The sequence below is a fragment of the Panulirus ornatus genome, unplaced genomic scaffold (genome assembly GCF_036320965.1).
Source record: "Panulirus ornatus isolate Po-2019 unplaced genomic scaffold, ASM3632096v1 CTG_496_pilon, whole genome shotgun sequence".
Classification (NCBI taxonomy): Eukaryota; Metazoa; Arthropoda; class Malacostraca; order Decapoda; family Palinuridae; genus Panulirus; species Panulirus ornatus.
In genome coordinates, this window is record NW_027264807.1 from 8175 (window position 1) to 125572 (window position 117398).

Sequence of the window (117398 nt, forward strand, 5' to 3'; positions counted from 1 at the left end):
ACAGGCATTCATTTAGGCCCCTTAACCCGAGGTTTTGGTCCGTGTTCTGCTAACTAGTCATAATAATGATAAACATTTGGCCGGCGGCTGCTGCTGCTGCTGCTCCGGTGTAAGACGCTAGAGGATATGATGCAAAACACCCAACCTCTCACGGCGTAAGTACACCCACAACTACAGCACTACGCCGCACTCACAACAATGCATGCATGCATGCCATCAGATCCTTTAGTGTTCTCACTGAAGAGGAGTCAGAGGAGGAGGAAGTTGCATTGAAGGAGGCTACTGCAGAATTGGGGGCAGATCACTGTTACTACAATTCGAACGCGCAAGGCCAAGCCATCGATGTGATACTTGCCGAGGTGCCGAGGTAGAAACTCGGCTCACTCACCCCCTGTACTTGCACAACACAACAACCTTCTTAAGCAAACGACCGACCGACCAACTAACCAACCAAACACCTCGCCTCAAACAAATGAGACATTCTTATTTCTCTTTCTGTCCATCAACTTCGATGCCTCTATGGTAACAGAAGTCAACTTTACTTACATTGCTTCTGCACACACACGTGCCAAGCAACGCCCTTTAACATTATTCTTGGAGAACACAAACATTTCATTTGCTGCTCCATCATAATACTCCTTTCCGTTACGGTTGTCGCTCAAGAGAGGCATTTGCTCTTGCCGCAACGAAGGAGTCACAAACCAGCCGTGTCAGGATGAGAGAGGAAAAAATATAAGGTTTTCCTTTCTTTAGCACAAGACTAATAAGAACGTTTCCTGATAGATCAAGAAAAAAGAGCGTTGACTTGAAGGCAACGGAGGAAGGAACGCCGCGCTTACACCAGGAAGAAAGACATTGACGAAAAGTACTTATTACTTCCACGGTGAGGCGTCATCTCCCCCGTGCCGCAGCATATGCCGTGACGGTTCCATATAATGGAGGAAGAAGATAGCAGTAGTAGTAGTAGTAATAGTGGTAGAATGTCTTCGAAAAGACACACCAACGATATCATTTCTTCTCATTCTCATTTTTCTCAGGTTAGCGCAAACACAGTGTCGGAGCGCAAAAATACGACCAGAAGCGCTACGTAAATTTGCGCTCCTTACTTCTCAGGTTAGCGCGCAAAGAGTGTCGGAGGGCAAAAATGGTCCCGGAGACGCTCTGTTACTTTTCGATCCTTACTTCTCAGGTTACCGAGCACATAGTGTCGGAGGGCAAAAATGGTCCCGGACACGCTCCGTTACTTTTCGCTCCTTACCTCGAGGCATATCATGCACATAGTGTTGGAGGGCAAAAATGGTGCCGGAGACGCTCCGTTACTTTTCGCTCCTTACCTCTCAGGGTAGCGCGCACAGAGTGTTGGAGCGCAAAAATGCCACCAGAGGCGCTCCGTAAATTTGCGCTCCTTACCTCTCAGGTTAGCGCGCACATAGTGTCGGAGGGCAAAAATGGTCCCGGAGAAGCTCCGTTACCTTTCGCTCCTTACTTCTCAGGTTAGCGCGCACAGAGTGTCGGAGCGCAAAAATGGTCCCGGAGAAGCTCCGTTACTTTTCGCTCCTTACATCTCGGCCTATCACGCACATAGTGTCGGAGGGCAAAAATGGTCCCGGAGACGCTCCGTTACTTTTCGCTCCTTACCTCTCAGGTTAGCGCACACAGAGTGTAGGAGGGCAGAAATGGCCTCGGATGCGCTCCGTCACCTTCCGTTCCCTACCTCTCAGGTTAGCGCGCACAGAGTGTCGGAGTGCAAAAATGCCACCAGAAGCGCTCCGTAAATTTGCGCTCCTTACCTCTCAGGTTAGCGCGCACAGAGCGTCGGAGGGCAAAAATGGTCCCGGAGAAGCTCCGTTACCTTTCACTCCTTACTTCTCAGGTTAGCGCGCACAGAGTGTCGGAGCGCAAAAATGGTGCCGGAGACGCTCCGTTACTTTTCGCTCCTTACCTCTCAGGTTAGCGCGCACAGAGTGTCGGAGCGCAAAAATGGTCCCGGAGACGCTCCGTAAATTTGCGCTCCTTACCTCTCAGGTTAGCGCACACAGAGTGTCGGAGTGCAAAAATGCCACCAGAAGCGCTCCGTAAATTTGCGCTCCTTACCTCTCAGGGTAGCGCGCACAGAGTGTCGGAGGGCAAAAATGGTCCCGGAGAAGCTCCGTTACTTTTCGCTCTTTATTTCTCAGGTTAGCGCGCACAGTGTCGGAGGGCAAAAATGGTCCCGGAGACGCTCCGTTACTTTTCGCTCCTTACATCTCGGCCTATCACGCACATAGTGTCGGAGGGCAAAAATGGTCCCGGAGACGCTCCGTTACTTTTCGCTCCTTACCTCTCAGGTTAGCGCGCACATAGTGTCGGAGGGCAAAAATGGTCCCGGAGACGCTCCGTAAATTTGCGCTCCTTACCTCTCAGGTTAGCGCGCACAGAGTATCGGAGGGCAAAAATGGCCTTGGATACGCTCCGTCACTTCGCGCTCCTTACTTCTCAGGTTAGCGCGCACAGAGCGTCGGAGGGCAAAAATGGTCCCGGAGACGCTCCGTTACTTTTCGCTCCTTACCTCTCAGGTTAGCGCGCACATAGTGTCGGAGGGCAAAAATGGTCCCGGAGACGCTCCGTAAATTTGCGCTCCTTACCTCTCAGGTTAGCGCGCACAGAGTATCGGAGGGCAAAAATGGCCTTGGATACGCTCCGTCACTTCGCGCTCCTTACTTCTCAGGTTAGCGCACACAGAGTGTAGGAGGGCAAAAATGGCCTCGGATGCGCTCCGTCACCTTCCGTTCCCTACCTCTCAGGTTAGCGCGCACAGAGTGTCGGAGCGCAAAAATGGTCCCGGAGAAGCTCCGTTACTTTTCGCTCCTTATTTCTCAGGTTAGCGCGCACAGAGTGTCGGAGAGCAAAATGGTCCCGGAGACGCTCCGTTACTTTTCGCTCCTAACTTTTCGGCCTATCACGCACATAGTGTCGGAGGGCAAAAATGGTCCCGGAGACGCTCCGTTACTTTTCGCTCCTTACCTCTCAGGTTAGCGCGCACAGAGTATCGGAGGGCAAAAATGGCCTTGGATACGCTCCGTCACTTCGCGCTCCTTACTTCTCAGGTTAGCGCACACAGAGTGTCGGAGTGCAAAAATGCCACCAGAAGCGCTCCGTAAATTTGCGCTCCTTATTTCTCAGGTTAGCGCGCACAGAGTGTCGGAGGGCAAAAATGGTCCCGGAGACGCTCCGTTACTTTTCGCTCCTTACATCTCGGCCTATCACGCACATAGTGTCGGAGGGCAAAAATGGTCCCGGAGACGCTCCGTTACTTTTCGCTCCTTACCTCTCAGGTTAGCGCGCACATAGTGTCGGAGGGCAAAAATGGTCCCGGAGACGCTCCGTAAATTTGCGCTCCTTACCTCTCAGGTTAGCGCGCACAGAGTATCGGAGGGCAAAACTGGCCTTGGATACGCTCCGTCACTTCGCGCTCCTTACTTCTCAGGTTAGCGCGCACAGAGTGTCGGAGCGCAAAAATGGTGCCGGAGACGCTCCGTTACTTTTCGCTCCTTACCTCTCGGCCTATCACGCACATAGTGTCGGAGGGCAAAAATGGTCCCGGAGACGCTCCGTTACTTTTCGCTCCTTACCTATCAGGTTAGCGCACACAGAGTGTAGGAGGGCAAAAATGGCCTCGGATGCGCTCCGTCACCTTCGCTCCCTACCTCTCAGGTTAGCGCGCACAGAGTGTCGGAGTGCAAAAATGCCACCAGAAGCGCTCCGTAAATTTGCGCTCCTTACCTCTCAGGTTAGCGCGTACAGAGTATCGGAGGGCAAAAATGGTCCCGGAGACGCTCCGTTACTTTTCTCTCCTTACCTCTCGGCCTATCACGCACATAGTGTCGGAGGGCAAAAATGGTCCCGGAGACGCTCCGTTACTTTTCGCTCCTTACCTATCAGGTTAGCGCACACAGAGTGTAGGAGGGCAAAAATGGCCTCGGATGCGCTCCGTCACCTTCCGTTCCCTACCTCTCAGGTTAGCGCGCACAGAGTGTCGGAGTGCAAAAATGCCACCAGAAGCGCTCCGTAAATTTGCGCTCCTTACCTCTCAGGTTAGCGCGTACAGAGTATCGGAGGGCAAAAATGGTCCCGGAGACGCTCCGTTACTTTTTGCTCCTTACTTCTCGGCCTATCACGCACATAGTGTCGGAGGGCAAAAATGGTCCCCGGAGACGCTCCGTTACTTTTCGCTCCTTACCTCTCAGGTTAGCGCGCACAGAGTGTTGGAGCGCAAAAATGGTGCCGGAGACGCTCCGTTACTTTTCGCTCCTTACCTCTCGGCCTATCACGCACAGAGTGTCGGAGGGCATAAATGGTCCCGGAGACGCTCCGTCACCTTGCTCTCCTTGTCTCTCAGCCTATGGGACATTGAGGGTCGGAGCTGAAAAACATGGCAAAGGTGCTCAGCTAACCCTTGCTGCTGCTGCACCCTCCTCCTCCTTGCATGGAAGGTAAGGGGGAAACATCACCTCACAATTATCGACGCCAGTAGCGTCCGCAGCGAGTTTCCTTCTTACCTGAGAACATTATACGAGTCACAAGGGGAGGGAAACCACTTTTAATGCCTGGTGGCGTGTCTGATCAATAGTTCCTCTTATAGCAGAGGTAAGGGGCGATATTTTTGGGGCGACATTCTCACCTAGAGCAATGAACCCACATCTGTGATGTGAGGAGGAGGTACGGAAAGGAGCGACTGATGGAGGGACCCAACAGGAGGAGGATACAGGGAAATTTTCACACGAAAAATTTCCCCAAGTTTTTCCTTCGTTAACCAAGGGCTCTCTCTCTCCATACGTATGGTGGTGAACATCATCATTAGTGGACCTCTCTGAGGTGAGGAGGTGCGTAAGGGAGCGATCGGCTGGCTGACATTTTTGCTCCCTCCCCGAGCGCGCATACATACCCACCACACACACACACACACACACACAATCCTCACTGTCTCTCTCATCATCATCAGTTTCGAGTACCTGCCTGTCGTTGAAAATAGCTCGAGTGTGTTTTATATCTATATATGTAGGATGTTGCCATCGATTGGCGTGACAAATCCCCTAACCTTTTTGGGGTTAAACCTTAGCGGATCGCACGTAACCTAACCTAAGCGAGAGAGCGGCGGCGGCCGATCCCCCTCCCTCCAGCGCGCATACCACACACACACACACCGAGCCAGCCAGCCACCTCCTCCTCACTCTCGCTTTCGATGACGCGCGGCCGACCCACCTCCCTCCCTTCCTCACCCACGGTGGTGGTGGTGAACATCAGTGGCCCATTATCGATCGACCCACATTGCATCCGTGGAGTTTGACATCACTCACTAGATTGGCGGTTGTTTTAGTAACGTATTCGTACGCGAGCGAGAGAGCGCGAGGTGGCGGGGGCGGAGGAGGAGGAGGAGGACCGCCACCCACCCCCCCCCCCCCCGCCAACCTCCACATCCCGCGCGGTCTCGCATTCCATACCACACACACCCAGCCAGCCACCCCCTCCTCACTCTCAATGCCGGCGTAGGGGGTCCACTTACGTTAGGTTAGTTGTACATTTACATACGTCCAATACTATTGACTTGTACGATTACTTACGGTGGCGAAATACACATGTCGATGGCATATAAATAAAACGTAAGTAAATGTACGGGCGCATACCACACATACACCGAGCCAACCAGCCAGCATGCCACCTCCTCACTCTCGCTTTCGATGACGCTCAGCCGACCCACCTCCCTCCCTTCCTTACACACGTTGGTGGTGGTGGTGAACATCAGTGAACCATTGTCGATCGTCCCACATTGCATCCGTGGAATCTGACATCACTCACTAGATTGGCGGTTGTTTTAATAACATTGTCGTACGTGAGCGAGGGAGCAGGCCGGTGACGGCGGAGGAGGAGGAGGGCGGCAAACCCCCCCACCCAAGCGCCTCCCTTTCCCCCACCGCCCGCGCGCTCTCACATTCCGTACCACACACACCCAGCCAGCCTCCTCCTACGCCGGCATTGAAAGTGAGGGCGAGAGGGAGGTCCAGTTACGGTGGCGAAATACACAACTCATCTTAATCCATATGTCTACTATGCAGGGGCTTTTGCCATCGATTGGCGTGACAAATCCCCTAACCTTTTTCCGGGTTAAACCTTAGTGGATCGCAGTGAGGAGACTGCTCTGCCACTCACGGCACCCAGGCTGATACGCAAGTCGTATGCAAACGGTTCGGTACAGCACATCAGGTTTTGGTTGATCCGTATTTGGGATGGGATAAAGTAGCAACTGTAGCTCTCAACTCTACCCAATTTCCTCCCTTTGCTGCTGCTAGGGCATTGGTGTACAACACTAAGACCTACGATTCGCACGCGCACGGTCAAGCGACATGATGCATGTACTTGCCGAGGCAGAAGCTCTGGTCTAATCATCACCGTCTAATCATCATCATAACAATTGGCTGGAGCGGGTGCCACCACAACATCCCGCACCTTTTTAAAACAAGGAGAAAATCCCATCTTGTGGAATTCTCAGGAAATGTGCTGCATTGAAGCGTCGGGGGAAGGTAGGCAACTCTCACAATAGGAAAAAGCTATAAACGGTGAGGCGTCGTCTCCCCCGTGCTGCAGCGGGTGCCATGACGGTTCCATATGGAGAAGAATGTCTTCGAAAAGACAGACCAAGGATATCATTAGACTGGGTCTAATGGAATTGAAGAAGGATACTACTAATGCAGCTGCCGCTGATGTTGCTGCGGCGGCGGCATTGGGGTCGAACACTAATACTACGATTTGCACGCGCATGGCCGAGCGACAGGATGCATGTACTTGTCGAGGCAGAAACTTAGACGACGGTACAGGGAGACCTAACAAACCAACAACAAAAAGGAGAATCAAGCTCCTACGACCAAGGAACTCCACAGGCATTCGTACAAGTATGACAAGACTTATGGTTTTCGTGCCTAACCTAACCCAACCGCCCCAGGCGCATACCACACACAAACCGAGCCAGCCAGCCAGCCACCACCTCCTCCTCCTCACTCTCGCTTTCGATGACGCGCGGCCGACCATCCCTTCCTCACACACGGTGATGGTGGTGAACGTCAGTGAACCATTATCGATCGACAAGTAAATGTACAAGTCGATGGCATGTACATTTACTTACGTTTTATGCATGTTATCGACTTGTACATTCACTTACGTTTTATCTTTATGTCATCGACTTGTACAAGTTGATGGGTAATAAATAAAAGGCAAATGTACGATTTGCTGGCATATAAATGAAACGTAAGTAAATGTATAAGTCGATGGCATATATATAAAACGTAAGTATATGTACAAGTCGATGGCATACATATAAAACATAAGTAATTGTACAAGTCGATATATATAGAGTAACGTATCCCAACACCTTAAACCCTAAAAAAATTCATAACGTGTTTCTTATCCCTAACAAGTTCCCCATTTTCTGCAATGACTAATTTTTACTATTTTCTGTGATTATCATGTCAAGCCTAACGTAACCTAACCTGTCGATGGCATATAAATAAAACGTAAAGAAATGTACAAGTCGATGACATATAAACAAAACGTAATGTTCGAGTCGCTGGCAAATAAATAAAACGTAATTAATTGTGTAAGTCGATTGCATATAAATAAAAGTAAGTATATATACAAGTCGATGGCATATATATAAAAGATATGTAATTGTAAAAGTCGATATATGCAGAGTAACGTATCCCAACTTCTTACACCTAAAAAATCCAATATGTTTGTAGAAAATGGTAAAATTTTTAGGGGTAACAAAGACCAATTTTTACCATTTTCTATTATTATCACTTCAAGCTTAACGTAACCTAAAATGTGGTTGGCATATAAATAAAATGTAAGTAAATATACGAGTCGCTGGCATAAAAATGAAACGTAAGTAAATATATAATCTAATGGCATATAAATAAAACGTAAATAAATGTACAAGTCGATCGCTTATAAGTCAAACGTAAACAATGTACAAGTGAATGGTATATAAATAAAACGAAAGTAAATGTACAAGTCGATATATATAGAGTAACGTATTCCAACTTCTTAAACCACCCAAAAATTCATAACTTGTTTGTAGAAAATGGTAAACTTTTTTTGGCGTAACAATGACTAATTTTTACCATTTTCTGTGATTATCATTTCAAGATTAACGTAACCCAACCCGTCAATGGCACGTAAATTAAACCTAAGTAAATGTACATTTCCTTACGTTTTATTTATATGCCAGCGACTCGTACAAGTCGATGGCTTATAAATAGTAAGCAAGTTAATATACAATTCGATGGCATATAAATAAACCGTAAGTACATGTATAAGTTGATGGCATATAAATATAACGTAAGTAAATGTAGAAGACGATAGCTTATAAATAAATAGTAAGTAAATGTAGAGTCGCTGGCATATAAATGAAACGTACGTAAATATACAAGTCGATGGCATACAAATAAAACGAAAGTAAATGTACAAATCGATGGCATATAAATAAAACGTAAGTATATGTACGAGTCGCTGGCACATAAACAAAACGTAAGAAAATGTACATTTACTTACTGTTTATTTATATGCCATCTAGTTATACAAGTCAATGGCTTATATATAAAATGTAAGTAAATGTACGAGTCGATGGCATATAAATAAAACGTAAGGAAATGTACAAGGCAATGTATGTAGAGTAACGTATCCCAACTTCTTAAACCCTAAAGAATTCCTAACATTTGTTTCTTACCCTTAAAAATTTTACCATTTTCTACAATGACTATTTTTTACCATTTTCTGTGATTATCATTTCAAGCCTAACGTAACCTAACCTGTCGATGGCATATAAATAAAATGTAAGTAAAATTACAATTCGTTGTCATATAAATAAATCGTAAGTAAATGTACAGGTCGATGGCTTATGAATAGATTTTAAGTAAATGTACATGTCGACGGTATGTTAATAAAAGGTAAGTAAATGTAAAAGTCGATATATATATATATATATATATATATATAGATAGAGAGAGATATATAGATATATAGATAGAGATAGAGTAACGTATCCAAACTTCTTAAACACTAAAAAATTCCTAACATGTGTTTGTTAACCCTTAAAAGTTTACCATTGTATACACTGAATAACTTACCATTTTCTGTGATTATGATTTCAAGCCCAACGTCACCTAGACTATCGATCGCACATGAATAAAATGTAAGTAAATGTACGAGTCGCTGGTATAAAAATAAAACGTAAGTGAATGTATAATTCGATGGCATATAAATAAAACTTATGGAAATTTACAAGTCGATGGCTTATAAAAACGAAAGTGAATGTACAAGTATATATATATATATATATATATATATATATATATATATAGAGATATAGAGTAGCGTATCCCAACTTCTTAAACCCTAAAAAATTCACATGTTTCTTACCACTAAAAATCTTAGCATTTTCAACAATTACTATTTTCTACCATTTTCTGTGATTATCAATTCAAACCTAACGTAACCTAACCTGTCGATGGCATGTAAATAAAACGTATGTACAAGACATATGTATAGAGTAACGTATTCCAACTTCTTAAACACTAGATAATTCATAACGTGTTTTTAGAAAATGGTAAACTTTTTAGGTGTAACAATGAATAATTTCTACCATTTTGTGATTATTATTTCATGCCTAACATATCCTAACCTGTCGATGGCAAATAAATCAAACATAAGTAAATGTACAAGTCGATGGTATAAAAATAAAACGTAAGTGAATGTATAATTCGATGGCATATAAAAAAAACCTAAGTAAATTTACAAGACGATTGTTTATAGATAAAACGTAAGTAAACGTACAAGTCGATGGCAAATAAATCAAACGTAAATAAATGTAAAAGTCAATATATATATATATATATATATATATATAGAGAGAGAGAGAGAGAGAGAGAGAGAGAGAGAGAGAGAGAGAGAGAGAGAGAGAGAGAGAGAGAGAGAGAGAGAGAAACATATCCCAACTTCTTAAACCCTAAAAAATTCATAACATGTATCTGTTACCCCTAAAATGTTTACCATTTTCTACAAGGACTAATTTTCACCATTTTCTATGATTATCATTTCAGGCCTTACGTAACCTAACCTGTCGATGGCATATAAGTAGAACGTAAGTAGATGTACAAGTCGATGACGTATATAAAACATATGTATATGTAAAAGTCGATGGCATATAAGTAGAACTTAAGTAAATGTACAAGTCGAAATATGTAGAGTAACGTATCCCAAACATAGCACATGACATCAAAACCCTCGAGTTATTGTCAAGTTCTATCAGAGACACTGGGCGTGTATTTTGCAACCGTATCGCCAAATCCCTTACCTTATAAGAACACTCAAATCGTTGCACGGTAATTACAAAGTAGACCCAGTCACTTTTACCCAGATCAAATCATACACTTACTGGTAACTATTACGTTCAACGGTGTCTAATTTCTCCTAAAATCCCTTTAAGTTGCCCCAGGTACCTCGGACATTAGTTTTCAGACATTCCTGATAACACCATTAAATGTATTACCGCGCTCTTCACACCACAAGACAACTAAAGGCAAGCTAAAGAAGTTTGTCGCACCCAGACTTAAGGTAAAAAAGTTCTTCGCAGCCAGACATTTTAATTAAAGAGTTGAAACATATGACGTTGGACATCACAGGAGCTTTTCACCAGGAGTCGTTCAAAGTGGTGGAACCATCTGATGAGTTGTCAATGCTTATTGCCAAAGCAAAGAAGGCTCACTTTATTGAAGACTTGAAATCATTCTTGTAGAGTCATGCAAATATTGTGCTTAGCGGCGCAGAGCCACAAAAAGTTACCCAAGATTTCACTTTTTGGTAACACATTGAAGCGTTGCGTTGATGAACTTTTAGACATTACAAAACGAATCATGATACAGATAATCCCACTGTTTTGGAACACAGTACGATGAAACCACTGATGCTGATCAAAGCTTTCAACTGCTTGTTTATCCTCGATTAGAGGATGGAGTTGCGAAATACGAAATGATTTTCTCGAAAGCACTGGAAACCACATGAAAAGCTTCCGGTATCAATGAAAGTCTTTTTTTCAGGAGAATTACATTTCATGGGAAACGATTGTCGGAGTCTGCAATGACTGTGCACTAACGATGCTTATGTCTCGCTCGGATTCATAGAATTGTTCAAAGAAATGAATGGATCCGTAACTGGGACTCTTGCATCATCCACAGAGGAGCACTTGCTGCCAAGACTCTACAGAAAACATAAGTAATTCAACTTCCTAATGACCTACACAGTTTGTTGAATTTGGCAATAAAAGTTATTTTGTAAAGAGCTCTTTATATTCTTTGCATCTCTGCACAGATGTTGGACCTCATCACAAAGCTCTCCCGTTTCCACATGGATGTCCTCTGACCTTCAAAATGATATATGCAGGGTCGGCTCTATGAACGCAAGAGAGAGAGCAATTCTTTTCAATAAAGCCATAAACAAGTAGAACTGTAAGACGAATTTACAGGAGAAAAGTTTTAGTTTTCACGAGCGTACCTTGTGCACATTTCTGGGTATCAACAACCTCAATCTACAAGTTAGAAACGCAATTATCATAGCGTATTATGCAATCAAAAGTTTCAAGGAGAAAACTGCTTCGGAAACATCTGGACCTTTTCATAGTCTCGAGAAACTCCAAACAAATTTCAGCGACTTCCTCACGCTTCAAACAAAAATGCATGTAGGTTTTTTTAAAATCCATTTTCCTGAGCAAAGAAGTTACGATTTTAGTTTTTTTTTTTTTTTTTTTACTTACAACACACAACAACCTACCAACGTTAAAGACTCCTGAACTTGTTGCTTCCCTTCCCAACAACCACTCACTCCCCACTAAAAATCTTACCAATCATCCTGACATCCCCGCTTCCCTAAGCTCTATCACAAATCCAACGTCCCTGGCCACCACCAGTACTACTGCAAAGCTTTCCTCAATTTCCCTAAAATTTTACATTCTTTACCACGACTCCCATCACCTCCCAGACCATCACTTACTCCAGGTCCCCACTTATCAATTCCTCTCCTCCTTCCTCCCCCACACTGAACCTGGTCTTCCTGGAGGACCTCCAGAATCAGACCGTTAACTCATACGATAACTTCTCCATCAATACACTTTCCAACATTGAAATTCAATACCTCGACGAAGACACTTCCCCGTCAAACCCCAGACCGTCCTCGACCCATGACCAGACAACTCTTCAAAAATAATCACAATCGAATGAAATTGGGTTATCTAGGCAAACTTAAATCATTTGATTTTTTCCAAAAATAAAATACCTAAAATATTGCAATCCAACGTGTTCGGCTACTACAATAACCACCGCCTGACCGCTACTCTCCTTGAACACGTAAAAGCAGACCAGACATTGTCTTCAGCAGTGGGGCAGCAATTACCTTCAATTTCTATCTCCCAGGTCTCTATGGGGTTCCGATTACATTCCCTTCTACCTTCAACTCTCATCTAATAACCTCATTATCATTACAAGAAGTCCCATTGGGACACTTTCAGAAACTCACTAATCACACATACGCGAAAAATTGCTATTATCAATCCGTCACATTCACAGACACAGAGATAGGGCACATACATCAGCACATCATATGCAGCTGTCAACAGTCTCCAAATCACACTCTCCCCAAGATACTACTCCTTCCCTGCTACCAAAACCAAGTCTTCTCTGGTGCTACCGTCGATGATTTGACCAAAACTGACACCGATTAGGCCTAACACACTGGGATCTCACTACCCCAAGCAGCCACATAATGAACAGCCTCAGAGCAACCACATAATGAACAACCTGAGAGAAACCACATAATGAACAGCCTTAGACAGAGCCTAAGAATTCAGTAATCACCACAGCAGAGAAAAAAACAATCTCAAGACTTTTAGAAGCAAATCCATTAATTCAAAAGTACACCCAAAACAGACGTCAGCAAGCTAAAAAATAGCACTTAACATCAAAACCTTCAAGACACTCAACATCTTTTAGAAACATTGGAAGGGTATTTATCAACCACATCCCCAACACTCAGATAGTTGCACAGCACATACAAAGTAGACCCAGCCACTTTGACCCAGTCAAGTCATACACTTATCCTTCCTCACAGAAGACCACTTATTCCCAACTATTACGTTTAACGATGTCAAATTTCTCCTACTTAAAAATCCCTTTAACTAGCCCAGGTTGTCTCGAGCATTGGTTATCAATTCCTCACACATATTCCTGACAACAATATTAAAGTCATTACCGCGAAATTCAAACCACAAAGCAACCAAAGGCCAGCTAAAGAAGTTCTTTGGAGCCGGACAGAATTGAAACATGACTGTGGACACCACGGGAGCTTTTCACCAGGAATCGTTCAAAGTGGTGGAAGCATCTTACGAGTTGTCACTGCTTATTGCCAAAGCAAAGGCGGCTCACTATTGAAGAGATTAATGAAATCATGCTCGAGACCTACAAATATTGTGCTTGGCGCAGATCCACAAAAAGTTATCCAAGATGTCACTTTCTGGTAACACTGAAGCGTCGCGTTGATGAACTTCTAGATGACAAAGTACAAATTATACAAATGAGAATCCCAGCGCTTTGGAACAGTACAACAAAACCACTGATGCTGACCAAAGCTTTCAACTGCTTGTTTATCCTACATTAGAGAATGAAGGAGTTGTGAAAGAATCTTTCTCTGGAAAGCACTGGAGACCACGTGAAAAGCTTCTAGTATCTTTGAAAGTTCCCCAAGAAAATTATCTTCCATGGGAAACGTATGTCGGAGTGTCCAATGACTGTGCCCTAACAATGCTTGTCTCTCGTTGGGGATTCATAGAATTGGTCAAAGAAAAGAATGGAGCCATAACTGGGACTCTTACCTCATCCACAGATGAGCACTTGCTGGTAAAACCCTTTAAGAAAACATGTAATTCATCTTTCAAGATGACCTACGCAATTCATTGAATTGGTTAATAGAAGTTGATTATTTTGTGAAGATCTTTATATTCTGGCCTCTTTGCAGCTCTCTTCACAGATTTAGTTGATCATAAAATTCTCCTGCTTCCACATGGAAGCCCGCTGGCCTTGAAAAGGAATCGTGTCGAGTCGGCTCTATGAACGTGGCAAATATGAAGAGCAACTCTTCCCAATAAAGCCAGAAACAAGATCTGTATGACACATTTACAAGCGAAAAGATTTAGTTTTCACTAGCGTACCTTGTACATATTTCCGAGACCATCAACAAACTCGATTTACAATTACAAGAAAGGCAATCATTGTGCATTATGATGTAATCAGAGGTCTCAAGGAGGAGAAACCTCTGTTTTGGAAACGGCAGAACATTTTCATAGTCTCATCTCAAGGAACTCCATTCTGACAGGAAAGATCATGATCAGTATGGTCTGGACACAAAGAAAAAATCTATCTCATCTGGATTCCGTTGCCGAGGAATCTATGCGCCATTTTCCATATCTTTGTGTTGGAAATTGGCGTGGTATCCATTTAACATTGATGTGGGGTAGTTAACGAATGCTCACCTAAGTGTTGGCCAAAATGAATACTTATTTACTTGATACATGTTATGTTTTGACATTATTTCTATCTAATTTGTCTTCATCCATGCTCACGAGATACAAGGCTACATAAATTACGAACTAGCTGATCCTCAATACTAAAACACAACACAAAATGTCAAATTCTTCAAAAGAAATGGGGGGGGGGTTGAGCGAGTATTTCGTGAAAGCCAACAGGCGAGAGTCATGAAAGCTTGAGAAACACTGATCCAAGTGTATCGGACGATAAAACTAAACTTATCCAAGAAAAAAAATAATCGCCAAGGAAACCTGCAACGAAAATTTCGTTCATTTACTGTAAAAACTGCCCGGCAGCGATGACCGAACTCTGAAAATCTTCACTATTTGTTAATGGACCGAATACATAAACGCCTATCGGTAGAGCATTAGGAGAAAATAATATTTATGAGAGTCAGTCATGCAAACCAACAATACAGAACTTACTAACACTTATGTCTATTACGTCCTGCTTTGTAAATCTAACTTCTGAAATGCAGATATGTTAAGGATGAGCAGAGATAATACATTAATTCAATTTACGATGAACAAGGAACATTATGATCCGAGTTACCCAACGTGAACTTGCCGTAGCCCGGGAGGATGGTACCACCTGCTACATTACTACGCAATCCTCCACTATATATAAGAGTCAAGTGGCAGATTACCTCTAGGACGACTACTAGTATCATCCTAATACCCAAACAACCAACTACCCTTCATATCTACGAGATGTTATGCTAAACCTTTTGAGAGTATGGTCCTCTGTCGTCATTTAGAGAACGAGAGATCCATTCTACAATGAACCTTTAACCATCCAAGACACCATAAAAATTAATGTAAACACTAGATAATAGTAAAAACTGTTACATCTAGCTGGTTATCATGGCGGCTATATAAACAATATACCATCACAAGGACTTTTCCGAGGTTAGTTAAAAGAAAAAAGATATGGCAGAAAGGAAAATAACAGTACTATAATGTAAACCATCGGGTGGATGTCCTGTCTATGGTAAACCCGCAGTCGGATATCTGGCAGTCTTTGTATCACAGTCACGACGAGTTACCGATTCAATCAATTCCTCCTCCATGTTGCATCATTCACAATAAGTTTGTTAGTGGTTCCTTCGTTATGGGTAGGAAATTGTTACAATAGGTTTGGTTAGGTTTGATAATCGTTAATATTCTTACTAACGGTAATCTTTAGGTAACGTTTGGCTGACGTTAGACTTCGTAACGTTGACTAAATTGTGTTTGGTCTTGTTATGGGTCGTTAGACTTCGTAATGTTAAGTTAGGCTGGGATTGATTACGTTTCGAGTTACGTTAGGTTAAGGTAGGACGGTGGTGTGTCAGTTTATATATTTGTAATCCAGTATTCCCCTCTTTCTAAAGCCCAACCACCCCACCCACTGTGTGGAACTCAAAGGTCTTCTACACTTTTTATTTTACGTCATTTCCGTATTTAAACAAGACGAACTGCTCCGGATTATAATACTGCGATGTTTCTCCCAGAAATAACGATGACAATAATAGTTAAAAAAAATAGCATAAACGAAGTTCCTACATACAATTTTAACATCAAAAATGAAAAATAAAGAAACAACGCGACTCAAATACTTAATACGTCCTGCGCTTTATGACAACTGAAGCAGCCCTGTAGCGCTTCCCTCATGCAGTGTTGTGGCAGCGAGGAGGTAATGGAACAGCAAAGCAGGATTTTGTTACTGTACATGAAAACCGATGTGTTGTGTTCAATGGTTTGCTATATCTTATCGCGCTTACTGTTACTTTCACTTTCAGAACGAAAAAGGCTTCCAAGCTCTTACATCAATGGACAGGACAATTTCTGTTGTGTAAATGGAGTTTTTACGCCTAAATCACAAACAAGACAAATATCACACCAAGTGAAAATCTTCTACTAATTGTATTTTGGTGTGAAGATGGGAGACCAAGATGGGTACCGCAGGTTGTTAGGTTACATTATCTGTGAATAACCATGAATATAATGCGTTCATGGATAACTGCATTATTTTTCTTTGGTCGTTACATAAATCTATATATTAGAAAATGGTAACGTTTCCAGTCCACTTATACACTGCGTAAAATAATGACGTCCTACATGACTTTGAAAGCCAGATCTGAATGCAGCAAGTCTGGATCGATCAGAATTTTTTTAGAAAAACAGCGTAAATACCCAAATGACCAGACAACCAGCTACAGAAAGACTAGTGGAGGAAATCAACACCGAAACACTAAAATCAAGTAAAAATATAATCAACTCCTTCATGGATAAGCGGAAAAAAATAAACGTTTCCCAGAATACATGAAGGATCTCACCTGGACGTGGGCGAAATTCTAGCATGATGAATCAACAGAAATGTTCGAGTATAACGGACGACCCTCACACGAAAATATTATACACAAAACATACCTGAAAAATGAGAGAAAAATATATCAGAATTAAGAAAAATATACAATTTCTTTAGTTGTATTGTAAAGGGTCAAGAAAAACCTGTGAAACTTTATAAGGAAACTAAGTTATAATAATGGCGTTAATGTTAACCTACTTGCTGAAATAGGCATCTTCAAAATTATGAAACTAGATAATCCCATACACATATAACCCTTAAATACCTTTTGGATGTGGTGGTACAAAGACACGGGTAACATTCCATTATACGACCGAACGTTAACAAATCTTACTTAAAAATCATATCATATTCGTCCAACTCCGAGTGGCACGTATGAACGATCATTATAGTAATATTCCTCACACCATATAAACTCAGAACTTATCTAAATATTTACCACAGTGTACATGACATTTACGTAGATAGTTCTAGCCCAACGTGTCCACACATCACTGACCTGCTACATCCTGCGACGAACACGAGTCCTGGTACTGGCAGATGTAATACCAGCACAAACATTACTCTCACTTAGGCTGTTGTCAGTACATATTCTCTGCACACTTCCACACGATCAGGTGTTTCCCACAGCATCCCAGTTTGAATAAACTTCTCGACAAACACAGAGATCAACACACACCGCGACCCGCTCGTCCAGCTGACGTTTACCCTACTTCTATCTGGAGTACCGGCAGCGGTGGTGGCATTATGGGAGACTTCAGCTGCACCAATCATCGGCCACAATGCTTTGTTTACATTTGCTGGGCGACAACGACTGCTCTTAACTACCTCTTATCGTCAAGGTACAATTACACGGTAGTAGGTCAAACTTTTCTTTTTATTCATAAATGAGATAAACTAAAGAGTACAATTAACAAACGACAGTTCTCCAGGACTCAGGTAAATAAGACAATCTTCCATCAGTACAATATTGATGACGCCTGAACTAGCCCGCCCACCGACTGGTGCTTCGATACGGAGGATGAACCAATAGCAAGACCTTACAATAATGTATCTCTTATTTGTACACTTCATTATTGGCGAATCCATATGTATGATTACAGCATCACATGCAGTTGTGAAATTAAGAGAAACTGAACTTTGTTGTTTTTACGAGGTTATATATTCCTTGTAGTAGTAAATTCTGACGTTAGCCAATTTTTTTTTTTTTTTTTTTTTTTGCCAATGTCCAGACAGTGTCGGGTTCGCACCGTCAACATTCCAACAACGACGAGTCATTAACCCAGGTGCAATCATTGCTTCGGGTTCACTGCTGGACCCAGCTAATAATTTTGCTTAAGGTTTATCCAAGATCCCATTATGAACCTTACTTCAGGTTCACTAATGAACCTTGCTGCGAACCTTACTTCAGGTTCACCCAAGATCCCACCATGAACCTTCAGATTCACTAAAGAACCTTGCTTCGAACTTTGTTTTAGGTTCACCCTAGATCGTGCCATGGACCTCGTTTCAGATGCACTGAATAATAACAAAGAATTTCTAAGTAAAGTCAAGACTCATGAGCCCTGTATCTGATCCTCATAGTTCCTCATATTCCTCTCGATGCAAAGATAACCATATACACCGTCCCTGTCCTTAAGAAAGGACCAGACACCTGGACCATGACAGATCACAAGCAGCAGAGACGATACCCCTCAAGGTGATGCTCAGACAACAAGGAGCGACATAACTACGAACACAGTAATGACACAAATAATCACGTTACCAAGGTTACTGGGAGGAATGGAAAGCTGGTGTGGTGTGGGCACTACTTTCGTGTAATAGTCACATCATCAAGGAAGATACAAGAGAAATATAAGTCAGTTGATATACAACGAAGAGACGTAGCTAGGACGTCATTTGGTAAACATATTGTCTTGGACAATTGCGTAGTCTAGCTCTGCAAGGGACGGAGGTCTAGTTATTATAGCTACCTGCGTCGTCGAAATACTTATCACGATAATAAGGTGGCTCTGTATAGACAGAGCGGTGACACCACCTGAACTACAGGCTCAAATCCCCCTATGGTCAGCATGCGTGTTTATGATTTCATTTCCCTGGCGACGGTTGCCACATTTTCTTAAAGTGAGGGAAGTTCTTGAAGGCAAGTGGTTGACCCTTAAGCTCGGTTCAACTTATGCTTGCCAAGCGGTAAGATATGATTTAGAGGCAGACGTATAGTTTTATCTAAATCTATAAGAGACTCAAACACAGATATACATAATCTTTCTGTATTGCTGTGTGTCGCGCGTGCTATCTAGAAACGTAGAGACTAGTATAAGATGTTCCAATGATAGGAAGAGCTTATCTAGGAACTAATTTAGGGTTACGTTTCATGTACTACAGGCTCTCCTATCAGACAGGGAAATAAGATACTCCAAATTACATACGAGAAACGTAAAAAACGCTGACACTGAAAACCACAGAAGATATTGTACTATTGCGTGTCATCTCTCTACCGAAACTGTGGTAATAGTCGGGACACAATATTCAGGAGTTACGATGCGCTTAATGGTTTCACACACCACATCTCCATCCTCAGTGTCACGTTACCAATCGCCTTCGAATACGGTAGGTTTCGACCCCTTAACACACATTTGCCCAGGATTATGCCCTGATATAACTGTTTCGGTAGATAACAATCAGCAAAAACATCTTGAAAGAAACAAAAAACAAGTTATGATCTGAACACATGACCGACGTCGAGGTGGACTAGCAACGGAAACATTTATCCTAATTAAATATTAACATCTGTCCACAGATATTGTTCTTTCCTTCTCTAAATAAAGCCTATATCCTTATCTTTGAATATGACAATAAATCAAGGGCTGATGACAACAAGAAGGGCAAATACAACCTGATTCTGCAGAGAAGCCAGCGCGAACGTTTACCCAACTAACAAGCAACGAGCAGAGAGAGCGAATGTGCGTTTGAACACCATAGCTCCAGCTCCCAAAATTACTGTTTTAGCAAAACAAGCACTTTTTTGTACAGAAAAGTAACAATTATAATTTAAGCAAAACTTTAATAGTGATTTATATAATTAAATAAAGTCAGTGACAAAAAAAAGAATAGAAAATTTATAACATTCTTTAAGTCTGTAAGAGAAAACTTGTCCCTCTTTCCAAAACTCTTGCATTCACCTCCCTAACAACCCCATCCATAAACAAATTAAACAACCATGGAGACATCACACACCCCTGCCGCAAACCTACATTCACTGAGAACCAATCACTTTCCTCTCTTCCTACACGTACACATGCCTTACATCCTCGATAAAAACTTTTCACTGCTTCTAACAACTTGCCTCCCACACCATATATTCTTAATACCTTCCACAGAGCATCTCTATCAACTCTCATATACCTTCTCCAGATCCATAAATGCTATATAAAAATCCATTTGCTTTTCCAAGTATTTCTCACATACATTCTTCAAAGCAAACACCTGATCCACACATCCTCTACCACTTCTGAAACCACACTGCTCTTCCCCAGTCTGATGCTCTGTACATGCCTTCGCCCTCTCAATTAATACCCTCCCATATAATTTCCCAGGAATATTCAGCAAACTTATACCTCTGTAATTTGAGCACTCACTTTTATCCCCTTTGCCTTTGTACAATGGCATTATGGAAGCATTCCGCCAATCCTCAGGCACCTCACCACTCAGGCACCTCACCATGAGTCATACATACATTAAATAACCTTACCAACCAGTCAACAATACAGTCACCCCCTTTTTTAATAAATTTCACTGCAATACCATCCAAAATCCGCCGCCTTGCCGGCTTTCATCTTCCGCAAAGCTTTTATACCTCTTCTATGTTTACCAAATCATTCTCCCTAACCCTCTTACTTGGCACACCACCTCGACCTAACCTAACCTAACCTAGCCTAACCTAACCTAACCAAACCTAACCCAACCTAACCTAACCTAACCCTCTTACTTGGCACACCACCTCGACCTAACCTAACCTAACCTAACCTAACCTAACCAAACCTAACCCATCCTAACCTAACCTAACAACAAGCGAGAGCGGCGGCAACGGCGGCGGCCAACCCTCCTCCCTCACCGCGCGCATACCACACACACCGAGCCATCCAGGCAGACAGTCACCTTCTCACTCTCGCTTTCGATGACGTGCGGCCGACCCACCTCCCTCCCTTCCTCACCCACGGTGGTGGTGGTGAATATCAGTGGCCCATTATCGATCGACTCACATTGCGTCCGCGGAGTTTGACATCACTCACTAGATTGGCGGTTGTTGTTTTAGTAAGTAGTGCGCGAGCGAGGGAGCGGGAGGGTGACTTCGGAGGAGGAGGAGGAAGGCTGACCCCCCTACCTCCCGCATTCCATACTACACACAAACACACACCCAGCCAGCCTCCTCCTCCTCCTCCTCCTCACTCTCACTTTCGATGCCGGCGTAGGAGGTCCAGTTACAGTGGCGAAATACACAACTCTTAATCTATATGTCGACTATGTTGGGGCTTTTGCCATCAATAGGCGTGACAAATCCCCTTACCTTTCTCCGAGTTAAACCTAAGCGAGAGAGCGGCGGCAGCGGCGGCCGACCCTCCTCCCTCCCTGCGCGCGCATACCACACACACCGAGCCAGCCAACCAGCCAGCCACCTCCTCCTCACTCTTGCTTTCGATGACGCACGGCCGACCCACCTCCCTCCCTTCCTCACACACGGTGGTGGTGGTGAACATCAGTGGACCATTATCGATCGACCCACATTGCGTCCGCGGAGTTTGACATCACTCACTAGATTGCCAGTTGTTTTAGTAACCGTACGCGAGCGAGGGAGCGGGAGGGTGACTTCGGAGGAGGAGGAGGAAGGCTGACCCCCCTACCTCCCGCGCGCTCTCGCATTCCATACTACACACAAACACACACCCAGCCAGCCTCCTCCTCCTCACTCTCACTTTCGATGGCGGCGTAGGAGGTCCAGTTATGGTGGCGAAATACACAACTCTTAATCCATATGTCTACTATGTAGGGGCTTTTGCCATCGATTGGCGTGACAAATCCCCTAACCTTTATCCGGTTTAAACCTTAGTGGATCGCAGTGAGGAGACTGCTCTGCCACTCACGGCACCCAGGCTGATACGCAAGTCGTATGCAAACGGTTCGATACAGCACATCAGGTTTTGGTTGATCCGTATTTGGGATGGGATAAAGTAGCAACTGTAGCTCTCAACTCTACCCAATTTCCTCCCTTTGCTGCTGCTGGGGCATTGGTGTAGAACACTAAGACCGACGACTCGCACGCGCACGGTCAAGCGACATGATGCAGGTACTTGCCGAGGCGCCAAGTTAGAAGCTTAGGTTCCCCCTTACCGTCTCATCATCATCATCATCATAACAGTTGGCTGGAGCGGGTGCCACCAGAACATCCCGCCCCTTTTTAAAACAAGGAGAAAATCCCATCTTGTGGAATTCTCAGGAAATGTGCTGCATTGAAGGCGACGGGGGAAGGCAGGCAGCACTCACAATAGGAAAAAGCCATAAACGGTGAGGCGTCGTCTCCCCCGTGCCGCAGCGGGGGCCATGACGGTTCCATATGGATAAGAATGTCTTCGAAAAGACAGACCAAGGATATCATTAGACTGGGTCTAATGGAATTGAAGAAGGATACTACTAATGCAGCTGCCGCTGATGTTGCTGCGGCGGCGGCATTGGGGTCGAACACTAATACTACGATTCGCACGCGCATGGCCGAGCGACATGATGCATGTACTTGTCGAGGCGCCGAGGTAGAAACTTAGGTCTCCCCGTACCGTCGTCTAACAAACCAACAACAAAAAGGAGAACCAAGGCGCCTACGACCAAGGAACTCCACAGGTATTCGTACAAGTATGACAAGACTCTTATGGTTTTTATGCCTTACCTAACCTAGCCTAATTCATATGTCGATGGCATATAAATAAAACGTAAGTAAATGTACAAGTCGATATATATAGAGTAACGTATCCCAACTTCTTAAACCCCATAAAATACATAACATGTGTTTGTTACCCCTAAAGGTTTACCATTTTCTACAATGACTAATTTCTACCATTTTCTATGTTTATCATTTTAAGGCAAACGTCCACAGTCGATCTTTGTTGTATTTTGTATATACGTGAGTTTAAGTTTATTTTGGCAAGATCCATGTACACTGTAGATTTACATATATTTTACTGAAAATAGGACATAAATATATAGCCGTGTGTATGTGTAAAGATTAGCTTTGTAATTGTAGAGCTAAACAAAAGAAATTCTAACACCAGTAATGCTTTTGATATTTGCATTCACTGTTATTGAGTATAATGATTAACCCAGATATATGACTGCAAATCTAAAAATGATATTTTCCCACTGCCAAATGAAGGACACATGCACATAAGATGATACAATGCACTATATGATACTTGCGCTGGAAATCACATGAATTCTCTTATAGCCTACTCATCTATGGAATTTTGCAAATCATAAGTGAGTATTTAAGCGATCTCTCTTGTCTATAGAAAAAGATGAGTCAAACCTACGAGTTCCGCTATGAGCCATGATTTGAACGTCGCTCGTTTTGTTAAAAGGTGTAGACGACGCCTAAAGCAATACCTTTGCTAGTCCTGTCATCTATGAATATGCTATTTAACTAAAGTGATTCTAATGACTATTCTCCTATTGCTGCTATATGTCACTATCGTCGTCACGCAAAGAGTTTGATGAGTTATGCTTCTTAGCCTTAATCTTATTAATAAACAGTGTGATGGACCGAGTGGCTTGATAAACACTCTTGTGTCAGCTTTCAAATTCTGTTTTCAGGCCCATCGGAAGTCTGAGAGGCTTACCTACTTGTGTATAAGGATTTAAGGATAAGGTAAGTACCATTGAACATCTTTCGTGCTGGGAATTTAATTATTTGGTCTCGCGAGAGCGACAGCTCAGGGACCAGCAATACCCAGCTGGGTGTGATTGGTATACCCTACTACAAGGAGAAAGATAACGCTGATTGGTTTAGTCTGTTTTGAGGCTGTGGTTATCAAATATATGGGCGTGAATGACATTAATAATATCAAAATTGCTCCGTGGAAAGTGAAATATCTCATGGTGAATTATCAGGGAGCATGAGGGTAAAGGAAATTGTGGACGAAGTTCTAAAGATTTTGAGCATTCACAATTGTATTGAAGAACAAGATTCGATATGGATTAGTTTTGACGTATCATAATTAAGATAAAACAGTTGTATATAATTACATTATACTTTCACCACTTTATAACAAAACATATAATTACAAAGTGAAGAATTATATTCTTCTCTGCCATGACTGTGGTCTCATAGAGCTGCCAAATGTCACTTTTTCTTCATTACCAGAGGAAATTTTTCAAAACTAGTGGTATCCAGATTCTAGCTCGATACCAGTAGTTAAGTCGTTAATGGTCGTTAGTGTTGTTCAGAGCACCGGTGACGTCACCAGGGAGACTCACCACAGCAAACCATTCTAATGATTTACTCTTCAAACTAAGATCCGCAAAAACGCTCGCTTAGGAGCTCTCCTAGTAAAGCAGAACCGCCTAACGTTCTCTTCCCGTTATCTATCGTCTTCCAGGGCTCTCACACCATACTCACGTTCTCCTCCCATTATCTATCGTCTTCCAGGGCTCTCACACCATACTCACGTTCTCCTCCCATTATCCATCGTGTTCCAGGGCTCTCACACCATACTCACGTTCTCCTCCCATTATCTACCGTCTTCCAGGGTTCTCACACCATACTCACGTTCTCCTCCCATTATCCATCGTGTTCCAGGGCTCTCACACCATACTCACGTTCTCCTCCCATTATCTATCGTCTTCTAGGGCTCTCACACCATACTCACGTTCTCCTCCCATTATCCATCGTCTTCCAGGGCTCTCACACCATACTCACGTTCTCCTCCCATTATCTACCGTCTTCCAGGGCTCTCACACCATACTCACGTTCTCCTCCCATTATCCATCGTGTTCCAGGGCTCTCACACCATACTCACGTTCTCCTCCCATTATCTATCGTCTTCTAGGGCTCTCACACCATACTCACGTTCTCCTCCCATTATCCATCGTGTTCCAGGGATCTCACACCATACGTTCTCCTCCCATTATCTATCGTCTTCCCGGGCTCTCACACCATACTCAACGTTCTCCACCCATTATCCATCGTATTCCAGGGCTCTCGCACCACACTCACGTTCTCTTCCCCATATCCAGCCCGTATTCCAGGGCTCTCGCACCACACAGTTCCTCTTCCCATTATCTATCGTATTCCAAGGCAATCAACACCCACACTCACGTTCTCCCCACATTGTCATGTTCCAAGACAATCACACCACACTCACGTTCTATCCACATTGTCATGTTCCAGGATTCGCACACCAAACACTCACGTATCTCTTCCACAATTGACATTTCCAGGATTCTCACACCCATCACGTTCTCTCCACATTGTCATGTTCCAGGACACTCACAACCACACTCACGTTCGATCCACATTGTCATGTTCCAGACACTCAACCACAACATCACGTTTCTCCCCACATTGTCATGTTCCAAGACATCCACACACAACTCACGTTCTCCCCACATTGTCCAATGTTTCCAGGACACTCACACCACACTCACGTTCTAACCACATTGTCATGTTCCAGGACTCTCATACCACACTCACGTTCTCCTCCCATTATCATCGTTTCCAGGGCTTCACACCATACTCACGTTCTCCCCCATTATCTACGTTTCCAGGGCTCTCACACCAACTCACGTTCTCCTCCCATTATCAGTGTTCCAGGCTCTCACACCAACTCACGTTCTCACTTGCGCCACACTCGCGTTTTCTCCACATTGTCATGTTCCAAGGCAATCACACCACACTCTCACGTTCTCTCCACATTGTCATGTTCCAAGACAATCACACCACACTCACGTTCTCCCCACATTGTCATGTTCCAAGACAATCACACCACATCACGTTCTCCCCACATTGTCATGTTCCGAGACAATCACACCACACTCACGTTCTCTCCACATTGTCATGTTCCAAGACAATCACACCACACTCACGTTCTCCCTACATTGTCATGTTCCAAGACAATCACACCACACTCACGTTCTCCCCACATTGTCATGTTCCAAGACAATCACACCACACTCACGTTCTCTCCACATTGTCATGTTCCAGGATTCTCACACCACACTCACGTTCTCTCCACATTGTCATGTTCCAGGATTCTCACACCACACTCACGTTCTCTCCACATTGTCATGTTCCAGGACACTCACACCACACTCACGTTCTCTCCACATTGTCCTGTTCCAGGACACTCACACCACACTCACGTTCTCTCCACATTGTCCTGTTCCAGGAAACTCACACCACACTCACGTTCTCCCCACATTGTCATGTTCCAGGACACTCACACCACACTCACGTTCTCCCCACATTGTCATGTTCCAGGACACTCACACCACACTCACGTTCTCTCCCATTATCATGTTCCAGGACACTCACACCACACTCACGTTCTCTCCACATTGTCATGTTCCAGGACACTCACACCACACTCACGTTCTCCCCACATTGTCATGTTCCAGGACACTCACACCACACTCACGTTCTCTCCATTATCATGTTCCAGGACACTCACACCACACTCACGTTCTCTCCATTGTCATGTTCCAGGACACTCACACCCACACTCACGTTCTCCCCACATTGTCATGTTCCAAGACAATCACACCACACTCACGTTCTCTCCACATTGTCATGTTCCAGGATTCTCACACCACACTCACGTTCTCTCCACATTGTCATGTTCCAGGTTCTCACACCACTCACGTTCTCTCCACGTTGTCATGTTCCAAGACAATCACACCACACTCACGTTCTCCCCACATTGTCATGTTCCAGGACACTCACACCACACTCACGTTCTCTCCATTATCATGTTCCAGGACACTCACACCACACTCACGTTCTCTCCACATTGTCATGTTCCAGGACACTCACACCACACTCACGTTCTCCCCACATTGTCATGTTCCAGGACACTCACACCACACTCACGTTCTCTCCACATTGTCCTGTTCCAGGACACTCACACCACACTCACGTTCTCTCCACATTGTCCTGTTCCAGGAAACTCACACCACACTCACGTTCTCCCCACATTGTCATGTTCCAGGACACTCACACCACACTCACGTTCTCCCCACATTGTCATGTTCCAGGACACTCACACCACACTCACGTTCTCTCCATTATCATGTTCCAGGACACTCACACCACACTCACGTTCTCTCCACATTGTCATGTTCCAGGACACTCACACCACACTCACGTTCTCCCCACATTGTCATGTTCCAGGACACTCACACCACACTCACGTTCTCTCCATTATCATGTTCCAGGACACTCACACCACACTCACGTTCTCTCCATTATCATGTTCCAGGACACTCACACCACACTCACGTTCTCCCCACATTGTCATGTTCCAAGACAATCACACCACACTCACGTTCTCTCCACATTGTCATGTTCCAGGATTCTCACACCACACTCACGTTCTCTCCACATTGTCATGTTCCAGGGTTCTCACACCACTCACGTTCTCTCCACGTTGTCATGTTCCAAGACAATCACACCACACTCACGTTCTCCCCACATTGTCATGTTCCAGGACACTCACACCACACTCACGTTCTCTCCACATTGTCATGTTCCAGGACACTCACACCACACTCACGTTCTCTCCACATTATCATGTTCCAGGACACTCACACCACACTCACGTTCTCCCCACATTGTCATGTTCCAGGACACTCACACCACACTCACGTTCTCTCCATTATCATGTTCCAGGACACTCACACCACACTCACGTTCTCTCCACATTGTCATGTTCCAGGACACTCACACCACACTCACGTTCTCCCCACATTGTCATGTTCCAGGACACTCACACCACACTCACGTTCTCTCCACATTGTCCTGTTCCAGGACACTCACACCACACTCACGTTCTCCCCACATTGTCATGTTCCAGGACACTCACACCACACTCACGTTCTCTCCACATTGTCATGTTCCAGGACACTCACACCACACTCACGTTCTCCCCACATTGTCATGTTCCAGGACACTCACACCACACTCACGTTCTCTCTACACTGTCATATATATATTTTCTTGTTTTATTATAATTAGTATCAGTATCATGAGTGACAAGCCATGCATCACAAGTTTCCACACCCTTCCTTCACCTTAGGCAGCCACACGTACTGCCTGCACCTTGCAGCCCTTCCTGCACGCGTGTATGTATGTCATACCACAGCATCAGCAGAGATGGGCGAGGAGGAAGAAGAACTTTGCTGTGATGATGCAGAGGACTTGACGACAACAACATCACGTCCAACACCATCACCACAACCTCCTTCACCTCGTCCAGTCCTGTGCCTGAACCCAGGCCCGACTGGCTCAACCCTCAGAGCCAATCCTTGTCCCGAAGTTACGGATCTAACTTGCCCACTTCCCTTACCTACATTAATCTATCGTCCAGAGGCTTCTTACCTTGGATGCGGATATGGGTACGTGCTGGCCCGAGACTAGGCGCAGCCGACTTTATTGCGAGGTAAAGTCTGCTGCTCTACCTCAGTTACCTACCCTCGCGTTTTCAAGGACCGGCAGTGGAACTCGGGACGCCGCAAGAACCGCGGCGCTCTATATATTCCTAGGGAAAGGATCGGCCTCTTATAATTGGCGGAAGATCGGGATTTCCCCTTGAGTTTTCCAAAGTGATCATAACGATAAATATTTGTAATATTGTATGAAGAGGAAGGTTCAATGTATTTTTCCTCTTGGCATAATATCGATGAAAGATAAATGAATAATAAAATGGTTGTAAGGTTATAAATCACTGTAGTTTACACTACAGTTCCCTCAAGGTAAGCGTCGGCAGTTTGTTTACAAGGAACAATGGCGTCGACGCCTTCTAGGTTGTGAATTTAGTTCACTAGTTGTCTTGATTTTATTCGATATTCAGTGATCTTGGAATAGTAAGTGCGGTGTCTACACTTGATGTGTTTGATTACCTGTACTTCTATTACAAATCTGAATCGGAAAACTCTATATTAAGTTTTGAAAATAGAAAGGCAAAAGTGGGAGTGGATGGGTCAGGGCAGGCCTGGTTCTGGGTCCATCCTGAGTCACTGTAAATGAGAGTCATCTCTACCTTGGCCGTAGACTGTAGCAACATGTAGAATAGTTATGTAGTACATGAAAGTAGAATAATGGAATGGATCTTTTAGTGACATGTATGATCTCATGTAGGAGTTATGTACACTTTATTACATGGTGACATGTAAGTATGATTTCATGTAGGAGTCATGTACACTTTATTACATGGTGACATGTAAGTATGATTTCATGTAGGAGTCATGTACACTTTAGTCCATGGTGACATGTAAGTATGATCTCATGTATGAGTCTTGTACACTTTAGTCCATGGTGACATGTAAGTATGATCTCATGTATGAGTGTTTTTCCATGATGACATCACCTGGACATGTATCACAGACGTGTTTTCACATGTATGAGTACTGTAGATGATTTCCTTAAGTGTATTCACATGTATGAGTGCTGTAGATGATTTCCTTAAGTGTGTTCACATGTATGAGTGCTGTAGATGATTTCCTTAAGTGTGTTCACATGTATGAGTGCTGTAGATGATTTCCTTAAGTGTGTTCACATGTATGAGTGCTGTAGATGATTCCCTTAAGTGTGTTCACATGTATGAGTGCTGTAGATGATTCCCTTAAGTGTGTTCACATGTATGAGTACTGTAGATGATTTCCTTAAGTGTGTTCACATGTATGAGTGCTGTAGATGATTTCCTTAAGTGTGTTCACATGTATGAGTGCTGTAGATGATTCCCTTAAGTGTGTTCTCATGTATGAGTGCTCTAGATGATTTCCTTAAGTGTGTTCACATGTATGAGTGCTCTAGATGATTTCCTTAAGTGTGTTCACATGTATGAGTGCTGTAGATGATTCCCTTAAGTGTGTTCTCATGTATGAGTGCTCTAGATGATTTCCTTAAGTGTGTTCTCATGTATGAGTAATGTAGATGATTCCCTTAGTTACACCAGGTCATGAAGGATGATTGTATTACTAATTTACAGGTAATTTATATACTGTGTTATCAGACGTGCAGTTTGTAGGTTTATGATTATTATTCTATTCTTAATGAATCATTTTTGCCACCAGAAAAGAGTGATTTAAGAGTGGGATTTTCCATTCCTGTTTTACATTTCTAAAAGAAAATCGTTAGTGGTAAGGATGTGAAAGAGGGAATATGTGGAATTAGATGATGAATAAGTGATGTAGAATATTTATAGATGCAAGATATGGAAGATATCTTGCTACTTTTAGTATTATGTATGACAGGTGGGTTTTGTTAGTGATACATTTCCATTGTTCATGGAAACAGGTAATCCACTTTAAAGCTCCATTTATCATTTGGTTCTGGAGGTAAACAGGGAGTTCAGATCTCTATAAAGATATCAGAATCTGATTCTGTGTGGGACAAATCCAGCAATTCAATCCTTTTTTTTAGCTGTACAAGCAAGTTTTCTAGTTGCATTACAGCTTCAGTTGATTTGTATATCTATAAATTTGAAGTAAAGCTCTGTAGAATTGAACTAGCTCCAGTCGGAGGATTTCTACAGCTGTCTGTGGGACTTATTTCTGAATGACTCGCCTGGCACATTCACAGAATACTTTGGGATGCCACAAGCATCCCTCCTTTGTTGATCAGCATGCTTTTACCCCCTCAGTTTCCTTCAGATTCAAAGCCATGTCCTCCTCATGAGAATTTGAAATAGTTGCATTAGGATGTGCTAGACCTCAAATCCCACACTCTAGATAAACTCTATGGAGTGTAAGGAGTTTTGTGGTACTACTTACATCAAAATCTATCAGCTAGAACATGTGCATCCATTAATTACCATTGATGATGTATCAGAAAGAGGATGCAGCTGCCCTAGTGAATAGATTTGGACCAAAGTAGTACCTTGGGATATAATGTCTACAAAAGAAAAAATGCATGTTATGGGTTTATAAACTCTTTTTTGCTCTCATGGAATCATTCATGCCACAGTAAAGTATGATTTAAGACCGTAAGATTTTAAACTTTCATATAATTTGTCTTTTGATATTAAATAAAATGTTTGTGGTAGGGTTATGAGGAAGAGGGAAGGTGTGGGGTTTGCTAATAAAGTACTGTGAAATACTAGTAGATTTGAAAACATGAAAATTACTTGCATACTTACCTCTACAAAAGATGTGTGGGTTCTATTAAAGGTTATTTTCCATTGTTATTATAAATACAACCTCCACTTGTTGATGTCATGCATGCATCATTTGGTTTGAAAGGTAGTGTGCTTAGACATCTGTAGAGATAGAATCTACCTTTTTTTTTGGAACAGAACTTATGTGCTAATTTGATACTTGTATATTTATAGTCATGTAAACTCTTTTGGTATGTGTAGAAAACTCAGATTCAGTCAGATCCAGACATAATGATGCATGTTGGCATTAGTGGAATGCATCAGTAATGGAGGAATTATAGACCCCACAGGCATGTTTTGTGCAAACTAAATATAGCTCCATCCAATTCAAACAAGAACCAGGTGGAGGTTTTAACCCAGTAGTCCTCAGGGCATTTGTGACACACTTAACATCAAAAGCATCCCTCCTACTCTAGTAAATTGACATTAATGAAATTGATATCAGTTGGTTCCCTTCACTGAACTGTTGATACTGAGTGTTTGTACCCCACAAATTTTGTCTAATTCATATCCATGAGGAAGAACGAAAAATTCATCTAAAATCCTAGTCCCTTATACATTGTCTAAGGTGAATGCAAGAGTTTTGGAGAGAGGGGCAAGTATGCAGTCTGTTGACGATGAGAGAGCTTGGGAAGTGAGTCATTTGTTATTTGCTGATGATACAGCACCTGGTGGCTGATTCGGGTGGGAAACTGCAGAAGTTGGTGACTGAGTTTGGTAAAGTATGTGAAATAAGAAAGCTGGGAAAAAAGTTAGTGTGAATGGGAGTAGGGTTATTAGGTTCAGTAGGGTTGAGGGACAAGTGAATTGAGAGGTAAATTTGAATGGAGAAAGACTGGAAGAAGTGAATTGTTTTATATGTCTGGGAGTGGATTTAACATCGGATGGAACCATAGAAGCGGAAGTGAGTCATAGGGTTGGGGGGGGAAGGTTCTGGGAGCATTGAAGAGTGTGTGGAAGGTGAGAACTCTATCTCGGAGAGCAAAAATGGGTATGTTTGAAGGAATAGTGGTTCCAACGATGTTATATGGTTGTGAGGCATGGGCTATAGATGGAGTTGTGCAGAGGAGGGTGGATGTGTTGGAAATGAGATGTTTGAAGACAAAAATGAGGTCACAGTCCAATTAGATAGAGATGAATTTAGATCATGCAATAAATGACAATAAACTCTTGATCCCAGATTACAGGCGAGCAAATTTTGAAAACAGTAGGCATGAAATCCACAATACCAATTGGACAAAACTTTTTGATGTCCACACCATAAAGGAAATGTGGAATAATTCTAAGAACACACTACTTGAGATAGAAAATAAACATTTTTTTTTATTTTGCTTTGTCGCTGTCTCCCGCGTTTGCGAGGTAGTGCAAGGAAATAGACGAAAGAAATGGCCCAACCCACCCCCATACACGTATATACATACATGTCCACACACGCAAATATACATACCTATACATCTCAATGTACACATATATATACACACACAGACACATACATATATACCCATGCACACAATTCACACTGTCTGCCTTTATTCATTTCCATCGCCACCTCGTCACACATGGAATACCATCCCCCTCCCCCCTCATGTGTGCAAGGTAGCGCTAGGAAAAGACAACAAAGGCCCCATTCGTTCACACTCAGTCTCTAGCTGTCATGCAATAATGCCCGAAACCACAGCTCCCTTTCCACATCCAGGCCCCACACAACTTTCCATGGTTTACCCCAGATGCTTCACATGCCCTGATTCAATCCACTGACAGCACTTCAACCCTGGTATACCACATCGATCCAATTCACTCTATTCCTTGCCCACCTTTCACCCTCCTTCATGTTCAGGCCCCGATCACTCAAAATCTTTTTCACTCCATCTTTCCACCTCCAATTTGGTCTCCCACTTCTCCTCGTTCCCTCCACCTCCGACACATATATCCTCTTGGTCAATCTTTCCTCACTTATTCTCTCCATGTGCCCAAACCATTTCAAAACACCCTCTTCTGCTCTCTCAACCACGCTCTTTTTATTTCCACACATCTCTCTTACCCTTACATTACTTACTCGATCAAACCACCTCCCACCACACATTGTCCTCAAACATCTCATTTCCAGCACATCCACCCTCCTGTGCACAACTCTATCCATAGCCCACGCCTCGCAACCATACAACATTGCTGGAACCACTATCCCTTCAAACATACCCATTTTTGCTTTCCGAGATAATGTTCTCGACTTCCAAACATTCTTCAAGTCTCCCAGGATTTTCGCCCCCTCCCCCACCCTATGATTCACTTCCGCTTCCATGGTTCCATCCGCTGCCAGATCCACTCCCAGCTATCTAAAACACTTTACTTCCTCCAGTTTTTCTCCATTCAAACTTACCTCCCAATTGACTTGACCCTCAACCCTACTGTACCTAATAACCTTGCTCTTATTTACATTTACTCTTAACTTTCTTCTTTCACACACTTTACCAAACTCAGTCACCAGCTTCTGCAGTTTCTCACGTGAATCAGCCACCAGCGCTGTATCATCAGCGAACAACGACTGACTCACTTCCCAAGCTCTCTCATCCACAACAGACTTCATACTTGCCCCTCTTTCCAAAACTCTTGCATTCACCTCCCTAACAACCCCATCCATAAACAAATTAAACAACCATGGAGACATCACACACCCCTGCCGCAAACCTACATTCACTGAGAACCAATCACTTTCCTCTCTTCCTACAAGTACACATGCCTTACATCCTCGATAAAAACTTTTCACTGCTTCTAACAACTTGCCTCCCACACCATATATTCTTAATACCTTCCACAGAGCATCTCTATCAACTCAATCATATGCCTTCTCCAGATCCATAAATGCTACATACAAATCCATTTGCTTTTCTAAGTATTTCTCACATACATTCTTCAAAGCAAACACCTGATCCACACATCCTCTACCACTTCTGAAACCACACTGCTCTTCCCCAATCTGATGCTCTGTACATGCCTTCACCCTCTCAGTCAATACCCTCCCATATAATTTACCAGGAATACTCAACAAACTTTTACCTCTGTAGTTTGAGCACTCACTCTTATCCCCTTTCCCTTTGTACAATGGCACTATGCACGCATTCCGCCAATCCTCAGGCACCTCACCATGAGTCATACATACATTAAATAACCTTACCAACCAGTCAACAATACAGTCACCCCCTTTTTTAATAGATTCCACTGCAATACCATCCAAACCTGCTGCCTTGCCGGCTTTCATCTTCCGCAAAGCTTTTACTACCTCTTCTCTGTTTACCAAATCATTTTCCCTAACCCTCTCACTTTGCACACCACCTCGACCAAAACACCCTATATCTGCCACTCTATCATCAAACACATTCAACAAACCTTCAAAATACTCACTCCATCTCCTTGTCACATCACCACTACTTGTTATCACCTCCCCATTAGCGCCCTTCACCGAAGTTCCCATTTGCTCCCTTGTCTTACGCACTTTATTTACCTACTTCCAGAACATCTTTTTTTTTTTTTTTCCGCTGTCTCCCGCGTTTGCGAGGTAGCGCAAGGAAACAGACGAAAGAAATGGCCCAACCCACCCCCATACACATGTATATACATACGTCCACACACGCAAATATACATACCTACACAGCTTTCCATGGTTTACCCCAGACGCTTCACATGCCTTGATTCAATCCACTGACAGCACGTCAACCCCGGTATACCGCATCGCTCCAATTCACTCTATTCCTTGCCCTCCTTACACCCTCCTGCATGTTCAGGCCCCGATCACACAAAATCTTTTTCACTCCATCTTTCCACCTCCAGTTTGGTCTCCCTCTTCTCCTCGTTCCCTCCACCTCCGACACATATTTCCTCTTGGTCAATCTTTCCTCACTCATTCTCTCCATGTGCCCAAACCATTTCAAAACACCCTCTTCTGCTCTCTCAACCACACTCTTTTTATTTCCACACATCTCTCTTACCCTTACGTTACTTACTCGATCAAACCACCTCACACCACACATTGTCCTCAAACATCTCATTTCCAGCACATCCATCCTCCTGCGCACAACTCTATCCATAGCCCACGCCTCGCAACCATACAACATTGTTGGAACCACTATTCCTTCAAACATACCCATTTTTGCTTTCCGAGATAATGTTCTCGACTTCCACACATTCTTCAAGGCTCCCAGAATTTTCGCCCCCTCCCCCACCCTATGATCCACTTCCGCTTCCATGGTTCCATCCGCTGCCAGATCCACTCCCAGATATCTAAAACACTTCACTTCCTCCAGTTTTTCTCCATTCAAACTCACCTCCCAATTGACTTGACCCTCAACCCTACTGTACCTAATAACCTTGCTCTTATTCACATTTACTCTTAACTTCCTTCTTTCACACACTTTACCAAACTCAGTCACCAGCTTCTGCAGTTTCTCACATGAATCAGCCACCAGCGCTGTATCATCAGCGAACAACAACTGACTCACTTCCCAAGCTCTCTCATCCCCAACAGACTTCATACTTGCCCCTCTTTCCAAAACTCTTGCATTCACCTCCCTAACAACCCCATCCATAAACAAATTAAACAACCATGGAGACATCACACACCCCTGCCGCAAACCTACATTCACTGAGAACCAATCACTTTCCTCTCTTCCTTTTTATTCTCCCTAAAATTTAATGACACTCTCTCACCCCAACTCTCATTTGCCCTCTTTTTCACCTCTTGCACCTTTCTCTTGACCTCCTGTCTCTTTCTTTTATACATCTCCCACTCAATTGCATTTTTTCCCTGCAAAAATCGTCCAAATGCCTCTCTCTTCTCTTGCACTAATAATCTTACTTCTTCATCCCACCACTCACTACCCTTTCTAATCAGCCCACCTCCCACGCTTCTCATGCCACAAGCATCTTTTGCGCAATCCATCACTGAAAATAAACATATTCTCATGAATTACAAAGAGAACTTGTAGTTTTTGAAAACCATCATGGATGAATAGTAGAGTAGAAGGACTAATTTGCCAAAAGAAGAAAATCAAATCAATGGGAAGCAATGGAAATGGTCAGGAATTAATCATAATCCAAAGAGAGTGTAAGAAGGTCATAAGACAGTTTAAACTCAAGGAAGAGAAAAGAATTTTTTTGAAAGTTAAGAATAATCCTAAGGAATTCTTCAAATATGTAAGACAAAGGAAGACAGTAAAAGAAGGAATTGGACCATTACGAAACGAACATGACACACTAACTACTGACTACAAGGAAATGGCTACCATACTAAATTATTCTTTTAACTCTGAATTCACAATTGAAGAAACATCTCAAATACCACAACCAATGAAAATGTTTCAAGGATCTGATGAAGAAGAGTTGAAGGTTAGAGAAATAAAGAGCTCTGAAGTACTCGAATACTTGGGCCAATTAAATTCTAACAAATCCAACAGTCCAGATAACTTAGCTTTAAAGCAGGTCAGGAGACTGCTGATATACTCTATAAGAAAAATATTCAAAATCTCTATTGGATGGTCAGGTGCCAACTGACTGGAAACTAGCAAATGTCACTCCTGTATATAGAAAGAGGAGACAAAAAGTATGCCTTGAACTACTGCCCAGTTGGCTAAATTTATGTCAGGGTTAGGTAAGATGGTGAAAAAAATAATAGATGAAGTTGTCACGTTTCTAGATCACAGTTATGTCGGACAATCATCACAGTTTCCACAATAGAAGATCCTACCTGACACATTTGCTGGAACTTTTTAATGTTGTCAGAATTTTGACAAAAAAGTACTTTTTGATGTAGTTTACTTAGATTTCCAAAAGGCTTTTAATAAAGTACCTCACAAGAGACTTTTACATGAACTCAGAGCATACAGAATCGGTTGTACATGGATCAGAGAGTGATTTATCAGTAGAAAGCAGCATGTAGAATTGAATGGCAAAGTCTCAGATTGACTATACGTATGAGTGGTGTGCCACTAAACTCAATCACATATCTGAGATCTCCTTATTTGCTGATGGTACTAAACTAGAAGGTAGAGATGTAAACAGATGGGACTGTGAAATGATTTAAAGAGATCTTAGCTAACTAGCAGAGTGGTCAGACAGATGGCAAATGAAGTTTAATGTAAAGGAGTGTAAAGTTATGCACTTTGGAGACCGGAATATACCTTATGACTACAAACTATTCAGAAACTCTCTACCTAAAGTAAATGAAGAAAAGGACCTTTGAGTTGTCATTAGCAACAATCTGAAGTACACTAATTAGTATCAAGCAGCAAGTAGAAAAGGCAACCAAATGTTAGGTTTCATAGCCAGGAACATAGATTATATGATACCAGAAACAATTCTCACACTTTACAATTCTCTAGTAAGACCATACTTTGAATACGCAGTTCATTTGTGGTCCCCAAACTATAAAAGAAATGAAGAAAAATTAGAGCGAGTACATAAACACGTGACAAAATTGATCTTATCCCTTAGAAATCTGGCATATGAAGAGAGGCAACTTAATCCAAGTGTTCAAAATTTTGAACAGGTTCAATAAAGTAAATCACGAACATCTTTTTGAAATATGAGAAAATACAGTTACCAGGATTAATGGAGTAAAACTCAAAGCCAAAAGATGTTGTACAGACATGGGAAAAAGCTTCTTTTCCTATAGGTGTGTGGAGCACTGGAATGAGTTTCTGTCAGATGTAGTGAATGCTAAGACTATAAATATCTTCAAAAGTCAAATGTTTCATAAATTCAGGTTTACTCTGAGAAAAATGCCAGAAATAAACTGTATAAATGACAGCAGTAATAGGGACAGTAGAATACTAAATGTCCTGCAGGGGGAAGTCGGGATAGTTTAAAAAAGTGCTAAGTGGAATTACATTTTCTTGTGAAGTGACACACACACACACACACACACACACACACACACACACACACACACACACACACACACCAGACATCCAGTCAAGGGTCAGTCAGGCCTCCTTTTTTTGTCTTTCTCATTGCCAACCAATCAACAACACAGTCACCCTCATTCATAATATGTTTAACTGCAGTACCATCCACTCCTGGTTCCTTACCACATTTCATCTTTTGTAAGACTTTCCCCACCTCCACTCTTCACCAAACCACTCTTCATGACTTTCTCACTTCACATACCACCCTGATCAAAATACCCTACATCTGCCACTCCATGATCACATTTAACAAGCCTTCAAAATACTCTCTCCATCTCTTCCTCTTTCCATCACTACCTGTTATCACTTCCCCCTTTGCCCCCTTCACCAATGTTCCCATTTGTTCTCTTGTCTTTCACACATAATTTACTTCCCTCCAAAACATCTTCCTATTTTCCCTAAAGTTTATTGGTACTCTCTCACTCCAATTCTCATTTGCCCTCTTTTTCAACCCCTGCACCTTCCTCTTGACCTGCCACTTTCTCTTATACATCTCCCAATCATTTGCACTCCTTCCTTGTAAGTGCCACCAAAATGCCTCTCTTTTCTCTTTCACTAGTAACTTCACTTCATCATATCACTCACTGCCCTTTATAATCTGCCCACCTCCCACCTTTCGCATGCCACATGCATCTCCTGTGCATGCCATCACTGCTTCCCTAAATGCCTCTCATTCCTCACCCACTCCCCTCACTTCATTTGCTTTCCCCATTTGCCATTTTGCACTCAATCTCTCCTGGTATTTCTTCACATAAGTCTCCTTTCTAAGTTTGGTCACTCTCATCCTCTCTTCTCCATGACACTGCCTCCTCTTTTTTTGAAAACCTCCACAACATTCACCCTCTCCTACAGAAGATAGTGATCAGACTTCCCACCAGCTGTGCCTCTCAGCTCATTTACATATGAAAGTATCTGTTTTACATGGCTATCAATTAGTACATGATGCAATAATGCCCATTGACCATTTCTCTTACATATGTATACTTGTGTATGTTTCTCTTTTTAAACCAGATATTCCCAGTCACCAGTCTTTTTTTAGCACAACTCTACAAGCTTTTCACCATTCCCATTCATAAGACTAAATATCCAGTGCACAGCAATTATACACTCAACTGCCACATTACTTACCATCATATTTAAATCACCTATCACTAATATCCAGTCTCTTGGACCAAAACTGCTGACACACTCAGTTGCTCCCAAAACACTTACCTCTCATGATCTTCCTTCTCATGGCCAGGTGCTTAAGCACCTATAATCACCCATCTCTCGCCACCATCCACTTTCAGTTTTACCCACATCAGAGTAGAAATTACTTCCTTACACTGTATCACACTCTCTTAACTCCTGCTTCAGAATTAGTGCTACTCCCTCCTTAGCTCTTGTCCTCCCATCAACCCCTGACTTCACTCCCAAGGCATTTCCAAACCATTCTTCCCCTTTACCCTTGAGCTTTGTTTCACTCAGAGCCAGAACATCCAGGTTTCTTTCCTCAAACATACTACGTGTCTCTCCTCTCTTCTCATCTTGGTCACATCTACACACATTCAGACACCCCAGTCTGAGCCTTCAAGAGGATGAGCACTCCCTGCTTGACTCTTTCTTCTGTTTCGACTTTTAGAAATTGAAATACAAGAAAGGGAGGGTTTTCATCCCTCGGCACCCACCCACTTTAGTCGCCTTCTATGACACATTGGATATATGGAGGTAGGATCTTTTCTCCCCACATTGTTATTATTATTATTATTATGATGATGGGGTCACAATATAGCACAGTTTGATAAACCAACTTAAACACAGTATGGACACCAAAATTACTTTCATTTTTTTCATGACAACACAAGCAGTCACAGTATAATGCAAGCCCAGCAGGCCACGTGCTGCAAGGTGCTAATGCCACACTGCCCACTGCATCAATTCTTAGCTGGCATTCAGAGAGTAAGGACACATCATTTACCACTTATGTTTCTATGCTTCAGCCCAGTTGTACCCATCACAACTATGCCTAAGCATCCAGCAAGTACTCCTACTACAAGTGAGCTTTTTCAAAAAATTGTTTGAACTTGAGCATGGACCTAGCACTTCAGCATTTGCTCATCATAATTGCGTTAATGAGAGTAGCTTCCGCACTATGAAGAAGGGAACCTCAGAAATGTCTTTTCTTAACCATCTTATTTGAAGATGGTAGTGCATCTCAGGATGCCAACATATGTGAAGATGGAGGATGCTCTTCCATTGAACTCCTTAAAACATCCATAAGAAAATATTCTTATCCTCTAAATTCATGAATTTCAGGAATAGTGGAAAGTATTTTTCTCCTTAAGTGTTAAAGATTATGTTAATAGAATACAGAAAATAGATGTAGGAGTAAGTTTGGATTTTACCCATTTGTGTAATTATAAGAATAGGGATTCTGTAATAATCCAGCACTTTCTATATCAGTCACACTCGACATCACTAGATATATGCTTATGACAAAGTAAAGACTACATTTTAGCTATTCTGTAAGGCTTTAAATGAAAGTCATGATGACATTACACCCCTTTCACAGACCAACCTTCACCTGGAGCAACTTACTCTGCTCTTCCTGCATGCACACATGCCTTACACTTTTGATAAGAACTCACAGCTTCAGGTAGCTTTCCTCTTACAGCATATATTTGTGAGACCTTTCACAAGTCTTCTCAGTCGATCTCATCTTGTGTTCTCCCCAGACCCATAAATGCCACTAACAAATCTTACTGTTTCTTTAAGTATTTCTTACACACATTATTTAAAGCAAACACCTGATGATCCTCACATTCTCTACCATTCCAGAAACCACATTGTTCCTCTGCAATCTGATGCTCAGTACATGCCTTCACCCTCATAATCACCAAATCCCATAAAATATGCCAGCTACACTCAACAGACATACCTCTTTAGCTTGAATAATCACATTTGTTCCCCTAGCTTTTATACTGTTGCATTATACATGTATTACACCACTCTCGGGCTTCACCATAACCCATACGTACATTTAAAATCCCAGCTTACCAGTCAATGGCACAGTCACCCCACTTTCTTTAAGGAATCCAGCTGCAGTACCATCCATTCTAGCTGCCTTGCCACATTGTATCATATGCAAAGCTTTCACCACCTCTTCACCAAACCACTTAACATGACCCTCTTACTTTGCATATTTCTTCATCTCGAACACCCTACATCTGCCATGGTATCATCAAATGTATTCTGCAGGCCTTCAATATACTCACTCCATCTCCTCTTCACCTCATCACTACCTGTTGCTTCTTCCCCACTTGCCCCCTTCGCTGAGGTTCTTATTTGTTCACTTGTTTTTCTCACACTATTAACCTCTTCCCAAAACTAATTATTCTCCCCGAAGTTTACTAATACTCGCTCACCACAAATCTGATGGCCTCCTTTTCAAACCTTGACCTTCCTCTTGACCTCATGCTGCTTTCTCTTGTGCATCTTCAAGTCATTTGCACACTTTGCCTGTAAGTACCTGCCATATACCTCTTTCACAAGCAACTGTACTTCACCATTCCACCAGTCACTGCCCTTTCTCAACTACTCCACTTCCCACCTTTTGCATGCCGCACACCTCTCTCTTACATGCCAACACTGCTTTCATAAATACTTCCTATTCCCCACCAACTCCACTTGGTCCATTTACTCTCACCTTTTGCCATTCTACTCTCAAAATCTCCTGGTATTTCATCACACAGGTCTCTTCCAAGCTCATCCATCATCTCACCCACTTCTATCTATCTTTCTATACCTCTGATGCCCGTTCCCTCAGGCAACCCCCTTTAATTGTACTATTATACACTCTTTTTGTAAACTCCCAGTCTTGCATTCTTTCCACATGCCCAGACCACCTCAAAGTATCACATTTCACCCATTCTCTCACTCCATAATTCATTCCTTCCTTTTGCATTCCTTGCCATAATGCATCTCGCATACACCATTTCATTTCTTCCTTCATTCCATTTAGTCACACCACATGCTCTTCTCAAGTAGCTCAATTCCACAGCCTGGATTTTTTACCTCTATGCCTCATTCCATGTCCGTCTTTCAGCTGCATAGGTCAGGTTTGGGAGGACTATACTGTCCTTTAATCCTCTCTTCATTTCCATACGTACACCTCAAACCTTCATTATTCTGTTGAGGGACCCAATGATTCTTCTACCGTGTACTCTTCTCTCCCTTATCTCTCCTTCCATATCACCACACTTACTTAAGACAGCTCCTAGATACTTAAATTCCCTCACTTCTTCCAGCCTTTTTCCCCCATATCCACAGCACAATTTGATACACTTTCTTCTTTCACACTATATGGTTTAACAATGTCTATACTTAAACTCAGCTTCCTTTCAAACACCATTACTTTACTTTTATTTGCATTTACCTTCGATCTTCTCTGCTTACACACATCATAAAACACTCTTACAACTTTCTGCAACTCCTCCTCACTCTACGCAACTAACACAGTATCATCTGCAAACAGGCTTGCCACTAGCCACCATATCTCACCACCACACTCCATCTCTGCCTCCCTTTTCCTTAGTTTTGCTTTCATCTCTTGTCACTCCATCCATATATATATTAAAAAGCCATGATGACATCACACAGCCCTGCCTCATACCTACATGTTTCCAGCTCTCCATCCACTCTTACACACTCATTTGATCCTCTATAGAAGGCATTTACACCATCCCACCGTTTTTTCCCCTATACCATATATCCTTAACACATCCCACAAAGCATTCCACTCACCTGTTGTACACTTTCTCCAGATCCATAAAAGCTGCATACAGCTTCTTACCTTTCACTAAATACTTTTCCATGGTCATCTTTACTACAAAATCCTGATCCACACATCCCCTACCATTCCTAAAACCCCCTTGCTCTTCACTTATTCTGCATTCTCTCATTTCCATCACTCTGTTAATATTCTTGCATACACTTTTCATGGTGTACTTAATAGACTTATTCTCCTATAATTGCTACACACATCTTTTGCACCTTTTCCTGTGAATAAAGGAACAGTAATAACCTTCACCCAATCCTCAGGCACAACCTTCTGTTTCCATGCTAAGTTCCATATAAGCTACATCCATTTTTATGAGACTTTCTGCTCCATACTTCAGCATTTCAGCCTTAAACCCATCCACTCCAGGTGCCTTTCCTACTTTCAGCCTCATTATTGCCATTCGTACCTCCCTCTTTACTGTAGGCTCCTTCTCTTATATCTTCTTCCTTCCCTCCTCCATGCCCATGCATGTAACAACTGCTGTCTCCCCTTCTCCCACATTCATCAGTTCTTGAAAATGCTCTCTCCATCTTCCTTTCACTTCCTTCTTTTCATTCAGCAATTCCCTTTCCTTTCTTCTCACATCACCATTTCCACTCGTACATCCACCTCTTTCCTTTTTCACCTCCTTCCACTATATATATTAGTTTCTTATTATCCCAAAATTTTTCTCTTAGCTTTCTTCCAAAATCTTCATTCACTCTTTCTTTGCTTTCTTTGATCAGCTTCTTAACATTGTGCTCACATATTTTGTATTTTTCCCTCCTCCATTGCTGAACCCACATCATTTCCTCTTTTCCATAAACGTCTACAAATCTTCACCTTCGCTTCACCAGGTAATAATCAGACATCTCACCAGCTGTCTCTCTCAGTAAATTCACATCCAATAGTCTTTCTTTTGCATGCTTTTCTGTTAGTATATAATCCAATAATGCCTACTTACTATCTTTCCTAGGATGTTAGCATATTAAGAACAATGCTTGATGAAAACTTGCTTTGTATGCCACAGGTACCTTCAGGGGACCTGACAAATTAAGATTTGGGGACTTGTTGTTGCATTAATTTGTATATCATTAGGAACAACTGATTTAGGGTTCATAGTTGCATATATGTGTATTATTGATAAGAAAAATTTCTTTTTTTTTACAAGTGCTACAACTTAGGAGTACTGAATGATGGGAAGTTCAGATTTATAACATATGCATTAGGCAGAGACAAATATGGCAAGTTTTTGGACCATTACCCTTCTTGGTCTGTGTGAATTACTTTCTGGAATTTTTGGGCTTCTATGTAAATATGTTTGCAAATGATGCAAAGTTCATGAGGAAGTGAAAAATGTTGAGAATTGCATCATCTTACAAGGGAAGCAGGAGAGACTTCAGAGTTGGTCTGATACATTGTTGATGAAGTTCAACATGAGTAAATGTGATGTTGAGGGGTTGCATCAAAGTAGACCTTGATATGGCTATCATTTAGCTGGAAATAAGCTGCAGAAATTTGTGTAAGAGAGACTTAGGAGTCGACATTGTCCCTAACCCATCTTAGTCTCCCCTTAAGAGAATCAACTGTATGTTAGCAAATATTAGAATTGTTTTCAAGTTTATGGACAAGGAAATATTCAGCAAGCTGTTCACACTGCACAGAAGGCTAATAAAACTTAAGACGTAATTTTAACATTGGTTATATCACCTAAAGAAGCACAAAGACCTAATAGAATAGGTCCAAAAGAGAGGAACAGTCATTGTACCAGAATTAAGAGAGCTGAGTTACAGGGAATCGCTAGAGGCATTGAATTTGCTCACCATGGAAAGGGAAAAAGTGTGGAGTGAGTTATTCACAACCTTTAAGTGTTTAAAACAGATTGATGACTTAGACAGTGAACAGATCTTCAAGAGATATAGTGGTTGAACAATCAGATGACACAAAATTGAGCAAGGTACTATTTAGAAAGATGTGAAGAAGTACTTTGTAATATGAATGGTGAATGAATGGAATAAAATGAAGACTTGGTAAGTAAAGTCAGCATACAGAAATCTAAATATAGTAAAAAAGAAGAGAATAATGAAGAGATGGGGCACCACAAGTGTAAAACTCCCTTCCCATACTGTCTGTATACGTAGTTACGAAAGAGAAATTGTAAATTTTTGAAAATAAATTTTTTTTTGGCAGGACATTAGACATCATGAGTAACATTTGTTACAGGTGTTTGGTTATAGAGTATGTCATATCAGCTTGATGAATTGAGGTTTTCTTTTGGTAGTTGAATAGCATTTATTTGCACATATTCTCTTGTAGCTATCAGAGGTACTGTCATGTCCAGATCTCTGGTTTTTAGAAATTGAAGATTCTGTTGAGATATTATATCAGATAGTATTCCGATACGGATAGACTTTTTAACCTTAAGTATGTGGTAAAAATTATAATTTTGTTACAGTGTAGTTTACTCCTCACATATTGATGTTAGCTGATGGATTTTGAATTGTTTATTCATTAATGTCTATAAGTCTCCTACATCCATTGATAGAATTGAATGAAATTTGATGTACATTTATGTATTTTTGTTAAATTTTTTCATTTATAGGTCAGTCTTAATAACCAAAATGGATGGTGATTTAGGACCTCTCACACTACCCCAGCCTTCGACTGAACTTCCAGATATTGCACAGTTCCTCAGTATTTATATGTCAGAAGAAGACAGTCTAGCACTTCAGGAGGGGAAACAAAGCACAGCAGGAGGCCAGGTCATGCAGCATAGTGTATTTGGTGTAGGTGAAGCTGTAGCAGCACCATCAAGAGACACTGATTTCAGCATAATGTCCCTTGTGTCACATCATCCCACAGTTGGTAAGATAATTTTGGATTATATTTGGAAATATGTCCTTGGATACACAAATTATATTTCTCTGTATTGGAAAGTTTTTTATGCTTACTGATATTTGATTATTGGCAGCTATTAACTTGATTTAATTTTTATCATTACTTTTTGTGTTTAAGCTCAGAAGTTATGTATGTGTTGTATTTGGTTGTATGATTATTTGCATAATGTACTGTTAATTCAATTATACAGTAAAGTTTGGCAGTTTGAATAATAGGAAGTGTTCATATTACTTTGAAATGAGCTGATTGAATCATGATTTGGTATATATTCTTAATTACCAAGGCACTGAAAACTATAAGGGCGTAAATATCAATCTTGGGACAGGAAGGTAAGGTACTGTTTGCAAAGGAAGCGATATCACTGTTTTCAGTATGGTTCGTTCAAACTGTAGCCTCTGGCAACTGCAGCTTAAGGGTGGTGTGCAACTGTGAGCCAATTATGCACCAAGTTACAAACTTGTGAGCTGGATACATTATAGAATGATGGTAGATTATCAAACTCCTGACCTGAATTTCTCACTGCCTAACCTTTTTCCGGCATTCTTTCATATTGTTGATAAAAGGTTTCCAGATAAGTAGTAAAACTAATAGACCTGTATTCACATCCCATCTATGGATCTGGAGAAGGCATATGATAGGGTAAATAGAGATGCTTTGTTGAAGATCTTAAGAATATATGATTTGGGAGATAAGGTGCTAGAAGCAGTGAGAAGTTTGTATCAAGGGTGTAAGGCATGTGTATGTGTTGGAAGAGAGGAGAGTGAATGGTTTTCAGTGAAGGTGGGTGATGTTACCATGGTTGTTTGATTTGTTTATGGATGGGTTGGTTAGGGAGGTAAATGAAAGAGTCTTGTAGAGAGAGGCAAGTATGCAGTCTGTTGGGTATTGAGAGGGCCTGGGAAGTGAATCAATTGTTGTTCGCCGATGATACAGCACTGGTGACTGATTCGACTGAGAAACTGCTGAAGTTGGTGAATGAGTTTGGAAGAGTGTGTGAAAGGAGAAAGTTGAGAGTGAATGTGAATAAAAGCAAGGTTATCATGTTCAGCAGGGTCGAGGGACGAGGTGGTAGGGAGGTAACTTTGAATGGATTAAAATTGGAGGAAGTAAAGTGTTTTAGATATCTGGGAGTGGACTTGGCAGCTAATGGAACCATGGAAGCAGAAATGAGTCACAGGATGGAGGGGGTGAAGATTACAGGAGCAATGAAGAATGTGTGGAAAGAGAGAACATTATCTCGGAGGGCAAAAGTGTGTATGTTTGAAGGAATAGTAGTTCCAACAATATGGGACATGGGCTATAGATAGGGTTGTGTGGAGGAGTAGGGAATGAAATGTTTGAGGACAGTATATGGTGTGAGGTAGTTTGATTAAGTAATGAAAGGGTAAGAGAGATGCTTGTAAGTAATGAAAGGGTAAGAGAGATGTGTAGAAATAAGAAAGAATGTAGTTGAGAGAGCGAAAGAGGGTGTGTTGAAATGGTTTGGACGTATGAGGAGAATGTGTGAGGAAAGATTTTAAAGAGGACCACACATCATCAACGTATGTAAACTAAATTTTGGATGATTACTGATTGAGGTTAGTATTTCAGTCTTAAAGTATTCCATGAATAAGTTATTGAGGATAGGACTAAAGGGGTTTCCCATTGCAAGACCAAATTTCTGTTGATGAAAATGATAATGCCAACCAGGAATTAGATTTTGTATCTGGTTCAATTTCAAGGGCCTTAGCCAGTAATAGCATTTCTGGGGGTAGTGATTAGCCACAGAGATTGCAGAGAGCCATTGAAAATCTCAAGAAAAATAAAGATATTCATATCACAAAATCAAATAAGACTTGTCAGTTCATTATTTTGAATACAGTGGACTATAGATGTAAACTTCAAGATCTTTCAAATGATAGTGAAACATATGAAAGATTAAAATCCAGTCCCCTTAGTGATAAGTAAGACTCAACCAATTATTAAATAAGCACCAGGATATTCTGAATTTAATAAGGATGGCTATTCCCTCTCTTCCTTATATACATGGTCTCCCTAAAACTTGCAAAGATGGATGTCCCCTCAGACCAATTATCTCCTCTGTTAATTCTTCTGGTTATAAATTATTTGAAGAATGTATGTGAGAAATACTTAGAAAAGCAAATGGATTTGTATGTAGCATTTATGGATCTGGAGAAGGCATATGATAGAGTTGATAGAGATGCTCTGTGGAAGGTATTAAGAATATATGGTGTGGGAGGAAAGTTGTTAGAAGCAGTGAAAAGTTTTTATCGAGGATGTAAGGCATGTGTACGTGTAGGAAGAGAGGAAAGTGATTGGTTCTCAGTGAATGTAGGTTTGCGGCAGGGGTGTGTGATGTCTCCATGGTTGTTTAATTTGTTTATGGATGGGGTTGTTAGGGAGGTAAATGCAAGAGTTTTGGAAAGAGGGGCAAGTATGAAGTCTGTTGGGGATGAGAGAGCTTGGGAAGTGAGTCAGTTGTTGTTCGCTGATGATACAGCGCTGGTGGCTGATTCATGTGAGAAACTGCAGAAGCTGGTGACTGAGTTTGGTAAAGTGTGTGGAAGAAGAAAGTTAAGAGTAAATGTGAATAAGAGCAAGGTTATTAGGTACAGTAGGGTTGAGGGTCAAGTCAATTGGGAGGTGAGTTTGAATGGAGAAAAACTGGAGGAAGTGAAGTGTTTTAGATATCTGGGAGTGGATCTGGCAGCGGATGGAACCATGGAAGCAGAAGTGGATCATAGGGTGGGGGAGGGGGCGAAAATTCTGGGAGCCTTGAAGAATGTGTGGAAGTCGAGAACATTATCTCGGAAAGCAAAAATGGGTATGTTTGAAGGAATAGTGGTTCCAACAATGTTGTATGGTTGCGAGGCGTGGGCTATGGATAGAGTTGTGCGCAGGAGGATGGATGTGCTGGAAATGAGATGTTTGAGGACAATGTGTGGTGTGAGGTGGTTTGATCGAGTGAGTAACGTAAGGGTAAGAGAGATGTGTGGAAATAAAAAGAGCGTGGTTGAGAGAGCAGAAGAGGGTGTTTTGAAGTGGTTTGGGCACATGGAGAGAATGAGTGAGGAAAGATTGACCAAGAGGATATATGTGTCGGAGGTGGAGGGAACGAGGAGAAGAGGGAGACCAAATTGGAGGTGGAAAGATGGAGTGAAAAAGATTTTGTGTGATCGGGGCCTGAACATGCAGGAGGGTGAAAGGAGGGCAAGGAATAGAGTGAATTGGAGCGATGTGGTATACCGGGGTTGACGTGCTGTCAGTGGATTGAATCAAGGCATGTGAAGCGTCTGGGGTAAACCATGGAAAGCTGTGTAGGTATGTATATTTGTGTGTGTGGACGTATGTATATACATGTGTATGGGGGGGGGTTGGGCCATTTCTTTCGTCTGTTTCCTTGCGCTACCTCGCAAACGCGGGAGACAGCGACAAAGTATAAAAAAAAAAAAAATAAATAAATAAATTATTGGCAGTATTCAAGGAAAAATCTCTCCAACACATGTTATTGATAGCTTATATTTTGTGAACAAGGCTAGGAATATTATTTGCCTGAACATAAACTTATTAGTTTTGGTGTGAATTCCCTTTTCATTAAAGTCCCAATTGATGAAACCATCATGTACCTAAGGAGGTAATTACCTGATCTCAGTCTTGCCTCGCCCCTGCCCATAGAAACTTTCATTGACTTAATAGAGCTTTGTGTTTACAATAATGGTTTCCAAGATGATGTAAGAAGTTTTTGTAGACAAATTTGGTCTTGCCATGGGAAACACCCTTAGTCCTATCCTCTGCAACTTATTCGTGGAATCCCTTGAGATGGAAATACTAACTTCAATCAGTAATCATCCAAAAATTGATGATATATGGTCCTTATGGCCATCTTCCCAAGATTGTGATTTTTCTTTAATGAATGAAATGATATTCACCCCACAACCAAAGTCAAAATTGAATGGGAAAACGAAGGCCAATTGCCATTTCTTGATGTGTTGATAATTATGGAATCTGATCACTTGTCCTTCAAAATCTACAGGAAGTCTACCAACTCTGAGAGCTATATACATTATTTTTTAGTGCATGCCTGTAGTTATGTCTACATTTTTAGGAGCATTACGGATATGTGATTCCATAAGTCTGGAAGACAAATATAAGGTGTATCTTTAGGCAGTTATGTTATCCTGAGTGGTTTGTGAATAAGGCTTACTGGAAAGCTAGGAAGACGTTTATGCTTCTCGTAACAAAAATGTGGAAAAGTATAATAAGTCTAAAAGTTTAGTGTTGACCTGTTCCCCTAACTTAGCTAATGTAAGACAGGTACTAAAAAACTGCTTTTAATGATGCTTTCCAGTACAATAACACTATCAGTAAGAGCTGAATTGAAAGTAGGCCAAATTATCCAATAATTGAATGTAAGGCATGTAAAGATGTATACATTGGCCAAAACAGTAACTGAGAAATGCTGTTGGCACTGTCATGTAGCACACAGGGATGACCACAAAATTGTGATCGCTAAATACTGTCATGAAAACAATCACCCTTTATACCTTAACATCCTAATCACATTGTACCCCTCTTCTGATTTTGCTACCTATACCATCATTGAATCTTAATTGCTAATACTGGGAACTTTAATTTGTCCCCAGATAACTTTAAAGCACATCCATTATCAACCAAATCATTATGAAAGAATTTTCAAGAAGTGATAACATAAGAAAAGTAGTTGAACACATCTTGTCACTGAGACCACCACACACACACACACACACACACACACACACACACACACACACACACACACACACACACACACGAGTACACTACACTACACTACACTTTCTGTTTACAATCAGGCCAGTGTGTAGTCAAGAATGACACAGGAGAGACAGAATTTTTGTGGTAGTGTTGGCATTTAAATAATTTTATGAATTGATTGCACCTGATGAGGTGGATCATCTCGGTGAAACGTGAAGTGATTCATGTATTGAAAAATTACGTTAAAAGAATTATCTGAACTACTGAATTGCAATATCACCTTTGCAACTGTTATCACAGACTAGTTTGATCAACATATCAACATGTATATATATATGTACATGTACGTGTATGTGTGTATGAATGGATGTGTCTTTCTTCGTCTGTTTCCTGGCTTTACCTCGCAAACACGGGAAATGGCAATCAAGTGTAATGAAGAATGATGGCTGATGAAAGTTAGGGTGAGAGAGTGTTATTAAATTTTAGGGAGGATAAAAAGATGGTTTGGAAGGAGGTAATTATAGTACATAAGACAAGAGAACAAATGGGAACATTGGTGAAGGGGGCAAATGGGGAGGTAATAACAAGAAGTGATGGAGTGAATATTTTGAAAGTTTGTTGAAGGTGTTTGATAATAGAGCGGCAGATATAGGGTGTTTTGGTCGAGGTGGTGTGTGAAGTGAGAGGGTCAGGGAGAATGGTTTGGTGAACAGAGAAGAGATAAGAAAAGCTTTGCAGAAGATAAAAGCTGGCAAGGCAGCAGGTTTGGATGGTATTGCAGTGGAATTTATTAAAAAAGGGGGTGACTGTGTTGTTGATTGGTTGGTAAGGATATTCAGTGTATGTATGGATCATGGTGAAGTTCCTGAGGATTGATGGAATACATGCATAGTGCCATTGTACAAAGGCAAAAGGGATAAAGGTGAGTGTTCAAATTACAGAGGCATAAGTTTGTTGAGTTTCCTGGGAAATTATATGGGAGGGTATTGATTGAGAGGGTGAAGACATGTACAGAGCATCAGATTGGGGAAGAGCAGTGTGGTTTCAGAAGTGGTAGAGGATGTGTGGATCAGGTGTTTGCTTCGAAGAATGTATGTGAGAAATACTTAGAAAAAGAGATGGATTTGTATGTAGCATTTATGGATCTGGAGAAGGCATATGATAGGGTTGCTAGAGATGCTTTGTGGAAGGTTTTAAGAGCATATGGTGTGGTAAGTAAGTTGCTAGAAGCAGTGAAAAGTTTTTCCCAAGGATGTAAGGCATGTGTACGAGTAGGAAGAGAGGAAAGTGATTGGTTCCCAGCAAATGTCAGTTTTGCGGCAGGGGTGTGTGATGTCTGTATGGTTGTTTTAATTTGTTTATGGATGGGGTGGTTAGGGAGGTAAATGCAAGAGTTTTGGAGAAAGGGATAAGTATGCAGTCTGTTGTGGATGAGAGCACTTGGGAAGTGAGTCAGTTGTTGTTTCCTGATGGTACAGTGCTGTTGGCTGATTCGGGTGAGAAACTGCTGAAGTTGGTGACTGAGTTCGGTAAAGTGTGTGAAGGAAGAAAGTTGAGAGTAAATGTGAATCAGAGCAAGGTTATCAGGTTCAGTATGGTTGAGGGACAAGTTAATTAGGAAGTAAGTTTGAATGGGGAAAACAGGAGGAAGTGAAGTGTTTTAGATATCTGGGAGTGGATTTAGCAGCGGATGGAACCATGGAAGCAGAAGTGAGTCACAGGGGGGGTGGGGGCGAAGGTTCTGGGAGTGTTGAAAAATGTGTGGAAGGCAAGAACATTATCTCGGAGAGCCAAAATTAGTATGTTTGAAGAAATAGTGGTTCCAACAATGTTATATGGTTGCGAGGCATTGGCTATGAGACCAAATTGGAGGTGGAAGGATGGAGTGGAAAAGATTTAAGTGATTGGAGCCTGAACATACAGGAGGTTGAAAGGCGTGCAAGGAATAGAGTGAATTGGAACAATTTGGTATACTGGGGTCAATGTGCTGTCATTGGATTGAACCAGGGCATGTGAAGCGTCTGGGGTAAACCATGGAAAGGTCTGTGGGGCCTGGATGTGGAATGGGAGCTGTGGTTTCGGTGCATTATACATGACAGCTAGAGACTGAGTGTGAACGAATGTGGCCATTTTTGTCTGTTCCTGGCTCTACCTTGCTTGGGTGGATGCTATTTTGTGTGTGGCGAGGTGGTGATGGGAATGGATGAAGGCAGCAACTATGAATATGTCTGTGTATGTATATGTATGTATACATTGAAATGTATATGTACGTGTGTGGGCGTTTATGTATACACATGTGTATATACTACCTCGCTAACGCAAGAGACAGCAGTTAAGTATAATAAATAAAATCACTGTCGTGTCTAACATATGTCATAAACATATATCACTTTCTTGCGGAGTGGAAGATAACAATTTGTAAAGGAAAAAAATGTTGGGGAGAGTAAGTGAGCTTGGAAAGGAGATTCACACTTATTTGAAGAATTACTGGGGGAGATTGAGTGTAGAATAGCATAATATGAGAGTAAATGAAGAAAGATGAGTGGGTGGGGAATGGAAGGTGTTAAGAGAAGCAGTAATGGCATATGCAAAAGATACATGTGGCATGTGAGAGGTGGGAGGTGGGCAGGTTAGAAAGAGTAGTTAATGGTGAATGAAGAGGTAAGGCTGCTAGTGAAAGAAATAAGAGAGGTATTTGGGCAGTACTTACAGAAAAGGAATCCATATGATTGAGAGATGCATAGAAGAAAGCAGGAGGAGTTCAAGAGGAAGGTGCAGGGTTTAAAAAAGAGGGCATACTAAAGTTTAGGTGATTAAGTATTAGTAAACTTGGGGGAGTATAAAAGGGTGTTTTGGAAGGAGGTATAATGTGTGAAATACAAGAGAACAAATGGGAACATCGATGAAGGGGGCAAAAGGGGAAGTGATAACGGGTAGTGATGAAGTGAGGAGGATATGGAGCTAGTATTTGAGGGGATTGTTAAACATGTTTGATGATATAGTGACGGATGTAGTAGGGTGTTTTGGTCAGGATGTCATGCAAAGTGAGTGAGTCATTGAGAGTGGTTTGGTAAAGAGAGAAGAGTTGAAAGCCTTGCATATGATGAAATGCAGCAAGGCAGATGGAGTATATGGTGTTGCTGTTGAATTTATTAAGAAAGGGAGTGACTGTGTTTTTAAGGATATTCATTATATGTATGGATCATGATAAGGTCCCTGAGGATTTGCAGAATGTATGTGTAGTGCCATTGAGAAGTTTGCTGATATTCCCTCACCCCTTGTCATTTGCCTTCTTTTTCATCCTCTGCACCTTCCTCTTGCCCTTCTGCTGTCTTTTCTTGTATATCCCCAAATCACTTACATTCATACCCTGCAAATATCCCTGATACACCTTTTTTTTCTTTCACTAGCAACTTAGCTTTGTTATCTCACCACTCACTACCCTTTCTCACTTGTCCATCTCCCACAGACCTTGGCAAAGTGAATGGTAATGTAGTTGAATTCCTTAAGAAAGGGGATGTTGATTGGTAAGTTCAGGTTCACCATATGTATGGCTCATGGTGAGGCACCTTAGGATTGGCAGAATTCCTGTATAGCCCTTTGTACAGAGGTATAGGGGACAAAAGTTTTTGTTCAAATTACAGTGGTATAAGTTTTTTAGTGTTGCTTGTAGATTGTAAGGGTGACTGGTGACTAAGAGGCCGGTGGCATGCATAGAGTGTCAGACTACGAATAATGTGGTTTCAGGATTGGTGGAGGATGTGCTGCAGATCTGGTGTTTGTCCACTCCCATGTCCTCTTTAAGTTTTCTCCATTCAAACTCACACCCCAACTAACCTGTCTCTTTCCATTGTTAAACTTAATAAGCTTGCTTTTCTTCACGTTTACACTCAGCTTTGATCTTTCATACACTCTCCCAAACTCAAGACACCAGCTTCTGCAGTTTCTCACTTGGATTTGTCATCAGCAAACAACTGACTCACCTTTGTGGTCCCACCCCCAACAGACTGCATACCTGCCTCTTTCTCTGAGACCCCTGCATTTACCTCTCATCACCCCATCTGTAAACAGATTAAAAAGCCATGGAAACGTCACACACCCCCTGCTGCAGCCCCACTTTCACGTGGGATCTCTCATCCACCTTTCTGCCTTCATTCACACCTTACTCACTATGTAAAAACTCCACACACCATTCAGTAGCTTTCCCAGTAACTTGCCATTTTACACTCAATCTCTCACACAAGCCTCTTTTCCAAGCTTACTTAATTTGACCACCCAACTGTCACTCATAACATTTCCCCCTTTCCAGAAACCACTATAAATCTTCACCCTTGCTGCCAACATTAGACGGCATTGTAAAATTATATAACTCGCTGGGTAATGCTTTTTCATACACTGAATGCTAGACTAGCAAAGAAACTCATCTTAGATACATTTCATATCTTTAATGCAATTAGAGTGAAGAGACCAACATAGCTAATGTATATAGTCACAGTGTCAAATCATATCTAAAAAAAAGACTTCTCTTTTTCCAGTAGGTGAACCACAAGTGTTTAAAACATATCCAATGGCAGCCCCTCTTGCCACAGGACCTGCACCTGCTCGTACTTCGGTGGTGCCGAAAGTCTTGCCAGCAGTTAAAGCAACACAAGACCCAGTGAAACGTACTGTGACCCAAGATCAAGGAAAACGTCATGTTTGTGAGATTTGCACAAAATCTTTCTCTCGATCTGACAAGCTCACTCTTCATAGACGCACTCATACAGGGGAAAAACCATATGCTTGCTTTTGTGGTAAGAGATTTGCTCGTAGTGACCATTTAAAGATTCATGCTCTTAAGCACAAGATGAACCCTGAAGTTCGCCATGCAATGTTGCTTGAGGCTAGAAATAATAAACAAATAGGAGCTGTAAAAAATCAAGAAAATAATACAATTGAAAAACAGCATTTGGAAGCAGCAATCCAGCTGAAAACAGAAGAGAACATTCATGTGAAGGAAGAGCCAGTGGAAGTTACTGATCAGTTCAATGCACCACCTTATGAAGATACCAGCAAGCAGGAGTGTAATGTTTGCCAGAAAGTATTTGGCTCTATTTATAAACTGTCTCGTCACTTACGCACTCACACTGGAGAGAAACCCTATGTGTGCTTCTGTGGAGAGCGTTTTAGCCGTTCAGATGTCCTTCGCATACACCAAAAGTCCAAACACATTCCTTATAGTACAGAAGTTTATCAGCATTCTGGTGGTGAACCAGTGCAACAGATGACACCAGTTGTTCCAAAACCAAAGGTTAAGAAGACTAAACTCATGAAATCAGATGGCATATACACTTGTGAATATTGCGCTAAAGAATTCAAAGCTGGATACAAGCTCACCGTCCATTTAAGGTACCACACTGGGGAGAAACCTTATGTATGTGATTATTGTGGCAAAGCATTTGCAAGGAGGGACCATATGAAAAAGCACAGAAAAATTCATGCCAAATGAATGTAAAACTCTTTAAACCTTTCAGTATTAAAGAGTAAATTTTGTGATTAATGTGAGCACAAACTCAGTCTTGCATAAAATTGTATTAGAAGTAATTTGTTGCAATACATTTGAATTGAAGTCCAGATTAGGTTAATAAGAAATATTTTTATAGTTTCATATGTAACATAGGAGAAACATAGCAGAAGCCTGATCATACTGAGAGTATCTTGGATCAAAAGTAGGGAACTGTGTATGAAACTTTGTTGTAGATTTTATTAATACATGGAATAATGTGTGCATGCATACATATACATCTTTTTTAATATGAATTTGCTGTTGCATTTTATAAGTAGTGTTGTTAAAACAAATGTCAATATTTTGATACCATGAAAATTCTTTAATACTTCGTGTTTCTAGTCTTATAAATACAGTGTTTAATCCATAGGTAATGCAACTGTTAATCTGGTAATAAAGATTCAGATCATCAAAATTTCTGGAAAGGTTTGGGAAAAGTGCAAATGAAAGTATATAATTGGTATGGTAGTTATAGTCTTTTGCTGTTTGAAATGTGAAACATACAGACTTTTATGACCCACTTTTAAGCATTTCCTTAGAAGATTTGTCTGATGAATAAGATTCTTCTGAATTATTCTTTATACATAGTTTGCATGTTTGTTTGTTTTTTGCGCAAGAAATGAAGACATGGAAAGTGTAAGCCTGTTATGGTACAAATTCATACTCCTTTGGAAATGAGGACAGAGGCAGCTCTCTCTCTCTCTCCCCCCAAACATATTATCTCTGTATAGCAATACCTCCCAGACCCAGGCATTTTGAGTGCCAGATTCTCCATGACCTGAATGTTTGGAGGACTTTTTAGTGTCTGAGTTACAGGAGAAAACATATGTACTAAATCATGTTAAGGATGTTTTGTTCACGTGGATGTGTTTCTTCTCCATCAGAAAACTAAGTCCTGATTAGTTGGTGTGTGCAAATGGGCATCTGATTGTCCAGTAACACTTCTGTTGGCTTTTCCAACATCTCTTATCTCAATCCTCTTGCATGTTTTTTTTCATGAATATCTTGAAGTTATTTGAAACAGAGTGAACTTTTCTTGCACTTTACAGTATGACGAGTGCAATGTATTACTTCTATTGTTTCATTTAGATTTTATCAATGTATCTATCTTTCTGTATCTCTTAATGTCTGTTCCCTTCAAGAACTCCATTAAAGGGATGTCCACAGCATCCGAGTCTCCATAACTGGTAATGCTTTGTAGTTTTTAATGCTTCACACTTAACTGGCCACTGGCAGAAGGCAACTCTAGCAACGTGTTTTCAGAGGCTCCTACCTAATGTTCCTACCAGCTACTGCTACTTACTGTCTTTTAATGTTCCAACCTATTATCTCTTCGAAATGCTGCCACCTTATGTCCCTACTTAATTCTACTTACTGGACTCTCTCTCTCTCTCTCTCTCTCTCTCTCTCTCTCTCTCTCTCTCTCTCTCTCTCTCTCTCTCTCTCTCTCTCTCTCTCTCACGCACAAAGTGTCCCATACCAAAACCATGCCTGACCTCCTCACAAAGAAGGCACCCAGTAAAAGTTTGCACATCCACATGAAGGAAAACATGTAAATTATAAACAAACTAGATAACAAAGTGCCTGTGAAAGACATTTTTAACCAATGTAATACAGGTTTGGTCAGTAGAGTATGACATTCACACTGCCAGAGAGATTTAAGGCCTTTTGGCATTGCCATTAAGCCTTAAGTGAGGCATAATAGATATTGCCCCAATAAAGACAGCCAACAAACAGTTTGAAACCATTGATAAGGTAGTATATGTGTGTATACATCCAGCAAAGGTGTAATGAAGCATTGGTCATATGCATGGAACTGATTTCTGTTGCCACCCAATTTGCTGACGCTAAAGATAATTGTTTTTAGGTTAAAATAAAATACTACATAGTAGAGATACTTTTTATTGAAAATGTTTAAACAAATCAAACAAAAAGTACTCACATAAGGTATACCCTTTTTGTCTCAGAACTGTACATCATTGCACACCATTTAATCCTGGTTTGGGAGGTATCACTATCGTGTTGAATTCATCCTGTAGAACCTAGTTAGTCAGCCATCACCAACAAAGTGTTTTACAAACTTTTTCTGGTCAAAACAAAGAATGTTTTATTGTTACTGATGAGTACTAGTAACATATTTAAGTAATATGCAAGATGAATTGTATACTGATAATGTTAGGTTCTTGTATTATCCAGGCTTACTTTTAAGATAACTTTGAAAAAAAAAGTTACCAAATTACAAGATCTCATCATGTTGACAACTGAAAATAGACATTTTATTTAAGAATATATTATTGTGTCACATAGCAGCCATTAAATGAGATACTGTTACTAAAGAAACTGGATTTACATACCAGAAAATAGGCATAAATTGCCAAGATGGTACAGTTGAAATTGTAACGCTATAGAAAATACGTATGACAAGACAATAGCTGCAAATTAATTGTCCCATGCCAGTGTGATAGTTGGTCTCAGTTTACATTATATAATGGGAGAATATGGGTTGTTCCAGTATTAGAAAAGGTTTTGAAAGTGATGAATATGAAAAGATCATATTTCCAAGAAAAATTGATTATGCAAGTCTTGCAGTAGTTTTAGGGGGCTGTCAAGAAAATCAGATGTTCAGAGGTAAGCAGCATCCCGTTAGTTCTCCTGTTGTATATTGATTCATATTCAATATTTTCATCAAAGTTATTCATTCTCCATGTGGGGTTAAGTACTTCTCTGATGATGTAGAATTTTCCTTAGTTTGACCCGTTATTGTCTTAAGGTCAGGTACTTTACATAATATTTAAAATTTGCATCAGTATGACAGATGATTCTTTCCTAGAGGGAGCTTTGTAGGTCCACTAAATATGATGTTTTTGCCATTAGTTCAGAATCTTTGTACTAGACATTTCAAAAGACTAACTTTTCAAGTATTTTTAAGAAAGCCAAGTGGCGATTATTACTTTCGAGTCCTAAAAACTGTTATTACTAGTTTCATACTCCTCAGCACCATATAACTGCCAGAAAATGTTATAATACTTTTGTACAATAATAGTAAAAGATATGTATATTTGCGTATAAATAAGTATTTTGTTAATTTTTTTACATATGCAATTTACATCTTACTCATTATTATGGGTCAAGATTTTTTAATCATTTGTTACTTTATAAAAATTTTTTACCCAACCACAAGACAATATTGAATGTATTGCTACAAGATTTAGGTTGGCTTCCTACATGTTATTGGTCAGTTCCTTTTTTTCCCCATTTCTTGTTGATTGAGATTACACTTGGTGACTGTAAGGTAACTAGTGATGGCGTACTTCCATATCACGTGTTTTCATTAATGTACATGCTTATTGTTGAAGTGTGTGTCATTGATGTAGATTTCTTGGGTTGTTGAGTTTCAGGAAACTGTTTACAAATCTGTACAAAGATGATTTGTTGTAATGTGTCCCCTTGCCACCACTGTAGCATAAATGGTATTTTTGTTCATGAACACTGTAGCATATATGGTGTATTTGTTCATGGGCATTGTAACATATTAATATGCTATACTGTATTTGTTTATGATCATTGTATCATATACAGTACACTTGTTTGTGAGGTTTATGGCATACATGCTAGTAGTTTGCCATCACTAGTAATGAAGAATCTAGACTCTGCCATTACGCATTGACCCTGTGAGCAATAGCTAGTCATAAGAATACTCTTTAATTATATGCTCTAGTCATAGATGTATTGTATTTATAGTGAAGATATGATAGATATTCCAATCATTCCAGATTTGTATGGTACAAACTCATGAAAGGTGAATAATTCGATAAAGGTTAATCAAGTTCTCTATAGTGCATAAAGGTCTTTTACATATTCCGACAAAACTTTAGTTTAAATTTTGGGCTTTGTAAAGGAAGAGTTATCATTGTGAAGTTCATTGAAATATAATTTCTTTGTCATAGTCAAAAGTTTTGTAAACTTGATGCAGGTAAAAGTAGTAATGTGTGTGTGCAGTCATGAAGAATATTATTTGTAGGTATGTGAAGTTCTTTTCTCACAAAATGCTTAATTTTTTCTTTCCAGTGTATATGTCCCATTTTTTATGCTGCATGCTTTTCTTTGTTTACAGCAGGTTTGCAGATGATTTTGAGGACAACACATTTACTAATTTCCATTTACATGTTCAGATATTTCATAATCATAGCCCTTAAATCTTGTAGTTTTTTAAGTACATTAGGGGATTTATTGCATTGGCCTTTTTATTTATTCTTTAAGTAACTCCTTAAGTGTTATATCTATGAAAAATTTATGTTGCAAAGAAATGGGAAGTGTAATAGAGTTTTTAATTTCAGTGCTCATAACTTTTAAGTTTCCAGATGATTTTTGGGGGAGGTCAGAGACTTAATACTGCTTGTACTTTTGAGCATTATGTAGAAATTAGTGTTATAAGTTTGATATTGTATAGAATGACATAAATAAACTTTCCTTTTTTCTGATCATGTTTCCATTGTAGTTACTTTTGATGATTGTTTAAGGTATACAAAGGTAACTGTAAGTGAGACAAACTGCAGATATAACAGGAAGCAAACATGGGTACATGTTTCACAGGATTGATACCCTTTCAATAATCATTGCAGTCTTCTGGAGATTGCTGAAGAAATGTAGACAATTTTTTTTTTTTTTTTTTTACAAAGGTTACCACTGATCAGTTCAGGACATTTGTAATGGAACAGTAACATAATTGTACAATTAGTTAGTAATGTCAAAGCTGTCAAACCACAGGTTATACAAGTAGTGGCTGTAAGTCTATTACAAAAACGTAACTACTGACCATAGCTGAAAGTTGTCAATTATGTCCTTTAAAAAGAAAAAGGTTGAATAAAGTGACTAGCTGTGAGCTCAAGTAGCCCTGCTTGAATGAAGCAGTGTAGTGTGTAATGTCAAAATTCCAGGTCGGGGATTGAAAAGATTTACAATTCACTCTGTTCCTTGCATGTCTTTCATCCTCCTGTATGTTCAGGCCCTGATCACACAAAATCTTTCTCAATCCATCCTTCTACCTCTAATTTGGTCTCCCGCTTCTCCTCGTTCCCTCCACCTCTGACGCATATATCCTCTTTGTCAATCTTTCCTCACTAATTCTCTCCATGTGACCAAACGATTTTAATACACCTTCTGCTCTCTCAACCACACTCTTTTTATTACCACACATCTCTCCTACCCTTTCATCACTTACTCGATCAAACCACCTCACACCACATATTGTCCTCAAACATTTCATTTCTAACACATCTACCACCCCGCACAACCCTATCTATAGCCCATGACTCACAACCATATAATATTGTTGTAACTACTTTTTTCGTACTATTTGCCATTTCCCGTGTTAGCGAGGTAGCGTTAAGAACAGAGGACTGGGCCTTTGAGGGAATATCCTCACCTGGCCCCCTTCTCTGTTCCTTCTTTTGGAAAATTAAAAAAAAAAGAAATGAGAAGGTAGGATTTCCTGCCCCCCACTCCCTTCCCTTTTAGTCGCCTTCTGCGACACGCAGGAAATATGTGGGAAGTATTTGTTCTCCCCTATCCCCTATACTATTTTATTCATTTATTTATTTTGTTTTGTCACTGTCTCCCGCATTAGCGAGGTAATGCAAGGAAACAGATGAAAGAACGGCCCAACCCACCCACATACACGTATATACATACACGTCCACACACACAAATATACATACCTATCCATCTCAACGTATACGTTTTTTTTTTTTTTTTTTTTTTTGCTGTCTCCCGCGTTTGCGAGGTAGCGCAAGGAAACAGACGAAAGAAATGGCCCAACCCACCCCCATACACATGTATATACATACGTCCACACACGCAAATATACATACCTACACAGCTTTCCATGGTTTACTCCAGACGCTTCACATGCCTTGATTCAATCCACTGACAGCACGTCAACCCCGGTATACCACATCGCTCCAATTCACTCTATTCCTTGCCCTCCTTTCACCCTCCTGCATGTTCAGGCCCTGATCACACAAAATCTTTTTCACTCCATCTTTCCACCTCCAATTTGGTCTCCCTCTTCTCCTCGTTCCCTCCACCTCCGACACATATATCCTCTTGGTCAATCTTTCCTCAATCATTCTCTCCATGTGCCCAAACCATTTCAAAACACCCTCTTCTGCTCTCTCAACCACGCTCTTTTTATTTCCACACATCTCTCTTACCCTTACGTTACTTACTCGATCAAACCACCTCACACCACACATTGTCCTCAAACATCTCATTTCCAGCACATCCATCCTCCTGCGCACAACTCTATCCATAGCCCACGCCTCGCAACCATACAACATTGTTGGAACCACTATTCCTTCAAACATACCCATTTTTGCTTTCCGAGATAATGTCCTCGACTTCCACACATTCTTCAAGGCTCCCAGGATTTTCGCCCCCTCCCCCACCCTATGATCCACTTCCGCTTCCATGGTTCCATCCGCTGCCAGATCCACTCCCAGATATCTAAAACACTTCACTTCCTCCAGTTTTTCTCCATTCAAACTCACCTCCCAATTGACTTGACCCTCAACCCTACTGTACCTAATAACCTTGCTCTTATTCACATTTACTCTTAACTTTCTTCTTTCACACACTTTACCAAACTCAGTCACCAGCTTCTGCAGTTTCTCACATGAATCAGCCACCAGCGCTGTATCATCAGCGAACAACAACTGACTCACTTCCCAAGCTCTCTCCTCCCCAACAGACTTCATACTTGCCCCTCTTTCCAAAACTCTTGCATTCACCTCCCTAACAACCCCATCCATAAACAAATTAAACAACCATGGAGACATCACACACCCCTGCCGCAAACCTACATTCACTGAGAACCAATCACTTTCCTCTCTTCCTACACGTACACATGCCGTACATCCTCGATAAAAACTTTTCACTGCTTCTAACAACTTGCCTCCCACACCACATATTCTTAATACCTTCCACAGAGCATCTCTATCAACTCTATCATATGCCTTCTCCAGATCCATAAATGCTACATACAAATCCATTTGCTTTTCTAAGTATTTCTCACATACATTCTTCAAAGCAAACACCTGATCCACACATCCTCTACCACTTCTGAAACCACACTGCTCTTCCCCAATCTGATGCTCTGTACATGCCTTCACCCTCTCAATCAATACCCTCCCATATAATTTACCAGGAATACTCAACAAACTTATACCTCTGTAATTTGAGCGCTCACTCTTATCCCCTTTGCCTTTGTACAACGGCACTATGCACGCATTCCGCCAATCCTCAGGCACCTCACCATGAGTCATACATACATTAAATAACCTTACCAACCAATCAACAATACAGTCACCCCCTTTTTTAATAAATTCCACTGCAATACCATCCAAACCTGCTGCCTTGCCGGCTTTCATCTTCCGCAAAGCTTTTACTACCTCTTCTCTGTTTACCAAATCATTTTCCCTAACCCTCTCACTTTGCACACCACCTCGACCAAAACACCCTATATCTGCCACTCTATCATCAAACACATTCAACAAACCTTCAAAATACTCACTCCATCTCCTTCTCACATCACCACTACTTGTTATCACCTCCCCATTTGCACCCTTCACTGAAGTTCCCATTTGCTCCCTTGTCTTACGCACTTTATTTACCTCCTTCCAGAACATCTTTTTATTCTCCCTAAAATTTAATGATACTCTCTCACCCCAACTCTCATTTGCCCTTTTTTTCACCTCTTGCACGTTTCTCTTGACCTCCTGTCTCTTTCTTTTATACATCTCCCACTCAATTGCATTTTTTCCCTGCAAAAATCGTCCAAATGCCTCTCTCTTCTCTTTCACTAATACTCTTACTTCTTCATCCCACCACTCACTACCCTTTCTAATCAACCCACCTCCCACTCTTCTCATGCCACAAGCATCTTTTGCGCAGTCCCTCACTGATTCCCTAAATACATCCCATTCCTCCCCCACTCCCCTTACTTCCATTGTTCTCACCTTTTTCCATTCTGTACTCAGTCTCTCCTGGTACTTCCTCACACAGGTCTCCTTCCCAAGCTCACTTACTCTCACCACCCTCTTCACCCCAACATTCACTCTTCTTTTCTGAAAACCCATACAAATCTTCACCTTAGCCTCCACAAGATAATGATCAGACATCCCTCCAGTTGCACCTCTCAGCACATTAACATCCAAAAGTCTCTCTCGCGCGCCTGCCAATTAACACGTAATCCAATAACGCTCTCTGGCCATCTCTCCTACTTACATAAGTATACTTATGTATATCTCGCTTTTTAAACCAGGTATTCCCAATCATCAGTCTCTTTTCAGCACATAAATCTACAAGCTCTTCACCATTTACAACACTGAACACCCCATGTATACCACATTACTGCCACATTACTCACCTTTGCATTCAAATCACCCATCACTATAACCCGGTCTCGTGCATCAAAACCACTAACACACTCATTCAGCTGCTCCCAAAACACTTGCCTCTCATGATCTTTCTTCTCATGCCCAGGTGCATATGCACCAATAATCACCCATCTCTCTCCATCAACTTTCAGTTTTACCCATATTAATTGAGAATTTACTTTCTTACATTCTATCACATACTCCCACAACTCCTGTTTCAGGAGTACTGCTACTCCTTCCCTTGCTCTTGTCCTCTCACTAACCCCTGACTTTACTCCCAAGACATTCCCAAACCACTCTTCCCCTTTACCCTTGAACTTTGTTTCACTCAGAGCCAAAACATCCAGGTTCCTTTCCTCAAACATACTACCTATCTCTCCTTTTTTCACATCTTGGTTACATCCACACACATTTAGGCACCCCAATCTGAGCCTTCGAGGAGGATGAGCACTCCCCGCGTGACTCCTTCTTCTGTTTCCCATTTTAGAAAGTTAAAAAAAATACAAGGAGGGGAGGATTTCCGGCCCCCCGCTCCCGTCCCCTTTAGTCGCCTTCTACGACACGCGAGGAATGTGTGGGAAGTATTCTTTCACCCCTATCCCCAGGGAAGTGAGTCAGTTGTTGTTCGCTGATGATACAGCGCTGGTGGCTGATTCATGTGAGAAACTGCAGAAGCTGGTGACTGAGTTTGGTAAAGTGTGTGAAAGAAGAAAGTTAAGAATAAATGTGAATAAGAGCAAGGTTATTAGGTACAGTAGGGTTGAGGGTCAAGTCAATTGGGAGGTGAGTTTGAATGGAGAAAAACTGGAGGAAGTGAAGTGTTTTAGATATCTGGGAGTGGATCTGGCAGCGGATGGAACCATGGAAGTGGAAGTGGATCATAGGGTGGGGGAGGGGGCGAAAATTCTGGGAGCCTTGAAGAATGTGTGGAAGTCGAGAACATTATCTCGGAAAGCAAAAATGGGTATGTTTGAAGGAATAGTGGTTCCAACAATGTTGTATGGTTGCGAGGCGTGGGCTATGGATAGAGTTGTGCACAGGAGGATGGATGTGCTGGAAATGAGATGTTTGAGGACAGTGTGTGGTGTGAGGTGGTTTGATCGAGTAAGTAACGTAAGGGTAAGAGAGATGTGTGGAAATAAAAAGAGCGTGGTTGAGAGAGCAGAAGAGGGTGTTTTGAAATGGTTTGGGCACATGGAGAGAATGAGTGAGGAAAGATTGACCAAGAGGATATATGTGTCGGAGGTGGAGGGATCGAGGAGAAGAGGGAGACCAAACTGGAGGTGGAAAGATGGAGTGAAAAAGATTTTGTGTGATCGGGGCCTGAACATGCAGGAGGGTGAAAGGAGGGCAAGGAATAGAGTGAATTGGAGCGATGTGGTATACCGGGGTTGACGTGCTGTCAGTGGATTGAATCGGGGCATGTGAAGCGTCTGGGGTAAACCATGGAAAGCTGTGTAGGTATGTATATTTGCGTGTGTGGACGTATGTATATACATGTGTATGGGGGTGGGTTGGGCCATTTCTTTCGTCTGTTTCCTTGCGCTACCTCGCAAACGCGGGATACAGAAAAAAAAAAATATATATATATACACACACACACACACACACACAAACACACACATACATACGCACATATACACACACACACACATACATATATATACATATGAAAAATGTAAGAAACAATTTAGAAAACTGAAACTTCTAGCTTGAAATGAAATGAAAAAATGAATGTCACATGATGGTTCAACCTCTGGCTATGGAAAAAGGAAATGTATAATTTATTTACACAAACATATACATATATATATATATATATATATATATATATATATATATATATATATATATATGTATATATATATATATATATATATATATATATATATATATATATATATATATATATATATATGTATATATATATATATATTTTTTTTTTTTTTTTTTTTTTTTTTTTTATTCCTCGTCTCTGTCTCCCGCGGTTGCGAGGTAGCGCAAGGAAACAGACGAAAGAAATGGCCCAACCCCCCCCATACACATGTACATACACACGTCCACACACGCAAATATACATACCTACACAGCTTTCCATGGTTTACCCCGGACGCTTCACATGCCTTGATTCAATCCACTGACAGCACGTCAACCCCTGTATACCACATCGCTCCAATTCACTCTATTCCTTGCCCTCCTTTCACCCTCCTGCATGTTCAGGCCCCGATCACACAAAATCCTTTTCACTCCATCTTTCCACCTCCAATTTGGTCTCCCTCTTCTCCTCGTTCCCTCCACCTCCGACACATATATCCTCTTGGTCAATCTTTCCTCACTCATTCTCTCCATGTGCCCAAACCATTTCAAAACACCCTCTTCTGCTCTCTCAACCACGCTCTTTTTATTTCCACACATCTCTCTTACCCTTACGTTACTTATTCGATCAAACCACCTCACACCACACATTGTCCTCAAACATCTCATTTCCAGCACATCCATCCTCCTGCGCACACCTCTAAACATAGCCCACGCCTCGCAACCATACAACATTGTTGGAACCACTATTCCTTCAAACATACCCATTTTTGCTTTCCGAGATAATGTTCTCGACTTCCACACATTCTTCAAGGCTCCCAGAATTTTCGCCCCTCCCCCACCCTATGATTCACTTCCGCTTCCATGGTTCCAAATCCACTCCCAGATATCTAAAACACTTCACTTCCTCCAGTTTTTCTCCATTCAAACTTACTTCCCAATTGACTTGACCCTCAACCCTACTGTACCTAATAACCTTGCTCTTATTCACATTTACTCTCAGCTTTCTTCTTTCACACACTTTACCAAACTCAGTCACCAGTTTCTGCAGTTTCTCACACAAATCAGCCACCAGCGCTGTATCATCAGTGAACAACAACTGACTCACTTCCCAAGCTCTCTCACCCACAACAGACTGCATACTTGCCCCTCTTTCCAAAACTCTTGCATTCACCTCCCTAACAACCCCATCCATAAACAAATTGAACAACCATGGAGACATCACACACCCCTGCCACAAACCTACATTCACTGAGAACCAATCACTTTCCTCTCTTCCTACACGTACACATGCCTTACATCCTCAATAAAAACTTTTCACTGCTTCTAACAACTTGCCTCCCACACCATATATTCTTAATACCTTCCATAGAGCATCTCTATCATATGCCTTCTCCAGATCCATAAATGCTACATACAAATCCATTTGCTTTTCTAAGTATTTCTCACATACATTCTTCAAAGCAAACACCTGATCCACACATCCTCTACCACTTCTGAAACCACACTGCTCTTCCCCAATCTGATGCTCTGTACATGCCTTCACCCTCTCAATCAATATCCTCCCATATAATTTCCCAGGAATACTCAACAAACCTATACCTATGTAATTTGAGCACTTACTTTTATCCCCTTTGCCTTTGTACGATGGCACTATGCAAGCATTCCGCCAATTCTCAGACACCTCACCATGAATCATACATACATTAAATAACCTTACCAACCCATCAACAATACAGTCACCCCCTTTTTTTTTTTATAAATTCCACTGCAATACCATCCAAACCCGCTGCCTTGCAGGCTTTCATATTCCGCAAACCTTTTACTACCTCTTCTCTGTTTACCAAATCATTTTCCCTAACCCTCTCACTTTGCACACCACCTCGAACAAAACACCCTATATCTGCCACTCTATCATCAAACACATTCAACAAACCTTCAAAATACTCACTCCATCTCCTTCTCACATCACCACTACTTGTTATCACCTCCCCATTACCCCCCTTCACTTACGCACTTTATTTACCCTATACTATATATATGTATCTTTTTATTATTATTATTATAGTTAATCTCCATTTCCCATGTCAGTAAGGTGGCACCAGGAAACAGATGAAGAATGGCCTACTGACTTATATACAAATATATATAAACAAAAATGCCCATACATACACATACAGAGATACATACATGTATACACAAATACATATTCATACTTGCTTGCTTACAATCTATTCCCAGTGCCACCCTGCCCCACAGGAAACTGCATTACTGCCCCCTGCTTGTGAGGTAGTGCAAGGAACAGACAAAAAAAGGCCACATTCGTTCACACTCAATAGCTGTCATGTGTAATGCACCGTAACCACAGCTCTTTATCCACATCCAGGCCCCACAAACCTTTCCATGGTTTACCCTAGACATTTCACATGCCCTGGGTCAGTCCGACATTGACAGCAAATCGACCCTGGTATACCACGTTGCTCCAATCCTTTCTATTCCTTGCATGTCTATCACCCTCCTGTATGTTCAGTCCCCAATCACTCAAAATCTTTTTCACTCCATTCTTCCACAACACAGCCTCCCCCTTTCTTAATGAATTCTACTACAATACCATCCAAACCAACTGGCACCTGAGGCCATCCTGTTCCACAGGAAACAGCAACAAATGCATGAAAGAAAACAGAAAATTATATATATCCCAAGGGATAGGGGAGAAAGAATACTTCCCACGTATTCCCCGTGTGTCACAGAAGGCGACTAAAGGGAGAGGGAGCAGGAAGCTAGGACCTGACCCCCCCCTTTGAAATAGCTCATCCTCCTCGAAGACTCATATTGGGGTGTTTGAATGTGTGTGGCTGTAACCAAGATGAGAAGAAAGAAGAGATAGGTAGTATGTTTAAGGAAAGGAACCGGGATGTTTTGGCTTTGAGTGAAATGAAGCTCAAGAGTAAAGAGTGGTTTGGGAATGTCTTGGGAGTAAAGTCAGGGGTTGGTGAGAGGACAAGAGCAAAGGAAGGAGTATCACTACTGAAGCAGGAGTTGTGGGAGTATGTAATTGAGTATAAGAAGATAAATTCTAGATTGATAAGGGATGGAGAGAGATGGGTGATTACTGGTGCCTATGCACCTGGTCATGAGACGTAAGTGTTTTGAGAGCAGCTGAGTGAGTGTGTTAGCAGCTTTGATGCAAGAGACCGGGTTATAGTGATGGGTGATTTGAATGCAAAGGTGAGTAATGTGGAAGTTGAGGGTATAACTGGTGTACATGGGGTGTTCAGTGTTGTAAATGGAAATGGTGAAGAGCTTGTAGATTTATGTGCTAAAAAAGGACTGGTGATTGGGAATATCTGGATTAAAAAGAGAGATATACATACATATACATATACATATATACATATGAATAGATGGTCAAAGGGCATTACTGGATTACGTGATAACTGATAAGAGCATAAAAGATAGACTTTTGGATGTTAATGTGCTGAGAAGGGCAGCTGGAGGGATGTCTGACCACAATCTTGTGGAGGCAAAGGTGAAGATTTATAGAGGTTTTCAGAAAAGAAGAAAGAATGTTTGGGAGAAGAAAGTGGTGAGAGTATGTGAGCTTGGAAAGGAGACATGTGAGGAAGTACCAGGAGAGACTGAGCATAGAATGGCAAAAGGTGAGAGCAAATGACAACAGAGGAGTGAAGGAGAAATGGTGTGTATTTAGGGAATGGCTTGCGCAAAAGATGCATGTGGCATGAGAAAGGTGGGAGGTGGGCAGATTAGAAAGGATAATGAGTGGTGGGATCAAGAAGTAAGATTGTTAGTGAAAGAGAAGAGAAAGAGGCGTTTGGAGGATTTTTGCAGGAAAGTAGTGCAAATGACGGAGATGTATAAAAGAAAGCAGCAGGAGGTCAAGAGAAAGGTGCAAGAGGTGAAAAAGAGGGCAAATGACTTTTGGGGTGAGAGAATATTAAATTTTAGGAAGAATAAAAAGATCTTTTGGAAGGAAGTAAACAACATGCATAAGACAAGAGAACAAATGAGAACATCGGTGAAGGGGGCAAGTGGGAAGGTAATAACAAGTAGTGATAAAGTTAGAAGGAGATGGAGTGAGTATTTTGAAGATTTGTTGAATGTGTCTGATGATAAGAGTGACAGATACAGGGTGTTTTGGTTGGGGTGGTAAGCAAAGCAAGAGGGTCAGGGAGAATGGTTTGGTATAAAGATAAGAGGTAGCGAAAGCCTTGCGGAAGATGAAATCTGGCAAGGTGATGGTTTTGGATGGTATTGCAGTAGAATTTATTAAAAAGGGGTGACTGACTGGCCTTTTTTGTCTCTACCTGGTGCTCCCTTGCTGGGAGGGATGCTATTTCATGTGTGGCGGGGTGGCGATGGGAATGGATGAAAGCAGCAAGTATGAATATGTATTTATTTATTTATTTATTTTGCTTTGTCGCTGTCTCCCGCGTTTGCGGGGTAGCGCAAGGAAACAGACGAAAGAAATGGCCCAACCCACCCCCATACACAATGCTTATACATACACGTCCACACACACAAATATACATACCTATACATCTCAATGAGTGAGTATTTTGAAGATTTGTTGAATGTGTCTGATGATAAGAGTGACAGATACAGGGTGTTTTGGTTGGGGTGGTAAGCAAAGCAAAAGGGTCAGGGAGAATGGTTTGGTATACAGATAAGAGGTAGCGAAAGCCTTGCAGAAGATGAAATCTGGCAAGGTGATGGTTTTGGATGGTATTGCAGTAGAATTTATTAAAAAAGGGTGACTGACTGGCCTTTTTTGTCTCTACCTGGTGCTCCCTTGCTGGGAGGGATGCTATTTCATGTGTGGCGGGGTGGCGATGGGAATGGATGAAAGCAGCAAGTATGAATATGTATTTATTTATTCATTTATTTTGCTTTGTCGCTGTCTCCCGCGTTTGCGGGGTAGCGCAAGGAAACAGATGAAAGAAATGGCCCAACCCACCCCCATACACAATGCTTATACATACACGTCCACACACGCAAATATACATACCTATACATCTCAATGTACACATATATATACACACACAGACACATACATATATACCCATACACACAATTCACACTGTCTGCCTTTATTCATTCCCATCGCCACCTCGCCACACATGAAATACCATCCCCCTCCCCCCTCATGTGTGCGAGGTAGCACTAGGAAAAGACAACAAAGGCCCCATTCGTTCACACTCAGTCTCTAGCTGTCATGCAATAATGCCCGAAACCACAGCTCCCTTTCCACATCCAGGCCCCACAAAACTTTCCATGGTTTACCCCAGACGCTTCACATGCCCTGATTCAATCCACTGACAGCACGTCAACCCCGGTATACCACATCGATCCAATTCACTCTATTCCTTGCCCTCCTTTCACCCTCCTGCATGTTCAGGCCCCGATCACACAAAATCTTTTTCACTCCATCTTTCCACCTCCAATTTGGTCTTCCACTTCTCCTCATTCCCTCCACCTCCAACACATATATCCTCTTGGTCAATCTTTCCTCACTCATTCTCTCCATGTGACCAAACCATTTCAAAACACCCTCTTCTGCTCTCTCAACCACGCTCTTTTTATTTCCACACATCTCTCTTACCCTTACATTACTTACTCGATCAAACCACCTCACACCACACATTGTCCTCAAACTTCTTCATTTCCAGCACATCCACCCTCCTGCGCACAACTCTATCCAAAGCCCACGCTATATAGCCCTCCTATATATATATATATATATATATATATATATATATATATATATATATATATATATATATATAGGAGGTAAGGGGAGTGGGGGAGGAATGGGATGTATTTAGGGAAGCAGTGATGGCTTGCGCAAAAGATGCTTGTGGCATGAGAAGCGTGGGAGGTGGGCAGATTAGAAAGGGTAGCGAGTGGTTTGATGAAGAAGTAAGATTATTAGTGAAAGAAAAGAGAGAGGCATTTGGACAATTTTTGCAGGGAAATAATGGAAATGAGTTGGAGATGTATAAAAGAAAGAGGCAGGAGGTCAAGAGAAAGGTGCAAGAGGTGAAAAAGAGGGCAAATGAGAGTTGGGGTGAGAGAGTATCATTAAATTTCAGGGAGCATAAAAAGATGTTTTGGAAGGAGGTAAATAAAGTGCGTAAGACAAGGGAGCAAATGGGAACTTCAGTGAAGGGGGATAATGGGGAAGTGATAACAAGTAGTGGTGATGTGAGAAGGAGATGGAGTGAGTATTTGAGGAGATAGAGTGAGTATTTTGAAGGTTTGTTGAATATGATACAGTGGCAGATATTGGGTGTTTTGATCGAGGTGGTGTGCAAAGTGAGAGGGTTAGGGAAAATGATTTGGTAAACAGAAAAGAGGTAGTAAAAGCTTTGCGGAAGATGAAAGCCGGCAAGGCAGCAGGTTTGGATGGTATTGCAGTGGAATTTATGAAAAAAGGGGGTGACTGTATTGTTGACTGGTTGGTAAGGTTATTAATGTATGTATGATTCATGGTGAGGTGCCTGAGGATTGGCGGAATGCTTGCATAGTGCCATTGTACAAAGGCAAAGGGGACAAAGGTGTGTGCTTAAATTACAGAGGTATAAGTTTGCTGAGTATTCCTAGGAAATTATATGGGAGGGTATTGATTAAGAGGGTGAAGGCACGTACAGAGCATCAGATTGGGGAAGAGCAGTGTGGTTTCAGAAGTGGTAGAGGATGTGTGGATCAGGTATTTGCTTTGAAGAATGTATGTGAGAAATACTTAGAAAAGCAAATGGATTTGTATGTAGCATTTATGGATCTGGCAAAGGCATATGATAGAGTTGATAGAGATGCTCTGTGGAAGGTATTAAGAATATATGGTGTGGGAGGCAAGTTGTTAGAAGCAGTGAAAAGTTTTTATCGAGGATGTAAGGCATGTGTGCGTGTAGGAAGAGAGGAAAGTGATTGGTTCTCAGTGAATGTAGGTTTGCGGCAGGGGTGTGTGATGTCTACATGGTTGTTTAATTTGTTTATGGATGGGTGAATGCAAGAGTTTTGGAAAGAGGGGCAAGTATGCAGTCTGTCATGACTGAGAGCACTTGGGAAGTGAGTCAGTAGTTGTTCACTGATGATACAGCGCTGGTGGCTGATTCGGGTGAGAAACTGCAGAAGCTGTTGACTGAGTTTGGTAAAGTGTGTGAAAGAAGAAAGCTGAGAGTAAATGTGAATAAGAGCAAGGTTATTAGGTACAGTAGGGTTGAGGGACAAGTCAATTAAGAGGTAAGTTTGAATGGAGAAAAACTGGAGGAAGTGAAGTGTTTTAGATATCTGGGAGTGGATTTGGCAGCAGATGGAACCACGGAAGCAGAAGTGAATCATAAGGTAGGGGAGGGGGCAAAATTTCTGGGAGCATTGAAAAATGTGTGGAAGGCAAGAATGTTATCTCGGAAAGCAAAAATGGGTATGTTTGAAGGGATGGTGGTTCCAACAATGCTATTTGGTTGCGAGGCGTGGGCTATAGATAGAGTTGTGCGGAGGAGTGTGGATGTGTTGGAAATGAGATGTTTCAGGACAATATGTGGTGTGAAGTGGTTTGACTGAGTAAATAATGAGAGGGTAAGAGAAATGTGGGGTAATAAAAAGAGTGTGGTTGAGAGAACAGAAGAGGGTGTTTTGAAATGGTTTGATCATATGGAGAGAATGAGTGAGGAAATATTGACCAAGAGGATATATGTGTCAGAGGTGGAGGGAACGAGGAGAAGTGGGAGACCAAACTGGAGGTGGAAAGATGGAGTGAAAAAGATTTTGAGTGATCGGGGCCTGAACATGCAGGAGGGTGAAAGGCGTGCAAGGAATAGAGTGAATTGGAACGATGTGGTATACCGGGGTCGACATGCTGTCAATGGATTGAACCAGGGCATGTAAAGCGTCTGGGGTAAACCATGGAAAGTTCTGTGGGGCCTGGATGTGGAAAGGGAGCTGTAGTTTCGGTGCAATATACCTGACAGCTAGAGAATGAATGTGAACGAATGTGGCCTTTGTCATCTTTTCCTAGGGCTACCTTGTGCACATGCAGGGGGGGGGTCGTCATTTCATGTGTGGCGGGGTGATGACGGGAATGAATAAGGGCAGACAGTATGAATAATGTACATGTGTTTATATGTATATGTTGCTGTGTGTGTATATATATATGTATACGTTGAGATGTATAGGTATGTATATGTGCGTGTGTGGACGTGTATATATATACATGTATATGTGGGTGGGTTGGGCCATTCTTTGGTCTGTTTCCTTGCACTACCTCACTAATGCCAGAGACAGTGTATTTGTGCTACACACAAAGATGAAAAACTATATATAATGCATAACTCTTTATCAAGTGGGTGTTTTAACATTTCACTTGATGGTTGCATGAACCCACTCAACATTAAGTACCTGCTATTCAATTGGTCTATATATGAGGGTGGTGACACATTTCTTGCGGAAACGATGAGACGTCGAAAGCACCATCATGCCGTCACGGATGCTCAGGGCATACATGTGATTTAACATCACATGATTTGGTTCTGGTAGAAGTGTTGGTTCACACTGTCAAATGAAGTTTATTTAGTAAACATTGAAATATGCTTTCCATTATCAATTAGTGTGAACCTTTCCAACATATGATTTCTTAACACATGTACCTAAAAAGATTTCCTATAATGTGCCTTACATTATCTATTAGCATAAACATTATCCAAGTTAACACGTGTACCTAGAATGAGACTTCCTATAATGTGCCTTCTGCCATCTATTAGTGTAAACCTTAAACAACTTAACACATGTACCTAGAATAAGATTTCCTATAATATGCCATACACTATCTAAAAGCATAAACCTTATCCAACTTAATACATGTACCTAAAATGAGACATCCTATAATAAGTCTTATACTATCATTAATGTAATCCTTATCAGTCTTAACACATGCACCTAGAATGAGATTTTCTAAAACAAGCCTTACATTATCTATTAGTGTACACCTTATCCAACTCATATGCCCAGAATGAGATTTCCTATGATATGACTTAAGGTATCAATTGGCATAAACCTTAACTAACACATGTATCTGGAATATAAATGGATGGAGTGATAAGAGAAATGACATCAAAATTAGGGAAAAAGAAGTGCAGAGATGGAGTGTGGTGATGAGGTATGGTGGCTACTGACAAACCTGTTTGTGGATGATACTGAGTACTTTGCTGAGAGTGAAGACGGGTTGCAGGAGGTTGTAAGTGTGTTTTATGATGTGCATCAGCAGAGGCGATTAAAGGCAAATGCACCTAAGATTATAGTAATGGTGTCTAAATGGAAACAGGGTGAAAGTACAGATTTTGAAAAGCCCTATAAAGTGAGAGAAGAAAGTGTTAAAGATATGGGGGAGAAAGACTGGAAGAGGTAAGAGAATTTAAGTGTTTAGGAGCTATCTTGGATAAGTTTGGTGATATGGAAGGACAAACATGGGAAGGAGCAGTAAAGGGGTACAGACTAACTGGGTTCCTAAATACAATAATGAAGGGTAGAGGTGTAAGTACAGAAAAGCTGAAGAAAGGATTAAAGGCAGCTTAGTCGTCCCAAACCCGACCTATGCAGCCATAACATGGGCATGGTATGAGTCACAGTCAAGAATCCAAAGCTGTAAAAATGAGCTAATTGAGATAAGTATGTAGTATGACTAGATGCAATGAAAAGAAATGAGGGGTTGAAAGGAGATTTGACATGATAGGGAATGCAAAGGGGAATGAACTATTGAGCATTAGTGTAAGTGAAATGAGGTGGTTTGGGCATGCGGAAGGAATGCAAGATGGGAAGTTTAAGAGCAGTGTGTATGACAGTACAATTAAAGGAATTTGTGTGAGAGGATAACCAACTGTGACATGGAAAACAGAGTGGATGAGTACTGGAGGAGATAAATGGTGGAAGAATGCATGGAATGGTGTATGAGAGGGAGGCATGTACAGACAGAGAAGTGGAGACTTCTGCCACAGCCATTTAATTGATGGGAGTTCCCTGGAGGGGCAGGGTATCAGAGGTATTGATATACAGATAGAAAACTGAGTACTGTTATAGATATACAGACAGAAAACTGAGTACCATCTATAAAAAGAAAACCAACAGACATAAGTCAATGCTAAATATTCCTGGATGTACAGAAATGTAAGTCATAAAGATTGAAAAAACTCTTCTCTTTGAGATAATGTTCAGTGAGCATGAAATATATTACCAGGGACTTTACCGTTCAGGACCTTCTGAATCTTATTTCCAGTGAAGAGGCTTCTGCCTTTAATCACCCTTAGCAAACAACCCTAGGGTTTCTGTAGTTCATCTTGGCCAATCAGCAAGTGCCACTGGGCAGATGCCACTGACCCACTCCATATCAGCCATACAGAGTTCACAAGGCAAAGATCATGAATCTAACACAAAGTAGTCAAAGGAAGGTACAGAAAAATGGATTCTGAAAAATGGAGGGGATGGCAGAACAAGGTAAGAAAACACTGTACATCTGCCCATGGACCCCATCATAGAGAAAAAAAGGTTTTCAGTTTTCAAAACCTACATTTCTCTCCTCTGCAGTCCATCCCACAAAAGCATAAGAGCATACCCACATGAGGAATGAGGGTTTAGAGAAAAACCTTTTTAATGTAACAACACCCAAGAGCAAAAATAAATACAAGAACATCACCGATTTTCCAGCACTCTTGGTTCCAAAGCCTTGTAGGATTAACCATTTTGCCGGACCAAACGTGGTCACGTAATAATAATTCATCAACACACCTCTAACCCACTAATTATACATCTCCTATGTGTCTAAAGTATTCCATGGACTGCTAGAAATCTATATTCACTATATACACGCTCATGTTGTAATTTAAGTTCTTTATGGAAAACTTAACCTGGTCCATTATCATGCTACCTGACAAGTCCACTCCATCACTCCGACACTGTCAAAACCATTCTATCATCACTCAATCATGCTCAGTAGTCTTACCATCTTTCATACTTTTTCTAATCGTCATTTGCTTCTTGGAATCGCTGTCTGCATAGAATTTCAATATTTTCTCCCTTTGGTTCTTTATATCATAAACAGTTGATGAACCAATACTGTAATGTCACACAGTTTACGCAACAAAACACCATGGTCCATTTTTTTCTACAGTTCTACTTTATCAGGGATCGATATGGACTGGTGTTTACGTCTAACACCACGACTGACACTCTCATATGCCTTAGAAGCCATAGCTAGGGTTTTACTTAAGCAAAATAAACCAAGAACCTCATAGAATTGCAGTATCTCTACCAACAAGTGCAGTGTCAAAAATGTAAATAAGCAAGCCCTACACACAATGCCATCTGTGGCTGCCCAATAAACTAGTCTGGTGGCCATGGTAATTTCAAGTTCCTCATGTAATTCTGTCTGGACTAAAGGAGGTGCCAAACCATCAGTTGCCGGTAATTCAGTGGTGTACCTCTACCTTCATTGGTGAATTAGTAGAATGTTTGGCTCTTTGGTCTCTCCTGGAGCAAAAAAAATCCCAGAGATACATAGGGTAAATCCACAATATCTTAACTGATGTATTTTCTGACAATGTGGAAGAAAAGTGGAAAAAGAGTGCTAAAAGTTCCTGTTGCTGACATTTTAAAATGAGAGGTTTCTGTGGAAGACCTATGCTAAGGACGTCTTCCTCAGCTCTTCCATACAGCCTCAGCTGAGCTAAGATGATGAATATCTTGATCCACAAACTGATATTTCTCACAAAGACATGTATCAAGGTTCCAGGGTGCACAAATAAATGATCCTCTATGTAAGCTCTGATGAAGTAGCAAAGATCTATGAGATTTAACTGGATATGAAGCATGATATTCTCTTGATGAAAGCTTCCAAGAGCAGATGGTTACAAGACCATTTCTATATTTAATGGTTTGATTTTCAATTCCCATGGGGAAAGAGTGAAAGAATTCTACCTCAATATTCCCTGTGTAATAGAAGGCAACTGAAGAGGACAGGAGCAGGGGGGGTTGGAACCCCCACTTTTTCATCCATATTAGCAATAGGGATGTGTATTTCACTTTGCCAAATGACAATCACTGTTCCTATGAAAAATCCTGGATATAGGTTCATAGCATATTGTATATAAATTTTTGAAGTGATATAATTAGTTTACAAATGTGAATGGTTTCCTCTTCTTGTGTCTTAGTTGGTTAGTTCATATCATTCTCTTAGTCACTTCAGCATTCTTGGCCTCTAAAAAAAATCTGAACAAATGATACAAGTGATATTGACAAATGTGGCACATTTTGGCTAAAAACTTTGGGATGATGGTTACTTGAGACTGCCACTTACTCAAGTTCATATGGTAGTGTATAGCCTCTGAGGTGGAGGAAAAAAGTTTTTTTTATCAGTCTGGGAGGAGCTCCTCAAGCTGCAGCCACAGCCACAATGAATATTCAGAGGAGTAGAAAACCAAAAAACATATGTTGTCATTGTCTGTCCCACTTCAATGATAATTTGTGATATTTTACCACTACAACTTAATAAACCCCTCCTGAAGTATATAAAATCTTTCAGCACATTGAAACAAGTGAAATCTTTTTCTTTTTAAATCTGTTATTCATATAACCCTAAGACCCCTTTTACAAGGCTTCTGCAGCTCCAAGACTGTGCTGCAATTGGTAAGAGGGAAAAGATGGACTACTTTGGAATGATCAATTTTATGATTGAACTCCTTTAGTCCAGCGACAATGATACAACTTCGCCAGAGGTGACTTTTCCACTGCATTGTAACCTCATGCTGGCAGAGTTTTTTAAAGCAGTCTTCTTTATTTGATAATCTTTAATTATATACATATTTCATTCTGGAGACATTTATGAACAGCTTATCAAGTGGGGCACTGTGGGTTAAAATCTAGTATAGGTGACTGCAAAATCACCGGCGTTTAAGGTGCAGAGGTATTTTCGGAGACATTTTCTTGAAAAAAAGGTGTCACATATAGCAAAGAATATGGTATACAACTAAAGGAAATCAGTGGGGGTAAATATAGAAAAAAACAAAAATACAATGAAAAAAATGAATAATGGATTAAATGTGGAGTTGAACAAGTGTTGCTAGATCATAGATGTGACATGAGCATGTTATCTGATATACGTTTCTGAAAGAATAGCAGAAATGCAAATGCAACAAATGAATAAATGGGATATTTACTTGGAATAAAACCATCACAATATCAACTTACAGATATAGGTGTATCTTTATTGAGAATAACTTGAAGCAAGTGAGGAGGCAGGACTGGGGGTCCGCGAATCTTCTCAGACTGCTGATACTCTGGAATTTCTTGACTGTATTCATCCTTCTTGTCTAGAAGAAAAAGGGTACCAAAAATGACTTATACGATGAATTCAATAACAAGAACAAATAATGAAGCTATGCTAAAAAGTATCCCTAGCAAGCATAAACACTGTACCGCTTTATTACTTTATTATTCTGTTTGTTCATTCAAAGTGTCCTATCATATCAGATCATAAACTTTTTTACACTAAATCTTATTAGAAAACAAGTTGAAGTTCTGTTAAATTTGTATCTTTTATTTCATTCTGTCTGCCTACATCTATTTCAGTGCTATTGTTAGTACACAATTCAATGATACTATGGTTAGAGATACCTTTTTCATTTAACCTTGGTGTTTACAATACCCACCAATGAAGAAGACACAAGCAGCCCTGCATAATCATACTGAGACAAATCACTTTACCCCACCAAAACGTGTTGGTGTCCACCACTGAAGATGGCAATCACTTGCAAGCAGTGACAACTACACGACGTGCCAGCATACCACATGAGCCCTTCTCAGTAGCAGTTTAGCTGTTGTAGGAGGAAGGAACATTTTGTTGTACTTCCCATTTATGCCCTGGAATTTTTTTCTCCCTTTCATACCTCTACCATCTAATATGGTTGAAAATACTCACAAGTGACAAAATAGCTTCTATGGTAGCACTTTACAATGGAAATAAGCTACTCTGACCCAAGACCCATGTGAAACTCCTTAGGAAGACCATAAAACCTATCTATTTACTCTGATGCAGATCCCCAATCAAGTGCAAAAAAATTAAAAGGAAAAACCCTTGGCTGCTCATCGATGTGTCATAAAAATAATGCAGAGCCAATTACACGAGGACCTTAAGTGCCACAGCTACAGGCTGCATTCCAAAAATCTCATAATCCACAAACACCAGCATCTTGGGAGTGATGAATCCATCTTTTCTGTAACAGGTGGCTGTGGTGGGGGTGTATATGTTTAACTAGACTGTGATCCATTTGACCTCAAGTACACTGCAAACACTGTAAAGTTCCCTGCTTCACTTATGGTACGGGACTGTTTCAGTTATCATGGTGTTGGGGACCTTGGAGTGTCGCCAAAGAATGAAACTATGAACAGACATACCTTGAGCTACAGTGTGACCATCTTCCAGATTCACTCAAAAAGTGCTAAACCAAAATGTTCATACATAAGAAGGCTCCCTACCACACTGCTAAACTAGTCAATGTTTGGTTTTTAAGTACAGCCTAATTGAGTTTTTCAGAAGAAAAACTGTAGGTACTTATGAAAATGAAATTACATACAGGAATACTTCATTGCTACCAAAGCTGAAGGCAGGCATTTGTGAAATTTGGGTGAAGATGGACCCTAAATGGCTTCTGAAACTTGCTGACCAAGTTCCTGGTCATTCTATGAAGTGTATACAGAGGAAAGGAGACCAATAAGGTACTAGATGGTGGTGAATACACAATTTTCATGGTTATATTTCATTTTTATCCTTGAGGGTTATGCCACAGCACCCTTGCACCTACTTCATTGGTGAGCACTGTATGGTTAGAGATGTACCCTTTGTAATATTTTTCCTTGAGGGTTAAGCTGCAGCCCCATTGTGACTACTACATTGGTGAGCACTGTATGGTTAGAGATGTAACATTTGTACAACTCAGATCAACTGTGTTTTCTTGCTGGTTTGTTTATATATAATTGTATCAAGTTGGTAGCCTCACATAAATTCATTAGTTTCTCAAACCACTCTTAACTACCAAGACTCTCTCTCTCTCTCTCTCTCTCTCTCTCTCTCTCTCTCTCTCTCTCTCTCTCTCTCTCTCAAGTACTCATCCACACAGGAAACAGCATTGCTATCCCCTGCTCCAGCGAGGTAGCACCAGGAAAACAGACAAAAAAGACCACATTTGTTCACACTCAGTCTCTAGCTGTCACATGTATTGCAACAAAACCACAGCTCCCTATCCACATCCAGGTCCCACAGACATTTCCATGGTTTACCCCAGATGCTTCACTTGCCATGGTTCAGTCCACTGACAGCACATCGACCCTGATATACCACATCATTCCAATTCACTCTATTCCTTGCATGACTTTCACCCTCCTGTATGTTCAGGCCTTTTTCACTCCATCTTTCCACCTCCACCAGCAAATAATAGAATAACTTTAAAGTATAAGTTCAAGTAAATATCTTGCAAGCTATTCACATACTACATAAGGCTCAAACTAGATTACACTTCTTAAATTTGGTCATCACACCTAAAGAAGCACAAACATCTAAAAGAGAAGGTTCTGAGGAGGTAAACAAAGATGGTAACACAATTAAGAGAGCTGAGTTAGAGAGTGGGGCTAGAGGATGTTATATTTGCCCACTTTGAGAGAGTGAAGAAAGTGGGGTGACCTGATCACAACCCTCAAGTCTTCAAAACAGATCAATGATGTAGATACTGAACAGCTTTTCAAGAGATGTGGGGACATAACATGAAATTAAGCAAAAATCTTAAAAAAATACATAAAAAAAAGTACTTTCACAGTATAAGAGTGGTAGATGAATGGAACAGACTGACAGAGTGCATGGTAAATGCAGGCAGCATACATAAATCTAAAAGAAGTTGCATGATAGTGGACACAGTTCATGAGATGAGGCCCCATGAATGCAAAACTCTCTCCCTGTAAAGCAAAAATAGATAATCACTCTCATATGTACACATTAAACATGGTATGCTTTGTGGTTAATGTTAGGGGCACAAAAAACTATTATGCTCATAATCTAAAGACATACCGCCCACTTTCTCTCTATTTGCATTCTGGCCACTGAAGAGTTTATCCTTCTTGTCATTGGGATCTCGCAAAAGGGCATTTTCAAATTCTTCAAAATCACTTTCACTGATACTAATGGTGTTATTTTGAGTGCCCATGTTATTGTTACATGCAGCCTCATTCTGGTTAACCTTCCACTCGCCATCCACTAAAAACTTGTACTCGTGATGACCTTCAGGTAAATCAACAATTGCCACAAAGTCCTTCTCACTGAAATAATAAAATAAGAGCATAAAACACCTAAAAATATTCAGTAAACAACCTCATATCAAAATGATACTTACAGGAACTATAATTTGCTTGTTTATAAAACAATTTTCCTGAAAATCATAATCACGTAGTAAAACAACAAAAAAATTATACATACGAAAAAAGGTTTCAATCTCATAATTTTCTACATCTAGACAAAAAAAAGGATACTGGAGTCTAATCCCCATCAAAATCATAAAAATAAACTAAAATAATCAAATACAGCTCATTATCATCTGCAAACCTTCATCCCTAAGCACATAAGGATTGTAGAAAAATGCAGCCTCTTGAATCAAAAATGCTTATATAATGACATACACTATCATGTAAAAGTCAATCATTATTAATGACTGTAAATCAAAGTATTTATGCTACTGTATCTCTAGTCCTTACACAGAGCAACATTTCTGTACGACAGTAGTTTATGTTTTCACAAAACTCAACAGCTGTCATCCCCTACCCAATATGTCCTTAACAACTATCATGAAGCATTCCACTCAACTCTGTTATACACTTTCTCAAGACCCATAAAAGCTATACACAGCTTCTTACCTTCTGCTACATACTTTTCCACAGTCATTCTCATTGCAGAAATATGATCCACACATCCCCTACCTTTCCTAAACCCCCTTGTTCTTCACTTATTCTGCATTCAGTTACTTCCATCACTCTATCAATCAGTACTCTTGTACAAACAATTCCCGGTATACTTAACAGCGGGGGGGCTGGAAACCCCCCTCCTTGTATATAAACAGAAGGAACAGAAGAAGGAGTCATGCAGGGAGTGCTCATCCTCCTCGAAGGTTCAGATTGGGGTGTCTAAATGTGTGTGGATGTAACCAAGATGAGAAAAAAGGAGAGATAGGTAATATGTTTCAGGAAAGGAACGTGGATGTTTTGGCTCTGAGTGAAACAAAGCTCAAGGGTAAAAGGGTAGAGTGGTTTGGGAACGTCTTGGGAGTAAGTTCAGGGGTTAGAGAGAGGACAAGGGCAAAGGAAGGAGTAGCAATCCTTGTGGAGCAACTGTGGGAATATGTGATTGAGTGTAAGAAAGTAAACTCTAGATTGATATGGGTAAAACTGAAAGTGGATGGAGAGAGATGGATGATTATTGGTGCCTATGCACCTGGGCATGAGAAGAAAGATCATGAGAGGCAAGTGTTTTGGGAGCAGCTGAGTGAGTGTGCTAGCAGCTTTAATGCATGAGACTGGGTTATAGTGGTGGGTGATTTGAATGTAAAGGTGAGTAATGTGGCAACTGAGGGTATAAATGGTGTACATGGGGTGTTCAGTGTTGTAAATGGAAATGGTGAAGAGCTGCTGGATTTGTGTGCTGAAAAAGGACCGGTGATTGGGAATACCTGGTTTAAAAAGAAAGATATACATACATATACGTATGTGAGTAGGAGAGATGGCCAGAGGGTGTTATTGGATTATGTGTTAATTGATAAGTGTGTAAAAGAGAGACTTTTGGATGTTAATGTGCTGAAAGGGGCAACAGGAGGGATGTCTGATCACTATTTTGTGGAGGCGAGGGGGAAGATTTATAGAGGTTTTCAGAAAAGAAGAGAGAATGTTTGGGAGAAGAGAGTGGTGACAGAAGTGAGCTTGGAAAGTAGACTTGTGTGAGGAAATACAAAGAGAGATTGAGTGCAGAATAGCAAAAGGTGAGAGCAAATGACACAGGAGTGAGAGAGGAATGGGCTGTATTTAGGGAAGCAGTGATGGCTTGCGCAAAAGATGCATGCGGCATGAGAGAGCTGGGAGGTGGGCGGATTAGAAAGGGTTGTAAGTGGTGAAATGAAGAAGTAAGATTGTTAGTGAGAGAAAAGAGAGAGGCATTTGGACAATTTTTGCAGGGAAGTAGCAAAAATGACTGGGAGATGTATAAAAGAAAGTGGCAGGAGGTCAAGAGAATGGTACAAGAGGTGAAAGAGAGGGCCTATATGAGAGCTGGGATGAGAGAGCATCATTAAATTTTAGGGAGAATAAAAAGATGTTTTGGAAGGAGGTAAATAAAGTGTGTAAGACAAGAGAACAAATGGAACATCAGTGAAGGGGGCAAATGGGGAGGTGATAACAAGTAGTGATGATGTGAGAAGGAAATGAAGTGAATCTTTAGAAGGTTTGTTGAATGTGTTTGATGATAGAGTGGCAGATATAGGGTGTTTCGTCAGGGAGGTGTGCGAAGCGAGAGGGTCAGGGAGAATGGTTTGGTGAACAAAGAAGAGGTAGTGAAAGGTTGGTGGAAGATGAAAGCTGGCAAGGCAGTGAATTTGGATGGTACTGCAGTGGAATTTATCAAAAAAGGGGGGTGACTGTGTTGATGACTGGTTGGTAAGAATATTTAATGTATGTTTGGATCATGGTGAAGTGCCTGAGGATTGGCAGAATACATGCATAGTGCCACTGTACAAAAGCAAAGGGAAGAAAGGTGAGTGTTCAAATTACAGGGGCATGCGTTTGTCGAGTATTCCGAGGAAATCATGTGGGAGGGTATTGATTGATAGGGTAAAGGCATGTACAGAGCATCAGATTGGGGAAGAGCAGTGTGGTTTCAGAAGTGGTAGAGGATGTGTGGATTAGGTGTTTACTTTGAAGAATGTATGTGACAAGTACTTAGAAAAACAGATGGATATGTATGTAGCATTCATGGATCTGGAGAAGGCATATGATAGGGTGGATAAATATGCTTTGTGGAAGGTTTTAAGAGTATATGGTGTGGAAGTTAAGTTGCTACAAGCAGAGAAAAGTTTATACCAAGGATGTAAGGCATGAGTACGAGTAAAAAGAGAGGAAAGTGATTGGTTCCCAGTGAATGTCGGTTTGCGGCAGGGGTGTGTGATGTCTCCATGGTTGTTTAATTTGTTTATGGATAGGGTGGTTAGGGAGGTGTATGCTGGAGTTTTAGAGAGAGGGGCAAGTATGCAGTCTGTTGTGGATGAGAGGGCTTAGGAAGTGAGTCAATCATTGTTTGCTGACAATACAATGCTGGTGGCTGATTCGGATGAGAAACTTCAGAAGTTGGTGACTGAGTTTGATAAAGTATGTGAAAGAAGAAAGTTGAGAGTAAATGTAAATAAGAACAAGGTTATTAGGCTCAGTAGGGTTGAGGAACAAGTTAATTGGGAAGTAAGTTTGAATGAAGAAAAACTGAAGGAAGTGAGATGTTTTACATATCTGGGAGTGGACTTAGCTGCAGATGGAACCATTGAAGCAAAAGTGAGTCACACCGTGGGGGAGGAAGCAAAGATTCTAGGAGCATTAAAGAATGTGTGGAAGGTGAGAATGTTATCTTGGAGAGCAAAAATGGGTATGTTTGAAGGAATAGTGGTTCCAACAATGTTATATGGTTGCAAGACATGGGCTATACTTAGAATTGTGAGGAGGAGGGTGGATGTGTTGGAAATGAAATGTTTGAGGACAATATGTGGTGTGAGGTGGTTTGATACAGAAAGTATTGAAAGGGTAAGAGAGATAAGTGGTGATAAAAAGAGTGTGGTTGAAAGAGCAGAAGAAGGTGTGTTGAAATGGTTTGGACACATGGAGAGAATAAGTGAGGAAACATTGACAAAGAGGATATATGTCTCAGAGGTGGAGAGAAGAAGGATAAGTGGGAGACCATATTGGAGGTGGAAGGATGGAGTGAAAAAGATTTTGAGTGATCGGGGCCTGAACGTACAAGGGGGTGAAAGGCGTGCAAGGAATTGAGAGGATTGGAATGATGTGGTATACCAGGGTCGACGTGCTGTCATTGGATTGAACCAGGGCATGTGAAGCATCTGGGGTAAACCAAGGAAAGTTTTGTGGGGCCTGGATGTGGAAAGGGAGCTGTGGTTTTGGTGCATTACATATGACAGCTAGAGACTGAGAGTGAACGAATGTGGCCTTTGTTGTCTTTTCCTAGTGCAACTTCATGTGTGGTGGGGTGATGACGGGAATGGATGAAGGCAGCATGTAAGAATATGTACATGTGTAGATATGTATATGTATGTATATATTGAAATGTATAGGTATGTATATGTGCGTGTGTGGGCATTTATGTATATATATATATATGTGTAATGTAGGTGGATTGGGCCATTCTTCGTCTGTCTCCTTGAAAAATCTCGCTAACGCGGGAGACAATGACAAAGTATAATAATAATATTATTCATTCTATTTATATCTATCATACTTTGTCACTGTCTCCCGCGTTAGCGAGGTAGCACAAGGAAACAGACAAAAGAATGGCCCAACCCATCCAAATACACATGTATATAGGTACAAGCCCACACATGCACAAATACATACCTATACATTTCAACGTATACATATATATACATACACAGACACATACATATATACACATGTACATATTCATACATGCTGCCTCTATTCATTCCTGTCGCCATCCCGCCACACATGAAATAGCATCCATCCCTCCCCCCCTGCGAGGCAGTGCTAGGAAAAGACAAAAGGGCACATTCATTCACACTCAGTCTCTAGCTGTCATGTGTTATGCACCAAAACCACAGCTCCCTTTCCACATCCAGGCCCCACAAAACTTTCCATGGTTTACCCCAGATGCTTCACATGCCCTGGTTCAATCCACTGACAGTACATCGACTCTTTTTAGTACCACACATCTCTCTTACCCTTTCATTATTTACTTGATCAAACCACCTCACACCACATATTGTCCTCAAACATTTCATTTCCAACACATCCACCATCCTCTGCACAACTCTAACTATAGCCCATGCCTCGCTACCATATAACATTGTTTTAACCACTATTCCTTCAAACACGCCCATTTTTGCTTTCCGAGATAATGTTCTCGCCTTCCACACATTCTTCAATGCTCCCAGAAACTTTGCCCTACCCTATGACTCACTTCCGTTTCCATGATTCCATCTGCTGCCAAATCCACTCCCAGATATCTAAAACACTCCACTTCCTCCAGTTTTTCTCCATTCAAACTTACTTCCCAATTGACTTGTCCCTCAACCCTACTGAACCTAATAACCTTGCTCTTATTCACATTTACTATCAGCTTTCTTCTTTCACACATTTTACCAAACTCAGCAACCAGCTTCTGCAGTTTCTCACCCGAATCAGCCACCAGCGCTGTATCATCAGCAAACAACAACTGACTCACTTCCCAAGCACTCTCATCCACAATAGACTGCATACTTGCCCCTCTCACTAAAACTCTTGCATTCACCTCCCTAACAACCCCATCCATAAACAAATCAAACAACCATGGAGACATCACACACCCCTGCCTCATTCACTGGGAACCAATCAATTCACTCTCTTCCTACTCGTACACTTGCCTTACATCTTTGATAAAAACTTTTCACTGCTTCTAGCAACTTACCTCCCACACCATATACTCTTAATACTTTCCACAGAGCATCTATCAACTCTTATCATATGCATTCTCCAGATTCATAAATGCCACATACAAATTCATTTGTTTTTCTAAGTATTTCTCACATACATTCTTCAAAGCAAACACCTGATCACACATCCTCTTCCACTTCTGAAACTACACTGCTCTTCCCCAATCTGATGCTCTGTGCATGCCTTCACCCTCTCAATCAATACCTTCCCATATAATTTCCCAGGAATACTCAACAAACTTATACCTCTGTATCTGAACACTCATCTTTATCCCCTTTGCCTTTGTACAATGGCACTATGCATGCATTCTGCCAATCCTCAGGCACTTCACCATGCACCATACGTACAGTAAATATCTTCACCAACAGGTCAACAACACAGTCACCCCCTTTTTTAATAAATTCCATTCATTATACTTGATTGCCGTTTCCCACATCATTGAGGTAGCACTAGGAAACTGACAAAGAATGGCCTATCCACTTATATACAAATATATATACATAAACGCACATATACACACATATATACATATCAATATATACACATTCAAAGATATATACATATATACACATGCACATAATTCATACTTGCTTGCCTTCATCCATTCCTGGTGCCACTCCACCCCACAGGAAACAGCATCACTTCCCCCTGCTTCACTAAGGTAGCACCGGGAAAACAGACAAAAAAGGCCACACTCGTTCACACTCAGACTGTAGCTGTCATGTGTAATGCACCAAAACCACAGCTCCCTATCCACAACCAGGCCCTACAGAACTTCCCCTATAATTGCTACATACATCCTTTGCACCTTTTCTTTGAGTAAAGGAACAATAATGGCTTTCACCCAATCCTTAGGCACAATCTTCTGCTTCCATGATAAATTACGTATCAAATGCATCCACTCTAACACACTTTCTCCTCCATACTTCAACATTTCAGCCATAATCCCATCCAATCCAGGTGCCTTTCCTACCCTCAACCTCATCACTGCCCTTTCTACCTCCCTACTTGCTTTAGGCTCCTGCACTTGTACCTTTTCCTTCCCCCCTCCATACCAATGCATCAGTTCTTCAACATATTCTCTTCATCTTCCTTTCACTTCCTGCTTTTGATTCAGCAACTCCCCTCCCTTACTTCTCACAATTACATTTCCAATCCTACATCCACCTCCTTCCTTTTTCACCTACTTTCAGTAGAATTTCTTATTTTTCCTAACTTTTCCACTTAACTTTCTTCAAAAATCTTCATCTACTCTTTCTTTACTTTTCTTTATCAGCTTCTGAACATTTTGCTTAAAAATCTTATATTCTTCCCTCCTCCTTTGCTGGATGTCCAGGCACTAGTACAATCCTTTCAAACAATCCACCATATGCCATTTACTTCTCTCCCACAGCACTTCTAATCTCATCCATCCACCATGCATTTACCCTTATATTCTTGATTTTCACAACCTTGTACCTAACTAATAATTCTACAACCTGTAACAGTTTTTCTCCAAACATATCAAAAATCTCATTCACACATGATTGCATACCGACATTTCCTGCAAGTTCATCTAAACTTTGTTACCCATACTTTACCACCACTCACAGCCTTTTCTCACCTACCTAGCTGCCACCTTCTACATGCAACACACTTCGTTTGCACATGCCAGCACTGCCTAATTAGACATGACTAGATAGGACTACTAAATATTTATCTCATGCTCTGTGGAGTGCATAAAATGACTTACCTCTTAACCATGGGTATTGTTTGCCATTCATTAAATGTTCCTGCAATAGCAACACTATTCCCTCCACCACTCCACTTGATGACAAAGGGTAGCATCTTCTTATTATTACCTTGAGTCAAAATTGGCTGAGGTCTACGTGGTACTGGATCCTCATTTTCTTTCCCCTCCTGAAGTGATCAAATCAGTATATCACTGACCTTAACATACGGTTGAAATAAAAAAGTAACTAGACATACCTACACTTATAGGCAAATCACTCACCATCAAGTTGACTCCATAAGGAGACACCATCAAATTCATCTTCATTCCAGCCATGATAAACCAAAATTTACTTCAAAGGCCATATTCACTTCACCTTATCTTCATAGCACCCTTATGGGCCAGGTCAATGGCCATCTTCATTACACCTCTATCATCAATGCATCCTCATCTTCAATTAACTCTTTCTTCAATACACCCTTGTCTTCATTACATCCTTGTCTTCACTACACATTACCTTCATTACATCCTTGTATGTCAGATAAATGATCTTTACTACACCTTTATTTTCACTGAACACTTTCCTCACATTCATCTTCATTACATTATCTTAACTATATCCCTACAGGTCTGGTCAAAAGGCATATTAACAACATCCTCACCCTCACTATTTCCTCAACATCACTGGCCTTTGATCTAACCCTTATGGGTCAAGTCACTGAGCATCATAACTATATCTTCAGCTTAGCTACTTCTTCAACTCCACTGGTATCTGATCTGACCCTTACAAGTTCAATTAAAGGTCATTACTAAACATTCATCTTCAAAATATCCTCAACACCCCTGGCATTTAACCAGACCCATAATGGTCAGTTTAAACACATCTTCAAAATGTTTTTGGTGAAATGTGCTGATTGTTGGGAAGATGAAAAAAATAACATGAAAATATTTTTCTTTTCTTTGAAGAGACATAACAAGAATGTTTATGAATTAACTCAGAAAGTGCTTTTAAAAGGTATGCAAACTATTAAAATGTTGCCTTAACATCTTTACAAAACTACAGCAATCTGGAAGACAAAGAAGCAAAATTTTTCTTTCCAGTACATTATGATTATAACTTAATGCTCTCAATCAAATCATACATAAAACTGTTATCTACTTAACACATTAGTGACACCAATGTCTGATTAAATGAATGTGAATATTTAGATATTCAAAACAGAATTATGTATACAAAACACTGTTTATACTTTAGACTACAATTGGGGAGCCCTTACTTTAAATATCCATTAAATTCCAAAAAACAAATACAAGTTGAGTGTCCCATATCTAAAATGCATGGGAACAGAAGTTTCGGATTTTGGAATATTTGCATATACATGATGATAAAGTGGCAGATGAAGGGTGTTTTGGTCGGGGTGGTGTGCGAAGTGCGAGAGTCATGGAGAGCGTTTTGGTGAAGAGAAAAGAGGTGGGGAAAGCCTTATAGAAGACGAAATCCATCAAGGCGGTGGGTTTGGATGGTACTGCAGTTGAATTCATTAAGAAAGGAGGTTGCTGTGTTGCTGACTGGTTGATAAGGATATTCAATGCATGTATGGATCAAGGTGAGTGCTTGAGGATTAGTGAAATGCATGTATAATGCCACTGTACAACAGCAAAGGGGATAAAGGTGAGTATTCAAATTACAAAGGCATAAGTTTGCTCTGTATTCCTTGAAAATTGTATGGGAGTGTACTGACTGAGAGGGTGAAGGCATGTACTGGGCATCAGATTGGGGAGGAGCATTGTTGTTTCAAAAGTGGCAGAAGATAAGTGAATCAGGTATCTGCTCTCAAAATGTGAGAAATACTTAAGAGAAACAGATGGATTTGTATGTGGCAATTATGGATCTGGAGAAGGCATATGACAGGGTGGATAGAAATGCTTTGTGAAAGGTCTTAAGTGTATACAATGTGGGAAGTAAGCTGCTAGAAGCAGAGAAATTCTTATTAAGGGGGTAAGGCATGTGTACGAGTAGGAAGAGAGGAGAGTGACTAGTTCCCAGTGAAGGTTGGTCTGCTGCAGGGGTGTGTGAAGTCACCATGGTTGTTTAATTTGTTCATGAATGGGATGGTCTGAGAGTAAATGCAAAAGTTATGGAGAAAGGGGAGAGTATGCAGACTGTCGGGAATGAGTGGGCCTAAGAAGTGAGTCAGTTGTTGTTTGTTGATGATACAGCTCTAGTGGATGACTCAAATGAGAAACTGCAGAGACTGGTGACTGAGTTTGAAAAAGTGTATGAGAGGAGAAAGTTGAGAGCAAATGTGAATAAGAGCAAGGTTATTAGGTTCAGCAGGGTTGAGGGACAAGTTAGTTGGGATGTGAGTTTGAACGGAGAAAAATTGGACGAAGTGAAGTACTTTAGATATCTGGGAGTGGACTTAGCGGCGAATGGAACCATGGAAGCAGAACAGTCATAGGGTGGGGGAGAGGGCAAAAATTCTGGGAGCGATGAAGAATGTGTGGAAAGAGAGAACGTTATCTTGGAGAGCAAAAAAGGGTACCTTTTAAGGAATAGTAGTTCTAACAATATTATACGGTTGGAAGACATGGGTTTTAGATATGGTTGTATGGAGGAGGGTGGATGTGTTGGTAATGAAACGTATGAGGACAATATGTGATGTAAGGTGGTTTGATCAAGTAATTTATGAAAGGGTAAGAGAGATGTGTGGTAATTAAAAAGAGTGTAGTTGAGATAGCAGAAAAGGGTGTGTGGAATTGGTTAGGAAATATGGAGAGAATGAGTGAGGAAAGGTTGATAAAAAAGATATACTGTCAAAGATGGAGGGAACAAGGAGAAGCAGGAGACCAAATTGAAGGTGGAAGGATGGAGTGAAAAAGATTTTCAGCGATTGCAGCCTGAACATGCAGGAAAATGAGAGGCATGCAAGGAATAGAGTGAACTGAAATGATGTGTTACACTGGGGTCGACATGCTGTCAATGGACTGAGCCAGGGCATGTGAAATGTCTGGGGTAAACCATGGAAAGGTCTGTAAGGCCTGGATGTGGCTAAGAAGTTGTGGTATCGGTGCATTACACATGAGAGCTAGAGTGTGAATGAAAGTGGCCATTTCTTTTTGTCTGTTTTCCTGGCACTACCTCACTGACACAGGGGGTGGTAATGCTGTTTCCTGTAGGGTGGGGTGGCGCAAGGAATGGATGAAGGTAAGCAAGTATGAATATATACATGGGTATATGTCATACAAACCTCCAACAGCCAGGATCAAACCCGGGACCCCTGTGCCACAGGTGGGAATGCTACCACTAAGCTATGGGCCTGGCTAATAAGAAATAACTATTCGAATACTGTGTACTCGAATACCCTCAGTCTCACGTTGGTGAGCAACAGGGTCTACACCGGTCATTTCCCAAGAGGCACGCATAGCCAGCAGATAGCATTTTAGCAAACCTAACTGTACAACATGGAGGTATATGAATACGAAAAAAGTGCATAGGCACGCGCACCTTCATAGAAACTACAAACTTCCAATCCTTTCCTTATGAAGTGCTCCATTATGCTGTTCCTTATGAAGTGCTCCATTATGTTGGTCCTTATGAAGTGCTCCTTTATGCTGTTCCTTATGAGGTGCTCCATTATGCTGATCCTTATGAAGTACTCCCATTATGATCCTTATGAACTGCACCTTTATGCTGTTCCTTATGAAGTGCTCCATTATGGTGATCCTTGTGAATGCTCCTTTATGCTGTTCCTTATGAAGTACTCCATTATGTTGGTCTTTATGAAGTGCTCCATTATGGTGATCCTTATGAATGCTCCTTTATGCTGTTCCTTATGAAGTACTCCATTATGTTGGTCTTTATGAAGTGCTCCATTATGCTGTTCCTTATGAAGTGCTCCATTATGGTGATCCTTATGAATGCTCCTTTATGCTGTTTCTTATGAAGTGCTCCTTTATGCTGTTCCTTATGTAGTGCTCCATTATGGTGATCCATATGAATTGCTCCTTTATGCTGTTCCTTATGAAGTGCTCCATTATGTTGTTCTTTATGAAGTGCTCCTTTATGCTGTTCCTTATGAAATGCTCCTTTATGCTGTTCCTTATGAGGTGCTCCATTATGTTGATCCTTTAGAAGTGCTCCATTATGCTGTTCCTTATGAAGTACTCCATTATGTTGATTCCTATGAAGTGCTCCTTTATGCTGTTCCTTATGAAGTACTCCATTATATTGATTCTTATATGAGGTACTCCATTATGTTGATCCTCATGAAGTACTCCATTATGTTGATCCTGATGTAGTGCTCCATTATGTTGATCCTTATGAAGTACTCCATTATGTTGATCCTTGTGAAGTGTTCCATTATGTTGATCCTTATATAGTGCTCCATTATGCTGATACTTATGAAGTACTCCATTATGCTGTTCCTTATGAAGTACTCCTGTATGCTATTCCTTATGAAGTACTCCATTATGTTGATCGTGATGTAGTGCTCCATTATGTTGATCCTTATGAAGTACTCCATTATGTTGATCCTGATGTAGTGCTCAATTATGTTGATCCTTATGAAGTACTCCATTATGTTGATCCTTGTGAAGTGTTCCATTATGTTGATCCTTATATAGTGCTCCATTATGTTGATCCTTATTAAGTACTCCATTATGCTGTTCCCTATGAACTACTCCATTATGCTGTTCCTTATGAAGTACTCCTGTATGCTATTCCTTATGAAGTACTCCATTATGTTGATCCTTATGAAGTGCTCCTTTAAGCTGTTCTTTATGAAGTACTCCATTATGTTGATCCTTATGAGGTGCTCCATTATCTTGATCCTTATGAAGTACTCCATTATGTTGATCCTTATGAGGTGCTCCATTATCTTGATCCTTATGAAGTACACCATTATGTTGATCCTTATGAAGTATTCCATTATGTTGATCCTTATGAAGTACTCCATTATGTTGATCCTTATGAAGTACTCCATTATGCTGCTCCTTATGAAGTATTTCATTATGCTGTTCCTTATGAAGTACTCCATTATGCTGTTCCTTATGAAGTGCTCCATTATGTTGATCCTTATGAAGTATTCCATTATGATGAGCCTTATGAAGTGCTCCATTATGCTGTTCCTTATGAAGTGCTCCATTATGTTGATCCTTATGAAGTACTCCATTATGTTGAGCCTTATGAAGTGCTCCATTATGTTGATCCTTATGTAGTGCTCCATTATGTTGATCCTTGTGTAGTGCTCCATTATGTTGATCCTTATGAAGTACTCCATTATGCTATTCCTTATGAAGTACTCCATTATGCTGTTCCTTTAGAAGTACTCCATTATGATGATCCATATGAAGTACTCCATTATGTTGATCCTTATGAAGTGCTCCATTATGTTGTTCCTTATGAAATAGCTCCATTATGTTGATCCTTATGAAGTACTCCATTATGTTGAGCCTTATGAAGTACTCCATTATGTTGAGCCTTATGAAGTGCTCCATTATGTTGTTCCTTATGAAATAGCTCCATTGTGTTGATCCTTATGAAGTACTCCATTATGATGATCCTTATGTAGTGCTCCATTATGTTGATCCTTGTGTAGTGCTCCATTATGTTGATCCTTATGAAGTACTCCATTATGCTATTCCTTATGAAGTACTCCATTATGCTGTTCCTTAAGTACTCCATTATGATGATCCATATGAAGTACTCCATTATGTTGATCCTTATGAAGTGCTCCATTATGTTGTTCCTTATGAAATAGCTACATTATGTTGATCCTTATGAAGTACTCCATTATGATGATCCATATGAAGTACTCCATTATGTTGATCCTTATGAAGTGCTCCATTATGTTGTTCCTTATGAAATAGCTCCATTATGTTGATCCTTATGAAGTACTCCATTATGTTGAGCCTTATGAAGTACTCCATTATGTTGAGCCTTATGAAGTGCTCCATTATGCTGTTCCTTATGAAGTGCTCCATCATGTTGATCCTTACAAAGTGTTCAATTATGTTGATCCTTATGAAGTACTCCATTATGCTGTTCCTTATAAAGTACTCCATTATGCTGTTCCTTCTGAAGTGCTCCATTATGTTGATCATTATGAAGTACTCCATTCATTATGCTGTTCCTTATGAAGTGCTCCATCATGTTGATCCTTACAAAGTGTTCAATTATGTTGATCCTTATGAAGTACTCCATTATGCTGTTCCTTATAAAGTACTCCATTATGCTGTTCCTTCTGAAGTGCTCCATTATGTTGATCATTATGAAGTACTCCATTATGCTGATCCTTATGAAGTACTCCATTATGTTGATCCTTATGAAGTGTTCCATTATGTTGTTCCTTATGTAGTACTTCATTATGTTATTCCTTATGAAGTACTCTATTATGTTGATCCTTATGAAGTGCTCCATTATGTTGATTGTTTTGAATTACTCCTGTATGCTATTCCTTAGGAAGTACTCCATTATGTTGATCCTTATGAAGTACTCCATTATGTTGATCCTTATGAAGTGCTCATTTATGCTGTTCCTTATGAAGTGCTCCTTTATGTTGTTCCTATGAAGCGTTTCTTTATGTATCTATTTATCATTCTTTCACATATTCTGATTAAAAGTGAATATTATAAGTAATGTTTTGGAATTAGTTCAGCTACATCTTTGTATAATGGTTAATGATATTGATGAAATGGGCATAAAGTTTTCTCTTTACAAACCCAATGCTATGCATATGGCTAACCTGAGATCTGATTAAGTTGGACCATTCTTTTGCATGTCAGTCATCAACAATATGGAAAAAAAAGCTTTTCATTACTTGGCCATGTTTCAGCCACTTTAGCAAAATCATATCTTTCCACATATATGATGGAAATGACCATTCTTTTTTCACTTTATAATTTTCAGCCTTTAGTACTCAAAGGATACCAGTTATAATCTGTAAATTCTCACACTGTGAAGTCATTTAAGGTGAGGCAGGCCAGTACTTACCTTTGAGGCCTTGAGAACTACTGGTTCATGTTCCTCTTCTGATGGTTGCTGCTGGAGACCTTTCTGAGCCTTGTGTTTGTCAAATGTAAATGCTTGCCCATCGATTCTTCCTGGAGAATATGGTGGAAAAGGTTCACCAGGCTTATTACGATCCCGACGCTCCCCTGAAGATGCATGGTTACCCATGATTCACATAAACTGTAACAGAAAATCATTTTATAAGGTTTTTTTTTTTTTTGGCTTTGTCGCTGTCTCCCGCGTTTGCGAGGTAGCGCAAGGAAACAGACGAAAGAAATGGCCCAACCCCCCCCCATACACATGTATATACATACGTCCACACACGCAAATATACATACCTACACAGCTTTCCATGGTTTACCCCAGACGCTTCACATGCCCTGATTCAATCCACTGACAGCACGTCAACCCCGGTATACCACATCGCTCCAATTCACTCTATTCCTTGCCCTCCTTTCACCCTCCTGCATGTTCAGGCCCCGATCACACAAAATCTTTTTCACTCCATCTTTCCACCTCCAATTTGGTCTCCCTCTTCTCCTCGTTCCCTCCACCTCCGACACATATATCCTCTTGGTCAATCCTTCCTCACTCATTCTCTCCATGTGCCCAAACCATTTCAAAACACCCTCTTCTGCTCTCTCAACCACACTCTTTTTATTTCCACACATCTCTCTTACCCTTACGTTACTTACTCGATCAAACCACCTCACACCACACATTGTCCTCAAACATCTCATTTCCGGCACATCCATCCTCCTGCGCACAACTCTATCCATAGCCCACGCCTCGCAACCATACAACATTGCTGGAACCACTATTCCTTCAAACATACCCATTTTTGCTTTCCGAGATAATGTTCTCGACTTCCACACATTCTTCAAGGCTCCCAGAATTTTCGCCCCCTCCCCCACCCTATGATCCACTTCCGCTTCCATGGTTCCATCCGCTGCCAGATCCACTCCCAGATATCTAAAACACTTCATTTCCTCCAGTTTTTCTCCATTCAAACTCACCTCCCAATTGACTTGACCCTCAACCCTACTGTACCTAATAACCTTGCTCTTATTCACATTTACTCTTAACTTTCTTCTTTCACACACTTTACCAAACTCAGTCACCAGCTTCTGCAGTTTCTCACATGAATCAGCCACCAGCGCTGTATCATCAGCGAACAACAACTGACTCACTTCCCAGGCTCTCTCATCCCCAACAGACTTCATACTTGCCCCTCTTTCCAAAACTCTTGCATTTACCTCCCTAACAACCCCATCCATAAACAAATTAAACAACCATGGAGACATCACACACCCCTGCCGCAAACCTACATTCACTGAGAACCAATCACTTTCCTCTCTTCCTACACGTACACATGCCTTACATCCTCGATAAAAACTTTTCACTGCTTCTAACAACTTGCCTCCCACACCATATATTCTTAATACCTTCCACAGAGCATCTCTATCAACTCTATCATATGCCTTCTCCAGATCCATAAATGCTACATACAAATCCATTTGCTTTTCTAAGTATTTCTCACATATATTCTTCAAAGCAAACACCTGATCCACACATCCTCTACCACTTCTGAAACCACACTGCTCTTCCCCAATCTGATGCTCTGTACATGCCTTCACCCTCTCAATCAATACCCTCCCATATAATTTACCAGGAATACTCAACAAACTTATACCTCTGTAATTTGAGCACTCACTCTTATCCCCTTTGCCTTTGTACAATGGCACTATGCACGCATTCCGCCAATCCTCAGGCACCTCACCATGAGTCATACATACATTAAATAACCTTACCAACCAGTCAACAATACAGTCACCCCCTTTTTTAATAAATTCCACTGCAATACCATCCAAACCTGCTGCCTTGCCGGCTTTCATCTTCCGCAAAGCTTTTACTACCTCTTCTCTGTTTACCAAATCATTTTCCCTAACCCTCTCACTTTGCACACCACCTCGACCAAAACATCCTATATCTGCCACTCTATCATCAAACACATTCAACAAACCTTCAAAATACTCACTCCATCTCCTTCTCACATCACCACTACTTGCTATCACCTCCCCATTTGCGCCTTTCACTGAAGTTCCCATTTGCTCCCTTGTCTTACGCACTTTATTTACCTCCTTCCAGAACATCTTTTTATTCTCCCTAAAATTTAATGATACTCTCTCACCCCAACTCTCATTTGCCCTTTTTTTCACCTCTTGCACCTTTCTCTTGACCTCCTGTCTCTTTCTTTTATACATCTCCCACTCAATTGCATTTTTTCCCTGCAAAAATTGTCCAAATGCCTCTCTCTTCTCTTTCACTAATACTCTTACTTCTTCATCCCACCACTCACTACCCTTTCTAATCAACCCACCTCCCACTCTTCTCATGCCACAAGCATCTTTTGCGCAATCCATCACTGATTCCCTAAATACATCCCATTCCTCCCCCACTCCCCTTACTTCCATTGTTCTCACCTTTTTCCATTCTGTACTCAGTCTCTCCTGGTACTTCCTCACACAAGTCTCCTTCCCAAGCTCACTTACTCTCACCACCCTCTTCACCCCAACATTCACTCTTCTTTTCTGAAAACCCATACAAATCTTCACCTTAGCCTCCACAAGATAATGATCAGACATCCCTCCAGTTGCACCTCTCAGCACATTAACATCCAAAAGGTATGTTACATAATTCAGCTTCAAGAAAAAAAATCATTCTTTTAAAGACAAAATTCTAATATCTTCAGCATCATTTAAAAGCAATGATTATGTGATTATGGTTTAATCACATCAACTTCTGCTATTCATAGTAAGATATCACCCACCCATACTTTCTGTTTCCTAACCACTAACCTAAACTTAACGTCATTAAATATACCATATAATTAGTCTAGTTTACCTCCTGTTTCCATACTTTTTTCACCTCTTTAAACAAGTGTCAAGTAATGCTTGCCTCTCTGTTTTTAATTCAAGACCTAGCCTCTATGACGAAGTCTATCCACATGTGAAGCCCTTACACAAAACAAAAGTACAGTTAAAATATGTCCACAAGCACATAAAAACAGTGGTTCTTTGAGCCACTGCTCATGTTAGTCTTTGAGCCACTGCTCATGTTGCTATTCCAATACACTCCTACACAGTAGACCACATTAATGTTCTACTATAAATCTCAATTGCTAGGAAACTTTTGGTGAGGCTTTCATATATTTTGTTGATTTTTTTACAAGTCTTTAATTTACTGTCACATCAACCAAACCTACATTTTCCCAGATATTTATAATCATAACCGCCAATATTTTACATAAGATCATCAGGAAATATTCAAAACTCTGTAGCTTCTATTCATTTTCTGGACATTACCAATGCAGCACAAATCACTCAACATCTAAAGCTAATTTGATGCATTAACAAATTAGTAACATACAAATGATCATGGCATCTAAGGAAAGTCAGGCAAGATTATCTAAGGTTATGGTGATTTCAAGTGTTTTCCTTTTTCTGTTATCTGATCCCCCATATTTTCCTCAATCTTCTTAATTCTCCCCAATTACTTCTCAATCCTAGGGAAATTATGGTGCTTCAAATTGTGCAGTCCCCATTTCAATTACTCATTCTGTGTGATTACATTAGTCCACTGATATCCATTCCTTCAGAATTTATTTCAGTTGTGCTTCCCTCTCGTAAAATTCTACCTTATCATTTCAACTAGCTTTTGTTACCACAAACTTACCTCAACATGACATATAAACAAAAACAATCAATACTAAGACTGTTTACATAAATTTGCTTCAACATATGTAAACAAAACAATGACTTGGCCCACTTGTGGTTATACCAATTTCAGCAAGATTCTATCATCGATCTCATCAAAAACTTTTCATTCCAACAGAGTTCATCCTTTCCCTGCTACTGATTGTAGAGTATCCTTGAAGTTGCAAGAGCCCCTGACTAAGGAGTACTGCAGTTACAAAATGATACGGTTGGAGGTAAAGAATTATCAAAAGACATACATCTTATATAAAGTACTGCAGTTACAAAATGATAAGGTTGAAGGTAAAAAATTATCAAGAGACATACATCTTATATAAAGTACTGCGGTTACAAAATGATAAGGTTGGAGGTAAAGAATTATCAAGAGACATACATCTTATATAAGTCGAAGTCAACACTGTAGTAGTATCATCAGTAACGCAATGGTATGTGATACACAGTCAGGTTAATATGATGATGTAAGTTTTCTAGTCAGGTTAATAAGGTGATGTAGGTTTTCTAGTCAGGTTAATATGATGATGTAGGTTTTCTAGTCAGGTTAATATGATGATGTAGGTTTCCTAGTCAGGTTAATATGATGATGTAGGTTTCCTAGTCAGGTTAATATGATGATGTAGCTTTCCTAGTCAGGTTAATATGATGATGTAGGTTTCCTAGTCAGGTTAATACGATGATGTAGGTTTTCTAGCCACGTTAATATGACGATGTAGGTTTCCTAGTCAGGTAAATATGATGATGTAGCTTTCCTAGTCAGGTTAATATGATGATGTAGGTTTCCTGGTCAGGTTAATAAGATGATGTAGGTTTTCTAGTCAGGTTAATATGATGATGTAGGTTTTCTAGTCAGGTTAATATGATGACGTAGGTTTTCTAGTCAAGTTAATAACATGACGTAGGTTTTCCAGTCAGGTTAATACGATGATGTAGGTTTTCTAGTCAGGTTAATATGATGACGTAGGTTTTCTAGTCAGGTTAATAAGATGATGTAGGTTTTCTAGTCAGGTTAATATGATGATGTAGGTTTTCTAGTCAGCTTAATATGATGATGTAGGTTTTCTAGTCAAGTTAATATGATGATGTAGGTTTTCTAGTCAGGTTCATATGAAGACGTATGTTTTCTAGTCAGGTTAATATGATGATGTAGGTTTTCTAGTCAGGTTAATATGATGACGTAGGTTTTCTAGTCATGTTAATATGATGATATAGGTTTTCTAGTCAGGTTAATATGATGATGTAGGTTTTCTAGTCAGGTTAATATGATGACGTAGGTTTTCTAGTCAGGTTAATATGATGATGTAGGTTTTCTAGTCAGGTTAATATGATGACGTAGGTTTTCTAGTCAGGTGAATATGATGACGTAGGTTTTCTAGTCAGGTTAGTATGATGATGTAGGTTTTCTAGTCAGGTTAATATGATGATGTAGGTTTTCTAGTCAGGTTAATATGATGATGTAGGTTTTCTAGTCAGGTTAATATGATAACGTAGGTTTTCTAGTCAGGTTAATATGATGACATAGGTTTTCTAGTTAGGTTAATATGATGATGTAGGTTTCCTAGTCAGGTTAATATGATGATGTAGCTTTCCTAGTCAGGTTAATATGACATAGGTTTTCTAGTCAGGTTAATATGATGATGTAGGTTTTCTAGTCAGGTTAATATGATGATGTAGGTTTTCCAGTCAGGTTAATATGATGACGTAGGTTTTCTAGTCAGGTTAATATGATGACGTAGGTTTTCTAGTCAGGTTAATATGATGATGTAGGTTTTCTAGTCAGGTTAATATGATGACGTAGGTTTTCTAGTCAGGTTAATATGATGACGCAGGTTTTCTCGTCAGGTTAATATCATGATGTAGGTTTTCTAGTCAGGTTAATATGATGACGTAGGTTTTCTAGTCAGGTTAATATGATGACGTAGGTTTTTTAGTTAGGCTAATATGATGACGTAGGTTTTCTAGTCAGGTTAACATGATGACGTAGGTTTTCTAGTTTGCAGATGATTATAAAGACGTCAGTTGCCCTGGCCATTACATGGGTCTTCATGTGACACTCTGTCCTTCAGTATCGTAAGATGTAATTATGTGTGACGTTTGTGGCAGCATTATAATATGATGGTAACAATAATTACCTCTAACTTCCTTAATCTTCCCCACTAGATATGACCTTGCTGGCTCCTTCCTCACTAGAGAAAGATGATCATCAGGAAGTAGTGTTGTGGTCATCAAGGCTATTCCTCTTCCTCTCATCTTGACCCACACATTATAAACTGAACATCACATATATTACCAGGTTAACTTATAATAACTTAACATTATGGTTGAACGTGACTTACCTACCTTAAGCTCGACCTAACAAAAACAACAACATCCACAGTCAAGGATTACCACACTATCACCCACCACCCCTCCAATCACCAGGATAAACGACCGTCTTATTTGACCTAAATATCACAACTAAATCATCCTTTTTGTCAGGAAATCAGAATAATCTAATATTTCCATGGCAGCTTCTTATTATCTACTAAACGTCATTTCACAGTAGCTGTATTAAATTTCAATATTACATTTCGTGCTAGACGAAGGGGCCACAAGTGAGGGACCCCTGTCCACCATATCCATAATCATTATATAGTTCACATTTCCTTTTAATAAGAAGAATAGATCATTCAACTTTCTATATGTTATTTCTTCTATAAATAAGCATATTTTGAACAATAACATAGATAATAACACAATGAATAACTGCAATATGACTATTCTACGTACTTTCCCTTTATTTTTTTCACGAATACGTAAGTTAAAGGGTAAGAGAAGGAAATAGAACCTTTATGAATATATATATATATATATATATATATATATATATATATATATATATATATATATATATATATATATATATATATATATATTCCCTGGGGATAGGGGAGAAAGAATACTTCCCACGTATTCCCTGCGTGTCGTAGAAGGCGACTAAAAGGGAAGGGAGCGGGGGGCTGGAAATCCTCCCCTCTCGTTTTTTTTTTTTAATTTTCCAAAAGATGGAGTGAAAAGGATTTTGTGTGATCGGGGCCTGAACATGCAGGAGGGTGAAAGGAGGGCAAGGAATAGAGTGAATTGGAGCGATGTGGTATACAGGGGTTGACGTGCTGTCAGTGGATTGAATCAAGGCATGTGAAGCGTCCGGGGTAAACCATGGAAAGCTGTGTAGGTATGTATATTTGCGTGTGTGGACGTATGTATGTACATGTGTATGGGGGGGGTTGGGCCATTTCTTTCGTCTGTTTCCTTGCGCTACCTCGCAAACGCGGGAGACAGCGACGAGGTATAAAAAAAAAAAAAAAAAAGAAGGAACAGAGAAGAGGGCCAGGTGAGGATATTCCCTCAAAGGCCCAGTCCTCTGTTCTTAACGCTACCTCGCTATCGCGGGAAATGGCGAATAGTATGAAAAAAAAAAAAAAAAAAAAAATATATATATATATATATATATATATATATATATATATATATATATATATATATATATATATAAGGAGTGAAAAAGACTTTGTGTGATCGGGGCCTGAACATGCAGGAGGGTGAAAGGAGGGCAAGGAATAGAGTGAATTGGATCGATGTGCTATACCGGGGTTGACGTGCTGTCAGTGGATTGAATTAGGGCATGTGAAGCGTCTGGGGTAAACCATGGAAAGTTGTGTGGGGCCTGGATGTGGAAAGGGAGCTGTGGTTTCGGGCATTATTGCATGACAGCTAGAAACTGAGTGTGAACGAATGGGGCCTTTGTTGTCTTTTCCTAGCGCTACCTCGCACACATGAGGGGGGAGGGGGATGGTATTCCATGTGTGGCGAGGTGGCGATGGGAGTGAATAAAGGCAGTGTGAATTGTGTGCATGGATATATATGTATGTGTCTGAGTGTGTATATATATGTGTACCTTGAGATGTATAGGTATGTATATTTGCGTGTGTGGACGTGTATGTATATACATTCTGTATGTGGGTGGGTTGGGCCATTTCTTTCGTCTGTTTCCTTGCGCTACCTCGCAAACGCGGGAGACAGCGACAAAGCAAAAAAAAAAAAATGTATGTGTGTGTGTGTGTATATATATATATATATATATATATATATATATATATATATATATATATATATATATATATATATATACATAGGGTGGGGGAGAGGGCGAAAATCCTGGGAGCCTTGAAGAATATGTGGAAGTCGAGAACATTATCTTGGAAAGCAAAAATGGGTATGTTTGAAGGAATAGTGGTTCCAACAATGTTGTACGGTTGCGAGGCGTGGGCTATGGATAGAGTTGTGCGCAGGAGGGTGGATGTGCTGGAAATGAGATGTTTGAGGACAATGTGTGGTGTGAGGTGGTTTGATCGAGTAAGTAATGTAAGGGTAAGAGAGATGTGTGGAAATAAAAAGAGCGTGGTTGAGAGAGCAGAAGAGGGTGTTTTGAAATGGTTTGGGCACATGGAGAGAATGAGTGAGGAAAGATTGACCAAGAGGATATATGTGTCAGAGGTGGAGGGAACGAGGAGAAGTGGGAGACCAAATTGGAAGTGGAAAGATGGAGTGAAAAAGATTTTGTGTGATAGGGGCCTGAACATGCAGGAGGGTGAAAGGAGGGCAAGGAATAGAGTGAATTGGATCGATGTGGTATACCGGGGTTGACGTGCTGTCAGTGGATTGAATCAGGGCATGTGAAGCGTCTGGGGTAAACCATGGAAAGTTGTGTGGGGCCTGGATGTGGAAAGGGAGCTGTGGTTTCGGGCATTATTGCATGACAGCTAGAGACTGAGTGTGAACGAATGGGGCCTTTGTTGTCTTTTCCTAGTGCTACCTCGCACACATGAGGGGGGGAGGGGGATGGTATTCCATGTGTGGCGAGGTGGCGATGGGAGTGAATAAAGGCAGACAGTGTGAATTGTGTGCATGGGTATATATGTATGTGTCTGTGTGTGTATATATATGTGTACATTGAGATGTATAGGTATGTATATTTGCGTGTGTGGACGTGTATGTGTATACATTGTGTATGGTGGTGGGTTGGGCCATTTCTTTCGTCTGTTTCCTTGCGCTACCTCGCAAACGCGGGAGACAGCGACAAAGCAAAATAAAATAAATAAATGATATATCGCTACCTCGCTAATGCGGGAAATGGCGAATAGTATGAAAGAAAAGAAAGATATATATATATATATATATATATATATATATATATATATATATATATATATATATATATATATATATATATATACATATTTTTTTTTTTGCCGCTGTCTCCCGCGTTTGTGAGGTAGCGCAAGGAAACAGACAAAAGAAATGGCCCAACCCACTCCCATACCCATGTATATACATACACGTCCACACACGCAAATATACATACCTACACAGCTTTCCATGGTTTACCCCAGACGCTTCACATGCCCTGATTCAATCCACTGACAGCACGTCAACCCCGGTATACCACATCGATCCAATTCACTCTATTCCTTGCCCTCCTTTCACCCTCCTGCATGTTCAGGCCCCGATCACACAAAATCTTTTTCACTCCATCTTTCCACCTCCAATTTGGCCTCCCACTTCTCCTCATTCCCTCCACCTCTGACACATATATCCTCTTGGTCAATCTTTCCTCACTCATTCTCTCCATGTGCCCAATCCATTTCAAAATACCCTCTTCTGCTCTCTCAACCACTCTTTTTATTTCCACACATCTCTCTTACCCTTACATTACTTACTCGATCAAACCACCTCACACCACATATTGTCCTCAAACATCTCATTTCCAGCACATCCACCCTCCTGCGCACAACTCTATCCATAGCCCACGCCTCGCAGCCATACAACATTGTTGGAACCACTATTCCTTCAAACATACCCATTTTTGCTTTCCAAGATAATGTTCTCGACTTCCACACATTCTTCAACGCTCCCAGGATTTTCGCCCCCTCCCCCACCCTATGATTCACTTCCACTTCCATAGTTCCATCCGCTGCCAGATCCACTCCCAGATATCTAAAACACTTTACTTCCTCCAGTTTTTCTCCATTCAAACTTACCTCCCAATTGACTTGACCCTCAACCCTACTGTACCTAATAACCTTGCTCTTATTCTCATTTACTCTTAACTCTCTTCTTTCACACACTTTACCAAACTCAGTCACCAGCTTCTGCAGTTTCTCACATGAATCAGCCATCAGCGCTGTATCATCAGCAAACAACAACTGACTCACTTCCCAAGCTCTCTCATCCACAACAGACTTCATACTTGCCCCTCTTTCCAAAACTCTTGCATTCACCTCCCTAACAACCCCATCCATAAACAAATTAAACAACCAAGAAGACAACACACACCCCTGCCACATACCTACATTCACTGAGAACCAATCACTTTCCCCTCACATACACATGCCTTACATCCTCGATAAAAACTTTTCACTGCTTCTAACAACTTGCCTCCCACACCATATATTCTTAGTACCTTCCACAGAGCATCTCTATCAACTCTATCATATACCTTCTCCAGGTCCATAAATGCTACATACAAATCCATCTAACATACATTCTTCAAAGCAAACACCTGATCCACACATCCTCTACCACTTCTGAAACCACACTGCTCTTCCCCAATCTGATGCTCTGTACATGCCTTCACCCTCTCAATCAATACCCTCCCATATAATTTACCAGGAATACTCAACGCGGGAGACAGCGACAAAGTATAAAAAGAAAAAAAAAAAAAAAAAAAAAAATATATATATATATATATATATATATATATATATATATATATATAATATATATATATATATATATATATATATATTTTTTTTTTTTGCTTTCTCGCTGTCTCCCGCGTTTGCGAGGTAGCGCAAGGAAACAGATGAAAGAAATGGCCCAACCCACCCCCATACTCATGTATATACATACACGTCCACACACGCAAATATACATACCTACACAGCTTTCCATGGTTTACCCCAGACGCTTCACATGCCCTGATTCAATCCACTGACAGCACGTCAACCCCGGTATACCACATCGATCCATTTCACTCTATTCCTTGCCCTCCTTTCACCCTCCTGCATGTTCAGGCCCCGATCACACAAAATCTTTTTCACTCCATCTTTCCACCTCCAATTTGGTCTCCCACTTCTCCTCGTTCCCTCCACCTCCGACACATATATCCTCTTGGTCAATCTTTCCTCACTCATTCTCTCCATGAGGGTAGGTAGTTGGTCATCCTCCATAATAAAGCCTTGATAGACCAAAAATATATATATATATATATTTTTTTTTTTTTTTTGCTTTGTCGCTGTCTCCCGCGTTTGCGAGGTAGCGCAAGGAAACAGACGAAAGAAATGGCCCAACCCACCCCCATACACATGTATATACATACGTCTACCCACCCAAATATACATACCTACACAGCTTTCCATGGTTTACCCCAGACGCTTCACATGCCCTGATTCAATCCACTGACAGCACGTCAACCCCGGTATACCACATCGCTCCAATTCACTCTATTCCTTGCCCTCCTTTCACCCTCCTGCATGTTCAGGCCCCGATCACACAAAATCTTTTTCACTCCATCTTTCCACCTCCAATTTGGTCTCCCTCTTCTATTCGTTCCCTCCACCTCCGACACATATATCCTCTTGGTCAATCTTTCCTCACTCATTCTCTCCATGTGACCAAACCATTTCAAAGCACCCTTTTCTGCTCTCTCAACCACGCTCTTTTTATTTCCACACATCTCTCTTACCCTTACGTTACTTACTCGATCAAACCACCTCACACCACACATTGTCCTCAAACATCTCATTTCCAGCACATCCATCCTCCTGCGCACAACTCTATCCATAGTCCACGCCTTGCAACCATACAACATTGTTGGAACCACTATTCCTTCAAACATGCCCATTTTTGCTTTCCGAGATAATGTTCTCGACTTCCACACATTCTTCAAGGCTCCCAGAATTTTCGCCCCCTCCCCCATCCTATGATCCACTTCCGCTTCCATGTTTCCATCCGCTGCCAGATCCACTCCCAGATATCTAAAACACTTCACTTCCTCCAGTTTTTCTCCATTCAAACTCACCTCCCAATTGACTTGACCCTCAACCCTACTGTACCTAATAACCTTGCTCTTATTCACATTTACTTTTAACTTTCTTCTTTCACAAACTTTACCAAACTCAGTCACCAGCTTCTGCAGTTTCTCACATGAATCAGCCACCAGCGCTGTATCATCAGCGAACAACAACTGACTCACTTCCCAAGCTCTCTCCTCCCCAACAGACTTCATACTTGCCCCTCTTTCCAAAACTCTTGCATTCACCTCCCTAACAACCCCATCCATAAACAAATTAAACAACCATGGAGACATCACACACCCCTGCCACAAACCTACATTCACTGAGAACCAATCACTTTCCTCTCTTCCTACACGTACACATGCCTTACATCCTCGATAAAAACTTTTCACTGCTTCTAACAACTTGCCTCCCACACCATATATTCTTAATACCTTCCACAGAGCATCTCTATCAACTCTATCATATGCCTTCTCCAGATCCATAAATGCTACATACAAATCCATTTGCTTTTCTAAGTATTTCTCACATACATTCTTCAAAGCAAACATATATATATATATATATGTGAATAAGAGCAAGGTTATTAGGTACAGCAGAGTTGAGGGTCAAGTCAATTGGGAGGTAAGTTTGAATGGAGAAAAACTGGAGGAAGTAAAGTGTTTTAGATATCTGGGAGTGGATCTGCCAGCGGATGGAACCATGGAAGCGGAAGAGGATCATAGGGTGGGGGAGGGGGCGAAAATTCTGGGAGCCTTGAAGAATGTGTGGAAGTCGAGAACATTATCTCGGAAAGCAAAAATGGGTATGTTTGAAGGAATAGTGGTTCCAACAATGTTGTATGGTTGCGAGGCGTGGGCTATGGATAGAGTTGTGCGCAGGAGGATGGATGTGCTGGAAATGAGATGTTTGAGGACAATGTGTGGTGTGAGGTGGTTTGATCGAGTAAGTAACGTAAGGGTAAGAGAGATGTGTGGAAATAAAAAGAGCGTGGTTGAGAGAGCAGAAGAGGGTGTTTTGAAATGGATTGGGCACATGGAGAGAATGAGTGAGGAAAGATTGACCAAGAGGATATATGTGTCGGAGGTGGAGGGAACGAGGAGAAGTGGGAGACCAAATTGGAGGTGGAAAGATGGAGTGAAAAAGATTTTGTGTGATCGGGACCTGAACATGCAGGAGGGTGAAAGGAGGGCAAGGAATAGAGTGAATTGGATCGATGTGGTATACCGGGGTTGACGTGCTGTCAGTGGATTGAATCAGGGCATGTGAAGCGTCTGGGGTAAACCATGGAAAGCTGTGTAGGTATGTATATTTGCGTGTGTGGACGTGTATGTATATAAATGTGTATGGGGGTGGGTTGGGCCATTTCTTTCGTCTGTTTTCTTGCGCTACCTCGCAAATGCGGGAGACAGCGACTAAGCAAAAAAAAAAAAATATATGTAATATATATCCCCAGGGAAGTGAGTCAGTTGTTGTTCGCTGATGATACAGCGCTGGTGGCTGATTCATGTGAGAAACTGCAGAAGCTGGTGACTGAGTTTGGTACAGTCTGTGAAAGAAGAAAGTTAAGAGTAAATGAGAATAAGAGCAAGGTTATTAGGTACAGTAGGGTTGAGGGTCAAGTCAATTGGGAGGTAAGTTTGAATGGAGAAAAACTGGAGGAAGTAAAGTGTTTTAGATATCTGGGAGTGGATCTGGCAGCGGATGGAACCATGGAAGCGGAAGTGAATCAAAGGGTGGGGGAGGGGGCGAAAATCCTGGGAGCCTTGAAGAATGAGTGGAAGTCGAAATCATTATCTCAGAAAGCAAAAATGGCTATGTTTGAAGGAATAGTGGTTCCAACAATGTTGTATGGTTGCAAGGTGTGGGCTATGGAGAGAGTTGTGCGCAGGAGGGTGGATGTGCTGGAAATGAGATGTTTGAGGACAATATGTGGTGTGAGGTGGTTTGATCGAGTAAGTAATGTAAGGGTAAGAGAGATGTGTGGAAATAAAAAGAGCGCGGTTGAGAGAGCAGAAGAGGGTGTTTTGAAATGGTTTGGGCACATGGAGAGAATGAGTGAGGAAAGATTGACCAAGAGGATATATGTGTCAGAGGTGGAGGGAACGAGAAGTGGGAGACCAAATTGGGGTGGAAAGATGGAGTGACAAAGATTTTGAGTGATCGGGGCCTGAACATGAAGGAGGGTGAAAGGCGGGCAAGGAATAGAGTGAATTGGATCGATGTGGTATACCGGGGTCAACGTGCTGTCAGTGGATTGAATCAGGGCATGTGAAGCGTCTGGGATAAACCATGGAAAGTTCTGTGGGGCCTGGATGTGGAAAGGGAGCTGTGGTTTCGGGCATTATTGCATGACAGCTAGAGACTGAGTGTGAACAAATGGGGCCTTTGTTGTCTTTTCCTAGCGCTACCTCGCACACATGAGGGGGAAGGGGGATGTTATTCCATGTGTGGCGAGGTGGCGATGGGAATGAATAAAGGCAGACAGTGTGAATTGTGTGCATGTGTATATATGTATGTGTCATGTGTGTGTATATATATGTGTACATTGAGATGTATGGGTATGTATATTTGCATGTGTGGATGTGTATGTATATACATGTGTATAGGGGTGGGTTGGGCCATTTCTTTCGTCTGTTTCCTTGCGCTACCTCGCAAACGCGGGAGACAGCGACAAAGCAAAATATAAAAAATATATAAATATGTATATATTTTTTTTTTTATACTTTGTCGCTGTCTCCCGCGTTTGCGAGGTAGCGCAAGGAAACAGACGAAAGAAATGGCCCAACCCCCCCCCATACACATGTATATACATACGTCCACACACACAAATATACATACCTACACAGCTTTCCATGGTTTACCCCAGACGCTTCACATGCCCTGATTCAATCCACTGACAGCACGTCAACCCCAGTATACCACATCGCTCCAATTCACTCTATTCCTTGCCCTCCTTTCACCCTCCTGCATGTTCAGGCCCCGATCACACAAAATCTTTTTCACTCCATCTTTCCACCTCCAATTTGGTCTCCCTCTTCTCCTCGTTCCCTCCACCTCCAACACATATATCCTCTTGGTCAATCTTTCCTCACTCATTCTCTCCATGTGCCCAAACCATTTCAAGACACCCTCTTCTGCTCTCTCAACCACGCTCTTTTTATTTCCACACATCTCTCTTACCCTTACGTTACTTACTCGATCAAACCACCTCACACCACACATTGTCCTCAAACATCTCATTTCCAGCACATCCATCCTCCTGCGCACAACTCTATCCATAGCCCACGCCTCGCAACCATACAACATTGTTGGAACCACTATTCCTTCAAACATACCCATTTTTGCTTTCCGAGATAATGTTCTCGACTTTCACACATTCTTCAAGGCTCCCAGAATTTTCGCCCCCTCCCCCACCCTATGACCCACTTCCGCTTCCATGGTTCCATCCGCTGCCAGATCCACTCCCAGATATCTAAAACACTTCACTTCCTCCAGTTTTTCTCCATTCAAACTCACCTCCCAATTGACCTGACCCTCAACCCTACTGTACCTAATAACCTTGCTCTTATTCACATTTACTCTTAACTTTCTTCTTCCACACACTTTACCAAACTCAGTCACCAGCTTCTGCAGTTTCTCACATGAATCAGCCACCAGCGCTGTATCATCAACGAACAACAACTGACTCACTTCCCAAGCTCTCTCATCCCCAACAGACTTCATACTTGCCCCTTTTTCCAAAACTCTTGCATTTACCTCCCTAACAACCCCATCCATAAACAAATTAAACAACCATGGAGACATCACACACCCCTGCCGCAAACCTACATTCACTGAGAACCAATCACTTTCCTCTCTTCCTACACGTACACATGCCTTACATCCTCGATAAAAACTTTTCACTGCTTCTAACAACTTGCCTCCCACACCATATATTCTTAATACCTTCCACAGAGCATCTCTATCAACTCTATCATATGCCTTCTCCAGATCCATAAATGCTACATACAAATCCATTTGCTTTTCTAAGTATTTCTCACATACATTCTTCAAAGCAAACATATATATATATATATATGTGAATAAGAGCAAGGTTATTAGGTACAGCAGAGTTGAGGGTCAAGTCAATTGGGAGGTAAGTTTGAATGGAGAAAAACTGGAGGAAGTAAAGTGTTTTAGATATCTGGGAGTGGATCTGCCAGCGGATGGAACCATGGAAGCGGAAGAGGATCATAGGGTGGGGGAGGGGGCGAAAATTCTGGGAGCCTTGAAGAATGTGTGGAAGTCGAGAACATTATCTCGGAAAGCAAAAATGGGTATGTTTGAAGGAATAGTGGTTCCAACAATGTTGTATGGTTGCGAGGCGTGGGCTATGGATAGAGTTGTGCGCAGGAGGATGGATGTGCTGGAAATGAGATGTTTGAGGACAATGTGTGGTGTGAGGTGGTTTGATCGAGTAAGTAACGTAAGGGTAAGAGAGATGTGTGGAAATAAAAAGAGCGTGGTTGAGAGAGCAGAAGAGGGTGTTTTGAAATGGATTGGGCACATGGAGAGAATGAGTGAGGAAAGATTGACCAAGAGGATATATGTGTCGGAGGTGGAGGGAACGAGGAGAAGTGGGAGACCAAATTGGAGGTGGAAAGATGGAGTGAAAAAGATTTTGTGTGATCGGGACCTGAACATGCAGGAGGGTGAAAGGAGGGCAAGGAATAGAGTGAATTGGATCGATGTGGTATACCGGGGTTGACGTGCTGTCAGTGGATTGAATCAGGGCATGTGAAGCGTCTGGGGTAAACCATGGAAAGCTGTGTAGGTATGTATATTTGCGTGTGTGGACGTGTATGTATATAAATGTGTATGGGGGTGGGTTGGGCCATTTCTTTCGTCTGTTTTCTTGCGCTACCTCGCAAATGCGGGAGACAGCGACTAAGCAAAAAAAAAAAAATATATGTAATATATATCCCCAGGGAAGTGAGTCAGTTGTTGTTCGCTGATGATACAGCGCTGGTGGCTGATTCATGTGAGAAACTGCAGAAGCTGGTGACTGAGTTTGGTACAGTCTGTGAAAGAAGAAAGTTAAGAGTAAATGAGAATAAGAGCAAGGTTATTAGGTACAGTAGGGTTGAGGGTCAAGTCAATTGGGAGGTAAGTTTGAATGGAGAAAAACTGGAGGAAGTAAAGTGTTTTAGATATCTGGGAGTGGATCTGGCAGCGGATGGAACCATGGAAGCGGAAGTGAATCAAAGGGTGGGGGAGGGGGCGAAAATCCTGGGAGCCTTGAAGAATGAGTGGAAGTCGAAATCATTATCTCAGAAAGCAAAAATGGCTATGTTTGAAGGAATAGTGGTTCCAACAATGTTGTATGGTTGCAAGGTGTGGGCTATGGAGAGAGTTGTGCGCAGGAGGGTGGATGTGCTGGAAATGAGATGTTTGAGGACAATATGTGGTGTGAGGTGGTTTGATCGAGTAAGTAATGTAAGGGTAAGAGAGATGTGTGGAAATAAAAAGAGCGCGGTTGAGAGAGCAGAAGAGGGTGTTTTGAAATGGTTTGGGCACATGGAGAGAATGAGTGAGGAAAGATTGACCAAGAGGATATATGTGTCAGAGGTGGAGGGAACAAGAAGTGGGAGACCAAATTGGGGTGGAAAGATGGAGTGACAAAGATTTTGAGTGATCGGGGCCTGAACATGAAGGAGGGTGAAAGGCGGGCAAGGAATAGAGTGAATTGGATCGATGTGGTATACCGGGGTCAACGTGCTGTCAGTGGATTGAATCAGGGCATGTGAAGCGTCTGGGATAAACCATGGAAAGTTCTGTGGGGCCTGGATGTGGAAAGGGAGCTGTGGTTTCGGGCATTATTGCATGACAGCTAGAGACTGAGTGTGAACAAATGGGGCCTTTGTTGTCTTTTCCTAGCGCTACCTCACACACATGAGGGGGAAGGGGGATGTTATTCCATGTGTGGCGAGGTGGCGATGGGAATGAATAAAGGCAGACAGTGTGAATTGTGTGCATGTGTATATATGTATGTGTCATGTGTGTGTATATATATGTGTACATTGAGATGTATGGGTATGTATATTTGCATGTGTGGATGTGTATGTATATACATGTGTATAGGGGTGGGTTGGGCCATTTCTTTCGTCTGTTTCCTTGCGCTACCTCGCAAACGCGGGAGACAGCGACAAAGCAAAATATAAAAAATATATAAATATGTATATATTTTTTTTTTATACTTTGTCGCTGTCTCCCGCGTTTGCGAGGTAGCGCAAGGAAACAGACGAAAGAAATGGCCCAACCCCCCCCCATACACATGTATATACATACGTCCACACACACAAATATACATACCTACACAGCTTTCCATGGTTTACCCCAGACGCTTCACATGCCCTGATTCAATCCACTGACAGCACGTCAACCCCAGTATACCACATCGCTCCAATTCACTCTATTCCTTGCCCTCCTTTCACCCTCCTGCATGTTCAGGCCCCGATCACACAAAATCTTTTTCACTCCATCTTTCCACCTCCAATTTGGTCTCCCTCTTCTCCTCGTTCCCTCCACCTCCAACACATATATCCTCTTGGTCAATCTTTCCTCACTCATTCTCTCCATGTGCCCAAACCATTTCAAGACACCCTCTTCTGCTCTCTCAACCACGCTCTTTTTATTTCCACACATCTCTCTTACCCTTACGTTACTTACTCGATCAAACCACCTCACACCACACATTGTCCTCAAACATCTCATTTCCAGCACATCCATCCTCCTGCGCACAACTCTATCCATAGCCCACGCCTCGCAACCATACAACATTGTTGGAACCACTATTCCTTCAAACATACCCATTTTTGCTTTCCGAGATAATGTTCTCGACTTTCACACATTCTTCAAGGCTCCCAGAATTTTCGCCCCCTCCCCCACCCTATGACCCACTTCCGCTTCCATGGTTCCATCCGCTGCCAGATCCACTCCCAGATATCTAAAACACTTCACTTCCTCCAGTTTTTCTCCATTCAAACTCACCTCCCAATTGACCTGACCCTCAACCCTACTGTACCTAATAACCTTGCTCTTATTCACATTTACTCTTAACTTTCTTCTTCCACACACTTTACCAAACTCAGTCACCAGCTTCTGCAGTTTCTCACATGAATCAGCCACCAGCGCTGTATCATCAACGAACAACAACTGACTCACTTCCCAAGCTCTCTCATCCCCAACAGACTTCATACTTGCCCCTTTTTCCAAAACTCTTGCATTTACCTCCCTAACAACCCCATCCATAAACAAATTAAACAACCATGGAGACATCACACACCCCTGCCGCAAACCTACATTCACTGAGAACCAATCACTTTCCTCTCTTCCTACACGTACACATGCCTTACATCCTCGATAAAAACTTTTCACTGCTTCTAAGAACTTGCCTCCCACACCATATATTCTTAATACCTTCCACAGAGCATCTCTATCAACTCTATCATATGCCTTCTCCAGATCCATAAATGCTACATACAAATCCATTTGCTTTTCTAAGTATTTCTCACATACATTCTTCAAAGCAAACACCTGATCCACACATCCTCTACCACTTCTGAAACCACACTGCTCTTCCCCAATCTGATGCTCTGTACATGCCTTCACCCTCTCAATCAATACCCTCCCATATAATTTACCAGGAATACTCAACAAACTTATACCTCTGTAATATGAGCACTCACTCTTATCCCCTTTGCCTTTGTACAATGGCACTATGCACGCATTCCGCCAATCCTCAGGCACCTCACCATGAGTCATACATACATTAAATAACCTTACCAACCAATCAACAATACAGTCACCCCCTTTTTTAATAAATTCCACTGCAATACCATCCAAACCTGCTGCCTTGCCGGCTTTCATCTTCCGCAAAGCTTTTACTACCTCTTCTCTGTTTACCAAATCATTTTCCCTAACCCTCTCACTTTGCATACCACCTCGACCAAAACACCCTAAATCTGCCACTCTATCATCAAACACATTCAACAAACCTTCAAAATACTCACTCCATCTCCTTCTCACATCACCACTACTTGTTATCACCTCCCCATTTGCGCCCTTCACTGAAGTTCCCATTTGCTCCCTTGTCTTACGCACTTTATTTACCTCCTTCCAGAACATCTTTTTATTCTCCCTAAAATTTAATGATACTCTCTCACCCCAACTCTCATTTGCCCTTTTTTCCACCTCTTGCACCTTTCTCTTGACCTCCTGTCTCTTTCTTTTATACATCTCCCACTCAATTGCATTTTTTTCCTGCAAAAATCGTCCAAATGCCTCTCTCTTCTCTTTCACTAATACTCTTACTTCTTCATCCCACCAC

General features: G+C 41.1%; 2 protein-coding genes across 7 annotated transcripts; one reads left to right on the plus strand and one right to left on the minus strand.

The window, feature by feature from the left end:
* Positions 1 to 23805: 23805 nt before the first annotated feature.
* LOC139748491 (zinc finger protein 516-like) lies at positions 23806 to 57841 on the plus strand. 5 transcript variants are annotated; one of them, XM_071661567.1, is made up of 3 exons: positions 23806 to 23922; positions 45780 to 46042; positions 55363 to 57841. In XM_071661567.1, exons 2-3 carry the CDS (start codon positions 45799 to 45801, stop codon positions 56313 to 56315), a joined length of 1197 nt encoding a protein of 398 aa, XP_071517668.1. In that variant the 5' UTR covers positions 23806 to 23922; positions 45780 to 45798; the 3' UTR covers positions 56316 to 57841. The 5 variants fall into 5 exon arrangements, with proteins under 5 accessions (XP_071517668.1, XP_071517667.1, XP_071517666.1 ...); XM_071661566.1 differs by lacking the exon at positions 23806 to 23922 and adding an exon at positions 29043 to 29132; XM_071661565.1 differs by lacking the exon at positions 23806 to 23922 and adding an exon at positions 29045 to 29072.
* Positions 57842 to 58258: 417 nt separating this feature from the next.
* On the minus strand, positions 58259 to 103370 carry alc (5'-AMP-activated protein kinase subunit beta-1). Of its 2 annotated transcripts, none has more exons than XM_071661568.1 (7): positions 103247 to 103370; positions 97123 to 97320; positions 90150 to 90316; positions 82743 to 82990; positions 79874 to 79995; positions 75038 to 75190; positions 58259 to 58458 (listed from the first exon to the last, which is right to left on the minus strand). In XM_071661568.1, exons 2-6 carry the CDS (start codon positions 97306 to 97308, stop codon positions 75041 to 75043), a joined length of 873 nt encoding a protein of 290 aa, XP_071517669.1. In that variant the 5' UTR covers positions 97309 to 97320; positions 103247 to 103370; the 3' UTR covers positions 58259 to 58458; positions 75038 to 75040. The 2 variants fall into 2 exon arrangements, with proteins under 2 accessions (XP_071517669.1, XP_071517671.1); XM_071661570.1 differs by having other exon boundaries at positions 103251 to 103369.
* Positions 103371 to 117398: the final 14028 nt, after the last annotated feature.

Bases quoted from the DNA above. Each gene is read 5' to 3' on its own strand.
- LOC139748491 (XM_071661563.1), top strand. From the start codon at position 45,739: ATGTACATTTATGTATTTTTGTTAAATTTTTTCATTTATAGGTCAGTC. The intron at 46,043-55,362 runs GTAAGATAATTT...CTCTTTTTCCAG, and splicing joins GTCACATCATCCCACAGTTG to TAGGTGAACCACAAGTGTTT.
- alc (XM_071661568.1), bottom strand. From the start codon at position 97,308: ATGGGTAACCATGCATCTTCAGGGGAGCGTCGGGATCGTAATAAGCCT. The intron at 90,317-97,122 runs GTAAGTACTGGC...TGATCACTTCAG, and splicing joins TAGTTCTCAAGGCCTCAAAG to GAGGGGAAAGAAAATGAGGA. The intron at 79,996-82,742 runs GTATGTCTTTAG...TTTTTCTTCTAG, and splicing joins AAATAGAGAGAAAGTGGGCG to ACAAGAAGGATGAATACAGT.